The sequence below is a fragment of the Dermacentor andersoni genome, chromosome 1 (genome assembly GCF_023375885.2).
Source record: "Dermacentor andersoni chromosome 1, qqDerAnde1_hic_scaffold, whole genome shotgun sequence".
NCBI lineage: Eukaryota > Metazoa > Arthropoda > Arachnida > Ixodida > Ixodidae > Dermacentor > Dermacentor andersoni.
Genome location: NC_092814.1, coordinates 27,247,671 through 27,391,849, shown reverse-complemented (window position 1 = coordinate 27,391,849; position 144,179 = coordinate 27,247,671). Strand labels below are relative to the sequence as shown.

The window sequence follows — 144,179 nt, the reverse complement described above, 5'->3', positions numbered from 1 at the left end:
GTTCGAGATTTGCGGATCGTATAATACCAAGGACTCCAGCAACACTATCACGGAAGTTTTTCTTACATGGATGTATGGCACACACATGAACTGAGGAACACAATACACCCTTCCACTATAGCCTTAATTATAAAGGAATTGAGTGTCTCTTGATACTTGCTAAATGGACAAATCAATGGGAATCTTCCTAATCCTAGCAATATTGAAAAAAGTTTGGCTGTACCGACAGCACCAATGCCTATGGCTCATTTCTTACAACCCACCATAGCACCACTGAATATCTGCAAGGCTACATAAGCGATAATACATGTTAAAGCCACGCTTAGCATAAAGAATGATTAATCACACAAATGAAGCGCTAAAGAGGCCAGAAGTTTCAAAGAATTTTAAATAAATCAAATCAATAACGCCACTACACAAGCAAAATGTTTCTAAATGTTTCACCTTCTAGAGATTTGCTTTGTGACTGTCTGTTATCACACATTGGTCATTTCATAATTCAGGGAGCTGGCTTAGACAGTTCCACAGGCTATGCACCCACAGACAATGTAGCTTGTTCCTAATGTTGCATGAGCTTGAATTTGTCCCCTGTGACGCAATGACGTATTTACCTTCTCCTGGCGTCTTCGCCTCAATGGTAAGCTCAACCTACTTAGCGGTAGATTTAGCTTGCCGGTAATAGCACACTCAAATAAATTGAGACTAAACGGAGACACGCGCAGTGGGCCAGTCATATCCCTGCTTCAAACCATTACGTTATTAAGCTCCTTTCTATGTGCACTGGTGGCAATGGGCAAGAGCTTTGTAGCTGATTTTGTACCAGTCAACAATAATTTTGAATGGTTATCGGCCGGGCACAATTCCTGCGCATCAAAAATTATTCCAGAGTACCGGCGCGCACCATTGCTATTATTCTCGAGGAAGATAATCGACGTACGCGACCACTCACGAACAAATTACAACCATCCGCGGCCCCACCGAGTCAGGCTGACCAGCGCACTCAAAAAAAGAAAATACTGCGCGTCCGGAGCGGTAAAGCGAGTAACATAAAGGCAAAAAGAAACTCAATGCAATATAGTCACGTGTAACGCTAATAGCCAATGGAGCAATTTCACTTTCATACTGAAGTCCTGCAGCTAGCAAAATGGCCGAGCTACAAGTCCGCTGCTTTATGAGCCTACACAGATAAATGCAACACAGCAAAGGAGCTTACAACAGGCGAGGGAGTAAGTTTCAGTTTGCTGAATGCATCATGACACATATATACAGTATTATATGACCTCGCATTAAGGAGGTCAAAGAAGAACTCAGGAAGGAACTTAAAGAATTCAAGTGTAAACTTGAACGAGATGTCAGAAAGGAATTAAGAGACTTAGAAGAAAGCCTCGAGCACTTTAATGCGAGGTTTGAAGGGGTCATGGAAAAAAACGCTGCCTTTGAAAAAGAAAATGAAGTGTTGAGGTCAATGAGCCTTTGATGAATCATTGCACATGTATAAAACAAGAGCTTGAGAAACATAACTTATGGATGACTGCTAGTGAGCAATACTCCCTGATGTGCAACACTGAGATTAAGGGAGTGAATGAAGAGGAAAATAAAGACCTCAAGAGAACTGTATGCCAAATAAGAACACTTGTCAATGAGCCTGTGACCGGGGGTGCGACTGATGTGCAGAGAGTCAAGTCACGAAATTACCAAGCCTGACCTAGCATTATGCTTCAGTTTAGGAGCCGCGCAAAACACGTTGTAAAGAAAGCTCGTTTGTCAACGTCTGACCTTGGCCGTTCGTCAGGCTCTCCTATTTTTATAAGCGAGCATATTTGTCCCCCTCTCAGAATCAGAATCAGAATCGGTTTTTATTGAGATCATTAGAATGATTACAAGTTGTTAATATTCAGGAGGAGGTCCCGGAGTCAAAGACTGCAATGGGACCTCCTTTACAAAGTAAACGTAATAAAACAAAAGTACAGCAGTTTTCAACAATTGTTAACATAGAAAAATTACAGGTTTTAGTATGAATACCATGGTTGAAGAATTACATATGCATAAATGTCATGAAAAAGAGCACTGTAACACAATCTCGTTGACAACTGACAAAGTAACTGCGTAGATGACGTTACGAACACAGTAGAATTAGTTAACTCGAATGTATATGTGAGGCAGAAACAGAAACGTAACTGTATGGCATTGAAAATGAAATGAAGGCACCCTGAAAGAATGGTTGTGAGTATGGACTAGGCATCAGTATTCGACAGAATGTAATCTTTTAGTTGTTTCTTGAATTCGTGAATTTTAAGTGTTTTTATGTATAATGGTAGTGTGTTCCAGAATGCGACAGATGAAAAATGGACGCTCTGTTTGCCATAATTAGTATGTATTTTAGGTAAAATGAAGTTCCTATTTATTGCAAACCTGGTAATATTAGTATTTAATAGAGAAGATTGTGGTAACAAGCTGTCGCATCGTGTGTAATTGATTTGACGGAACAAAAAGGTACCTAGATTATATTTAACGAGTTGTGTGACTGTAAGAATGTGATTAGTTCGTAAAAGATATGAGGCGTTGTTGTTATATGGGCTAAATGTAATTATCCTAACAGCCTGATTCTGTAGAAATTGCAATGAGTTTAAATGGGCTACGTAAGTGTTTCCCCAGCAAGTAACGCAGTAATTAATGTGGGAATGAATAAATGAAAAGTATAATGATAGTAATGTTTGATGGTCAAATATGTTTCGTGCTGTTAGAAGTACCCTAATCCCGTAGGTAATCTTCTGTTTTAGTTTGGTTATGTGTTCAGTAAATTTAAGATGTTTGTCAACTTCTATGCCAAGATAATTGCATGAAAAACTTGCAGGGATAGGACTTTCGCCCAATAAGATAGGAGGAATGGAGTGAAGTGTTCGTTGGTGAGAAGTGAATACAACAAATTTCGTTTTAGACGGGTTTATCTGTAGCTGGTTAGTATGGCACCACTCCAGCAGGCTGTGTAAGTCGCCATTAAGGTTAGATACTAAGGTTGTGATACATTTATTAGAATTAATAATAGTAGTATCATCTGCATAAAGTATACATTTCGAAAAGGACAGGCAGTTAGGCAGATCATTGACGTATAATAAAAATAAAAGCGGACCCAATATGGAACCCTGGGGCACGCCAATATTAGTGAACATGGTTTTAGAATGAACGGCTGAAATGGTTACTACCTGCATTCTGTCTGTTAAGTAATTTTGTAGTAACAAGAGTGCTGGGCCGGTGATTCCCAATGATTCAAGCTTACGAAATAAAATGCGGTGATTTATTTTCTCAAACGCTTTGCTTAAGTCTACAAACACTGAAGCTGCATAATTCCCTTCATCGGTAGCGAGTTTTAGTTGATCGGTTAGAGCAACGAGAGCCAGTTCAGTCGAGTAACCCGAGCGAAAGCCGTATTGGAATGGTGTGAGAATGTTAAATTTTGTAAGGTAATTAGTTAAACGTTTTTCTATTAGCTTTTCGATTACCTTACTAAAGAAAGGTAATACACAAATGGGGCGATAATTGGAAATTAAAGAGCGGTCACCTTTCTTAAAAATGGGTGTGATCTTGCCTTGTTTTAGTTCTTGTAGGAATGTGCCTGATTTAAACATGACGTTGATTATGTCTGCAAGGACATCACTTATTAGGGGTGCAATTAATTTTATATGGGAAGGGTGTAATTTATCTATGCCGGCGCCGGTTATTTTCATGTTGTTTATAATGTTTAGAACTTCCTGAGATGTAATTGGAAATAAAAAGAAAGAATGTGGCAGGCGCTGGGGCACGGGATTGTCATGCGCACGTGGCTGTAGCTCGCTGCTAAAGAAGAAATCAGCAAACGCATCAGCTATATCTTTGGCGGTCTTGTACACCATACCCTGATATGCAATTTCTTGTATAGCTTCGCGATTATTTGTCCTGTTTAAGAAGGTGCTAATAATCTCCCTTTTCTTTTTTATGTTTTTACCGCATTCCAAAATTTTTCTTTCGTACCATGTTTTTTTAGCTTTTTTCAAAGTGGCAGAAAGCTGGTTAGAAAACTTTTTGTACCGAATGGCTAAATTCTTGTTAAATGGTTGTCGTTTGGTTTTCTTATAAAGATTATCCTTTTTGCGCATTAAAGCTAAGAGCTTATCTGTTATCCATGGATTTTGAGGCGACGCGTACTTCTTTTTGCATTTAACTTGAAACTACTTCTGAGAAAGACAATAAAGAAGAAACGAGTCTGTAGCTGTAAATTTGTCTGTACAAAAGATGGAAAGATTTTGGCACGGAACGATGAACATTCTCGAATAATTCACGTTCGCAGCTCTCGTGATCTTGATAAAATTGTATAGGCCTAACACATAGGATGGTTGAAGAACAAGATAAAAAATGGCGCTACACAAAGGTGATATAAATGGGATGTGCAGCGATTAACCCATAAAAGGACTAAAATGTTTACACCTTAAACCTGCAATCAGCACGTAATAAGACAGATGAACTATCTATTCTCTTGGAAAGCTTTAATTTTAGTTTGAACGTTGTAATGCTCACGGAGACATGGTTCATATCAAACAGTGGCGTTATAAAGGATCCAAGTTAAAGTATAAACCCCATGCAAGCGATCTTGCGCGCGACCGCGACAAGCGACGCGATGGAGATGGCTGTCGCGTTCGCTCGTCGCCTACAAGTTACCCCATGCGACCGATGACTTCGAGCGACGCTCCCCAGTGTTGCCGGTATGAGGGCAGCAATATAGGCACTGAAACTAGCGTGACGCGTGCTTTATTAACCTAAGTTGATGTGTTTTACTGTAAAAAGCAGCATAAAATAGTTCTGAAGGTCTTCCAGTAGGTTCTTATCCTTGCACGTATAAAAATTCAATCGTTTGCTCGTTCCGTGCGACAACAGGAAGTATTTGAGCTATGTACATCCAGTTCCGGCCTCGCGCTATTGGCTAGTCGCTCATAGCACTTCCGGGCGACGAGTGACGAATACTAGATTTGCAGAACCGAGCGATCGCGCGATAAGACCGAGCGATCTGTTCAAGAGACGGCCCGATCCATCGCTCGAAGCAATCGCTCGTCGCTGTCGAGCACAACATCGCGCTCATGGGGCTTAGGCTTTAAGGCTAAACCTAAACGACATCCAAATTACATCAATTGCGTGTACTTCATAAAAAAGCCGTTAGACACATAGCTGGCGTGCCCTTCAATACACCTACAGAGCTAATTTTCAGGTGCTTTAATGCTGACCATACCTGTTCGTAATCTCTATTCATATAATATGGCGATACGATGCAAACATTGTATGAATATTAGAAAAGACATGATTACGTAGTTGTTACACTTAAAGATTAGAACGCCGATATGCAATACACGCATCAAAGAGTTTTGGAAAGTCCCATTTTGTCCGACGAAATATGGCGAACAAATGCTTCAATACACCATCCTGTACTTCATTTTTTTTTCCATGAAACAGATATCGATATGGCAACTGTCAGCGAAGACACACTGCGCTCTATTTTAGCGACGCGTTCATGATACTGTTTGTTCTGTGCGGATGTGCTTTTAATTCTATGTATTTTATTTATGTACCCCTGCAATTCTCTGTACTTTATGCATTTATTTTTCTAACTAAAAATGTATGAAACAATAGATCGTAGCTAAAATTTTGATACTGAAATCTATGCTGTTTCGTTTTAATTATGTTCACATAATATTTGTTATCTTAGAAGGTGCATTTCTGGTTTTTCCTACTCTATGCCTTGAAAAGGGGGCTCGAACCTATGTCTAGTGAATTATTTTTCACTTTTAGGTAGGGCTTTCCTCCCTTTCAACAAGTAAGTATATTCAATTCAAATTCAAATACATAAATGTTTTTCTAAGCCTGAACGAAAGCATGCGAAACACGAAAAAAACGCGAATTTTTCATGGTGGTCAACAATTTTCTCATTGACACTTTCGGTCTGCATATCTAAGAAGTTGGTTCATTAATAACTAATTATGTAATTATACAAGATACAAAAGAACAGTTTGACTAGCTCCAAGCGACGGCAAACAACATAACATTGGTTCTGTCCAGCTACGCAGTACTTGTATATATTTCAGTTTTGGCACAAGTTACGCGAAACACATGGTGTCTGTATTACAGGGGTTCTCTCTTTTTTTTTAGCGCCACCAAATTTTTAAAAAATTTCCCGCTGCAGGTAGCACAATTCAAACCCTAGATCTGAATTACGCGATGAGGCGACCATTACTTCTAGAGAAATCAAAATGTTTAATTGAATAATTGATATAATTACGCTAATTACATTTTACTAATTACTTTACGAGATATATCAATCTAGAAATTTTAGCTAGTGAGTTTGTAACGCATACCGACTTGGAACAAATTCACAATAATATGCCATTATCGAGATAATAATTTTCAGTGTCGGACGAAATGCATTGGTGTTCCAGTTACTTTTGTGATTCAATGCATCAAACAGCATTTCCATAAAGAAAGTAAGTGGAACAACATGCATTTTTGCGGCAAGTTTGACAGTGCATATCTCCAAAGTGGCGCCATCCTCAGAATTCGTTCGAAGTCGATATCCCTTGCATTCTCACTAGGTGCAATTCGTAGGTTCCGAATTGTGCCGTACGGTAATTAATTAAAACGTTAATTAACGAAATTATGTTCATTCATCAGTAAGCTAGCATTTATCTTTCTCGTGGAAGTAATGAGCCGCCTCAACAAGTAATTTACTCAAGGATTACAAATGTGCTATCTGCCAAAGGCAATCTTGAAAAAATTTGGTGCATCTAAAAAACACCCTGTACATGGCGCGCATACGCGCGGCTACAACGCCCCCCCCCCCCCCCCCACCATCCCCACCCCCCGCCTTTCCCACGGAACAGAAAGTTTCAGGAGGCAGGCTTAGAAAGAGCGACATGGATGAAAGGGAAAGAGTGAATATGAAAGCAAATCGAAGGTTAGTGGCGATACGAAAGGAGGAAAGGGGGGATCCACCCGCCGTGGTGGCGTAGTGGCTTTCGCGTTGCACTGCTATGCCCGAGGGCCTAGGCGCCGACTACGGGGAGGCTGCGGGGCCCGAGCCCCCTCCCAAGTTTTCCGGGGGGGGTGAGCCGCCCTCCCCCCTCCCCCCGGCGATGCCGAAGCCTCCCCCCCTGACCTCCACACACACCTAAAGTGTCATTACTAGAGCTTTTTCACTCATATCATCACTTGAGGTTTCTTTTGGCTTGCCTCGACCTTCTTACTTGAAATTTTATTGTGGCTAGTAGCTTACTACATTATTGTTGGCGTGTACATGCATGGCTTTTAATTCACACTTTCGCTTTATTTCTTAAGTTCCTGACAATAGGAGGACAAGCGCATTAGAAGCACCAGCGGCTGCTGCCTCATCCGTATTTTCTCACTTCAGCATTGTTTTAAATTTGCGCTGTAAGCACTATGCACACAATATATGTAAATATACACAGGACAAATTTCATTATATTTTTGAAGGAGAAGGAGGTAGCAAATTAACAATTATTTCTAAAGGTATGGATAGCCTATGTCCAGATAATGAATTTTTTGCTGTATGTTCACTTCGCTTCAAATTGCTTTGCGTGCTTTTTTGACCCTGGAGAAAACCTATAGACTTCAGCTAACCCTTCGTCAGAGGGTTTTTTTTTTTTTTTTTTTTTTTTTTTTTTTTTTTTTTTGTCAGCGGCGTGTGAAATGCACGTGAGTGATATGTGTCTCAGTATGGCTTCTAGTTCCAGTATACAATGCTAAAGACTCATGAAAAAAAACATTTCTAATAATTTATAACATTTATTAGGGATGGAAACATCGTCACTTGTATCCAGAGGTCATAAATATTGTTACAAAGGGCCTCTGCAAATAAAATACGCGGGAAGCGAGATTGGAGAAAGAGGAGGACGACGTTGATCCTACGATTTCTACGGTTATTTGTGCCTTAGTGATCATTAAAGCAGCCCCTTAACCCTCTCCGGAGACCGTAACAGATAGGTGGAAGGTGCGGGTTAAGACGAAGACGAACCCAATGACGGAAGCTCTGCTCCCTGGACTTCGCCGCAGCAGCCGCCTTGCCGGGCTTCCGCCTTCGCCCATCGAAATGATGTCCCAAGTCCAGACCACCGAGGCGGTGGGGGCAACTCCTACGGGTTCCTTGCCATACTATCGAGTGCCGCCGGACTTCAGCGGGACCTCAGGAGAAGACGTCGATGAGTGGCTCGAGAACTACAAGCGAGTGAGCAGGAGCAACGGCTGGGACTCGGCAGCGCAGCTCAGTCATGTTGTGTTTCCACTAACACCGCTCTCATGTGGTATGAAAACCACCAGGACGTGTTCACAACTTGGGATCGTTTTGTTGAGGAAGTGCAGAAGTGCTTCGGCGATTCTAACGCGAAGAAAAAGCGGGCAGAGCAGACATTCGCTCAGAGGGCACAGCTTCCAGGGGAGACATGTACCACATATATAGAAGAAATTTTGAAGTTGTGCGAAATAGGGAATCCCAGCATGCCTGACGAGGACAAGGTTGGACACGTTCTTAAGGGGATAGCCGAAAACGCGCACAATTTCCTGATTGGCAAAGAGAACCAGAACTCCGTGTCCGAAGTAATGCAGCACTGTCGCACATTTGAAACGCTGAAGATGCGACGGTTAGCTCCGAAATTTGGCCGTCTGTCGAACGTCCCAACAGTGGCCAGTGTCGATACAATGTCGCCTACTGACCTCTCGTCCAAAATACGGCAGATTGTAAGAGAAAAATTGCTTCGATGTCAGCAAATCTCTCATTTCCCCGGAGGCTTTCAGGACAGCTATGCAACAGAAAGAGAACGCACGCGAAAGCCGACCGCTCCGACCCCATGGCAGCCAACAGTTAATGCAGCAGATGTCGTCGATGAACACCAAGGAACACTGCGATCTGGGCACTTATATCAACCACCCTCCAATTACGAACGCCGTTTTCGCTCATCGCGTTTCTCTCAACGAACGTCGGCTGGCTAGCGTCCCCATGAAGAGCGATATTACCATTCAATTCCTTCTGAGAGGCCTGGTTACTCCGAGCTGCCGCATGTGTCTCGACGCCTTCCGGTGTGCTAGAGCTGTGGCGTCCCGGGTCACATCTCACGCTTTTGCAACTACCGCCCTTGATACCAGCGAGAGCCCTTGCACATGTCTTCCCAGTCTTCCGACCGCCCGTTCTATACGCCATGGTCACCACGCACACTTCCCGGTTTACGCTACCCCTTGCCAGCCTTTGATCGAAGCTTAACGCCGCCACGAGCTCCCGGTGCTCCACGATCCCCATCGCCGCGGCGTCGCACGCAGTCACCGCCGCCGGAAAACTAGTCGGTGCGGCCAATGGGGGTGAGGCCGCAAGATACCACGCACTATCGACAGATATACCCCCATCAGTTTTTATGCTCAAGAACAAAGTTCATGTACTTGTTGATGACGTACCTGCCATGACACTTGTGGATACAGGGCGACAATATCTGTGATGAGTGTCAATATTAAGAAGCTTCTTGGACTGAAAGTGATGTTTCCTTTAAGCCGTGGTGCGACATTCCGCGGTGTGAGCGGCGATACGTTGTGTCCTGTGGGAGTCTGTACTGCGGACGAGTCTTTGTCTGGCAAAGTGTTTCCCACAGAATTCGCGGTTATTACACGATCCACACATGACGTTATCTTGGGAATCAATTTTTTACGGGAGTGTGGGGCAACTGTTGACAGTAGAAGTGGCCACCTTTCCATCCGCGGTAGTTTCCCAGCTGCGCTCTTGGAAAATTCATCACGTGCTGAATGCATCTTTGTCGTCTCCAAGGGCTCGGTCATCCCTGCATTTTCTGCTGTATGCGTTCCAGTAACCTTTTCTAGTAACGACCTTGCATGCTCGAAGCCACGCTGGAACCGATTCAATTGACTTGTGTGAAAAAAAAAAAACATTTTGCTTCCCCATTGCGTGGTGTCTGTAGTCGAAGGATGCGCAAGTGTGTGCACCAATAGCAGTTCAATGGGGCCTGCAGTGTTGCCTAGTGGCATGAAACTCGCTGTATTCAAACCCGAATCCTCTACGGCGCTGGTTGCGCTTGTTTCTGCTACAGGTGAGAATGAACATCTAGATTCTGAAGGTTCAGAAGATTCACAACTTCTAGAAGTGATCAGCAAGTCACTTAGTCAAAGCGAACGTCGTACACTCCTGGGCGTTCTCTCCAAGCACTCGAAAGTGTTCGACTTTTCGAAAAGCAGCAAAATGCCTCTAATTCCAGCGTCTCGAATACGTCATAGGATCAATACTGCTTCGGCGTATCCCATACGGCAGAAACCTTACAGAGTGGCACCATCAGGGCGCAGCATCGTCAACGAGCAAGTGCAAGAGATGCTAGGAAAGGGAGTAATTCAAGAATCAGCAAGTCCCTGAGCCACTCCCGTCATTCTTGTGAAGAAGAAAGATGGTACGTGGAGATTCTGCGTTGATTACCGCCGACTGAATTCCGCCTCCATTACTGGAAAGCATCCCGCATATCAAACACTCCATCTATGCCGATGATATCACCATCTGGACAAATAGCGGTTCCGATGGAGAAATCACGGAAGCATTACAAGCGGCCGCGGATACCGTACAAAATTTTGTGCGACAGAATGGTCTAGCGTGCTCGCCGACAAAATCGGAGCTTCTCGTCATCCGTGATAAATCAACCAAACACGCCACCGAAAGGGACGCCACCTCCCCTGTACGAGTCAGTATGGAAGACGGCCCAGTTCCGCCCGTACTGACTATAAGAGTCCTGGGCATGCTAATTCAACATAACACCCATAATTCTGAGGCGATTGTCCGATTACGGACGACAGCCCGCCAAATATGTGGCCTAATCAGACGAGTAGCCACACAACACCGCGGTATGAAGGAGGCTGATATCTGCCATTTGACGCAGGCTTTCCTGATCAGTCGCGTCGTGTATTCCTTCCCTTACTACCACCTACGCCTTTCTCACAAGGAAAAGGTTAACAGCGTCATTCGCACAGCTCATAAAGCTGCCCTTGGTCTCCCGAGGTATGCGAACACTGAACGATTACTTGAGCTAGGTATATACAATACCCTAGACGAACTCGTGGAGGCCCATAAAACAGCCCAACGTGAACGACTCTCCCGCACCGCAACTGGCAGGGTTATTCTAAGTAAACTCGGGCTGAATCCCGTTATGAATTCAGCAGGAAGAACAACATTACTCGGTGCGGTCAAACACCGTTTGGTTATAAAACCGTTACCCAAGAACATGCTCTCTGGGAGACACGACAAGAGGCGGTCTGCCAGAGCCAAGGCCCTTCAAGAAAGGTACCAAAGCAACCAGCACACCGCTTATGTCGATGCAGCAAAGCAAAATCACCAAACTTATGTAGTGAGCGTCGTGACCGGAGAGGGAAGTATCCTCAACGCCGCGACCATAATAACAGCGTCCACCGTGGAAGCGGAAGAGACTGCCATTGCTTTGGCCATCATGAATCCCTCCGTGCAAACTATCATAAGCGACTCCAAAAGGGCAATAGTCAACTTTTCGAGAGGCAGCATAGGCGTCTGTGCAGCGCGAGTCCTACGGGACTTTAATAATGAAAACACTGTTGAACTCGTATGGGTCCCTGCCCATTCGGGGAATCAAGGGAATGAGGAGGCGCACTGGGTAGCCCGAGGTCTAATCAACCGGGAGATGTGCCCCTCAGACTCGGATCCCATGGAAGAGGCACCGACGACATACCACGAAATAACAAACTATTACAAGCAAAAAAGGCGAATCTACCCGCCTCCAAACGCAAGCCTCACGCGAGCGCAAGCCTCGATCCTGCGTCGAATCCAAACTAAATCGTTCCCCAGCCCACATTGGCTAGCCATAATTACCAACGGGCAATGGAACCCAATATGTCAAAACTGCACAAATCAAACATTGGCTACCCAAAATCACATTCTTTGGGGGTGCGAGGGCTTACCCCCTCCCAGGTCGCTCCTGCCAGCTCTCTCACAACAGACGTGGGAGGAGCTGCTCAGAACGCCGGATGAAAAAGTACAAAAAGCCCTCGTTGCCTGGGCTGAAAGGGTCGCTCCTCGTGAGGGGCCATTCTAGGACTCGGGCCTGCCAGATCATAACTGAGCAGAGTCTCAATAAAGTTGTTACCACCACCACCACCGTCTATCCGCTGCCCCGTATTGATGTCGCCATCAACTGTCTGCATTCCGCTTCCTACTTTTCTTCCGTGGATCTGAGAGCAGGTTATTGGCAAATTCCGATGCACCCAGCTGACAAAGAAAAGACGGCATTCGTTACGCCTGACGGGTTGTACGAATTCAACGTCATGCCGTTCAGATTGCGCAATGCGCCGGCGATATTCCGAAGATTCATGGATACTATTCTGAGCGGTTTGAAATGGCAGATTTGTATGTGCTACCTTGATGATGTAATCTTTGGACACACATTACAGGAGCACAGCACTCGTCTCGATATTGTACTCGACTGTATCGGAAAGGCTGGTCTTGAGCTGCATTCCAAGAAATGCCATTTTGGCGAGCGCCAAACTGTGGTGTTAGGACATCTCGTCGATAAGGATGGCATTAGAACAGACCCACAGAAGATGGCAGCCGTTGAATCATTCGAGCAACATAAATGTGTCAAACAGCTTCGTAGCTTCGTAGGGCTCTGCTCATATTTCCGGCGGTTCATACCCCGTTTCGCGGATGACGCTCACCCTTTGACGAATCTTCTGCGTAAGAATACTCCGTTTCAGCGGACTCCTGAGTGTGAAGCCGCTTTTCGCCAGCTGAAGCTTTAACTCCACAGCCAACACTCCGGCACTTCGATCACCAACAGAGGTTCCCACAGACGCGAGTGGCGTCGGCATCGGTGCCGTCCTCGTTCGCGTACGCAAGCCGTTCTTTAAGCAAGCCTGAACGAAACTACACTCTGACGGAACAAGAATGTCTAGCAGTAGTATTTGACATGCAGCGGTTTCGCTCGTACGTCTATGGTCGCCCGTTCACCATGGTCACAGATCACCATTCTCTATGCTGGCTGGTCAATCTTCGTGATCCGTCCGGTCACCTCGCGCGATGGGCCCTTCGTCTACAGGAATATGTGTTCACTATTTCGTACAAGAATGGCCGTCGACACGCTGACGCGGACTGCCTTTCTAGGATGCCACTACGCATGACGGACTGTGAAGCCGACAACTTTGATCACCTTATCGCTTCCCTATCTCCTGACTTTCACTATACCTTGACATTCGCCGCAGAGCAGCGCAAAGACCCAAGCTTTAATTCTCTTTTCTCTGCAACACAAGGCCCTATAACCTCAGGTCGATTTTGCGTCCGAGATGGTCTTCTTTACAAGAGGAACTTCTCAACAACGGGCGCCCGCTTTCTACTGGTGGTTCCGGAGTCTCTGCACACATCTGTTCTGCGCGTTACGCACGATGACCCGACCTCAAACCACTTAAGGACCGCGCGAACACTTAGCCGTACCAAATAAAGATTCTGCTGGCCTCAAATGCGCAATACAATTGACACCTATGTGGCCAGTTGTACGCAGTGAGCCACAAGCGACCGACCTCAGCTCCAGTCGGTCACCTGCAGCCAGTAAAGCCCCCTAGTTCCCCTTTTGAAAAAGTCGGCATAAACCTGGTCGGACTGTTTCCGCGTTCTTCAAGAGGCAACTGGTGGATCATTGTGTGTGCTGACTACCTGACGCGGTATTGTGAGACGGCAGCTCTATCCTCCGCCCACAGCAGCCCAGGTTTCCACGTTTTTGTTGCATTCAATCATACTCCGACACGGGCCGCCTCGCGTGGTAATGTTTTTTCTATAATGGGGTTTTACGTGCCAAAACCACTTTCTGATTATGAGGCACGCCGTACTGGGGTTCTTTAACGTGCACCTAAATCTAAGTACACAGGTGTTTTCGCATTTCGCCTCCATCGAAATGCGGCCATCGTCCATCGTCTAAGCGAGGTGAACTACACGATTGCACACGTCTCACTTCCTATGGCCGCTATTCACGCAAGACTGAGGTGACACATGTTGCCCGCCTGAAGCCGTTCACACGCAGGAAGCAGGAGTGGGAGAGGAGGGATGTTACAAAGGGTCTCTGCAAGTAAAATACGCGGGAAGCGAGAGTGGAGAAAGAGGAGCACGACGTTGCTCCTACGATTTCGACGGTTATTTGTGCCTTGGTGATCATTAAAGCAGCCTCTTAACCCTCTCCGGAGACAGTAACAATATATATAGGATGTCCCAATGAAATATCATTCACCAAGATGTAAAAAAAAAAGAGCAAAGCGTTACTCAAAGAAAATCTAGTGTATATTGGTTTCAGTACAGTGGAGTAGCCGCCAGTAATTTTTTCGTTACTGAGATTTAATTAGGTCATTATAATTAATTATATATCTCGAGACGTACTATCCTAATTATCAAAGTCTCAATGAGGCATTTGTAGGCGCAGCGAAGGGACATCGAGCTGTGGTAGTTTCAGCGACGTACTAATTGCGTACTAAGTTTTTACGATTAATAAACTCCGCGAAATATGGAGAATACCACGTGACTGCGCTCCCACCCGCATCATAAAGCAGCGCCCTCGAACAGGCCCCCTCTGAGTTAGCCAGAACAAAATAAAGGAAATAAAGAAAAATATCGTGATCGAGCTAGTGCCTTATCTGCCGCACCTCCGCCGAATTAACACGTCGCGCTTGGTGTTAGTTGGAAACAAGCTGTGATAGCTGTGATAGTTCTTAAAGGGGTTTATTTTAGTTTTCATCGCGGAACCGCAAGTGCAGGGTGCGCCGCGCGTACACCACGGCCACATCTATGCTGGAGCAGCGCTCTTTCTCCTCTAGCAATATGGCCGCCGGCGGCTTCACGCGCTCCCGTAAGCGGCGGCTGGGACTGACACTCCAGAAGTTTAAGTATATAACCTCCTTGCATAGAAACGACAGCATGGTTGTTAATAGATTGTTGGCTTGGATGTGTTAGGCACGAGGCCCAAGACGGCACCCTGTCTTCTAACGTGCTGTTACGTTTGCGTTCGCGTCTTTAGAAAGTGATAGCTCAGCGAGCCACCGGCCACAGCGGGCCAGCGTAGACGCCACTGCGCATGTTGTACCGCGCCTGCGCACTGGCGTCTACGCTAGCCCACTGGGCACGCTGGCCTGCTGGCTCGCTGAGCTGTAACTCTCTTTTGTCTTGAAGGGACGCGCACCGCAACATACTGCTATGGTGCTTGCGTTGAGCGGATGTAAGGCGAGAAACGCTGTTCTCAGCTATCTGTTCTCTAACCTGTGCAGTAAACCGATGTTTATAGCATTCCCGCAAACGCAAGGGTATGCACAAGTATGACAATCGTAACCTCAAGAGTCACAGTATGGTCGTAAGTTGTCGCGACAGCGCAGCTGTAGTTCACAGAGCCTGTCACTAAGGGATACGCGGCGAGGTATGGCCGATGAATAAGTAATGGCGAAGATTGGTATTTGGTAAACGTTAATTACCAAGAACGGCGGGTGCTTATACTACCGCAAAGGACGCATGTTGGGTGGTGACTCCAAATATTTGCTCGCTACATCACACATCCACACTGAAATTAAACTGGTTTCAGAAATTCCCGCTTATATTCTCTCGACCCTTAACTGCGACTTCGCCTGCCACCTGGACTTTTTTTTTTCTCTTTTTGTACGTCGCTCCTTTCTCAATATACGGAGACGTGCTTCCACCAACGTTCGGTTCTTTTTTTTTCTAATGAATTCATTCACTCATTCATTTAACCCTAAATTGCTGCAGAAGATAGCGTCTCTTCATCTCCATAATCATCCTCTCTCTCACCTGGAATCTGCCATCGCAAAACAATGCTGCTATGTTGCATATGGCTGGGCGTCGCATACACAGTTTTCTAGGAATGTCCAGCAGCGCGCATGCAATTTTCGGTGGGTGACGAGACAGTATAGAGCACCTTTTCTGCCACTTCCACACTCAGCACTCTGCTCCGTGAGCAACTATTACCCGGTTCGAAGGCAGACCACTAACGGAGAAAAATATCCTGGTAACTTGGCCTAAGCATTATTCGATTCACAACGCCACAAAAGACCAACTGTGCTTCTTGAAAGTGCATGCACTGTGTGTACTGCAGTGTTCAATCTCGCTACCTCTTCATTCTTTTTATCTCTCTGTTTATATTTTAATACGTAGCGTTAGGATTGTCAAAGTGTAAAAAATGAAGTTTTGCAAGCTGGTCATGTGGGAGAGGTAAAGAGGAGATGGGACCGCTTAGAAAAGTGTGTGTATGTATATATATATATGCATGGTGGTATGCTCCAAGCCCACCGTCGGTTACACTTCGCTCCTCGAAGAGACAGGACGTGCGTTGAGTGAAGTGCTGAACAACACTGCAATTTAGTAAACGTGGCATAAATCATGGATCCGGGACCTCACAGAGGTGCGACGTAATGCTTACCGCATTTCTCTTGCATTTACCGCTAAATTACCATTAAATTTTTCCTCTCCCCATGTGTACGGTAGCCAATCAGGCACGTCCATGGTCAAACGCCTTGCCTTTCGCACTTCCATTATCTGCCCTTTTCTTTAGTATGTTGCACTTTTTTGTGTCGGTGGAATGCCTCACCTCTCACAGGACGAAGTACAAAATGAAGGAAACCTAGCTGCGCTAGTCGAGGGCAGGTTTTTTCATATTCCTGATGCGTCGATTTAAAATATACATTTGCTATCCAAGACTAACTGACAGCGATACAGGCGAGGTGAGTTACGGTAGCTCGTGGGTTTGGACTAACGACGCTACTCACGCAGAACTTTCGTCTTTTGCGTGGTTGTGAACCGGAGTGAAAGGCAGGAGGGTAATTCACGCCTTCCCGAAATGAAAAATTCGGAATGACCCTTTGTTCGAAGGTTTGACATACGTCAAGGACCCACAATACGAAACACCTTCAAGTCGGTATCAGCTTGCAAAGGGGGAACTCATACGAAACGTAAGATTATCCTAAGGATATTTTTATTGAAATTTCCTTCCTTGCCATCAGGCGAAAGCAGACTAATAAGCATTTAAATTTTCTTTATTCTTGAGCCCTTCTGTGAGTGTTCGGGTTGCTGTCATTTACAACTTCTTAGATTAAAAAGTCAGTTGCGAATAATAAATTATTTCTATAAATGAGTAAACGCACACGCAACAAAAATCCTAGTTCATTTCCCAGTATTCACTCAATGAAGATGTAGCACGTCTATACTGTCAAGTTGTAGCGATGTGAAGGACAAGGCAGTTCCAAAAGAGTGAGTCACGGATATAACTCATTATAAAGGTGAGTTTGCGCTGGAAAAGAAAACGCTCAAAGCACAACGATGGCTGCTCGCCAAATAGGGCTTCCTCTGAATCTAATCTATGAATCAAGGCATCGGTTCATCAGATTTGAATGGTCGTACATTACAGCGCAATCGCGGGCGCTGAAATGTGATCGAGAATGTATACGCCAGTATTCGCTTCACGCCCGCAATCTGATTAGATAACTCTCTTTCGCTACTGAACCCGTGACGACATTCTGGATACTTGAAATGCAGGCGCGTCTTGAGCTAAGCGATAACTTTGGAACAGTGGTGAGACGCTAAAGGAAGCTCACCCGTAAAAAAATAATAATAGTATACTGTTGCTTCAATATCAGCTGAAGTATAATGCGCGTGGTAAAAGGGGCCTCCAAGACTGCAGAGCGGCGCAGACATAACAAAAGTTCCAGAGCTAAACACTTTCAGATTACTGGTAGTTATTAAACCAGTATGTCGCGTGTCAATGTATAGCCCTGTAGTTTTAGTCTAGGGGCCAGTTCCATCACGGGCGCTGTGTCACGTGACTTTACATACGTCAGCAATAACTGTCACAAAATTGCGGTATTTACTTTTTTAGGTCTTAACATTAGACAGCCAAAATATATGCCGCGAACACTCATTCTAATACATTCGTACCTCTCATTCTAACGTACATGTTAGAGCACGTACATGTGCTGCTCCATCTGTTTCAAAGTACTGAAGAATACATAAAAATCTTTCCCCCAGGCAGCTGTTTTAAGGCTAAAGCCTTAAGTGCCCCGTGTCTCAGAAAATCTCGTGTCGGCATTGGCGGCGTTGTCAGTGAGCAAAAATTTTCGCACATATTTAGGCATATGTATATGCCATGCCTTGCTAGATGACATGTGGTATATGCGTGTTATGTTGCCACAAGATTCCATCGCTAAAGTTGCTCATTTCTTGTCTTACAGTCTTGACAAAGTTATTCCACGCAATTTTGAGACTGATAGCTCACAAACAAACGCCATGAAACAAAATACCGATAGCGCATACCTTTCATGTTAAATCTTCAAAAACGAAAATATGAAAACTGCGAAACAACGTCAGAAACCTGAAAATGATGTAATTTTCTTGGCGCGGATGTGCACTACTTCCGGGATCGGCCCACGCAAGAGGCCGCGTTTCTACCGGAACGCTCACCTTCGTGCATAGCGTTCGCCACCAGCGTTTCCCGGTAAACATTACAGTTACATAAGCTGCAGTTGCCGGGAAGCGTCAGAAGCAGTCAGGGATCTTTGAATGCTATTGGGGGCGTTCCACTCTTAAAGGCAAAGCTTAAGCGTCTCCCAACTTTCTATTCCTAATGACGCCAGGAAATCCAGCCTGATGACAGCAACGCTCAGAAATGTAATCGGGAGCGCACATAATGTTCTCGCACACCTCGTGTGAAGTAGCGTAGCGCTGAAGTGCTTCTTGCGTAATGTAGGAGAATCCATTGTAAAGGCAGAAGTGCACGGCTGGGCACGTGCGTTTAAGCTCATGGACTTGATTTGCGCCAAGAAATCCTGTCCATGCTTTCACTCTTGCTTCATAGCGAAAGTACTGCACTGTCAATATGTTGGCTGCTTTCAACTGCACCAAATAAAAATACTAACGAATATAAGTCTTGCTGATATCATTTTATCATTCGAGTTCATATTGGTAACCTCTAGATACGGAGTAAGTTGAGATGTGTGCGTAATTATCGAAGCTACAGTAATTATATTTTCAAGTATTGATCTTAAATGGCTAAAGAAAATGAGTAGTTTGGAGCCCGTCCTCGAGATTATCTAGCCGAGCGAAGACATTTTGATTATACATGCTTCTGTAAGAGCTATGCGAACAAATATTTTCGAATTAAACGGTCTCGGAAAGCGCAAATGACGCAGAAAAATTACGCCTGCAAAATCAACGTGACCGCACGTAGCCTTTTGTGATCTCAAAAGTGGGGCTCCGTGAGCGTGTTCCTAGTGGCCAGTCCGCTTTCGATTTTTGTTACCACGGTTTATTCGAAGACAAGCAGTGCACAGTTTTAATATCAATATAGCAGCGAATGTGTGCCGCCGAAAGCTTGCTTTGTTGTAGAAGCGACGCATGACGCAATGATGGTGCAGGTTTTGCGCGTCGCTGGCTTGAAGACAATGAGCTGCCGCCGTGGGAAGGAAGATAACGAAGGTGAACAGCTCAAGGAGCCATGCCGATGGTGACGGTGCCATCAATGGTGTCATCGTGACGAAATCTGGGGCGGCGATATTGACGTATCAGGCGTTTTTTTTTTTTTTTTGCGTTGATTTCGCTTTCAGAAAGAGATAGTACTATAAATGCAGAGTCATTCTTTCTTGTCTCGTAGATTTAAATATTGGTTTGAACTCTGTATCTCATTCGTCCCGGAGAGTAGGCGTCAGCGGGAAAGTGCTCTCTCTCTCTCTCTCTCTCTCTCTCTCTCTCTCTCTCTCTCTCTCTCTCTCTCTCTCTCTCTCTCTCTCACACACACACACACACACACACACACACACACACACACACACACACACACACACACACACACACACACACACACACACACACACACACACACACACACACACACACACACACACACACACACACACAGATACGATACATGTTCGCCCGCATTCACATTTATACGCGTCCACGCGTTCTGAGCAGCTCCTCCCACGTCTATTGTGAGGGAGCTGGCAGGAGCGACCTGGGAGGGGTAAGCCCTCGGCACACCCAAAGAATGTGATTTTGGGTAGCCAATGTTTGATTTGTGCAGTTTTGACATATTGGGTTCCATTGCCCGTTGGTAATTATAGTCAGCCAATGTGGGCTGGGGAACGACTTAGTTTGGATTCGACGCAGGATCGAGGCTTGCTCTCGCGTGAGGCTTGCGTTTGGAGGCGGGTAGATTCGCCTTTTTTGCGTGTAGTAGTTTGTTATCTCGTGGTATGTCGTCGGTGCCTCATCCATGGGATCCGAGTCTGAGGGGCACACCTCCCGGTTGATTAGACCTCGGGCTACCCAGTGCGCCTCCTCATTCCCTTGATTCCGCGAATGGGCAGTGACCCATACGAGTTCAACAGTATATTTATTTGTAAAGTCCCGTAGGACTCGCGCTGCACAGACGCCTATGCTGCCTCTACAAAACCCCTCGTTGCCTGGGCCGAAAGGGTCGCTCCTCGTGAGGGGCCATCCTAGGACTCGGGCCTGCCAGATGATAACTGATCAGAATCTCAATAAAGTTCTTACCACCACCACGCATCCACGCGTGCACACACGCACAAAAAAGTACGCACGCAGGCACACGGAACTGCATGCACACAGAAACGCGCGTATGCTCGCACACGCATACACGCACTCGTGTGCATGCAGATTCAAATACGGAGACACAAACACGCGCGCACACGCAAATGCAGGTATACACGCACGCACGCTCAAGGCGTGTACACGGATATACACTCCCTCTCCTTCCCTGCTGCCTCGCAGAAACATGCGCATGCAAGCAGACTGAATGGCACTCGCTCAGCGATTACCGTTCAAAACTCCAGCTATAATAAATCGCTTTACAGTTTTAAATTTCGCGCTTCTTCGAGTCTATGTGCCCTCTGCTGAGAGGGTGCAAGACCATTTGCTCCTTTCGTGGGACATAACCGCCCATATCCGACCAAAACACTGCTTTATCGCACCAACAATGTTCCGACGAATAATCCGACTAAGTGCCATAAATGCATATGTTGTTAAAAAAGACTACCCTCTCGGTGCAGACAGTTGAAACTTGTTGGTACTCGGCTATGACATAGAAATAAAATTGTGTGAAATTTTGTCCATTCAGTTACGCTTGTGCATTGGCGTGAAGTTCTACAGGATGTTGAAGGTGCGATGTCCACAATTACTGAGTATGTCCGTGCTACAAGGCACGATAGTATATATATTTTTTAACATAACACAGAGACATGCGCACGCTTGTTGTCATGTTCTCTAAGGACTACAATATAATAAAATCGATGACTTAACAAACAAACGAACCCTTCCTACGTTTTAGGAACCAAAAACAGAAAATATAATATTTCAAGAGCCCTCCTGAAACAAACAAAACTGAAACCAAGTCATGAGTTTTGTGTTTCGGCCATCTGGTGGAAGACTGTCGAACTCAGTCCTACGTGGCGTTAAAAAAATCACCGCCGCATCGAACCCATTGCCAGCATGACGCGCAACGATAGGTGCGAGCGATGAAACGACTCGGCCACATCTTCCTTTTTTTTTTTTTGCTCTATTACATGGAAAACAAAACTGAAGGTGTATTACAAAGTGGACACAACTATACACTTAAAACTCAGACAAACACACACATGCATCCAACAAGTGTATCCAGTCTGGCGGAGGTTCCTGCGCAGCGTACGCACTTCTTATATAAGCAGCACTTTCGCGAAAGAAGGATTTTGTAGATCGCGGGCTTTCGGCATGGCGATCGCAGTCTACTTCTCCATAGGCTATATAAACCAAGTACTATGAACATGTCATAGGGAGGACCACCAGTAACCTTAAACGGCAGAAACCTAATTGAATATGGAGTCATGACAATGTCCTTTTTAAGCGTACGTTGGAGAACGTCCCAAAAAATATAGCGTCCCTACAGTCTATGAAACAGTGATCTATGGTTTCGGCACGTGGACAGAGTCGACAGTTTGTTGACCACGGCACAATGCAACCCCTCGAATTCAACCAAGTTTTAACAGGGAGTGTTTCCGAGTGTAATTTAAAGAAAAATGTTTTTACTCCAGGAGGTACACACATTTTTCGGACGCGCTTAAGTACATCCTGATAAGGTCGTCTTAAATAAGGTGCACGATACAAAGGATCTGCGAAAATAGAGTCCGCCAGTGCCGCAGGATTGCTTTTCGACTCGGAGTGAACACGTACTCCAGGCTGAATCTAACTTTCAAGAAAAGAAATATGTCAACAACCTCCTTGAGGAAGCCCCAAGGAGCCTGTGGGACATCTTTGGCATTTGATGACACTACTATATTAGTAACATAATGAACTAAACGGAGTTGCAACATTTCACGCAAAAACGGATGGTCACTGTCTCGAAAGAAAAACAGGCGAGAAACAATTTGCCTGACGAAGAGGTGGACTAATCCTAGACCACCACGTTCAAGGGGGAGGAACAGATTGTCGCGCCGCATCGATTCACAACTCGAACTCCAAATAAATGTTGCAAATACGCGATGCAGTGCCTGAAGGCGAAGTCGTGAGCAGTGCAGCACTTGCAGCACATACTTAAGACGGGAAGCTAAGAACAAGCTGCACACTTCAGCACGAATGAACATTGACAAATTCCGCCCTCGCCATGATTTCACCTTACATTGAATTTTTCCAACTTCTCCCGATCAAGGAGCGTTGCTATTTCTATACTGTGAGAGAGGCACACCTAAATAACGCAGATCTTCTTTCCATTGAATGCCTGCGTAATGTGATGGCATTGTGGCCCATAATCCAAACCAAAAACCTGAACTTTTTTCAAAGTTAACGCTTGCACCAGAAGCCGCACAAAATTCTTCTGTAATCGCAAGAGCAGTCTTTACACTCTTTTTATCGGTACAAAAAAGGCCACGTCGTCTGCATACGCAAGAACCGGAACCTCATTAGTCAGTAATTTAAACCTTTGAAAATTTTGTTCTTTAAGAATGCTCCTACAAATTGGCTCTAAATACAAGCAGAACAGAAGCGGTGACAAAGGGCATCCTTGTCGTACTGATGATACAAGCCTAATCGGATCGGAGAGAGAGCCATTCACTATCAGCCTCGTTGAGCCATTAGCATAACATATCCTGACACCTCTAAGGAGCAGGGATCCGATATTTATATGCTCTAGTACAGTAAACAGGAATGAGTGATTCACCCTCTCGAACGCCTTAGCCAGATCTAGCTGTACCATTGCCACCTGTCCAATCCCCTCAGCTACATACTCTAGCACCGATCTAGCAACATGAATGTTCGTCTGAATGGACCGGCCCCTGATGCCGCATGTTTGATGATCACCGACCACAGATCTTATTACAACTTGCAAACGGTTAGCTAATACCTTAGCAAAAATTTTATAATCCACATTGCATAAGGAGATAGGCCGATATCCATCAACTTTTTGCAATTTAGTCTCATCATCGCTTTTGGCTTAAGGACCGTGTGTCCTTCGTAGATTGTGGCGGTTAGGTACCCTACTTCCAAGGCCTCGCGGTACACCAGAAGTAATAATGGCGATAAGAAGGAACGAAAACACTGGTAAAATTCGGCAATAAGGCCATCCGGGCCGGGCGTCTTGCCCTTCGCCAACGAATCGATGCATGCAGTTACTTCATTAATATCATTGTTTTCATTTGTATAATCGTAATCATCCTGATTTAACTGGGGCAGCAACGATACAATTTTTTGGCAGCATCTGTATCCAATGGCTTATGGTCTCGAAATAGTTTTTGATAATGTTAGAAAAACGCTTAAGTTATTAGAGTAGGCTCATTAACAATGATTCCACCGTACTCTATATCTAGTATTTGTTTAGACAGCGTGTGTCGGCGCTCATCACCAAGGGCCCTACTGCAATGCTGTTCTTCCAGGAAACGCTGCTCTCGCACACGCACTAGTGCACCTCTGTATTTTTCTGCGTTCAAAGTTTGTAACTGTGCCTTGACCTTATGAATATCATCACTATATTGACCCGGATGTAGGAATTCAAGCTCATGCAATTCACTCAGAAGTTTATACAATGCTTTGTAATTATTCTTTTTTTCAAAGGCCAATATTGATGATTCTTCGATAGCTATCATTTTAGCTTCCTGTTTGAATAATTCCCACACAGCAAAGAGTGACAAGTCCTTGCGGCATGACACATGAGCTATAAGCACACGATTTAAGAAACACTCACGCGAAAGTAATTGGTTATTAAACTTCCACAGCTCCCACCACATACGCCGACTTTGATACCGACGGCTGCCAAACGATGCTGAGACTAGGCAATGGTCACTAAAGAATATAGGGTGCACAGTGTAACCATAAACAGGAGGTAGCGCGCTAAGTGAAACGTAAATTCGATCAAGCCTTGCATGCGAGGTACCTTGGAAGTGCGTATATCGACATCCCGCCTTTTCATTTTCCCCAATGTGCACAAGCTGATAATCACATATCAGGCGTTGCAACACATCACTACTTGGATCATGTCTCAGCTTCAGTGACGTACGATCTTGCGCGTTACATACACAATTAAAGTCTCCAAAGAGGACCAATGCACGGTCAGTACAGAAATTATGTTCTAGAGATAAGAAGAAACACTCGCGTTCAAGTAACTTTTTCGGAGCATAAACACACACAAATCTAAAGCTCATACCACTGATATCAATATTGCAACAGATTAGGCGCCCTTCCCTATCTGTAAACAAATGTAGCAAATCACATGGTAAATGTTTTCTAACAAATAACATACAACCTGTTGAAATGCCTACTGCATGGCTGACACAAACAGTATAGTCAGATAGGAATGGAGATAGAGCTACTTCTGTGTTTTCGTCGGATTCAATCCTTGTTTCTTGGATAGCAGCAATATCTAATTTTCTTGTTGCGTAACAAATGAACCGGCTTTACTTGCCGTCGCTTACTTCGTAAGCTACGGACATTTATAGTACCAAAATGGAAGGGAAGAGCGCGCGCCATGATTACCTATGTAGGTGCACCGTTTAAACGCTGCTCCGAAGGTGCACCACTCCCTTCTTGATGAAGTGATGCACTATGGACCTTTTGGTGTACGTTAACACAAGGGACATCTGCAGGAGTAGGTATTCCCCGGAGCGGTTTTGTCAACTTTGACACTTTGGGAACGCGAGCCTCCTTTTCCGAGGGCGATGGATTATCAGATGGCGCTGGACGCTTCTTAGTGGCCTCGCACATCGATCCAGATTCCACTGACGGTGGGCGATCTTGAACTGGTGGCTATTCTGCCCATGACACAGTTGGTTCGTCGTCAGGCGCCTTAGTCTCATTCTCGCTCGCAGGCTTCTGGCTGAGGCTAATGTCAGCCGATGACGGCTTAATCTGTTCTTGTCGATGAGTCTCAGGAAGTGTTTCACCAGATGCATCCACAACTTCGCTCACGTCCATTATATGATCAGTGATGTAATCATCCTCAGCTGGTCTATTTCCACGAAGCTTGTCAGCGTAGGTTCCGACGCATGCATCTGCAGGGTGACCGTAGCAGTGACAGTTACTGCAGCGTGGTGTTCTACATTGTCGCCGGATATGCCCAACTCTGGTGCACCGGAGGCAAAGTGGTGGTCGGACAGGAACCAAGATAAGGCACTGGTGGCCGTATATGCTCAATAGATGTGGCAGATTACTGGCAGAAACTCCATCTTTCAATGTGAACGCTACGTCTCGATCAGTCATTTGCCAGCCCTCCATGCCGTCACACCACCACATTTCTCTCGTGATGGACTGCACTGTGCCATATGGCTCTAGCGCTTCAACAATCCGTCTCTGTTCGAGGTGTGGGGGGAGCCAAAGAAGCTTCATCTTGATATTTTTGCATTCCGGGTCTATGACAAGGCACTTGAGGCCCTTCACCAACAACTCGCCTTTGTCGACAAGTTTCTGTTTCGCGATGTTGTTAACACATGTCACTAACCACAAATGGCTCATATGGTATTGTCCAGCGCCGAGCATATCAGTTGCATTTAGCACTGAAAGGAGAGCATCGCGAAAGTCCGGGGCCCGATACGGCCGCCCTGCCAGGTCAGCATGCAGGAAAACTGAATTGAGAACGGTGTTGCCACTCGGTAGACGAGGAAGAACGACGTTATAATTACCGGAATCAGCAGTTGACGGTGGGTGTGATCCTCGGCCGAGGGCCGATGCGCTGTTTCCAGCGGAGCTCATTGCAAACGTGGCCGTTTCCAACGGAGCTCATCGCAAACATGGCCTCGAGTTTTTATAGATACCACGTGAACTTGCACGACTGTGTGTCAAAAATCGCTTTTGGGAACAGTGTTACGCCATGTGTGGAGAGTCGAGATAGGCATCAATCTAAAGCTGAGTCTCCGGACTGCATGCGCTGCAGCAACTTTTACGATAGACGCCGTAGTTTTATCGCAGCTACCGTTTTTGTCTCGAAAATCAAGTACAAATTTTTGTCGTTTCCATAGGCTTCCATTGCAGAATCTTTACCCGCTCTGGGAACAGAATTCTTGGTTGCCACAGCGTGATCACTGCATTTGGCTCATGTGAATTGTCTTCCAGAACATATCTGTCACCTGCCTTTTTCAACACTCGACCTGCAGCTTTTGTTATTCGCGAAAAACCCGCATATTCCACTGAAAACGCGCTAGCTTCGTGCCGGGGCCGCTTGGGGCGCTAATTGGTATGGGTCCAGAAAAGCTGGATATGAGCGCTGGTGTGAGCAAGCGCGGCAGCAGTGACGAGCGAAGTGACCTTCGTGCCGTCTATAGCTTCAATGCAAGAGCGGCTAGGATGGAAGGATGGATGGATGCTATGAGCGTCCCAATTGGAATGGGGTGGTGGGTTGTGCCACCAAGCTCCTGTTATTATATTGCACAATGTCCTACCTATGTAAAAAGAAAAAAAGGAAAAAAAAGTGCGTTGAATTTTCATACCCAAACTTTATGAACCCCTATTGTAAACTTTGCCCTTATACGCCTCCGTATGTCGTTTCCCTACTTCCACCAATTGAGGGTGTCTCGATGCCAGCGCCACCTCCCGCAGTTCAGGGTGGTGACACTCTCTGACCAGGCTATAAAGACCCCCGCCGCATCTCCGCCATATTGTGTCGGAGTTGTTGAAGCGGACGCACATGTGCGTGGTCAGTGCAGCGCGGTCGTGTTTGCCTGGTGTTTGTTTTTTCGGCAATGCTGCGCACGTGTTCTCTAAGTTGACTTTTCTGGCTCGCGACGTGAGATGAATGGTTCTTAACAATTTTATCGCTAAAAATACACCGTCATGCCCGTTTGCGGCGCACCTTTCTGCACCAGCTCAACGGAAAAACAACACCCATGTGTTATATTTCCCCGCGACCCAGAACGCATCAAAAAGTCGAAAAGAACCTTGTTCATCTAAGTCACGGTGATTAAATTTGTGTGTTCATGTGAAACGGTGTTGAGCAAATTTTCTGATGCACGACGCGCTTGCCGTCTATATCATTTAATCAAGGCCATCAGAAGCCTGCTCAAACTAATTGTCATTTCCAACAATCCCATGCACTGAGCATGCAAATGTCAGGAAAAATGTTCTTGGGGAATTTCGTCTTGTTGCCACTCAGCATTTATACTTGCACTGATTGTACCAGCCAAATGTAACGAGGGAGATGGAAGATGGAAGTAAAACCACCGCAGGTGTAAACTTGAACTGATCTGTTTCGATGTTTATAATACGCATATAAACTCGAGCTTTGCTTTGTCAATGCTCTCGAGCTTCTGTGCATGGCCTCCTGTGGTTTTAGGCAGCCTGAACGTGTTGTCTTCAACTACAGCTCGGTTTTCGGGTTGTCTTCCTCTGGTTTTTACTCAAGTGACTGCTGTGCGGGGTTACCACTTCTAAGCCTTCTGGGATTTTTAAAATTGCCTGACACCGATAGCATACTTTTTGTCTTGGAGCTGGATTATTCGAAAAGGCGGACAATAATATCATGGGAAATCATAACACGTATTCAAAAATTAACAAATGTTCGCTTATTAACGTCACTAAAGTCAAAAAGTCTTTCTTGACTGTTCTAAAGCTTTTGACCGCGTACCCCACTGCCGCCTAATTTCTAAGTTATCTGCCCTACGACTTGGCTCTTTGACATTATCCTGGATTCGTAATTTTCTTTCTTATCGAGAACACTTTACTGTTGTTAACAATTTCTCTTCCCCACCTTCTTCTGTTAGCTCTGGTGTGCCACAAGGCAGCGTCCTCGGCCCCTTACTCTTCTTAATCTACAACCCAGTTTACTTCCTGCATGAGCCTTTTTGTCGATGACTGCATAATCTACCGTCCTATTCACGCACGACTGACGATCACTTGGCACTTAAAGCAGATCTTAGCCTTATCGCTAACTGGTGTAACAAATGGCTCATGATACTAAGATTTACAAAGTGCAAGGTGATGTGCTTCAGCCGAAAATGTGTAAATTCTAAATTTTCGTATCACCTTAATAACACTATGCTCTTCCACACTTTATCATACAAGTACGTTGGTGTTCTTCTTACAGAGAATCTTTCATGGATCCCACACATCGCTTCTACATGCGCCAAAGCAACATGTTCTCTTGGCTATCTACAACGCAACTTGCGAAATGCCCCGACAAATATTCGAAAACTCGCTTTCCAAACATTCATTTTGCCAGTTAGAATTCGCCTCCTCTATTTGGTCTCCTCATCAAAATTACCTAATCAATATGACGGAAAGGATACAAAATGGAGCAGCCCGGTTCATATCATTTAACTTTGGTATAAACTCAGACATTACACAAATTAAACTATACCTTCTACTGCCCTCATTAGATATCCGCCGCAACATCGCTCTTTTGTGCTTATTCCACAAATATATTTGCACTAATAAACGAACCCGGTTACAACTGCAAATACCCCACTCTTTTTCACGCAGATTACATAATCAGTTCAGTTTCATGCGCATATACGGTAAAACAAATGCATTTAATTCATCTGCACTACCTCGTGCCATTCGTCTCTGGAATGACCTCCCTGATAACATAGCCTCCGTATCTAACCCCGACACGTTCCGCTGTCAGTTACTCACGCTTTACCCATTTAATACCGTTCACGAATACCCACTCTAGTGTATTTTATTGCGTATTTTTGCAACGTTGTATATTATTTTCGTAAACAGTATTCCTTTTCCTCTGCTAATGGTAACAAGTGTTCGTGTGCCTTCAAGTATTTCTATGTATTCTATGTGGCTTGAGTATTGTATAACACGGCAATCATTCTATAGCACTGTTCCTGTTGGAAATTTGTACTTTTTATGTCCTTACTGTTTAAAATGCCCCCCTTACTTTATGCCCTGCCATAGGGCCTGTAAGGTTCTTTTGAATAAATAAATAAATAATTGGTTACGTTACAGCAGATTTTGCAATTTACGAGTTGTAGCCGCTGAGATTGCAAGGCGTATCCAGTTGAAATGAATCTCCAGGATGACACCAGTTTCGAGATATTTCCCAAAGTGTGGTACGAAATACACGGGCGTTCCAGTTACTTTTGTGCTTCAATGCATAAAAGAGAATTCTTTTAAAAAATTAAGTGGAACGGCGCATTTTTGCGGCGAGTTTCATGGCGCACATCTACAATCTGGCGTCATTCTGGAAATTCATTCCAAGTGCATATGCCTTACAAACTCACTACAATTCGTAAATTTCAATGTGCCGTAAAGTAATTAATTAAGTTCATTAGTGAATTTTGAAAATTATGAATATGTGTTTTCATTTCTCGCGCAAGTAATGTCCGCTTATCTAAGTAATCCATGTGAATGAGAATTGTCTGCAACAGGCGATTCTTAAAAATTCCGGAAAATTTAAAATATGATAACCCTGTGTATTTTGGCAACAACCATTCCCTTTCTTTTAGTGAGATGTGTCACTGTTTCTCTTTCTCAAATTGTGTGCTCATCATGGGTCGTTGCATGACAGAACTAAGGCAAATGTGTTTTTCTGCAAAATGGTTAGGCCCTATATTTATAGTGCTTTTGCTTTTCCCTTATTAAAAAGAACAAATTATGTGGTTTAACGAGCAAGTACCACAATGTGATTATTATGTGTGATGAGGGACTTCGAAATAAGTTTGACCACCTGGGGTTCGTTAACGTGCACCTAAATCTAAGTACACGAGCGTTCCTGCATATGGCTCCGTTTGAGGTTCGACAGCCACGGCCGTGATCGAAACCGCGACGTCAAGCTTTCTTTTTGACCCTCGCATAGTATGTCTCTGCTAATGCTAAGACTGTTTCCCCCTACCACGCACTCTTTATCATTCTTACCTTTCACACGCACGACTTGTATATCGGTGAATACAGTACCTTCAGCTATTGGTAACGCTGCCGTACTTATTCACCTTGTCCTGTCCTATATCTTTTCACAGTATGACGCAGCTAAAGCTTTACGGCCGGAAGTTGCGTTAGTGTTTTTGAAGGTCAACCTCTAAAACATTTTGTGTGCACCATATGCGTCAACTTTGAAGCAAATTTGCTAGCGTAAGCGAAAGCGCGGCAAAAACGACCAGTTATCTGCTAAGCTCGAACTTGTTCTAGAACTGCTTTACTGTAAGCGTTCAACCTCCGTTTCTAAGGCGAGATGTAAATATTGCAATGCACGTAATCATACAAACTGCGAGAATTTGAAATTCGTACACTGCCAGCGAGTGCAGCACCTAAGTACCCTATGGCGGCACAATCAGACGTGTCACTGCCGTGTGCGGAGAAGCGTGCTGGAACACAGCGCGCACAAAGGTATGAGCCGTCTGCAGATCCCTTTCAAGATACGGCGCCCGCGAGTACGCACTTGTCGGCAGAGTCGAAGCCGCCCCTCCCTCCCGCGCTGCCTCCCCGCTTGCCCTCCAGTGATTGAGCCGCTATCGTCAGTTCCCCTTGCGCCCGGTAGCGAAATGCGCAGTTGCTGCCGGAGCACAACACCCCTCCTCCCCCTTTCCCCACGGTATCTCGGGCCACGGAAGAGGGCGCGATTGCTCTCCGCTTTCTCCTACGCGCGCGCCAGATTGAGCCGCGATCGTCGGCTTCCCTCGCGTGCCTCGCGTGCTTTCACTCGCACATACAGCATACGACGCGCGGCGACGGTGTTATCGCCCTTCGACTTTATACTGAATATCACGGCGACGGCAAAAATGCGCCTGGAGTGTCCATATAGTTGATATCGCAATAAAACAAAATAAAATTATCAGCCATGCAACCCTGTGAAAACAAAGCTGCATAGGACACGACAAAGAGGTGACACAGAATTTTTAACAAAATTAAGAACACATTTAGTCTTGATCGGTGGTGGTACGCACACACATTTATTTTTATACATTCGCCACCATTCATGTTATACATTCGTTATATACATTTGTGTTTTCATTTCGCGATATACTGAGGCAAATAAATAGAGACAGAAATCACCACACTGACCGGCAGTGGACCAGTGCCGTGAGCTGTGGAAGAAGGCGACGAACGCGCGAGCAGCGGCACGAGCGCGTTCGCGTGGTTACGCCGAGGGGCGCCAAAAGGCCAGCTGTGGAAAAAGATGGCGATGAACGCGTGAGCAGTTACACGCGCCACTGCTCGCGCTATACGATGATAGTTTTTGCTTGCACACATGAAAATTTCACGAAACACTAGCCATAAACAGCTTCGCTGTAAAAAAAAAAGAAAAAGAAATTTTGATTGGAGCGAAAATGTAACCGAAACGTTATCATTCTGTTTCGAGTGAAACCGAAATATTTTTAATCAGTTTACGGTTCAAGGGAAAAGTCGGCAATCCGAAAAAACCGACGTCAGACAACGTCAGAATTAGCGCATATCTCAGAGGTCCGCATAAGTGCGTATCTCAGGCAGAGATAGCGCGAACGATAGCCGATCGAGCACTCCATTAATAATGTAAGCTTTCCGCTCGGTGCAATAGCAGATCGGCATCGTAGCAAAACCCAGGGCTTGCCCGCTGAAAAGCTCATCGTTTCGTTTTCTACGAGTACAACCCTTTCTTACCAAAATTTTATCGTTTCTTGCGTTCGTTTTAGTTCATAGGAACAGCGGTCCCGCATTTCGGCGAGTACAATCAATAACGTGCTGCTTCTGATATCGTGCTCAGTGTTAGCTCAGTGTTCAGGGCACTGAGCATGATCTCTGGATTCGTACTTCACTTATTGATAAAAATAAATACTACATATTTATCAGTACTTTGCTTCGAACATTTTTGCATGCGAACCAAGATCGTTATGAACCGTTGCGGATCATTTTTTTTTTTTTTTGTTCCGGAGCAGAACCCAAACTTTTTTGAATGGAACAAAACTAAAACCCGAACGAAAAATACATTCCGACACCCTGCCCCCAATACGGCATGCCTCATAATCAAATCGTGGTTTTGGCACGTAAAAAAAAAAATGAGAATATTTTATTGGGGGCAATCGCCTCTCCCGTGCACACGCACAGAGTCTTCACTGTCACGCGGTCACGCCAAGAACAAATAGGCAAAGGGTGCAGCTTACTACGCGTCCGCATCAGCTCGCATATGATTGGGCAAAAAGCGACTACGTTTGGGCTTACCGAAAGAATTTCGCTGACCGCAATGGCAATGGCTGACACCTGAACATTGGCCAGAAAGGGAGATGGTGCAATGAAGAAGGTACAGAATTGGAGAAAGCACCGAGTGGGGAGCAAAAAGGTACATAGGCCCTATATTTACAGTAAGTACAGTATTTACAATAGTGAATATCAGGGCAATTTACTCGGACATTTCGCAGCCCATGCAAGGGACGCACTGGCTAGTGGGCCTGAATAGGGCGAGCAGACAACTAAGAGAGCCCATATGAAGAGGCAAGCCTGTGGCTATTGTATCCACTAATAAGGATTCTAGAAATTTTGGGGGACCTTAGTTTCATTCCCGCTAGTGTGTACAAGCTGTCCGACATGCAACAAAATGTTATAGTATTTTTCATATGATGATTTTTAAATAGCATAATGAAGATAGCATTATTTAATGTGAATTATTTCCCCCACCAGTTATTTGATTATATATATATATATATATATATATATATATATATATATATATATAACGAAGTAGGTGAAATCAGAAATTTGCTACGTTATATCGAAATTTCGTTGTATTGAAATTCGGCCTTTTATGCAAGAAAGTGCAGTCGCCGATCAATTTTTCTTACACAGATAGAGGCCGCAAGAATTTTCTGAATTATCGGGCAGTCGAAAAATGCAAATTTGAATGAGAAAAACAATTCATTTTGATGAATTTGGGAGTCGGCGACGAATGATACGGTTTCAGGCCACGTCGACGATATCTTCACATCGGCGGTACGAATTAAGTGATGCCAGCCACGCTTTCGCGTGCACTCCACCCCCGCGGCTGATGGCGTCACCCGCACTGAGACGACACGCTGAGAAGAATCATGAGAAGCGCTGGCAGCGGGGAACGAATGCTTCGTCTGCCTCTCGCTCCAACGGGTCGCCGAAACTCGAGATTACACAACCTCCAATACTAAATGCGCGGTACAGCTTACATAATGCCACGCCGTCTCGGCACGCCCACACTTTGCACATGCGGCAGATTACCTCTTAAGCAGGATGCGCGCATGCGCTCAGCCGCGCTAACAGCCACGGCCGAGACGCGCGCCAACTTGCACCTCGTCCCCTCCCTCCCCCCCCCCCCCCTTCGCGCACGCTTGATCGCGTTACCGCGAGCTCGCTTCCCTCCCCCTCTTTCTCTTTGCTTCCGCGGGAAGGCGGCGCTGGAGAAGCCACCATCTTTCTTGTCTCACACCCTCGCACAGTTTCACTCGCACCTAAAGCACAAAGTTAAAATTAAATTATGGGGTTTTACGTGCCAAAACCATTTTCTGATTATGAGGCACGCCGTAGTGGAGGACTCCGGAAATTTCGACCACCTGGGGTTCTTTAACGTGCACCTAAATCTAAGTGAACGGGTGTTTTCGCATTTCGCCCCCATCGAAATGCGGCCGCCATGGCCGGGATTCGATCCCGCGACCTCGTGCTCAGCAGCCTAACACCATAGCCACTGAGCAACCACGGCGGGTGAAAGCACAAAGTGCGCGGGGCGCGATAGCATCTTATCGCACTTGTACCTAATACAGAACATGATGCGTCTCCACTTCGGCGGTCGCTCTTGTCGCGCCACACGCGATTTGAGGTGCGTTTGCAAGCAGCCGCTTGTAATTCAACTAGTATCTGACCGTCTGCGTCGGCGGAAGTTTCCATTTATTGTCTCGGCTTTCCATTGCGGCGGAAGCGAACTTTCGTTATAATGAAATCGCATACACAGTTCGTTAAACTGACGTTCTAAATGGTGTTCTATGGACAAGAGGTTATGAAAAGTTAAATACTTCTTTATATCGAGAATTTCGTTATATTTAAGTGCATTATATTGAGGTTTAACTGTATACGAGACAGTGAGAGGGGCTGAAGGAGGGGGATGAGTGTTAGTGTCCGGTGGGGAACCTCCGCCTTCTTTGAGATAGACTGAGCTACGCCGCTGGGCATAGTCCGAGTAGAGTGAAAGCTCTGTGTGTGTGTGCCTGCGCACACAGATTTCATTCTTCTGGGTCGAGGACACTGACTGTGCTTATACAGCATCAAACAGCAAGTGCTCAAGTCATTTCACAATTCATCATGCTCCTCCTGCTTTCTTCTGTATGCCCTCTCCCCTTCAGTGTGGTGTAGCAGGTCAGAGACATATGCTTCTCCAGCCAACCTCCTCTCCACCTTTGCACTGAAAAGATTTTACCGGTTCTGCACAGAGTGGATTGATTCAGCAAGGGTGATGTTTGCATCAAGGTGAACATTGAAATTTGTTAACAGAGTATAAAATTAATATAAATATCATTGTAGATGACTAAGTAAGTGAACAGCCGGATGTGCTGTTGACGGGCACTCATTTGCTCCAGACCATGGTATCTTTCTTCGGCATTCTGCATACCGCAGCGCTGACGATCTTTCTTGGCCCATAGGCGATGGCGTTTTTCCAATTTTTTCTTGACTGAAGTGGTCGTTGACACCAAAGTACTCTTCGGCACCATTCATACGGTCTTCCTGGCAGGCCTCCCCAATTGATGGGAGAGTTGACCATAATTTGCTGTTCTTCGGCATTCTTCACAGCACCAAACACAAGAAGTCAAACAATCGTTCCATCTCACTCTACGCTAAACCACATGACCTCGCACGTCTGGCATGCAACAGTGGCAGTGTTCGATTCGTGACAGGAGTGTTGCGTTGGTGTCCGATGTAGTAAATGGTTCTTTAAAGTGCCGTGGAGAAAAAGGATTCTAATGTCGCTGTGCCACACTACGTCACACACGCAGAGGCGAAATGGGTATCTCAGTTTCTCGCTGAGTGCTTATGTAATTCAGTTAGGTTCAGAAAACTGTCACAGTAGCCAAAGAAAGCTATTCCCTTTAAAATTTCCACTCTTTGCCAATGCAGTGGCATCGCAGTTTTTAACCACATGGACCTCCTAAATTTAAGAAATGTAACTTCACACAGCCAAGCTTAGTATACATGCTCATCAGAGGACCCTCAGGCTGCAACAGCTAAACAAACTGAAACGGATATCTCTTAGATAGCAAAATGTCTTAAAGCTCAGAGTCACAAAGTCTACTCGTGGGCCTAACTTTACACTGCAAACGTGCAGTGACGCAGTACGATTACGACAAGCATCGGCAGTTGCTGGGCACCACCTCTATTGAACAGCATTGGCTTCGAGTACATACACTACCATTAGAATCTTGCGTACAAAATTTTTCTGAAATACGTAGTAAGGTCATTAACTTGGTGGACAAAGTCTGGGCACAGCATGAAGCAACCATGATTGGTTTCTCACTGGCTGGGCCCACAAGTACAGCACTTCTTTTCTAGCATATACCTTATCGCTGCTTCAGTTTCTTATTGTTTGCTTGCCATATTCATTTTACTGCTTGCTTTTGTCATAGAGGATATTTAATGAAGTCACAAAATGTTTAAAGGATTCTGAATGCTGTATTTAAGGAATACATGCAAGAAAACTTGCTAACACTGGTATTATTCCTTATTGCACATGTAATGTACGAGTTCCTAAAAGCATACAAGTGATGCAGTAACTGAAATCCAAGAACATATGTTTATTGGATGCTTACAGCATTGTTGAATGAAGAAACAAACCATGTAATATCACTGTCACTTCATGCTTGCCATTGTTTCCCCAATGATTTCAATGCACTGCCGCAGTTCCTTTTCAGTGATAACCAAGGGTGGTGCCAGACGTATCTTGTCTCCATGAGTTGGCTTAGCAAGAAGGCCATTTTCCTTTAGCTTCAAGCAGATTTCCCAAGCATCGAGCCCTGAAAGAAAAATGTGACAAGTGCTGGCCATTACACTGCTAGTGCTACGCTACTACATATTTCACAAGCTAACAGCTTTCAGTCAATGAAGCACACGCTCCAACTGCTTTCACATGGCAGATTAGAAACTCAACTTGTATCACTGGGTGCTGAAATATAGTAACGTTCAAACGAGTTCAATGGCAACAAAAATTTCAGTCCTCTTCTACGTAGGCTAAGTTCAAAATATTGTTGACCCTTTATCTTCCAGACGCACGCTCATGTACTCATTCAAACAGATTCATTATATCATTTATATTCGAAACTGAATCATGCAAGTCCACAAGAACAGACTGTTAAGCTACTAGATGGTTTGATACATGTACGGGGACCATAACATTTAGGAAACGTTCTCGGCTTTCTTTCTTGCCTGCCTCACTAAGTGCTACAGTCCCACAATGTGTCCAGGTTTTAGTTCTATTTGCTTTGCTCACTAAATTCAAACTGCTCATTAGATCATTTCAGGTTAGGGAGCTGAGACTTTGGAGTCTCATGTGTAGGTTTATGCTTTGTTTTCCTTTGGTAATAAATAATTATGCTTTCACACAATAAATTTTATTCTTTACATATGCAGGGATGGAAGTGGCTAAGGGAGTTTTGGAGCACCTCTGGAAGCAGCAAACTTGGCACATTGGAGCAGGTTTGGAGCAGGAATTGTTCATTTCGGAGCTGAAGGTAAGCGCTTTGGAGCACGCTAGGATAGGATCATTATGAGTGAAATTCAGACAAATCAAGAAAAAATTTTCTTTACTTCACTTTGCAGAACACTGTTAGGTTACGGTGAATCAACACTGTGTAAGCCCTCATGGTGGAGGAAAGTTCACTAAAGAAAATAAATGCCATACACCTGACAAAGGAAACCTATACGAGTTTCTCTGGAACTACTATTAAGTTGCACACTGAACATGCCAAGTAAATGTGGCCAAGAAAAAACAAAAAAACAAGGGATTTACGTGAACAGCACCTATTATTTGTTGATAGGCTTTTGTTATTGCTATTCAAGTTTTATTTTTCGTTGTGCACAAGCAACTAATATTTAAGTTTCATTAGGTAACATTTTTTACCTCACTTATTGGATAAGCATATTGGATAATTCAAACTCTAGGTTCTCTTAAATCCAGTTATCGCTCATGTTTCAATGTCCTCCACAAATTTTTATTGACATCTCGTGAACTAGATCCCTTCTTAAAGTTCGTTTGTTAGACATGTTCGTTTACAACAAACAAGAAATACTGACTGTGACAACAAACAACACCTATCAACAAACAGTGAATGTGGTTTGTGTAATGCCCTCAGTTATTTTTTACTGTGATAGCAAATATATATGGATACTCCAAACGTATTTTCGCCATCACCGTGATGTTTGGTATAAAGTCCAAGGGCGATAACACCGTCACCGCGTGCCGTATGCTGTATGTGCGAGTGAAAGCCTGCGAGGGTCAGCTGACAATCGTGGCTCAATCTCGCACACGCAAAGGAGGAAAGCGGGGAAGAAGTGCACCATCTTCCATCGCTCGCGAGGCACTGGGGGAGGTCAGGGACTGAACGGGATGGCGGTTCTACTCCAGTCGCTACTGCATGTGGCGTGACGCGTGGGCGCCCATATCTTGAAAGCGATCCAAGATGGGGACAAAGTGCGCGGTCAAACGGGCCTCATCATCAAAGTGATCTGTGACAGGTACAAAGTGTGCAGAGTGCTGGTAGCTTCGTATGCACTGTGCTTTTGATGCTTAGTTCATGATGAAGAGACTCAGCACGAAGGCCAATTCGCTCGCTGCTGCTGCTACGCTTCAGTCCAGCGTTTTGACAGCAAGTTTCCATGGTCATTGAGTGAGATGTGTTCATGTTTAACACCGTGCTTGTTAATTTAGTTAGTAAGCAAATGTTTACAAGTTTCACAGGCGATAAATCTACTATCTTTAATTTGTATAGCTATCTACTGATTTTCTGTCGCAATCGATGCTTCGCCTTTCGGACGAAGCTGTGACTTTTTAATTCTTGGCGACATTCAGTTGGCATAGCAGAGTACCACAGAATAAACGTGAAGCTACTGTGTTGGTCACTGCACGTTTGCCAGTATTCCACGTAACTTGGCGGAAAGAAATTTAAAAAGAAAGCTCAGATATTTATGAAAAGAATGAAGAGAAAAGAAAGTGCTCAGTAGCTTTCCGATCAGCATCCCCGAACAATATCTTGCACAACCTCGATTATTAGGGCTGCCCCATAAAGACAACTTAAAACTCCGCCTGATAGTAGTTTGAATGCTAAACAATGGTTTCTTAAAAGTTTTGGACTTGATCAGTGCAAGTTGCCTTGTGAAGATCATTGCTGCAAATGCAATTTCTGTCATTCACGCGTTCTCCAACCCTTTACAACCGCTATTAGGCCGCAACGGTAGACTAAAACCTAAACTTTACATCCTCGGTTTGAGCTTTGCGGCCGCAAAAGTCTCATTTTGTATGATGTGGTTGTGCAGAGTATAGAGTACCCGGAGCGCAAATTTGAGTCATGATTGCGGTTGCCATTGGATATTTCTGGTCAAGAAGTTTCACGAAAGCAAGCAGCTCGTTTGCTCGTTTATCAGAGTGCCACACTACCACCCCAGTAACCAAACGTGGTGCATGTACAAAATACATTTTAACGTTACACGCATAATGTTCGCCAATAATCGACGCAGATTTACCAATATGACGTACAAACGAACTTTAACATGTATAATGACAGATCATACGATTTATTAATTCAGCTGAGAGCGCTGTTTTCTTTCCCGACTGTCCCATAAAAAGAGCGTCAGTTCAAATCATCTTTAGCTAGTCCGCATATTACGCAAACACGCAAGACTTACATAAAACATTCGTAATGCATTGTATAGCACAAAGGACTTTCGTTTTCCTGCAGCCAAGTTACAATGCGCCACCAAACACGCCCACACTCCAAACACGCTGAAACGGATTGCTTTAGCTTCGCTTCTAGGGCTAAATGCTAGCCAACACATGGCTGTGCAGTTGCGACTGAACACATACATCCCACTAAATTTAGCGGCTTCATTTGAAGTTAGCGTTCTGGCGTAAGTTGGCGCAGCTCAGTGTTTTGGCACAAGATGGCACATTTGGCGCAGCACTTCCACCTCTGCATATGTGTTGTGGAAAGGCGCTTTCAGAACAAGCGTGCTCCTTTAATGTATGGATAAATATGACAGTTGAACCACAATACATTTTCCTAACAGAAAGTATGCAGAACTTGGCATAATAAACAAACTTCAGGAAATTTTTCACAAGAAAATTCCTGTGAGGGGGGCACTAAAAAGATGCATTAAATGATGTTAGACTGGTAAAGCATATCTTCAAAGCTGAGAAAATGAAGTCATATCACTGTATGAATTTCACACCCAAATCACAACCAAGGAAGGACTGGATTCAAATGTACATGTATTTCCATATATGTAAGCTGAGCAGCAGAAGATGCAAGATATTTGTTAAAACTAAATTGTCAACTGACATATCTATATTGTTATGTAGGAAGACGCAGACGAAAAACTATGTACAAGTATATTTACAAGAAAATACGCTGCGCTTGGCCAAGAGGCAACAGCCCGCACTAGCTTCTAATCATCGTCGTCGTCTTCTTACTGCTCGGCTCTTCGTCATTGGAAATACTATCCCGTAGCACTACCCCCAGCGGCAAAAGCGCCATTCCGGAGCGACTAAAGGCCGGAGTCTGAAGCGGTGTAGTAGGTCTTGAGCCTACAGACGTGCACGACATCACTAGATGCCAGAGTAGATGACGAGGATGAGCTCACAGGAGCAATTTCATACGTCACCTGGCGCAGCACGCGGTAGGGCCCTGTGTATCGCGAAAGAAGCTTTTCTGAAAGTCCGACATGACGAGAGGGCGACCACAGGAGCACGAGTGCACCAGGCGAAAACTGTACATCACGGTGGCAGGCGTTGTACCGACGCTGCTGTGTGGTTTGCGAGTCCGTCAGTCGAGCACGGGCAAGCTGGCGTGCATGGTCGGCGAGGGTGATGGCGTCGCGCGCATACTCGGTTGTTGACATCGCAGCAGGAGGAAGTACCGTGTCAAGGGGCAAGGTCGGTTCGCGACCGTAGAGTAGATAAAATGGAGAAAATCCGGCAGTGTCGTGCCGGGAAGAATTATAAGCAAATGTGACGTAAGGAACGGCAACGTCCCAGTCGTGGTGGTCCTTCGAAACGTACTTGGACAGCATGTCGGTAAGAGTACGGTTTAACCGCTCTGTCAGGCCATTGGTTTGAGGATGGTATGAGGTAGTCAGCTTGTGTTGAATAGACCAGGAACGCACAATGTCGGCGATAACATTCGCGAGGAAGTTACGACCACGGTCAGTAAGCAGTTGTCGCGGGGCGCCATGCACTAAGATAATGTCACGCAAGAGAAAGTCCGCGACGTCAGTGGCGCAACTGGTAGGGAGCGCCCGCGTGATAGCGTATCGGGTGGCGTAATCAGTTGCGACGGCTACCCATTTGTTCCCAGAGGATGACGTGGGAAAGGGACCGAGGAGGTCTAATCCAACACGAAAGAACGGTTCCACAGGGACGGTGATCGGCTGGAGATGACCGGAAGGTAGCACCTGAGGTGTTTTCCGACGCTGGCAGGGATCACAGGCAGCAACATAGCGTCGGACGGAGCGAGCGAGACCAGGCCAATAGAAGTGGCGGCGGACGCGGTCGTACGTGCGGGTTACCCTAAGATGTGCTGCAGTGGGTGCGCCATGCATCTCAAAGAGCACAGTCTGTCGTAGATGTTTTGGCACGACAAGAAGATCAGGGCCATCAGGGAGGAAGTTCTTTCGGTACAGAATGCCGCCCTCGAGGACATATCGGCGAACGGATGCGTCGGTAGATGTAGAGCGCAGACGCTCGATGAGTACTCGCAGCGATAGGTCTCGGTACTGCTCATCGGCGATGTTAGCGAAGGCAGACACAGAGAAAATGCCGTCGGCGGTACTACTGCCGGAGTCGTCAGGCTCGTCTACTGGGTAGCGAGACAGGCAGTCAGCGTCCTTGTGTAGTCGGCCAGATTTGTAGGTGACAGAGAACGAATATTCTTGGAGGCGTAAGGCCCAGCGACCAAGTCTTCCTGTAGGGTCTTTCAATGAGTATAACCAGCAAAGCGCGTGATGGTCTGTGACAACGGAAAAGGGTCGGCCATATAAGTATGGGCGGAACTTCGCAACCGCCCAAACTAGGGCCAGACACTCACGCTCAGTGATGGTATAGTTGCGCTCCGCGGGCGAGAGGAGCCTGCTGGCGTAAGCGATAACACGGTCATGGCCACGCTGGCGTTGTGCCAGTACTGCGCCAATTCCGTGACCACTGGCATCAGTACGGACTTTGGTAGGCGCAGAAGGATCGAAATGGGCCAGAATGGGAGGCGTTGTGAGAAGGTCGATTAGAAGCGAGAATGCAGAGGCCTCGCTATCGCCCCACTGGAAAGGGGCGTCTTTTTTCAAAAGCTCGGTTAGTGGTCGTGCTATGGCCGCGAAATTTTTCACGAGACTGCGGAAGTACGAGCAAAGGCCGATGAAGCTGCGCACATCCTTGACACACTTTGGAACAGGGAAGTGCGTAACAGCATGAATCTTGCCTGGGTCCGGCTGCACTCCGTTCGCGTCAACGAGATGTCCAAGGACGGTAATCTGGCGACGGCCGAATTGGCACTTCGATGCGTTGAGTTGCAGACCGGCTCGCCGAAAAACGTCCAGGACTGCTGAGAGGCGCTCGAGGTGCGTAGCGAATGTTGAGGAGAATACTATAACGTCGTCCAAGTAGCACAGGCACGTGGACCATTTGAAACCGTGAAGAAGGGAGTCCATCATGCGTTCAAAAGTGGCAGGAGCGTTACATAGACCGAACGGCATCACTTTGAATTGATAAAGACCGTCGGGTGTTACAAAGGCAGTCTTCTCGCGGTCGAGATCGTCCACGGCAATCTGCGAATAGCCGGAGCGAAGGTCAATAGAGGAGAAATAGCGAGCACCGTGGAGGCAGTCAAGGGCGTCATCAATCCGAGGTAGGGGATACACATCCTTTTTGGTAACCCTGTTAAGGTGCCGATAATCCACGCAAAAGCGCCACGAGCCATCCTTCTTTTTTATCAGCACAACAGGTGACGCCCATGGACTACATGACGGTTCAATAATATTCTTGGCAAGCATTTTGCGAACTTCGGTGTGAATAACTTGACGCTCAGCCGATGATACTCGATACGGGCGGCGATGAATAGGAGGGGCATCGCCGGTATTAATGCGATGTTTGACAGCTGTTGTTTGGGCCAAAGGACGATCGTTAAAGTCAAAAATATCTTGGTAGGAAATCAGAACGTGGTAGAGCGCACGAGCGTGCTTGGAAGGCATGTCGGGTGCAATCATTTTTTGTAAGTTTGCGATGGTACAAGTTGCCGACTGCGACGGTAGAGGAGGATCGGCTGAATTGTCTACTGAAATCGATGCTACAGAGTGATCCTCGAATGAGCAAAGTTGGGCCAGAGACATCCCGCGTGGCAGCACTTGTGTCGTCAAGCCAAAATTGACCACTGGCAGGCAGACGCGATTCGCCGTAATAGATAAAACTGTGTGAGGTACTGTGATCCCGTGTGTAAGGAGGACGTCTTGCATAGGAGCCGCGATGTAGTGACCGTCGGGGACTGGTGGGGATGACACGAAGTCAACGTAAGTCAGTGCCGAAGGTGGCAAGCGAACAAAGTAGACGGAACTGAGGCGAGTAGGGTGTTGTTCAGCGGGATCCAGAACAGGCAGGTCGAGGCGGAGTGTACTGGCGGAGCAATCGATGAGAGCAGAATGTTCGGAGAGGAAGTCTAAGCCGAGGATGATGTCGTGGGGACAGTGAGCGATGACTGTGAATAGCACGATTGTTGAGCGATCGGCGAAGGAGACGCGGGCGGTACACATACCAATTACGGGGGCTGTTCCGCCATCGGCGACACGGACAACAGGCGTCGTGGCAGGCGTGATAATTTTCTTGAGCCGGTTACGAAGGTCAGCGCTCATTACGGACAAATGCGCCCCAGTGTCTATGAGTGCAGACACAGAAACACCGTCGATTTGCACATCAAGAAGGTTCAGATGAGTGGGCAACGTCAGTAGAGGATTTGGCAGTGTAGGGAGCAATGCAGCGTCACCTCGAGGCGCTGCATCGTCTAGTTTTCCGGCTGGGAGCGGCGTCCGAAGGGAGTCGGCGAATAGGAGCGACGGGGCTGGGGAGAGCGAGATTGTCATCGTTGGGGCGAAGGCGAACGAGAATAGGGGCGGTTTGGCGCAGGAGAATCTGAGGCGGCATTATCGGAGCGGGCAGCATAGGGACGAGAAGGGCCACCTGAGGGGCGAGAGTAGGCAGTATAAGTAGAACGGTTCGGGGAACTCCAGCGACTGCGACAGTGCCGAGAAATGTGCCCGATTCGATGGCAGTGGAAACAAATGGGCTTGTCGTCAGCAGTGCGCCATTCAGATGGGTTGCGGGAACGTGGTGGGTAAGAAGATGCGAGACGGGGCGGAATAGAAGAAGCCGGGCGGGTATCAGGACGATGGGCCGAACAGATGGTGTGAAGACCCATGTTTTCAAACTCTTGGCGGACAACTGCCTGGATCAGCGAGACCGTGACTGCAGATGTGTTGGTGGGACTGGAGTCGAAGGCAGCCGGATAGGCGGCCTCGATCTCACGCCGGACGATCCTGGTAACATCGGCAGTGTTGTTGGGACGAGGAGTGTCGGCACAGGAAGATGTCGCTGGGGTGTTGGGCAGACAGGCAAAATGCTGGTCAATACGTCGGCTTTTAGCGAGTTCCAGGCGGCGGCACTCTTTTATAACAGTATCCACCGTCGCTACGTTGTTGCAAACGAGCAAGTTGAAGGCGTCATCGGCAATACCTTTGAGGATGTGGGCAACCTTGTCGGACTCAGTCATGTGGGTGTCAACTTTGCGGCACAGAGCCAAGACGTCCTGAATGTACGTGACATAGGGCTCTGTTGACGTCTGCACACGGCCGGAAAGCGCCTTCTGCGCGGCAAGTTGGTGACCATAGGGGTTGCCGAACAAGTCTCGAAGCTGTGCCTTAAGTGACTCCCAACTGGTGAGCTCATCTTCGTGCGTGCGATACCAAACTCTAGGTGTGCCACCGAGGTAAAAGACTACGTTGGCGAGCGTAATAGTAGGGTCCCACCGGTTATTGCGGCTGACGTGTTCATACAGGCTGATCCAGTCATCGTCTTCCCCATCTTTGCCGGAGAATACGCCAGGATCACGGGGAGCGGGGAGAGGGATGTAGGTCGTTGAGGTGGCAGCAGGTGTCGGAGCCGGCGGAGTCGGGTTGTCGTCGCCGGGAGCCATGAAGGAAGGCTCGACGTACCGTCCACTGCGAAGCTCCGTGACGAGGTACAGGGAACGTCCACCTCCACCAGATATGTTACGTAGGAAGACGCAGACGAAAAACTATGTACAAGTATATTTACAAGAAAATACGCTGCGCTTGGCCAAGAGGCAACAGCCCACGCAAGCTTCTAATCGTTGTAGTCGTCTTCTTACTGCTCGGCTCTTCGTCATTGGAAATACTATCCCGTAGCAATATGATCAATTTTCTAAAGAATATTGATTGATACGATTAATATTTGACAGCAAAAGAAAAATCTGAAAGCAGATCAGCAACAAAACACCACAACAAATGAAGACTCTATGCCTGCTCAAGTAGCTTCATATGACAGCAGAAACGGTTAAGTGCCAGTATTTGTGCCCACCTATATCTATTCATATGTATGGACTTCCATTAATTCAATTCTGGCTAATTCAATTTTTCAGTTGAGTTTATCCTGACCAAAGGTCCTGGCAGGTGCCTGTATATGTATATGGGCCAAATTTTTGTTATTTTGATCCTGGAATAGGCCTTCACTAGAAGATGACCAACTTCACTGGTCAGAACACATGTGCCTGACCCCAGTAGTGACCACAATTGTTAATGCAACAGCTGCACACAGCGTCTGTATTAACAGCACTAGGGGGCAGTGAATGCATTCAACGTGCAGGGGTGGGACTGCCCAAAGTCATTTTGGAGCAAGTAAATTTGCTGTTTGGAGCAGAAAAAAGTTTATTTTGGAACAGCTTGCAGCTGACTAAATTTAATTTTGAAGCAGTTTGGAGCAGGCCAATCTGAATTTTGGTGGAACAATGGAATAGTGCACTTCGAAACCATCATGGAATACAGAATAAACTAACATAGGCGCTATACTGCAACCGTTTTAAGCAACGTCTTAAGCTGAATTTTGAAGCAGATTACCAGGATACTGAAGTTGTCTAGTGCATGCAAATTTTGGTAATAGTGCCTGTTGATTTTTAATCACTAGTATCAATCACAAAAACGTGCATTCTGCAATAGAAAGTCCAAAATTTCCAGAAGTAACCCAAGACATTTTTTATCAATAGATTTTTCTTTAATGTCTGGACAGTGTTGGTGAAGTGCCTGGGAATGCACTTCACCAGCGGACCGTACAGAGAAGCCAAAGTTATGAGCTACTGTGATATACTAAAAGCCATTTCTGCATAATAGAAATAGTTCCACCTTGCCGCAAGCCAATCACAATGCGGGGCAGTAGAAGCACGCTTTGTAGCTATAGCGTACTAGAATATGGAAGAGTGGGTCGAGCAGCGGCACGGCGCATGCTTTCCCGTAAAGCCGAAAACATTGGTGGCACTTTGGTCAAACTATATATTCCCGCACCAAGGCTCATGATGATAGCGGAAAATGTTCGCAAATTATGCAGTCCAGTCGTCACAGTAATATAATTTCTGGGTCACCATATGTCACTGCAGGACCAGAGAGACGCAATCGACCTTGGGCCAGTATAACATAAAACTATGTATTATGATCTGTTTACTCCTAATCCATCATTAGCCCTTCATTATAGATCAAAATGGCTCAGGCCTCTCCCATATGGGCACTAAAACAGATTGGAATAGTTTTACGTTATACCAGCCCTGGAGAGAGTGGCTCCCGCCCGCTGAACCCGCTGCAGCACATGCCTCCCTAATGCAGGATTCTTTCGCATTCCACGAAATCAAAGCTTTGGCCGGCACTTCCTTTCCATAATATAATTACTGCTACACCTTTGTATGTAAGCAGATGTACAGTCACGAACAAATGAAATGTGAATAATAAATCACAAATAGAACACCTTTCTTAAGTAATAACTCGCTAGTATGATCTCATGTTGCTATTTGTCCGGTTGAGAAAGGTGGCATAGGGCTCACACTACTCATGCCGCTACTTATCTGGTTGACAAAGATGGCATAGGGCTCACACTAAGGTTGAAGCTAAAATTATGCCGACATTGCATATTGGCGGAAACAGATAGGAAAGAATGCATTCTAGTTAGCCCCAACTTGTTTAACTACCATACTCGTATAGTCAGATACTTTATCATTCTCTTTCTAGGTATGGGTTTATGAGGTGGTTTTAATCTACACAGGAAACAATCACATGAATGCACTATCAGCATAAATTCAAACGCAAACCATCTCGAGACTACTCCAACGTGTTATTTCGTTTCGAGTTTGGGTGACACTGAGGACATTTGTAACAGCGACTTAATTCAGACTTTGAAACGTATGCATGGCACTACCACAGAACACCTATACAAACTTAGAGAAGGGAAACTGTACCTTCCACAGTGCTACGGAAATAAGCGTAGCGGTGGCGTCGTGAACTAAAGTATGTGACCACAGGTGGCGCTGTACAACAGGAAACGGAAACGGGGTTTTGCACACGCTTCACCAGGTTTGCACACGCTTTACCAGGTGTTCTGTGGCTTTACTGGGTTTCTGGCTGCTGCGCCTCGATCGTGCTCCCGCCAGTTTAGTTGCTGTGTAGCAAACGTAGCGCCTACATATTTATGTAGGCGCTACGTTTGCCACACAGCAACCAAACTGGCGGGAGCACGATCGAGGCGCAGCAGAATACATGTAGCGCTGAGTCATATCGAGTTAAGGCACACTCTGAACTGACTTTTAAGGGCATCCCGAGTAGTGCCGCCGCGCTCCAGCTGTTGCATTTCGTGTAGGGCTACTGACAGAATGTGGTTTCCAGATGGCACGATGGCCTCGACTGGAATAAACGCACACGACACCAAAGATTGAGTAAGCCTGAAAATATTTTATTTGCATTTTACAAGTACAACAAAAAGCACACGTCTACGCATCCACACAAACGCGGTTACATAGTCAAGAACATAGTCAAGAGATGGCTCATTAATAAGGGTAGCACAAACGCACAAGAAAGAAGACCTAAGGTACAAAACGTACGGTCGGCTGCTAAGTATAATAATTTCCCTGTCACCGCGTGTCACTTTTATACAGCATCTTTACAGCACTACCAGGCCGGGTAGTTTGGCGGAAAGAACGCAACAGCTTATACGGCCGTCAGCTGCCTCTTCCTTACGGGTGTCATAATTATCCTAATCTCCGCATCAACGTCGTGCAAGTTCGCATACAGGTATCTGTATCTGAACCATATGTGCCAGCTTAATACACGTGTAGAGAAATTATGATAACCACTGCGTCTTATCAAACGTATTGGTTTTGCAAATGCGCATTACAGCTGACGGAACGACATACTGTAAGTGAAGCACAAGAGAACAAGGACAAAAGGAGGATACAACACTTGAAGAAATGAAGAGTTAGTAGGCATACAGCAAACAAGCGATGACGGAGAACACACAATGATGCATCGGGTGCTCTGCGACATCGGTTTGCGTACTTACGGTGTTATGGAGATCAACGGCATAAAAACGTACCTTCAAGCGTACTCCCTCAACCTCCGCCGCATTCATTATGATAGTCAACGCCTAAACAAAATGAGGCACTATTCTTTGCCAAGAGTAGACCTTCTTACAGCAAGTCTATGTAATGATTCGCAGACGAAACCAGCATGCTTTCGAAAATGTTTTACCGCCGTAGTATTCGAACGCCAACGGCCAGGAAACACATCGATACCAATAGGCTGTCGGCTGTTGGTGGTTAATAGAGCACAAAAACCTTGACGCTATGACTAAAAAGCAGCTTCAACAATCAAATTAAAAGAAAATCAACTGCCTATTTGCCTGAGGTAAAAAAGCATCCTTAGACACCTCGATTGTTCATGTAAATGGTTTGTGTAAATTAAAAAATTCATCATGTTCAGCGCCCCTAGCAGAGAAAGCACAAATTAAACTATTCGACCAAATTACAGTAGCTCCACTTGCGCGCTTACGCTGAAACGCGCCTCGATTGATTTTTCGCCCTCTGTGGCCATTTGTTGAACTTGAGAGTGTTCGGGGCCTGGCACTACTCCATGCTTAGAGACTAGCAACAGTCAACGTCCAATTTTTCAGACTCCCTAGGGGCTGCGAAAACATCAGAAAAAAATGAATGCATGCGTTTTACTGCCCCAAAAGTTTAAATCGCCACAGGCACGGCCAGAATAGCTCTGAAGGCCTGCCAGTACACTTATTAGACGTATCTTAGCTCGTTAGTAATTACCCGATTCTAACAACTGAATCTTCAAGCGAAGCTTTTCTGCCTCTTCTCCGGGATTTGACATTTATCAGTGCTGCATTGCTGGCTATATTTGTGGATAATCTTGTTCTAACGAAATCATGAATATAACAAATTAAATGAAATTCCCCATCTAAGCTTCATAAAGGTTGGTACTGCCATACAGTGGAATCTCGTAGATACGTTTCTGCATAATACGTTTGTCAGGATAAAATGTTTTTTTCTTTTCCCAGCCAGTGTCCCATAGGAGCAATGTATTTTCATATGGTTATTGCGATTGCATTTTCACATGAAATTGGATGATACGACTGCAGAAGTGGCTTTTTACTGGTATTATTAAAGCTCATAGCTTCAGATTTCAGTGCACTACCTTAAATGCATTCAGATATGTGTCGTACTTCTCTGTGCATACACCTCCTACCAACATTCCTCCCTCAATAAACATTACACATCACCTTCGTTCTCATGAAGTATCAGTTAACAGCTAAGCAGGGTGGTTTGCTGAGTGAGCTGGTGCTGTTGCATCTCAAAACTGCAATGGGCATTCTTTGGGTGCTTCCAACAAGGCAACTCTTTCACCAGCGCCCGCCCAGACCGAAAGACAGCAACAGGGCCAGACGCTGTTGACAGGCCAGCAATGAAGCTCCCTTCGAGGGGACAATAACCGCTGCATTCTGTGGAAGCAGTAACGACCGTGAAGGCCAGGCACCCGACCCTGACATGCTGACCGTCGCGGAGAGCTCCCCAATTGCAGATTGCAGTGCTCACACAGCCACTCATCGACACGCCAACATATCCCCAGCCAGCTTCCCACGTGTACAGGAGGAAATCTTCCTTTGCACTGCAAGAGGTATGGCTGCAGCCCAGACTTTCCACATGTGTTGATCACAAATAGGGGGCGAAATAGACCGGAAAAGGAGCTATGTGAAGCTTTCCATATTGAAAAATTTTTCACAGAATTGTACGTGAATGAACCTCTTCTACAGCTCACCGACAAAGAACTTGAATGTTTAAACCAGACACAAAAAAAAAATGTAAAAGCTAAATTCTAGGGTTTGATGTGCAAAAACTACAACAGCACACCGTAGTGCGCGACTCCAGAAAAATTTGGACCACCTGGGGTTCTCTTATGTGCACCTAAATAGAAGTACACAGGCATTCTTGCATTTTGTCCCCATTCAAATGCAGCCGCCATGGCCAGGATCAAACACGTGAGTTCTTGCTCAGAAGTGCAATGCCATGCTACCATGGCAGGTTAAACCAGACACTAAAGCTAGCATGCTGAGCATATGTTTGTTGCTATTTAATGACTATTTTTATTTTATTTGTTTTTTTTTTTGCACATGCACAGCAGCGATCAGTGGCATTTTCTTCAAATTAAAACTGAGTTGTAAGTTCAGCATTCTTTCTGTGTTCTCCTCGTATTTGTGCTCGTGCCTTTTCGCCTTGCTGGAACCACCATACCTTTCTTAGCTAGCAGCTAAAGGCGACGAGGCTGCGCTCGCATCATGCGCTACTGCTGCTACCTCACCAATTCAAATTAAACATCCCATCCCTCAGGTTCGAGTATCGTGCTAAATCTGTCTGCATGTTTTTTTTTTCTTTTCTTTTTTCAGGAATATTAGTCCAGAAACTGCCTGCAACATGAAACAGAAAGCACATTTGCAGCATTAGCAAAAGCGTAATCAGAGCCGGCCCGGCGTCACCACCATTGGCATAGCAAGATGGCGACAAAATAAATTTTTGTGAAGGATGGTGATAACACGTTGCTCTCAGCCTGCAATAATGAAACCTAGCTGTAGTATAGCCATATCATACATTTTAAGCGCACCATGATGAACTAGCAAAGTGGTTAGTCTACGTGCACCACCATCCAGTTTGCAGTTGAAGGCGGACTGGTTCGAGAAATTGAAATATCAAAGGCAATAGACCACAAAGGGAATAACATGTTATCGTCCTTAGACACAACAAACACAGAAACTGGCAGCAATGAATATTAGGTGTAAATAAATTTCTATTTTGTGAAGGTAAACCCTGCAGGTCTACATTAGTGGCGCAAAATCATGTTCCAAGCTACAAATGCTGACAGTTTTCCTTCAGTCTGATCTCGTTCACCATAATTATTTCTGACTGCCAGAGTCAGGAGCGTGCTACCTCTATTTCTTATGTTATATAATTGGGTGCAAGTTAACTTCAGGTGCGCACCGTTTTCTACTACAAATATGCAAAGACTTTGTGCGTGTCAAGCCTTTGACAGTCACCGCCGTACATGTACAGTGGCAGAAACAAGTTTCAAGTAGTGTTTGCGATAGCAGAGCCACGCATAATTTTTTTTTTTGATTATCCTATTCATTTTCCACTCTTCTGGCCCTTTGCGATCGGTTTAAGTGTAGCTTGGACATCGCTCCACCACCATCTTTGCAAATTAATAGAAGCCAATTGTACACATTTGTTCACTGAAGTGTGTGAACATGACTTAGATACCCACCTGGTGCCACGATGATTGCATTGAGCAGACCTTTGCCTCGAACTTGTGTCACGAGGTCTTTAGGTAGCCTGCCCAGTTCAGCGCGAAGAATTTCACCAAGTCGCTGAGCATTTTCAGCGAGTCGTTCTTCTTCCAGCACCTGATAAAATCAAGGGCAATATGGGATTGAAGAACATAGAACAATCGCAGACCGTGGAGCTAGTGTAACAATTTTAACAGCTTCAGCTACTAAAACTTAAGGCAGTGAGTTACAACAAGCATACCAAATAGAAATAAACCTTCTGGAGAGTATGATGCAACTGCTACACTTTGTACTTCACTAAGGAAATGGGCCTGTTGTGCTGGAATTCTGAATGCACCGTGGTGCAAACAGGTGGCAAATAATGAAGTAGAAGTCACAGCTAGGCCCCCCGAGTTACACTGTTGCTGGGGGCCAGAGCCCATCTCACTTACTTTGTTTGAACGTTCAAGTTTCACATCTTTTACTATTAAGATGCTAAATGATTGGGTGGAAACGGCATTTGCATTCACTTCAAGTTACCCATGCTCCAGCTCTTCAAAAATGCACTTTACTATTTGCAAACTATAACCATGCAAAAAGTGTGAGCTAGTACCTCTTCCAAGGCTCTAAAACTGTGATGGGTGCTGTTTTATAATTCAAAATTGCCATGCAGATGAATTTATGAATTTACAGATTTTAAAGTGAGTTCATGAAGCATAGTAAAGTGGCAATAGCTTAGACAATTAAGTGGAAAGCTAGCAGCACAACATAGATACCTGTGAGCCAGCTTGCCAAGATAAGCAAATCAAAATCAGCTGACTTGTTGGGAGCAGCCAGCTACAGTGCGCAATAAGGAGATACTATTAAGTTATGGAGACTTGTGACTTAACATGTATGTGTAAGCAGAGGAATGGCAAAGCAACAAAACAATGAAGCTTGTGCATTCTCGCTGTACGCAATCTCTTATTGAAAAGACAAATAAGCTATCGAGACACAGTCAAGTCATTTACCGATGGCCACTGTTGGGAATTCTGTATTTGCCTCAGACGCATGTGTGTGGCCAACCGTCAGCCAGTGTCAACACGTACCAGAGCCGATCATTCCGTGTATGAATGCCAACTCCTGATTTTGTTACTTTATTAGATATAACTGATCTGTTGATTGCATCATTGTTCAGGGGCCATAGTTCTAAGGTGCTATGAATAAAGCAAACAGACAAGCCTTGATATAGTTTGTTTCTGCTTGACGTGTAAATTTTGCAGCGCTAAAAGCAGCAGTAGGGCAAAACTGCATCTACGGCTTCTCGTGCACCAAATATGTATTTGGCACAGCAGTTTCGTTCCCTCACAATGTACAATGCATGAAACAAGCTTCCGACACATTAAATTCTTATGAATTCCCACCAGAGCGCAAAAGAGACAGACATACACAGAGCATCTCCATGCATTTTCATTCACAGCAGAGGCTCAGGCTTTACACAGTTAAACCTCGATATTAACATGATATTTGTTTACCTTTCTCCAGTGAACGCTTTTCACCGGCTAGCAAATGTTAGATGCTATCGCTGTTGGATGTTATTGAGCAGTGCTTTTGTAGCACTGCTCAATAAACGTATGTTCCAGGCCAAAATGCATGAGGCTGATACTGTGCAGTTTCAGCATGAAATTGCTATTCAGAAGTTCCATATCAAACTACTACAGTCGCCGATATATTTTTTGGACTCCAAAAAGTCAGACTTGATGGATATTCCGGACTTCATAAATGTAGACAGGGTTCCCATAGATCCAATGCATTTTTGCAACCGATTTTTTTGATGAATTTAGGCCCCAAAGTTAGATTTTCTAGACTAAATCACTAATTCCGAGCCACGCTACCCGATCTTGGGGGCCGCCATGTTGGATTTTCCACTGGCTTCGCTTCCAGTGGCCCACTCTACAGCCTCCAAGATTGGGATGCGCACTCATTCAATAGAGAGAGCACGACATCCTCCAGTCTCGGAGGCCATGCTCGCTCTTTCTTGGCTGACAAAATGCTCTAAGGGACGGCACTTTTTCTTGTTTATTTCTTTTTTTCGGTCAGCACTGTCATCATAATCCCTTAAGGCGGGATTCATTCTTATTCATTTATTTGTTTTAAAGTTTCGGTTGCTATTTGCACGTGGTGTTTCCACAGAGCAGGTGTGTATCAATGACGACATCATATCTTTGGTGTGCATTTGTGCGGATTCGCATTTGTGTGATTGCCACCACCTCGTGAACCATTGCGAGAGCCAAGCGGTGCGAAGAAACGTGGCTTGTCTTTTCGATCTCCGTGGCGATTTCCGACAGCGGAGATTGGAGATCGCCAAAGTGGTGATGCTCTTATCGGACTGTATACAGAGGCGATGTCACTCTTGCGCAAATCCAAGCAAATCTGATCGCCTCCAAGCGTAGTATGAGGCAGGGTGTTATTAGAGATGTTTTTAGGCCGCTCTAAGCCTAACAATTTTTTTTTTGGCTGAACGAGTTTTTCAGACTGTTCAATCTTTCAAACTATTTTTTAGTCCCCGCAGGGTCCGGAAAATCACTTTGCAATTGTAGTATTTTCAATTCTGCATGGATGTGCTGACCAGAAAACAATTCCATGCCTTTTGAATGAAACACATTTGACTGCATAGGGAGGCAGCATGTTAATAAAGATTGTTGTTGGCCTGTTGTATGACTCTTGAAGGAGACACTGATGCATAAGAGATGTGAAAAACACATTGCTTGTAGCAGTATCCAACTTGTTCTTCAGTGTTCATCTCTTTGCACCAGTGTCTCTGCCAATAATGACTAGGAGACTGTAAAGCATGATAGGCAGTGGAAAATTATAATGCGGACTAGCTAAAAGAATCAAAATAACACTAAAGGTGTTATTTTGATTCGTCTGCCTTAGTCACATCCCATTGCCCAGCGCTGTTACTTTCCTTCAAACATGTACTAACCAGCCCAAGTTAGCACCTTGTGGCATGACGACTGCAACAACTTTAGCTTAACTGGTAATTGTGCCCTTGGAATGCTAAGGAAATGCACTCGATAACAAAGAGCAATCGCAGATGCTACTGACGACAATTGGCCACTTTTTGCTAGAGCAAATCCATATCCAATGTTTTACACTTTCATTTCCTCTAAGTGTCAACAGAAATTTCACTTCTCTTGCATTAGAATCTTAATAGCATTGTGAAGGATTGGGCTAGCATTAGGGCTACAACCGACTAAGCAGTCACACAGTTTATGCTCTGGCTTTTAACACACCTTTTCTTTTGACCTCTAGTAGTGGTGGGAACCTATATGTACATACCTCAAGTGCTGCAACAGCAACCCTTGCCCCAAGAGGGTTGCCGCCATATGTGGACCCATGCTCGCCAGGCTTTATTACCAGCATCACCTCATCATCTGCCAAGGCAGCAGAGACCTGGAAGAGGCATTCACTTCGTCAATCAGGGCAATTGCCGCCTTCAATGACACAGCAAATGTTCACAAGTTCCCAAATTCTGCCCTGGCATAAACAAGGCACGATTTCTGCACATTTGTTTTGTTTATTTTTATTTATTTATTTTTATTTATTTACCCTAAAGGTTCAATTAGTAAACGAGGGGGGTTGCAGGAAACAAGTCAATTATGAGCAACAACTGAGAACAAATAATATCATTAAGTCGAGAATACAAAACCAAAGCATCAAAAAGAAAACCAGCAAAGCAAACAAAAAATACCAAGGGCTTAAAATTCTAGCAACCACATGAAGACTCGTAAAGGTAGCAAAGACAAGACAAATCCACAATCTTGACACTGCACAGATTCTGTGTGCATGCGAATGCAGGAAAGTGGGGCTTCAGCTTGACACCTTTCGCAGAGAGCCAGGCTACCTTGTAGATGTACCCGGTGAACAGCGTTCCAGCTGCCCCAATTGATTAGCAGCACGTAAAATGCAGATTTTCTCTATTCGTATGAAAGAAAATTTTTGTTAAAACATAAGGGGCGTACGTTTGTACTGAATGTGAACATTATAGGCAGTTTGTTAATTTGGGGGAAAAGAACTAGAAATTGCACACCCTCTGTATGTCGGTTTCAATCATAATGTAACCATTTTGTTTCAGATTACTTGTTATGCCATATGTGAGTAAACATTAATGCAGGACGCATTAAGGGGGAAGCAAGATTTCTTGGGAAGATTTAATTCTAACTAAACTTTATTTGCACAAACCACGCTCATATTTTAGATCAAGTAATGTTCAATACAAGCTGAGCCATTTATATCCCAGCATTCCCATGGTGTCTGTTCTTAAAAATTCACTCAAACAGTGGGCACCAGATTTGCCTCTATGTATATTATAGGAAACTATGAACGTTGCTCTGAAATGTTGCATTTAGCACCTCTTTCATTCCAAGGCCCAAATGACAGATAGCTATGCAGGGTGTCACAGCTAACATGTGCCAAGCTATCAAAAAACAGGCTACAAGATGCAAGTACAGTCCCAGTGGCGTTCTGTTAGCGGAAGTCCTCTATAAAGTGGAGCATTTTTCTGTTGTTTATTAGCTAATTAGTAGAAATTATTGAGCCAGTTTAATAATATTTAGTCAATGGTGTTCAAATGCCAAATTGTTCATCAAATTTGAAAACAACATATTCAATAGTTTCCAGCCTACTTCATTTTTCTTTGCTCTTCGCACACTTCCAATTTGCAGTGCAAAATACGAGAAAAATGTAAAGCGAGTACATGCCCCCACGCATTGCGTGTTCAACAGTATCACTCTCGAAAGGAATTTCAAATAACTGACTCTACTACCCAATTAATAAGCTCTGTCATCTCGGAATAATATATAGTTGCAAGAAACAAATGCAAATTCTAATTTTTTGGGCCCCCATGGTTCACCGTGTGATTGATAAATAGGTCTATGTCTGTCACCAATACATTTCCAGGATTGTACAAAGACAATCTTTGTCCAACACATTGAGGAAATTAGATGATCGTCCTCTGAGTGAACAGACAATACTAAAGCACCATCCCAACCGATCATCGGCTCAGAAAGCAGTGAAGGCACTTTTTTTTTTGTTTTCTCAGAACTTCTGGTTTGAGCGAGCGGCTTTAACTCAAGTGCTGTCCGAACACGTATCTACACCTTCTCTCTCCCCTCTCTCTTCTCCCCTCCTCCCATCCCCCAGCGTAGGGTAGCCAACCAGACTATTGACTGGTTAACATCCCTGCCTTCGCGTGTGCGTGCGTGCGTGTGCGTGCGTGCATGCATGCGTGTGTGTGTGTGCGTGTGTGTGTGTAGAGAGAGAGAGAGTCAGATCATTTGCAGTTTGCCCCCACATTCACGCCTTTTCCGCTCGTGCTTCCATGCCGTGGTGCTCACTGTGCATGTCTGTGGTATCCATACACTTGCACGTAACCCACATTCACGAAGTGAAACGTCACTGTAACCTTTTTTTTTCTTAGACAAACAAACAAAGCCGCCTTTGTTGCTTTGTTTTGCCAACCTAGGCCCAGCAAATATAGAGGATGCCAATTTGTAACAGGATATAATGACACGCTCCCATAAGCTGCCGTTTCATTTTCACAATCGCTACCACCAGACCTATATAGAACACTCGGAACCCCTTTCGAAGCAGACATAGCACAATTTTTGGCCAAATATCTGGCTTTTGTAGCAGCATGTAGCAGATATTGCACTTTTTAGCAGTTATGGAGCAATGTAGCAGCAGTCCCACCACTGTTAATTGTGCCTTTAAAGCCTTTATTCTTGCGTTTACCACCACGCATGACACCGCATTGGCCGCATGCCTTCATAACTGTCTAGTCCCCATACATGATCATGTCAATAACCACCATGGTTTCATCCACAGCGGTTGCGGCAAACAGTAGCTTTATTTTTATGCTATGCGTGCGTCATGCATGCGCCTTCTAAACTGCATATTTGCCATCTATGGTCGTGACGATAGCAATCGTGATTTCGTCTTCAGTTGTTGCAGCAAACAAGAGTTTCGTTTTGGCAAGGTGCATGCTTCAGCCGCGTGCCTTCAGAAATCGCAAAGTCATCATCTATGATCACATTCACAGCGGCCGCGGTTTTGTCTGTAGTGGTTGTAGCAAACAGTGGTGCATTTTGATCCATTTTGATTCTGTTCAAAGCTGTTGAGAATGAAGAGCACCGGCTACATTGCGATGAATGATCCTATAGCGACCAGCTCATGGGCAAAATAAAATAATCGGGATGTGCGCATGGTAGTGAAAAGCATGTCTCAGATGAAGACGTGCTGTGGCTGCGTTGTGAAGGAAGTCGCAAGCCCTTTGCAGCTGAGAGCGCTAATTAGAGCGCTGAACGAGATAACGAGAATTGCAGCTTCTGCATGGCTTTTGTACAAAATAAAAACAGGATTTGCCAATTCATTCAGTAACAGTAAATAAAAGCATGTTGAAGTAGTAAGCATTTGTTTGTTTTCTTGTCACCCTTGATAATTCGACATTAAATTAATTTGGACATTTCTTTCGAATTTAATGTACTTGTACTCGTAATTTAATGTTTAAAATCCCTGGTACAAACCCTCATGGTGGTCACAACATTGCACAATGTGTCTCAAGCGTGGAAACTGTAAAAGCAGTTGCGGTCTTTTGTCAGGCAGAGTGCCACATCCTCGATTGGCTTCTGCAACCCTCTAACTTATGATTGGACTGCTCCACGGTGTAAGAAATAGCTTAGGTGATTGAGCTGTGTGGGCTGGGTACAAAGCAAATGGAAAGCCTTGGAGTTTTTCTTTCTCTGCATGTCGGGAGAGGGCACTAGAAACTTGAGGCCGCTAGGGTGCCTCAATGTCCTCCTCGCCTGCCGCTATGTACGGCGTCTACTACAGCATTGGGCACGCGAATGGCCGACGCCTTAGTAGAAGCCTTGGTGGACGCTACACCATGGCGGACACCGTAGGGACCAGTTGCCGGCGTTCGTCAGTATGTGGCATTCTCGTGCCCAACACCGTAGCAGTCACTGTGGTTGTCTCCATTCTGTACGGAGCAGCGGGCGAATAGGACATTGAGGCACCCTACCGGGCGCAAGTTTCTAACGCACCCTTTCAATACACGGAGAAAGGAGAACCCCAAGCCTTCCCCTTCGCTTTGCGCACAGCCCACGCCGCTCCGTCACCTAAGCTATTTCTTATACCGTGAGCAGAGCCAAAAGGCCGTCAGTTTCTTGCGCCATCTGTCGGCACTCTGTAGAAGCAGGACCGCGGTGCACCTTGCATCGGTGCCTTCTCGCCTAAGCTACTTGTTGCACCATGGACAGCTCTAAGCTCTCTGTGCTTCTGGCAGGGTCTTGAGCTCTGGCCGTGGCCTCCTCTTCTTCCCATCATCGGAATTCATGTTCACATGTTTTGTTTTAATGCTGTAGGCATACGATGCTTAAAAAATTAACTTTGAGCATGAACTCGGGCATGTACCTCAAAAATGTTTGATGCTGGAGTGCTATTTGCATTCAAAAGGCTTTGTCCACCGAGCGCAGCATTGGTGTTGAGGGGGAGAGGGGGGAGAGAGTGAAGGCAATCTTGTTCACTAAAAGTTTCTTTCACAATTTTCCACAACACCAGAGATAGCTGTGCATTCTATGTCTCGCATATTCTCTTCATCTGCGTCTTCAATGCAAGCAGAATTGATGAACTCAACTCCAGCAACATCATCCTCCACATTGTCCATTGAGTTGACGTCCGAGACGTTTCTCGATGAATTCCTCAGGTTTCTTTTCATAAAACAAGGACAAAGGCAGTGCAACAAGCACTGCAGAAATATACAAGCAGTTCATCAGCTCGAGCTGTGCTATGTGCTGCTTCGCACGGAGCGTTCCAAACATGTCCACCATAATTCTTTGTAGATGTCTATGACCATACACAAATTCCAGCACAGAGAGGACAACCAGTATGTGCAGGTGTTGTAATTTAATCTTGAGGCACTCTCATGATTGTTATATGAGCAGGCAATATTTTGAAAGCCATAGACAATGCCATAAATTCAGAAAAAAATAGGTAAGATAGCTTATCTGGTGACACCAAACGACATGCTGCCAAGCTGAATATTTTGCACATTAGTTTTATCCACATTCGTTAGTTGGTGCAGTACATGCCACAGTTGAAAGACGAAGAGTAGAGAATTCGGCTGGAACCACGAAATTGGCCGCACCTATAACACGCTCAGAGGAAAAGGTGAGTGTTCACAATGTACACGATTGTGTACATAGCATCTGAAAAGGTTAAGTCAAAGGACATAGAGTATGCAGTGGAGCATGGTGTCAAAGGCCGTTGCGTATCCGTAAAGCATTTCAGTTTCAATGAAGTTCACATGCATTACTGGCAGAAGCACCAAGAAAAGCTGCTTGCTATGAATTGGACGCGTAGCACCTTTCAGGAGGCGAAGACTGGAAAGCTGTCACTGTTTGCAAATAGTGGGCATGTATATGTATTTACTGCAAAGATAAGTTACCATATTTATTCGAATCTAGGCCGATTGTTTTTTCAAATAATCATATAACAAACTATAGGGTCGGCTTAGATTTGAAGATTTCAAAAAACGCGCCAGTTTGTAATTGAAAATGATAAATATGGTGCATAGGTAGCACTGTCTAGAAAAGTCAGTATCGCAGCCGCTACTAACCACGCCAGTGGCCCACCAAAGTGCACGAGCTACATCATTTGGCCTGTGTTGCATCGGTATGGCGGCTATGTATCTATCGGCGGGTGGCATGGCGTTATCGTAATGGCACCAAACAGGCGATGCCACAAACAAAAAGTTGTGGTAGCCGCAGAGGCATTGTCAAACGTTCAAGCCGGGCGGGACTTCGGCATCAATGAGAAAAAGGTCCGTCATTGGAGGGGGGCAACGGGAGACACTGTTTGCGTGTGCCACAATGAAGAGATGACGTTGATAAGGAAGATAAGCATGTGATAACAGAGGGCAGCTGTTTACAGAGATTGCGCCGCGTTTCAACGCGTACGAGCCATGCCGCACTGTCTGTGCATGCGTGGACGAACGGATGCGAGCTTGCTCGCGTCTGCAAGCGTACAAGGGAAGTAGTGATGATGACGGAGAATGAGGTTGGCATGATCATATTAAATAAATACGGTTTTCAATTTGTGAACGCTGTCCTCACTTTTTTGTTCGGCTTACATTCGGGCTAAGTTTTTTTATTTTTTCTGGCTTCGGACATTCGGGGGTCGGCTTAGAATCGGGGCCGGCCTACTAGATTCAAGTAAATACAGTATCTACAGCACCTTCTTAGTCACTACCATCTTACTGTTTAATTTATGCTGTTTTGAAGAAGTTCCCATAAAATTTACCCGGCATATTAAACACACCGCCCACCTTTATGTCGGTTTTTCGAGAGAAAAAGAAGTTTGTTCATTATGTGAGTAAATGGGGTAAATATAGGTCCTTCCCATAAATTCTTCCAAAGTGACAGCAATGTTCAAATGCTTCGTTAAATCAAAAGTAAAATGAAAAATTACTTTAATGAAAAAATAACATGCACAGTCACACCTCGATATAATGAACACAGATATACAGTAAAACCTCGTTAAACCGTACCCGCTCAAACAGTAGTTTCGCTTTAAAGGTAGTAAAGTCATATCCCCGACTCAGTGGCCATTGAACATAATGTGTTTTGTATCTGCATAAACCGTAACAGCTTATTGCATACGTATCGGTTAACACGCAGTGTTTCCACTTTTCGTCGCGCAAACACGGCGGTGCGTCGTCTCCATCGGGCGGCCCGGCAGAACAGCAAACCTCAGAGATCAGCACAACGGCTTCCAAGCGCTCTGTGCGTTTGCGCGTGAGGCCACATCAACATCACTTCGGCGCCGTGCCAGAGAGCGTTGTGGCATCGTGCAAACAAGGAATTGCGTCATGCCGAAGCTCGGATAAAAAACACGCCGGATGCTCACCATAGAAGAAAAATTAGACATTGTTCGTGCTATCGAACGCGACACGAAGTCGGCGCTGGCACGTGACAGGGATCTACTGCCGACTACATTGTGTGGCATTTGGAATTTGAAGAAGCTGCTCGGCAGCGCTGCTGCGACCGCGAAGAGATGTCGGCTACGAGGTTCGACTTTTCGCCATCATTGCCTCTGTTGTCGCCGAAGTGTTGACTAGCAACAGTGATGAGGATGACACGGGAAGCAACAGCACGGGCGATTCAGGCCCGACAGTGGCTGAAGCTGCTTGTTACGTCAGCCTCATGAATGCAATCGTCACGACGAGAACAGCACCCCGCAATGAAAAAGGCGCCCCGCAACTTCTGCGGTGCTACCGCCTGTGTGCACAGAGAACATAAGAGGAATCTGCCATGTGAGTATTTGCCGAGAAGAGGGGGCTGGCTGAAAAGCTGGCTCGCAGCTTCAGTAAGTTTGAGGCTGCTGTCGTTGCTGCTAGGCCGCCGCGACATCAAACGAAAATAACATTCTTGTCGCGCGAAGTGAATAATTATGGCATGTCTTTTTCCCCTTTCATCGCACTCGCTCCAACTTCCGTTTTTGACAGGTAAGTGGGTGACCTCATGCTATTTCGGTTAAGCAGTACTACCGTTTAGTACATACTTTTTCCGAGCTCTGGCCAACTACAATTTAACGAGGTTTCACTGTATTGAAGTAAATCCAATATATGGTTAGCAGGCATTATACATATAAATATTCTATGATAACAAAGTCAAACACATTTGAGGCCTATATTGGTTACAATGAATTGAATATTTACTCAGTCACATGTCAGAATATGTACTCTCATAGTCAAAATGTTAATACTCAGAAAGAGCAACTCGATTAGGCTCATTCTGGAAGCGCATGTGTATTATGGTCAATGGGCCTGCAGCCAGCAAGCCAAAGTGCCAATCCTGTGTGATCACCCAGATTGCAGAATTGCTTATTCAGGATGATGCAGATCACATTTGTAATTTACTGTTTTTTACATGCCATGTATCAACATGGCAAGCTGTCAATAGGCCATCAAAAATTGACAAAAGCCACTTTGCTGGCCTGTCAGAAGCATCACACTTGCCTTTCTTTTGCACAGACCCAATAGAGCAATTCATTCATTCTTTTAGTTGATAGAATCAGGGTGTACACTTACAACAAATATTGGATATAATAAAGATAATTATGTGTTGAATGTGACTTCTTTATAACAAGTTTCAACTGTATTTAGTTATGTACATGGTTAGCCAAACTTTTAGAGAACACCTAATTTGCATTCTAGCACTGATCACAACTGAGATTTTGTGTGAAGAACCTGAAGGGTAGTGTTTGTTTTAAAGACACATAATATGCTTTCCAGGCTACTACAGCAATGAAGCTTGGTACCAGCCGAAAGCTGATATTCCCCCTACAGATTAGTCCCCAATGGTACGGCCGATGTGTCCGCAATTCGGACAATTCCATGCTGCACATGGCATACATTTTGGAGTGATAAACTTAAAGTGTACTTTTTTTTTCCTCTTCAAGAAGAAAAAGAGAAAGGGGTGGGGGAGGGGGCACCATTGCCCCTGTAAAGGTGGCTTTCAATAAAGCTTCAGTTCTATAATATGTGGACTAGATTACTAGTATTCTAGTATAGACGTTTTCCCTGGGTATCACCATAATGCCCCCCCCAGAGGCTTGTGAACCAACATCAACCCCAACTCCATAGCACTACAGAAGCAGCATGTGCACTTTGTACTCGCTTGCAAGTGTCCAGAAAGGAGGTGCTCCCTCCCCTCAATGGAAAGGTCTATAGAAAAATGTGCAGCTTACTGGATAGAGACCCCCCGAAAGGGCCTTGCCAAGGGTCACTATGTCAGGCCGTACATTGTCATGGTCCACACATAGCATCCTAGCAATGAAATAAAAAGAACAAAACGAACAGAAAAATATGAGAAAGTGGTAGGATGTAGGTTGTGGGAACTAACATCAAAGCAACAAATAATCATTAGTTTTCATGCTAACAGTTCCACATTGATTTTATATATGTGAGCCGGCACAAGAATACGAAACCACCTCAAGATGCCATTCGAAATTTTCAAAAATTGAAAAATAATATTACAAAAATTACTTGTCTGTCAAAACCTAAGCGTAAAACATCTTGATTCACAACCTGCAGTATTTAAAGGCTGCATTGATTAAACTTACAAATTTAATCCTCCAAAATCTCCAAGCTGCTTGTTCAAAGAACAGAATTATATGTTTCTAATGACAGGAGTACTGTTATGCTAATGGTGGAGTCTTAAGTTGTAAATAAAACTTTGCCTCACTATTGTTACCTAATCAATGCACCCATATTGCATTAAAAGGTCCATTTCTAGAACTTCTTCAAGGTCACTCAGTGCTCGCATTTGAATAAGTCACAAAAGCCAGGCTCTTCAAAAGGTTGCCAAAATAACACTGAATGCGTATTAATGACCGTAACAACTCTGGCTGAACAAATTATGCTGGAATCTTTAAAAATTCTTAATTGACAACAATCATAGGTACTGCTGATTACCCTGGCAGCCCCATGCTACAGCCGATCCATATCAAATGCTGCACATCACTTCCTTCCTCCTCTAAGTGTCAACATAATTTTCCCATCTACTGCCTCAGAATCCTAATAGTAATGCAAAGGATTGGGCTACTTGGTTAGGGCTAGGACCTACTAAGCGCTCCCAGGCAATGCCGACACAGCCCGGAAAGGCTGTTCTGCAAGTTTAAATGTGGCTACCCACTTGCCCGTGCGGCCCAGACCAGTCTGAATCTCGTCTGCTATCCAGAGAACTCGATGTTTGGTGCAAAGATCACGCACACCCCGCAAGTAGCCAGCTGACGGCACCACTACGCCAGCCTCGCCCTGGATTGGCTCCACCATGAAGGCACACACATTGGGATCTTGCAATTCTCTCTGCACATAAGACAAATAAATATTACAGCGAGTGAGAAATCACGCAAGGAAAGCATGCACAAACCTTGCAGCCAGGCCTGTGATTTCACAGACAAGTGCTTCCAACCTAACTAGTTGTTCATGACGATGTGAAAGGACAGTATGAAAATAAAAATAAGGCATCCAACTACCACAGTTACGGTGTCATGTTCTTCAGCTTATACAGCATATCATTAAAGGGGTCCTGCATCAGACTGAAATGTGTTTGGTAATAGAGGACATCTCCACACAAGTCCTTTCCTACAAAAAGTTAATGAATGCAGCTTGTGTGAACGAAACCAGTTATCAGTAGTCAAGCACTGCTGCTGCCACACCCTCACAACATTCCTTTTCTTTTCATTATTCCTACTGCACACAAACCTACGCAGCCATGCCCACACGGAGCGATGTCCACCATGCTTCGCCCATCAATGCATAATGCCTTTGTACAGTGTACTCTCGAGACGTGTGGCATGACCCTCTGTCATGCTGCCCACCTTGAGGTCACAGCAATGGAACAGTGGTATCGTTCACTGCCATCAGATGTTTAATTCTCATGCAGTAGCAGTTTCTGCCTGTTGCAAGCACTATGCCAGCAAAAGAAACTGTGCTGCACCTTCTGATCGTTATGCTTAGGGCATACACAATACTTCAGAGTTAAAACCTATGATTATCTGGGGCTATATTAGTTAATGAATTTCTTCTACAAGGTGAATATACTGTAGTTAAATGCACCCATTGTCACAGATGGCACACTTGGTAATGTAGGAGCATCGTGCCATTTCCTCATGTGCTGTACAGCTATGAGCCAACACCATAGGAAGCACCAAATTTTCATTTTCAAGCAAATGTGCATGATGAAGTGGCAGGAACCTGACATGTGAAGCCCTACTAAGCAACCTTTAACATTCATACTCTTGTGAAATGAAATTCTGGCAGAACCCATCTCACGATGGGTTCTGCCATATATATATGACTTGGGTTTGATGCTGCCCAGCAGTGGAGAAATTTGCACAGATTTCTTTTATCACTGAAATGTGGCACACACCCAATGACACCAGTTGGTGCCACAGAGGTTCAACGAAGAGCAGCACATACCCAGTGGCCCAAGCCAGGATAACGTAAATCTATCCAGTGGGGCCCGAGTCATCTTGACCTATCACAGAGTGCTAATGGCGGACTTAGAATAAAAAATAGATTGCAGTAGCTTTACGTTATCCCAGCCCTGGTTTCAAAACCGGTTCCCTCAGCACAGCAGCCGAAAGCTCTACCCATTAAACCGTGGACTGATGCCCAGTGACCAGTGGCATAGCAAACAAATTTTTTTTCAACAGGCCACATACAAACACAGAAACTTCGAGGGGGGAGGGGGCTTCCACCCCCTGGCTACGTCTCTGCCAGTGACCCAAGTTGGAGTGAAAGAGGTTAGCTACAAACAAACACTGAGACAGACAAACATACCACAAAGTGAGTGAAATTCCCAAAGAACGCTAATTGCATTAACCCTTTAATGACTGCACATATGAATCCCCCCCCCAAAAAATGTTATTTTCTAAACAAATATTTTGAGGAAGCTTTTCAGCATTAGGGGAAAACCACCAGGCAGAAAACTGGAAGTGGACTTCACCTTGAGCCACCTAAGGTTTCATTTGAAATTTGGACAGACAGGCTTGGTTCACATATGTGACCTATAGGTGTACATTTCATTTGCTTTACATCACATGTGCCACACCAGTGCAGCCGGAGATCTTGCACCAGTTCCTATTCTGACCATGATTTCAAAAGTAAGCAAGTTGCATGCTAAACTTCTTCCTCGTCCTGTGTTTCTGCTCTAAACAGAGATTACGCTTGGTGCCTGTCATTAAGTAGCAGCCATAGACATTTAGCCAGAAACTTCATACTCAATACAAAAACTCGGTATGGAATAAACTCTCTGGCATGGTGCCTGATGGCAACACTTGTCAACAAAGGGTTAATACTTTTTGTCTGTCATACATGTTGAGCTGCTACAGGTCCCTGAATGAAAATGTAGGTGTCCCTTTACAAATTTTTCATGGGGATGCATACATGCCACTTGCAACATTAATGAAATAAATGCGACATCAACAATTGCCTCTACATTTCATCTTATTTGTAACAATGTTTACAGAAAGTTGAAATCACTTGTATAGAACTTTTTCTAACAGAGGTGATCGTTACTGAAAAAAGATAAAATATGAAACTAATAAATGCAAATATGCTCGCCCCACTTTTTTGTCATAAATATTTTACTATGACCAATGCTTGCTCTAAACTAATAAATATTTTAGCAGCCCAAAAAGTGATAGTCGATTTTAATGTAGATAACTCAACTAATCATACCAAGGCAGCAAACACAAAGCAGATTTTGCTTGTTAGATAAGACATTCCTTAGATTGTCTTATTGGCATCCAACAACCCCCTTTTATGGACGTTCCATCTGTACTTACAGAGGTTAACAAAGGGACACAAATAAAAGAGTGCAATCAAAGAGCCATTGTACGATAACATTTATGCCTGTCTAGAAGCATTATCACATGTGCTCTTGACATTGCTTATCTAAAGAAAGGCTGGCAGCCACCAAAAGCAGTGATAGCTCCTGGCAAGTTGTCTAGCGTTACACAGAATAAGATAAGAGCCAAGACCTATTACAACACTCCAACAAGCAATCCACAAAAAGACAACTTCCAGCTGCTGAAATCTCCAAAATACTGACCACACAATGCAACGAAGCACCAAGGAGGTGAAATACGAAGCCAGCCCTCCTTTAAGGTACTGAGTGACGATATTTAACTCGGAAAACAATTATATATAAACAATATGACCGATATGAAGGTGTGAATCCCAAAGCAAAACCTAAGCTATGGAAGACACTGTAGTTCTCCGAAGGGACCCTGAAATCATTTTTATGGTTTTGTATGAACACATTAATTTCTTCGGGGAGCTCCTTGTGAACATTAAGGATCAACTATAAAATGCACCATGTAAACCAAGGTTGCACAACAACATGTGCAGTCAACATGTGCAAACTCTGCCCATGCCAGAGTCAAGCCTTCCATGGTGTGCTGGTGGCTGCCATCACAGCATGGCCACATGAGAAAAACAATAATTTCATTGCCAAACACAATACACAACATAAATCACTGGTGGCGTCAGGCACAATAAAACAAAAAGGGCATGGAACTGTAGGATCTTTTGTTGGGAGCAGATAAGAAAAAACTTCAACCACCACACGTATTGATCAAGTTACCAACACCAAGCCCGCATTATTAAAGCAGCGCCTATAAATGAACTGAACATTCTCTTTACCAATAAGTTTCAACTGAATGATTATAGAGGGCAGTGCCTAAAAAAGATACTTTGGTTTGGTTCAAAATTAAATTATGGCGCTTAACCCTTTGAGGGTCGAGTTTTTTCACCAGATGGGACCAATTCCAATTCTTCTTAGGGAGTTATTTCAGAAAAAAGATTCCCGTAATTTTTCTAGGGTGACTGTAAAGTGAAAAAAATATATTTTGCATTGGTATATATGTAGTCTTCATTCATGAATAAAAACAATAAAAAAGGAAATAAACATAAGAATTGAAAATTTTATGCATTGCTATAGTTCAAGGCTTTGAAAATGCGCACACGAGAATATTTCGCAAGGCACAAATGTTCCTGCTCTTACACTAATATGACCATCCATAGCGTAATCGAACCGCATAGGTGAGCGCACTCAAGAGAACTGTGGCTGTGTGCCCGTCAAAAAAGCAAAACGTGAGACAAGCTTCCGCTAATCTTCTTATCACCAACCAGAGGCAATTAGTTCTCGCGAGTGTCCAAAAAGAAAGCAACGGAAACGCATGCACGGCGGCATCCTTCCTATGCGCGCCCCGTCAAAAAAGCAAAACGTGAGACAAGCTTCCGCTAATCTTCTTATCACCAACCAGAGGCAATTAGTTCTCGCGAGTGTCCAAAAAGAAAGCAACGGAAACGCATGCACGGCGGCATCCTTCCTATGCGCGCCCCTGGGAGCACTAAACGACCGACAGACAGGCGGTCGCCCTTTGAGCGATTAGTAACGAGATAGCCATCAGTTTTGCAATCACAAGAAGCCGAAACCGCCCACGGAACAAAAGCCAAGCCACCACCCGCCCGCGCGCGCCAATGTGCGAGCGGTACTATATAGATGCGTGGGAGCGTACTAGCGCTCAAACAAACCATGCAATGAAAAATGAGAAAGGGAGAAAGGGAGAGAATTCCCTGTATTCCCACATCAACGGAGCAACGGAGCACCTTACAACTCTATCGAAATCTCGATGGCCTTTGAGCAACGGAAACGGAAACAGTGCGAACATGCCCTCTCGTTCACAGTGTGCTCGTACTATCGGTTAGAAAGAACAAATCAAACCAAAATGCTCTAAAAATACCATATATGAGTGTTATTAATTATTCAATAAAGTATTTTTGCCACTTGATATGTGTGAACTGCACATGGATGGATGGATGGAAAGTAGGAGCGTCCCCTTTGAAACGGGGTGATGGCAGTTGCCACCATGCTCAGCTTTTTATTTTGCCTTTGATTTTTATTTACCTGTGCTGTGTGTTATTAAAATTCTCAATTTTCTTTAAATACATCTTCCTACCCTTTTACATACTCTCGACAACAGCGACATGCAGCGAAGCAAACGTTGCCGCAGTTTCACTACTCAATAACTTAAAAACTAAACATATATGTATGGCAATGTATAAACATTTCTTTGAATGCATAAACAAACAAAAGAAATTATAGTGCTTTTAAGTGGTTTTAATGTTGCTTAACATTTTGTGACATGAAAACGAAAGTAAAGATCCGCAGCGCCACACAATTTTACGAGAAACGCCTGAACCACTCAATGGCCTTTTGAAAGTGCCGTGTAGCAGCGCGACAACTCCTTTGAGTCGATAGAGTTGTGGCATTTCGAAGGCCGTCAACTGGAAGGCCTTCCAAATGTGCCCGTGTGACACAGGTACAAGTGTAATGAAAAACTGTTCTTGTTTTCTTTCTGTTACTTTCTTTCTATAGAAACAAATTAAATAACATTCCAACTTTTATGAACAACATTTGTTCACCGCAAAGTTGGAAAAATTATCGATGACGTGCCCTGGGCAGCCAATCGGATAGCTCGCCCTACTAACGTCATTGGGGTAAATGACGTCAAATGGGTAGCGGCCGCCTAAAATTCAGCCGAGTGATGCGCTGCAATAGGCAGCGATGTACATTTTTAGAACCTTATAATAAATTACACGCTTTATGCGGAGCACTTAGATGCGTCAATTATCAGAAGGACCTACCCTCTCGACTCGGTACGTTTGCACAAAATTGTCAAAATCGTTTCAGGGTCCCTTTAAAGGTTAAAGACCAAAGTCCGGACTTGAGACACACTCCAAGAGAAGCTCAATATGCTTCTAAACAAGTCACAAATAAGAAAATCACAGAAAGGCAAACGAGCACATGAGACTGAACTACCAACTTGAGTTTTCATAGGCCTTTAATGCTCTCTGAAGCTCTAAGAGCAGAGCTTAACAGATACGCTCTGTGTGCAACCACTTCCAACTTCCATAACCATCAAGATCACAGGCTGAAACCCAACAATAATAATGCAAATGTAGTGAAACTGTCCACACATTAGAACAAACAGTCACACTAATCTGCATGGTGGAAATGACTGCCAAGAAGCACGTTCGTGTGATTCAGTGCAGGTTGTAGGAACTTGAAGCTAAACATTGACAGAATTGCCTGTCTGGTTGGGAAATTGATTAGGACTTTCAGACTGACTCCAACCAAATAACTGAATTTTATTAGCCCAACGTTTCAGAGCCTGTTCGGCTCCTTCTTCGGCGGGGTTGTTCTTCACGGGGTGGCGGTGTGCAGCTTTTAAAGGGTCTTTTGTAAAGAAAGGAAGGGGGAGCAGGGAAGGTGGGGAGACACTTCACAGACGGGAAGGTGGGGGGAAACAAAAAGGGGGGAGTTGACGGCTGCCGTGGTGCTGGGATGACCGGTGCTGGGGAAGCTTGGTCCACGAGAGCGCCGCTGATGAGAGGCGGGGGGGTGGGGGAGGTTACAGGGCCGCGCCAACGTTTTTGTGTTGGTGAACCGAGCGGGAGTCTACCTGACTGGGCGTCCTTTTCTTTTCGTCATGTCGCCAAGGCCATGGACATACACCGAGGGTAGGTTTCCCTCCACGCGGTTTATGTTACCTCCCGTATTCTGAATGTGCCATGACTCCAGTAGTAGTCTCTCCCACGAGTTCGTCTCTGGCAAACAGCACCATCACCACAGCAGCCGTCAACCCCCCCCTTTTTATTTCCCCCCACCTTCCCGTCTGTGAAATGTCTCCCCACCTTCCCTGCTCCCCCTTCCTTTCTTTACAAAAGTCCCTTTAAAAGCTGCACACTGCCACCCCCCGAAGAACAACCCCCTGAAGAAGGAGCCGAACAGGCTCCGAAACATTGGGCTAATAAAATTCAGTTATTTGGTTGGAGTCAGTCTGAAAGTCCTAAGGTTGTAGGAAAAAAGAAAATAATAGTGACTGGTACTGAACACAAAGCTGCCTACCTCTAAGGCTGGCAAGTCATCGTATGGTATAATCGAGAAACCTGGCACGAATGGTCCAAAGCCTCCGTAGCTTGATGGATCCGTTGATGCTGAGACAGCTGCAATACTGCGACCCCAAAAGTTGTTCTCAGCAAACACAATTTTAGCCTTGTTGGCGGGGATGCCCTTCACATCGTACCCCCACCGGCGAGCAAGCTTGCAGGCAGTTTCTGCGGCCTCCACACCTGCACGACACGAGTTTGATAGCAAGTAAACAAAATCTCACAGGCATAAATAGCAAAACACTGCTGCTGTACGGGGCTGAATGGCCGTTTACTACATGGCCGCTTTCCAAGTGCCCCTCTGGAGCCAATCATGGTGCAATCTAGATTATTCAAGCATTCCAAAATAGACAAACTGAAATCAAAAGCTTACACACCAAATTTTGCATAGTTGTCAATTCAAGATATAAGCAGTCTAAGTGTGCTATGTTGTCAATAAAATTTGAACTCCGATAGTACTGTAACTACTGCAGTTAATATGCTGATATACCACTCAGTAGAGCCCTTATAGCTTTGTGCAGGATGTACTATGTCAGTAATGCTTGTTTCATCTAACTATTTACAGTACTCAACTAGTCACGTGCATACTCTATCTAGATGGCTTTACAGTAAACAATTACTTCACCTAAACAATCAGCTGCACTTTCAAGGAAAACCGGGCAAATAATGTGAACACCGCAAGACAACGCAAATATACTCTAGCCAATTATACGCCACCTCACTACTGGCTTCATCAGCTAAAGTAAACTGACATGACCATTTGCTTGGACTGACTCTGCCAAAGTGAAGTTACGGCAGTGCTGCCATATCTAGGAAAACTTCCGTAGGTCTAGGAATTCTGTTCATTGTTTAAGAAAATAGGGAAATTAGTCTAAATATGGGAAAATTTCACACAAAAACATTGAAATAATGAAACTGCTGACATCACAGCATGTCTTTCTTTCAGTCACTTGCAAATTACATTGAAATTAGCACATGCACACTGACTTTTGATCATAAAGCAATGCAGTGAATGGATTTTGCCCAACAAATGACAGTGTATGGATACCTTGAGCCCTTTAACAAAGTACTGCTACTGCAATTTCGCCATTTGTACCTCAAACTGAGCTGTCGATGTAGTATGTGCACTCTAAATAAAACATTTAGTATCTGCAACTAGAGAAACAAACCTACGCTAGAACCCCAAACAAAGCAGCACGGGCAAATCTTGGGATTAAGTGGACAGATATACCTAGTGCTGAGCACAAAAATGTGGTTGTGGCACTCAAAAGCGGACTGCACACACGTATACTAAAATACAGGGAATTGCTCATAGGCAGGGCAACCATGGACACAACACAGTCTTAGTGGTTATGTGCTTGGGCAAGTTTTGCTTGCCCAAGGCAAGTGAGCCTTGCGAGGCAAGTGAGCCTCACATCTTCATGCTCTTCCGCAAATTATGTGCGAGTTAGGTGGTGCTATGTCAATGCATGACATTAAAAACATTCAAATCTTTCAGATTGGCACTGTTACGTGGCGCGCTGTTTCAACACTGTTACAGTTTGTAAGGGAGGTCTGACACCCATCGTCCTTACAATTTAAATAAAGTATGTGTAGTCTTGGCACAACAACAAAGTACATATGTGCTGATGTCTTCTTTTGTTAATATGGTTTCAAGGAGGCGGCTGCGTTATCACAACTTGCACTGCAACATCATTTCTACTCGATTCCATCATTAGTGGGCGAGGCAACAGCAGCGCGGGCACCATGTTGATCAGCTGCCTGTTCAACACGCAGTTCACCAGCTACCTTGCTGCCTCCATGTTCGAGAATGCTGCTGCGCATGTCCCTGACGTTGCGCTGCACTTGGCATCATCGTCGTTCCCTCGCCGTGTCATGGATGTGCCGGACGGTCAACGCGTGGTCGACCCTATCTTCCTTGCGGATAACAATGGCAGATTGCTCCTCGCATCATTGGTCCATATCCTGCATGCTCCGCTGGAGAAGATTACTGTCACAATCCACCGCCCAATCATCAACAAACCAGGTTCCACGACGATATGGTTTACGGCTAAAAGCGTCCCCGGCAGTTCCCTTCCTCAGTGGGCGAGGCAACAGCGGCGCGGGCACCATGTTGATCCGCTGTCCATCACGCAGGTATGTTACCTTGCAAATTCTCGATGCATCCGTTCTGATGACCATTATATGCTGCTGTTCCCTCGCCCACATGACTGCAACCATGGTTTTGTCTATATTTCTTTGTATTCTGCTCTGTTAAATGCTGCCCGCAGGCTTTCATTGAGCGGCGATGTGGAAGTTAACCCTGGCCCCAACGCTTGTTCTCAGCGTGATCCTGCCTCCCAAACCCGGTTGACAGATGTTGATAAACAAACCGAAGTAGCGGAAATGCTCTCCGAACTCCTAAATGGACAAAAGAAACTGGCTCTAGATATTGCTGAAACCAAATTTTTCAATCGTCTGTCAACACGAGGTTTGAGACTTTGGAAGCTCGTGTATCTTCTCTGGAGTCACCCTCAACGTCTAGTGGTGCACAGGATTCCAGTGACAACCTACACACTCAAATCCAGCAATTAAAAAAGCTATATCAACTCTCTCTTGCAGAAATGACAATTAAGAAAACAGGTCGGGTAGAAACAACATTATTATACATGGTCTCAGCGAGGGCCCTAACGAGAATTATAAGGAACTTTCTTCCAACATTGCTAAGTGGTTCCAGGACACTCTTAAGATTGCATGTCCGCGTATCGAAAGGTGTCAGACTTGGCAATAACTTCAGAGGCCGGTCACGTCCCGTTATTATGAAGCTCCTTGATTTTCAGGATAAGGTGCTGGTGCTGAGGAATTGCTATAAGCTTAAAAACACTAGCTTTCGCGTTTAAGAAGATTTCTCGCCATAGGTTCGCAATATTCGCAAGAAGCTCTGGGAAGCATCCTGCTCTTATAGGGATAGTGGCTCATCTGTCCAACTTCGATATGATCATGTATTTATTGGCAGGATACAATACGATTCGGATAGCACATCCAATACTCTTGTCTAATCATCTGCTGGCACAACTAAACCTGCCGAAACACTTGCTAGGACCAAATCCCCTTGACTTCATGGTACTGGCAATAAACATTCCATTTTAAACGTTAATGCAAGCCATGTCAGCAATTTCTTTAAATTTCTTTCCTTGGTCTCGTCTTACTCGCCACATATTATCAGTGTTACTGAGACCTGTTACATGCTGGTGTGCATGATTCTGAGGTAATCACCCCCTGGTTTCAAAGTGGTTTGGCATGACAGAAAATTCGGGAGAGGAGGCGGTGTTGCTCTATTTCTTCAATCTCACCTTCACTTTTCTGTATGCCTTGACCCAGCTGATACTGAGTCTTTGTGGTGTAAAGTTCAACTCAAAAATATGTGTTTGATTATAGGAGTCATTTACCGTCCACCTGGTTCTAATATTGAGCATTTACACTATCTATGTGAATATTTGCATAGTCATAGTACTTCTTCATTGAACGTTATCTGCATGGACGATTTTATTGCTCCTGGTGTTGATTGGTCTTCTATGAAATTAAGCGGACATGAAGTAGCTATCGGGCGGGAGTTGGTCCCCATTTCATTGTCCTGTGGCCTGCACCAGATCGTTCAGGATTTCACTCAGTAAACTTCAGTCTTTGATCTTGTCTTTCTTGCAACTCTTTTTAATACCAGTTATGAATGAGATGTTATTGATGGAATATTTGACCACAATGCGGTGTTAATTTCAGTTCCTGACATCGTCCCTAAATCCCGCTACATCTACCCCACATTTCCCTACTTTAACCGCGCTGATGATTTGGCAATAACAGATGCCCTATGAGACTCTTTTCATGAGTTTGAACTAATAAGTACTACTAGCGATATAATACCTTGACAAGTTTCTTCAAAAATCTTGTCAGCAAGTGTATCAACCTTTTTATTCTTTTAAAAACAAAGAAAACAAACACTGAAATTCCTTAGATGACTAGGGACTTTTTCCATTTATGTCGTGTTGCCAGATTACGTCGATCGAAATGCTCTGGTGACTCAACAAAACTCATGCAATTCCATAGCGCTGAAAAGGAACTCTGTTCTAAACTGGTTACTGCAAAAGAATTTTATTACAAGGTAACCTTGCCGAAATTAATGCTGGCTAATCCCCAAAAATTTTGGAAAGCTATCCTACCACCTGGGTCATCCTCGGACACATTATTAATAACAATGTTGCAGTTTCCGATTCGTAGACAATAGCTTCTTTTAACACCTCCTTCCACTCTGTCTTTACGACTGATAACTCTGTAACCCCCATTTTTGATTCCGAACTATACCCTCCAATCGACAGTATATCACTGTCTACTGAGGGTGTACTTAATCCTAAACTTATACACCAAGAAGTCGTGTGGTCCCCACGGTATCCCAACTGTTTTTCTCATTCGATACTCTCTCTGGTGCAACAGATATCTAACAATCATCTTTAGAAAATCTCTCTTAACCACCACCGTTCCTCCCTCGTGGAAACTTGCTTCAATTCTGCCCTTATTTAAGTCGGGTAACATTCAATTGTTATCTAACAATAGGCCAATGTCTTTAACAGCACACTCATGTAAATTACTCGAACACATTATCTTTAAACATATTATGGATTTTCTTAAAAGTAAACATTTTATGCACTTTCCAGCATGGTTTTAGACGTGGCCTTAGCACTATAACAACTGACAGAGTGCGTTCATGACATCAGCAGCTCTTTAGACATAGGTGACTAGATTGATGCTGTTTTTGTAGACTTTGAAAAGTCCTTCGACACTGTCTCACACCCTAAACTTATGCACAAGCTGTTCGCTATACCAAAAAATGCACCTTTGGTTGGCTGGATATCGGACTTTCTTTCTCAGCGTTCGCAATATGCGTGTTGGCTCATGCTCTACTAACTCACCCTTGATATCTGTTTCATTAGGGGTTCCCCAAGGCTACATGCCGTTCCCTCCTCAATGAGGGGCAAGCTCCGAGCGAGCGCTATTTAAGTTGGCGGCCGTTCGAAATCGTGGAGTTATTTAAATATAATGCGTTAGTAATGGAAGGACTAGGTTCATTCTGTTCCCTAATTGTTTTAAGGAAATATGAATATTTAAAGCAATTTGAGTTAAAGGTGCATTTATTAGGCGTTCTAGAGTGCTTGTGGTGTGTTGACCTAGAACGATTCAAAGAACTTCGTACGGATGTATCAATGGTTTTGTCACCATGAATAAATTTAAACAAAAATTTTAGTCGTGCTACTTTTGCCCTAATTTGCAGTGTTATAAACTGGCTCTTTTTAATGATTCAGTCAATGAATCCGTTAACTTGTATTTATTATAAATGAACCTTATTGCCTTCCTCTGCACCCCCTCTTGCGAGTTCTTTTTTTAAATCAAATACAGCACTGGTCGAACAAGCATTTTGTAGGCCAGCAGATTAGTATCTGCTGGCGCAAGACGAAGGCGTCTTCTCAGAAAGATGAGTCGCTTTGGTGCTCAGCATAAAGATTGATTTCCACTTGAGGTTATGTTGTTAACATAGGTTTCCTGTCGGAGAGCGCGTGTTAAAGTGACACCTAAATATTTACACTGAAATACATAAGTGAGAGGTGTGTCATTAATAACGTAAGTAAAATCAGTATCTGTTTCATTCTACTTACTGTTAGCATTACTTATCTTTCGGCAGTTAGAGTCATCTGCCACTCCTGACACCAAGAAAAGTTGAATTTTGTATATGGTGATCATCATTGCAATTAATTTTGCGGTACTAAAAACAATCGTCAGCAAATAGACTGATGTTACCATGTAATCGGGAAAACAAATCGTTTATGTATATTAAAAATAACACTTGGAACCAAAATACTGCCTTCTCGCACTCCAGGTACAATAGGTGCTAAACTGGAAGCTTCGGTCTGAATATACACAAATTGTGAATGGCAGAGGGCAGCACACTCACTCATGAGTGCACTCACTCACATTCACTCGCACTCATTTAAAAGGTATGAGTGCGAATGAGCGCCAGTGAGTGTGAGTGGAAGTGAGTGCCAGTGAGTGTGAGCGGAGGTGAGTGCGAGTGTGAGTGGGCGCTTGTGAGTGTGACTGGAGGTGAGCGTGAACGTGAGCGAGTGCGGGGCCTGGAAAAAATTACGGTGAGTGTGAGTGAGTATTCTCCTACACTACCGACCTATGGCTACTGGGTATGTGCAAAAATAAACAACTTGGGCCATTCGGTATGTGACACTAGGTGTGTGAACATTCTTGGCCAATCCTCCAGAATGGGTTTGAGCCACTGGCTAAGTGCCCGCATAGACAAGCAGAACAAGAGGCAAGTGAAGATGTCCGCTGTAGAGAAGTGAACAAGTTGGCATCAAAAGCAGCCACGTGGGGAGAACAAAGTGAAGTGAACAGAATGAGACCAGAACATGCGAGCGAGTGAACAAAGCGTGCGAGGAGTCTTGAGCTACAGAGAAATGTAGATGTCGGTAACCGAAAATTGAAGAAGTCACCTATACATAAGTGAAGAATTTGGCAATATAGGTAGTGTGTTGCTATATTGCTTTAAAGCCAGTTACATTAACATATGATTCAATGTGAGATGGATTCCGCCACAATTGTTTTTGTGTGTGTGACTTGTACTAATGCACTTCCTACATTTTTAATTATAGTATATTTACAAAGCTTGTTTGCATAACCACTCTCTCTGACCTCGAGGGTACTAAAAACAAAATAGTAAAGCAACTGACCTATATTGACAATTCAATCCATGCCAAAAGGCATTTCTAAGGTACTCTCAGAAGTTCCTGTGAGAAAGCATCTGGCAGTAGAAAAGCTTTGCGTATACCTTTGGCTGTACACCACCATTTCTCACATAACTGATCAAGATTAGAGCAATATGAAACTGCCCCAATTTTAATGGACACATACCAAAATGCATTTGTTATCACATTTTACTGCAATTTAAATGCATGTCAAATGAAAAGCAGAGCTTCTGACACAATTGGCTTCTATGCACACTTTATCCCAAACAAGGTAAGGCCAGCTGGCTGCTGCTGGCAATGGCCAAATGGCATCGACTTTTTTGTAGTACAGTATTGCATAGAACTTACAAACTTTTCACATGTACCAATTGAATACTGAACTCAAGGTTACACAGTGGACACATTTATATGGAATTTCAATGAAAACAAAAATAACATTTGCTTAAACAAGGCACACAAAACATCCCAAATGCCTTAGCTATAGTATTTAGAGACGTACATCAGCCCTCTTTGATTTTCTGAATAAAGAATGTGTCTGAGCTGACATGTTCGGACAAAGAGTCCAGAATGGTTGCAACCATCCCCAACGGTTCTGAAATTTCTACCATGGCAGCAGACTCCTGGCTTTCTATTCTAAGGTGCACTAACAGGACAATATTACAACTGACCATTCGCTTTGGCTCATTAGTTCATTACGTAAGGAAGCAATTCTACAAACTTGTCACTCATTTAAAATAATGGTCGCAGGCCTTCTTGCAGCACCACAAGTTCTTCAACTTGAGTTAAATGAACAATAATAAACCAGGCGCATGCTGAAATATTAATTAGCACCTAATACAGTCAGAGCTAATTAGGTAGGCCAAAAATCAGCTGCATAGCAGACATGCAGCATGGATCCAGCATGATGTACAAAGCCGCAGGCCATATAAGGGCATGCTGAAGTAGTGGTCTGTTGAGTCTGTGTTATGTCTTGAAATTGTCCTCTATTCCCGATGTCATCAAGTGTGCAAATGGTCTCGCGATCTGCAACCATGTGCACTTCTATGTAACAAATCAGTGGACTGAGCATCGTACAAAGGCCATGTGTCCCTGTTTTCATGATGACAAGATGTTTCATAGCCTCGATCCCCACAATCTTTCACCACGATGCTCATGCATGTTACAACCCACAGTTAGGAAAGCATTGATGTTGGGAACTTAAAGAAAAGCGTGTACACAAAACACAAAGGACACAAAGACCTGCATAGCAATCAATCACAGGTATTGATGGTAACATCACTGGCAGTTTCAGCCTTCAGATTAGCCAGTCATCCTCCTTTCACAAAATTATCCCATTTTTGACAGTGTTCACCAGAATCCGGATTAAGCGATACCTTGCACTACTCCGGCCATCAGCTGCATTTTTTCGAGAGCTGATAAATAAATGGCGAATACAAGTGCCTTTGTTGAAACATTGGCTCCAGCGTAAGACATATCGCTTGTTCCGCTACTATCGATCACTATAAGCAGTGGTGGTGGCAGAAGTAATCCATAGGGGCAACATTAGGGGCAGCAAAGCATCTTGTAGCATATGGTTTTTCCTGTAGACACCCCTTCAAAAGTAGCGAGTGAGCAGAATAAACTGAGAGGCTCGATTTTTCCATTATTCACAACTATACGTGGGATTCGCAGTCTAACACGCGTGTGAGGCTTGCGAACAACCAAGATGGTGAATCGCTCCACCGGGACTGACGTGACCAGTGAGAGACAAGATTACTGAACGAAAATGCTCGAAGTAAAATACCTTGCCTCATGCTTTTAAATGTGAATTCTCGCAGTTTACTCAACTAAATTGTTAATTTTAACTGGCTTATAGAAAGTCACCACCCTTCTATAATTTGTGTGACCGAAACTTGGCTCAATAACTCTATCTTAAATGAAGAATTTGTAACACCTGGTTATTGCGTCTTGAGAAAAGATAGATCGTCCGGTCGCGGTGGCGGTGTGGTCTTATCTATTAAAGACGGCATCGACTTTTCTTTGCTACCCGAGCTTCCAGAAACAGTCAGTTTGGTGCAAAGTTAATATTTCCTTCTCAACGTTAGTTATAGGTGTTATATATCGTCCTCCAAATGCCAATTACAATGTGTTTCCTGCTCTGAATGATTATATCGCAGCACATAGATTAGATAACTACAAAATGGTCTTGTGTGGGGGCTTGAATTTGCCATGCATAAATTGGGCTTCACTCGTATCGACTGGTCGCGACAAGGTACAGTGTCACTAGCTCATTGACATAGTAGTTTCTTTCGATTTCTCACAAGTTGTCCACTCTCCAATGCGTGGTGACTCTTTGCTGGATCTTGTGCTTTTGAATGAGCAGTTGGTTAAATGTGGGTTCGAATGTGAAGTCGGTGATGGTCTGTCTGATCACAAAGCTGTCGTTCTTAAATTGAATATTGCACCTGAACGCAAAAGGCCAGAATACAGGATGATTACCGACTTCACTCGTGCTGATGATGTCATGATACTTGGTGCTTTGGCGTAACATTTTGACGATTGTTTATTTAGTAGTGAACACTGTAATATTGATATGTTGGTCGAGCGATTTTATAAAGCTGTGCATGACTGTCTGTGTAACTTTGTGCCCAAGAAGTGTGTTAAAAGAAATCCCAAACATATCTGGTACAGCAGGGAAATTGTCCAACTTATCCGTCGCATAAAGAGACTTCGCAAGAGATGTAAGTCGCAACATATAAGTGATGGTGCGCTTCTAGTTTCCTTGAAAACGGTTCTACGAACCAAAATGCATGACGCTAGGAAATTTTATTATGAGAACACATTGACAACATTCATGAAAACCAACCCACACAAATTCTGGAAAACAATTACTCCATCTGGTCGCTGTTCTTCATCCTTTGTTGTTAATGGTAAACCATGTTCTAACCCTCCTGTTATCTCTGAAGCTTTTAATAGATATTTTAAATCAGTATTTGACAGAGACAACGACACTAGGCCGATATTTAGTCTAGTCACTGAATTGCCATCCTTCCCGAAGTTGGATATAAGTTACAACGAAGTTCTGAATCTTTTGTTGCAAATTGACACGACCAAAAGTGCTGAAGCCGATAATATACCTAACATGTTTCTAAAAAAGTATTCCGAGTGGTGTGCCCGGTACTTGACTGTTATTTTCCAAAAATCTCTCCAAACTGAAACCGTTCCACAAACCTGGAAAATAGCTAATGTAGTACCAGTATTTAAGTCTGGTAACAAACAAACCCTCTCCAATAGACCAATTTCGTTAATATGCACTTGCTCCAAGGTATTGGAACACATTATTCATAAACATATTGTCTTGTACTTGTCTAACAATAATCTTCTGTCTAATAATCAGCATGGTTTTCGGGCTGGGTTTTCTACTCTCACGCAGTTAATTGAATTCTCACACGACATTGCATCATGCCTAAATCATCGCGGTCAGATGGACGCCATTTTTATCGACTACTCAAAAGCATTCGATTTGGTTTATCATAGTAAGCTCATTACTCAACTTGGCGCCTTTTTCAAGGGAACTCGCGGTGTCCGACTACTAGGCTGGATTAAGGACTACTTGCGATTAAGATCACAGTTTGTCACGTTTAATCACTCTCAATCAACATCTGTCTATATAACATCTGGCGTCCCGCAGGGATCAGTTCTAGGGCAACTTTTATTTCTCATTTACATTAATGACGTCGTCCAGATAACTAATAACACATTAGTTAAAATCCGTTTATATGCAGATGACTGTGTTCTGTATTCAAATATAAATAATGCATGCGACCAGCTTACTCTAAATAATGTGTTTTCTTCATTCTGTGATTGGAGCAACACATGGCAGATGAGGTTAAATTTTAGCAAAACTGTATCGATGACATTACTAACAAGAAAAATCTTTTTCGTTTTTCGTACACTAACAACACACATCAACTAACGCACGTGAACGAGTTTAAGTACCTAGGTGTAACGTTCTGTTCAAGCTTCAATTGGTCTAAGCATGTAGATTTAACTTGCTCCAAGGCAGCTTCAAATGTTCATGTTTTCCTTTCACAGTCGAATTGTGGAACGATTTAGATGGCACATTACGTGAAATGTCTGTTGATCATTTTGTGCGAGAATTGCCAAATCATGTATTTTCTTCATGATACTGTACTGTTTTCTCTGTAAATCTTTGCACTCACATTTGTAATCATGCACTTTCCTAATATTGTTTATGTATAATCTTCTGTACCACTCCTGCAATGTCCCAATTTATGGGATAGCAGTATTTGTAAATAAATAAATAAAATAAATAATAAATACTATACAAACTAACAGATAATGAAACCAGATAAAGCATGGGGGGACATAATTGTTTTGTTTAATCAAATTGCAACAATAACAAGGTAAAGGGAATGAAAGTGGACGAAGAGAACTTGTGGGGACCAAACTCATCTCTGCATTATACATGAGATGCTCCAAAAGAAGTGGACATTCTTACCAGCACTCTTTATATGAAAATGAAGGGATAAAGTGCAGGTATGGCAAACCATTGTGTGGCAACTGCATACAATGACGATGTGTCCATCTGCCTGCTGTGCAGTTGAAGCAACTGGTGTTGCACAGAATGCAAGCCTTAATTTATTGACCATGACAGCTGCAGAATCAATTTCCACTACTAAGTGTGCAGGAAGCTTTACATAGTTGTGGGAACTTGTCAATGACAACAAGTGAGTGTTACCACCTTGGCGTGTCAACACCTTTTTGTGTCAACAGAGGATAGACAAAGAAGTGCAGGTCAAGGCTATGCGTCACAAGGAGAACGCAGTGAAAACTGCTATGTTCAATCAATTTGGCATTCTGCAATACTTCATCGACTTTAGCACCTTTAGCAGCTTTAACACTTAAACGCCTTTAACACCTTTGGCAGGCATGCATTAACTAAAGAATTCCCAGTCACGTCCAGTATTTCTGCGCTGGGAGTGCTTGAGAGCCCTTTTAATTTGTGCATATCCAGCATGCTATCATGTGTTTTGTCATTATGTTGCCAACCATCAGACAGTACTTACCAGTGTTCATGGGGAGCACTTTGTCATACCCAAACATGTTTGTCAGTCGCTCGGCCAGCTCTCCCAGAGCAGTGTTGTAGAAGGCTCGCGAGGTGAGAGTCATCATTTCCGCTTGCTCTTTCAGAGCCTTCACAATTTTAGGGTGGCAATGGCCTTGGTTCACCGCACTGTATGCACTCAGGAAATCAAAGTAAACACGGCCATCAACATCCCACACGTGGACACCTGTATGGAATACAAAAAAAATTAAAGATGTAAAACTCTGCGTGCAAAAATAATTTACCACACCCTTTACCTTTAGCAAATTATCCTGTCCAATGAACTCATTAGACTGCTTAGTCCAGTCTGCTTGAGTACTTTAAATTAAAACATGAAATACTTGGGTAGACATATTCCTCAGTTAAACATGTACTTACCAGGTGCTTTTTTTTTTTTTACGCTATACATGAATTTATGAAAAATGCCTGTAGCAGATAGTGAAATTCTAATCCTTGAACTGGGTTACTCGAAGAGGTGAACATTACTTGCACAGTAAATTAAGATATATAATTGACTAATTAATAAAAATCTACTATTTTAGTTCTAAATAAATTACTTTAGGGCTCGTATTGCAATATATAAATTGACGCTGATGAGTTCTCAAGGCACATACACTTGGAACGAATTCTGAGGATGGCACAGTTTTGAGATATGTGCCTTCAAACTTGCCGTAAAAATGCACTATAGTACTGCTTACTTTTTTAACAAAGAGTCATGTCATGCATTCAACCACAATAGTAACTGGAATGTCAATGTATTTCGTTGCACAGTTTGGAAATGAATACAGTGGAATCTCGACAAACAGATATCGCTACGGAACTACCTTTTCATTAAACGGAACACCATCCTTATGGTCGGTTGGTTTTATATTCATGCAATTGTATTCAGCTTTGTCTCTCAGTAAATGGAACTCCTGATAAACGGAACGAATTTCCTTGGATCCCTTGAGGTTCCGTTAAAAGAGAGTCCAACTGTATCTCAAAACTCGTGTCATCCTGAGAATTCGAACCAAATGGATACATGACACAATAGTTCTGCAGAAACCCGCAAGGTGGAGAGAATTAATAAAGGAAAAATCAGACATCCACCCGTTCGTAGCAATTGCTACGAACGGGTGGATGTCTAATTTTCCCTTTATCAAATGGATACATGTTGAAAACTCACCGGCTACAATTTGTAAATAGCAATATGTGCCATAGAGTAATTAGTTAAAATTGTAATTAGTCAATTATGCATTTAGATTTCTTGCACAGGTAATGTATGCCTCTGACTAATCCAGCTCAAGGACTAGAACTGTGCTATATGCCATAGGAGATTTTAAAAAATTCTGTATAGTCTAAAACAAAAAAATTCATGAGCCATTCCACTGTGGTAAGGTGGACGACCAGTGAAGCTGTTTAGCATACGACACAGCATCTTGAACGAAGGTACAAACATATTTATTGTCCTCATCTGTGGTCATCGTGACAATATAGGTGTGCACACACATTAAGCGTGTCTGCTTCGTAAGACAATGATGGCTCATACACCCTTAAGCAATGGCTCATACCCTCATAAATGTGGCCTCCCCATTACAAGGACAGAAGTGAAATTCTATGCTAGAATGATGGGTGGCAACGAAGCCAGCTGTGGAAGAAGACGAACATAACGAATGCGCGAGCAGTGGCACGAGCGCGTTCACACGAATGAGCCAGCTGTGAAAGAAGACGATGCTCCAGCCATTGCTAATCACGATAGTTTGCATCCCAGGTGCAACAAGGGTAGTTCAAGTGCGCATTACAGGTCCCCGAGCCCACAGAGGTATGTGCCATTGAGCTTGGACCCTTTGTGCACTATCACCAGGATCGGCCAATATGACGACAGTTTTCGCACACAGACGCCATGAAACCCTGGATCTTAGACCTATACAGTTTTGCTGTAAAACACACTGTATATACCTGACAAAGTATTAACCCATGAAGAGCCATAATTAGACCTCGCTGTGTTGCAAAAACATTTGTGTCTGATTGATTCCAATTAAACGTCATTATGGGTCCAGCTCACATTAAGACAATTACAATTGTACTTCACTGCATACCCTCTTGGCACATAGTGTCACAGAGTCACTGCTTAGATCCACATAGGTAAGTCGGTCATTCATAGGTTTCCAGAGACACTTATGAGAATCAATAAATACCAGATGGCTTTAAGGAGACTGTAAATGGCAGTCAGATTTAATGGTAATTCATATGTCAATTGGTCTCAGTTGGAAAAAAAACGTGACTTGCAATAGTTATTAAAACAGCAGTGAAATTAAAATTCACATTCTGAAATAACAGATCTTTGTACTTTGGTCGAATCAATGGAGACCACCATTTTGCTTTTCTTGAAAAATCTGCAATAAACCTTTAATTACCCTATACATTGACATGTGTACTTGTTTATCAGGTGACCGCATTTCACAGTCTCACAAATGTTATCGCTGAACACAGGACGCACCAGCATGTATCGGAAGTTTCTTGAATGCTATCGATGGTTCTATCCGCTGTCTGTTGTCACCGAACCTTGTGTAATCCAATTTGCATGTATGTGCGATGCATTTGTGTAGTACTTTCTGGAAGACACGCAGGCACCAGCGATTTCTGTGGAACCTTCGATGACTTATTTATAAAAGCCGATGTGCTTGATCTGCTGATCAGATTTCGCTAATCGCCGACCGTTTTCGCCACTATCGTTGTCCTTTAAGTGTAACCCATTTTTCTGGGCACAGGTTCACCCAATAAAATGCAAGTTTCGTCATTCACAGTTTTGCTACGATGTTCTTGATCATCACTACCACATGACAGTATTTTTTCAAAGACTGGTACTGGCATTCAGAGTTCCATTAAAGCCATTTGGTATTTACAGATTCAACATCTGCAGGCTTAGAGCCTGTCACCGGTAGAAGATGCCGAGAGCGAGTGGGGCTATACTAATACAGGTACAACCAAATTAGGAAGGCCCACAAAACTTCAACAAGACACTCCCTCACTAGATCAGGAATTCGCCTCCCTGGTGCAGTATTCGGCCACCCCCTCCCAAATGGCTCACTCAATTACCCAATGGCCCTCAGTCCCCAGCAGCTGCGGAGCACCTGACCAAGGCAGCGGTCAGACCTGAAACGCAGCAGAGGGTGCTAAGAATATCTGGGTCTGGACAGGCCTCCAATGGAAACTGACCCTTGCAACGTTTAACAACCGAACCCTCTCGAGTGAGGCTAGCTTAGCTGGACTCTTTGAGGAACTATCAGACATTGTTTGGGATATCATCGGCCTTAGTGAGATTAGGAGAACTGGTGAGGCTTATACATTGCTGAATAACGGCCATGTCCTCTGTTATAGAGGTCTCCCAGATTAGAAGCAATACGGGGTGGGATTCCTAATCCATAAGAACATAGTGGGCAACATTGACAAATTCTACAGCATTAATGAGAGGGTAGCTGTAGTCACGATCATATTTAATAAGAGGTATAGATTAAAGTGCAAACTCAGTATACTGTAGTAATGGGCGACTTCAATGCAAAAGTGGGGAAAAAGCAGGCTGGTGAACAAGCAATTGGCAACTACAGCATCAATTCTAAGAACGCTAGAGGAGAGATGCTGGTAGAATGCGCAGGAAGGAATAAGCTTCGAATAATGAACACCTTTTTCAGGAAGTGAAGCAACAGAAAGTGGACCTGGAAAAGCCCTAATGGTTAAGGGCCCCTGAAACGGTTCAGACAAATTTTGTAGACGCGTGGGGTACAGCTTAAATAGAACATTCGGACCACAATTTAAGTGAAGCGTTGCGTGTTAATGGAGCTACAAGCGATTACAAGTTACCCTCCTCCCTAGCCATACTTTTCCTCCTCAACTCGTTCACCGAGCGATCGGGGCTAAGCTCCGCCTTCACTGGTTCTGCGTCACGATGCAACGTCACATCGACCACTTCCGGCTGTTTTGGAGCCCGCCTGCGCGAAAAGTCTCCGCTAGTGGCTTGGCCGTCAACCCTAAGCGAGAGCTATCGAAGCAGCGTGCGTTGCAAGCATTCTGCCGTAGCACCGAACGTGTCTGGTATTCCGGTAATCACACACTAGCAGAACATTTCGACGGAACAGTGAAGGCATAAACTCAAGCTAATGAAGGAACTTTAGAGTAGACGTACGTGAGCTGCCTGATCGGTTTCCACGATCCAGCCACTCGTTGGCGCAGAGCTTAACCAGCCAAAGAAAGAGCTAATATTGCTCTAAGTGTAAAACATTTGAAACATTTACAAAAACGTGTTAACGATTACACTCCTGCGAAAAATTTACACTAGCAGCAAAGAAAAATACATTTTGTTAATGCTACTGTGTGTGCTTGAGCTCTATGCCACCAGGTGGCTGCACCGTGCAGACCATTCACATTTGCGCTTCTGTTCGTCCCCTGAAACGACACGCAAGGGGACACGGCCAGGCCCTGGCCCCTTGCACTTGTGTTTACCCTAATACAGGACTCGCGAAACGCTATTGCATTAGTAATCTTCCGGTGTAAAGCGACGGCCATAATTGTGCAAATGCTGGCGCCCATCGGATAGCGGCTGTCCAATGCGCTGCAGCCAGTCCGCTCGTCTACTGGCTTGCAGAAGGACACGATGTCGCAGCTTGACATATTGCCAGTCGCTACGTTTGCAGTCCACAACTCAACAAAGTCGAATCATAGCGCTCGCGAAAAGACAGACCAACTCTGACCGCGGAGCTCGTCAAAATTTAGCACAAGCAGACGACGCTTGCTGTGTGCCGGAAGTGCTTAAGTGTAGTGAGAAATTGTTCTTGTGCATTCTCTTTCTGTTACGTTCTTTTTATAGAAACAAATTAACTAACATTCCAACTATTATGAACATATCCTTTGTTCACCATAAAGGTGGAAAATTATCGATCACGCACCCTGGTCAGCCAATCAGATAGCTCGTCCAACTGACGTCATATGGGCAATTTCCGTCATATGGGTAGGGGCGGCTTAAAATTCCGCCGAGCAGTGGGCTGCGATCGGCAGCGATGTGCATTTTTAAAATCTTATAATATATTACACGCTTTATGCGGAGCACTTAGATGTGTCAATTAATGATCAGAAGGACCTACTCTAACGACTCAGTACGTTTGTAGAAAATCGTCAAATTTGTTTTGGGTTCCTTTAAACAAGAAATGAAATCGACTTCATACTTTCTGCCGATCCCAGCATAGTGCAGGATGTAGAAGTGATAGGTAGAGTAAAGTGCAGTGATCATAGGTTAGTGAGGTCTAGGATTCACCTTAATTTGAAGAGAGAAAGAGCTAAATTGGTCAAAAAGATACAGGTCAATCTAGAGGCAGTAAGGGTAAAAGCAGACAAATTCAGGCTGGTACTTGCAAACAAATATGCAGCCTTAGAACAGAGAGATGATGATGACATAGAGCTAATGAATGAAACCGTAACTAGGTTGGCTTCAGAGGCAGCATTTCAAGTGGGAGGCAAGACACCAAGGCAACCAGTAGGCAAGCTCTCCCAAGTAACGAAGGACCTAATAAAGAACGGACAAAAAATGAAAGTAAGATAATGAAGATAAGATAGAATTCGCGGAACTGTCAAAACTGATCAACAAGGCGAAAGTAAGTGATATTCGAAATTATCACGTGCAAGAGACTTAAGAAGCCGTAAGAAATGGACGTAGCCTGAAATCCATGAGAAGGAAACTTGGCGTAGGACAAACCAAGATGTATGCACTGAAAGATAAGCAGGGTAATATCATCAGCAATCTCGAAGGTATAGTAAAAGCAGCCAAAGAATTCTATGCTGACCTGTACAATACCAAGAGGACTCAGGATAACTCTATTCAAAACAGTAATGAACAGGATACAGAAACTCGTCCTATAACTAGCGATGAGGTCAGAAGGGCCTTGCAAGACATGAAACGGGGAAGAGCAGCAGGAGATGATGGAATAACAGTCGATTTAATCAAAGATGGAGGAGACATAATGCTTGGAAAACTGGCGGCTCTTTATACAAAGTGTCTATCGACTGCAAGGGTCCCAGAAAATTGGAAGAATGCAAACATTATACTAATCCACAAAAACGGAGACGTTAAAGAATTGAAAAATTATAGGCCCATTAGCTTACTCCCAGTATTATATAAAATATTTACCAAAATAATCTCCAATAGAATAAGGGCAACACTGGACTTGAGTCAACCAAGGGAACATTGAAATGCATCATGTAACCGCACAAAAAAAAGGGACAAAGAAGGAACACACACGACAGGCGCGGAACTTCAACAGGCTGGCTTCAGGAAGGGATACTCTACAATGGATCACATCCATGTTATTAATCAGGTTATCGAGAAATGCGCAGAGTATAATAAGCCTCTCTATATGGCTTTCATAGATTACGAAAAGGCATTTGATTCAGTAGGAACACCAACAGTCATAGCGGCATTACGTAATCAAGGAGTACAGAACGCTTACATAAATACCTTGGAAAATATCTACAGAGGTTCTACAGCTACCTTAATTCTACACAAGAAAAGCAGGAAGATATCTATAAATAAAGGGGTCAGACAGGGAGACACAATCTCTCCAATGCTATTCACTGCGTGCTTGGAATAAGTATTCATGCTATTAAACTGGGAAGGCTTAGGAGTCAAGATCGATGGCGAATATCTCAGCAACCTTCGGTTTGCCGATGACATTGTTCTATTCAGCAACAATGCAGGCGAGTTCCAAGAAATGATTGAGGACCTTAACAAGAGTGTGTAAGAGTGGGGTTGAAGATTAACATGCAGAAGACAAAGATAATGATAAATAGCCGGGCAAGGATCACCAGTCGGCCTCTAGAGTCTGCGAAGGAGTATGTTTACCTAGGTCAATTAGTCACAGGGAACCCCGATCATGAGAAGGAAATTCGCAGAAGAATAAAAATGGGTTGGATCGCATACGGCAGAGATCCTGAGCTCCTGACTGGAAGCTTACCGTTATCATTGAAAAGGAAGGTGTGCAGTCAGTGCATTTTACCGGTGCTGACATATGGGACAGAGATTTAGAGACTGACAACGAAACTTGAGAACAAATTAAGGACTGTGCAAAGAGCAATGGAACGAAGAATGCTAGGCATAACAAACAGAAAGAGAGCGGTTTGGATCAGACAATAAACGGGTATAGATGACATTCTAATTGACATGAAGAGAAAAAAAATGGAGCTGGGAAGGTCATGTAATGCATAGAGTAGATAACCGTTGGACCATTAGGGTTACAGAATGGGTACCAAGAGAAGGGAAACGCATTCGAGTACGACAGGAGACTAGATGGAGCGATGAAATTAGGAAATTCGCGGGCGCTAGTTGGAATCGGTTGGCGCAGGACAGGGGTAATTAGGGATCGCAGGGAGAGGCCTTCGTCCTGCAGTGGACATAAAACAGGCTGATGATGATGATTTACAGATTTCACTTGGTGCCTCTGGACACCCATGAATATTCAAGTGACCAATGCAGATCTAAGCAGTGGCCCTTCAGCCGAAAGTGTCAATAGGAAACATAGTGGGCCTCAATTGTAACTGTCTCAATACCAATTGGACCCACAAAGATGGACAATTGGAACCAATTATAGCCCATTGAATGGAGCAATTAGACTCAACGGTTTGTTTTCTTTTTACAGAGAAGGTGTTCCTTCACATTGGACAGCCATTCCTGCTTTTCGTAACAAGCCTACAACTTTTACCTGGGTGTAGAAAATAATTCGAAATTAATTTTGGGCATTCCAAGCAACCTCGCATATAAGTAGCACATTTAAAGAGCCCCTCACCAGGCTTGCACATTGAAAACAAGAGCAGTAAGCAGGCGGCGATGATTGTGCCTGTAAAGGATTACACCAATTTATGCCACAATATCAGCTGAAAATTCAAACAAAAACCTTTATGCTCTTCTCAGGGGTGCCACTCAGCCTGCCAGTGTCACATACACTGTGTCTGCAGCACGCAAGTATCCACAAGTAGCGCAAGCAACTCTGGAGATTCCCGTGAAACCCCAAACGTACAAAACAGCTACAGGAAATGCACCAAACAACAAGACAAGCAAGGAGATGTGTAAAAAAAACTGGCTGTCACAGGGGCAGAGGGTGTGACAAAAGATAAGGTGGGCTGATTTGGAATACAGTAGGAGGACAATGTCACTGGTCAAGACAACAGGAGAGAGCCTATGCCATGGGGAGGGTAGATCACCTCCTCGTACCATTGCTTTACAATATTTCACTAATTATATCTCGGCTACTACTAAGCCCTTTTTAACATAACATTCTTCAGTATTAAAAATTCTAGCGTAGAACCAAAATTTCCTATGAGGCTTGATGAGGGGCCCTTTAAGTGCAATTCAAATGCTTCTCTTGAGGCAATAACTGACTCACTGTACAGCACAGTTCAGTTAAATACATTATTTAATGATACGCTGCTTAGAATCAGCTACTTCAGCAACATCAGCTTTCAACACAATGCAAAAAAAGAAAATTGTATGCGACATGCCATGATTGCGGCATCATATTTTTTTTATTAAATTTTTGCTTCAGAGAAGCTATTTTTATGTATACGTGAAGTGACACGAAACACATAGCGTAACTGCAAGTGCCACCTGCCATCAGGCACATATTTCAAATATCATTAGATTATTTAATTCCTAGTGTATTAGCATGCATAATTGTTTCTGTTAAAATAAAAGGTTATTTCTTTTTACTTGTTTCTACTACGCGACTTTTTTCAATGCTGAAATATAAGTACATGTGCATACTAGTAGCACTAGACTGCGCTAGCATACGTGCTGCTGACTCAGTGTACAATCAACTGTGTAGAAAAGGAGCATTGCCCTTACAGAAGTTGTAAATATTCTTGAATGGCAGCTTTAATGCCCATCCAGATACAACTATAACAGGCCATAAGGATTGAATTTCAAACAGTTTTTGCCGTATCGCGTCATTGCAAGCCCGCCTATCGCATCATGAAGTGCGCATGCACCTACCGATTCGTACGGAATCGGTAGGTGCATCTTCAATGCACTATCTTCAATAAACCATTCCATTGCTTGCACCTACTGCGTCTGTTATTGTTACTCGCGCTACAGCAGTGGCGACGAAGATGGGATTTCATGCGAGCATGGTCAGCGACTGACAGGATCTAATGATGGCATCTCGCCCACTGGTTTTCGACGAGACGGTGAGCAGCTGGAGCACGTACAGGATACGGCTGGAAGCTTATTTTGAGGGCAATGGAATTACCGACACGGCCAAACGCCGAGCTCTGCTGGTGTCTTCATTGAGCGATAATGTCGTGCGCACGTTGCAAGAACGCCTTCCAACCGTGTCAGTTAACAGCCAGACTTACGATGAAGTCGTTGAATACCTCGAGGAACATTACAATCCTCAAGTTAATGAAATAGCGGCGAGTTTCTCGTTCTTCATGCGCAAACAAAGGGACGGAGAGAGCGTTCAGGAATACATTGCCGACCTTCGGAGACTGGCGGAAAGTTGCAACTTCGGCAACTCGCTGCACCATATGCTGCAAGACCGGATAGTATGCGGAATCAGGGACGACGACGCACAACGCTGCCTATTAACGCGGAAGAAGCTAACTTTTGAGGAAGCAGAAGAATTTGCCATAGCTTCAGAGAAGGCACTAGGCGACGTTCGTGACATGCGAGAAGCAGACCCAGCGACTACGGGAACCAGCATCAATGTTGTACAGTCGCAGCGAGGACGACGACCCTGGACGAAGTGGAGCACGGCAAAGAACAACCATTCCTGTGAGCGTTGCGGCGGCCCCCACGCAACACACATGTGCCATCATCGAAACACCAAGTGCCACCATTATGGCAGGAAAGGTCACCTGGCGAAGGTTTGCAGCAGTGGCTGCCCTCGAGAACGTGGTGCCTTTGCCGTCGAGGAAATGGAAGGTGAGAACGAAGAAGAAATGTTGCTTGCACTTGTCGCTCACAGCTCCGCCGACAAAGCTATGTTGAAGCCTCTCGAGGAAGAGTTGACATGGAAAGGCCGGAAATTGCGAATGATTCTAGACACGGGTTCTCCGGTCAGCGTCATACCGAAGAACATATTTAAGAAACATCGCAAATGGTGGCCGGCACTGGAAAAAACGTCGCTCCGCTTAACATGCTTCCTCGGGCCATTGCCAGTTGTCGGCGAGATAACCATGAGGGTTCAGTCTGGATCGACTGTTGTGACCAGCACGCTAATCGTGGTGGCATGTAACGGACCACTGCTGTACGGCCGGAACACGATAGAGGCCTTCCGTAAGGCGGGTGTGTCCTTCTGGGACACTAGAACCACCTCAAGTGTAAATGTTCTTCGGGATAACAAGATGACACCTCTGCTCGATGAATTTTCAGATCTTTTTGAGAACAAGCTTGGCTGTTACAAGGGCCCCCCCGTGCAATTACACCTCAAAGAAGGAGCCCGCCCACGTTTCTGCAAGGTACGTACAGTGCCTTATGCCATGCGCTCCGAAGTTTCGGCCGAGATCGACCGTCTTGTGCAAGACGGAGTACTTTCGCCGATAAGAGTTTCAGATTGGGCAACACCGGTGGTTCCAGTAGCAAAAAAGAACGGCGATATACGATTGTGTGGCGACTTCAAGTTAACAGTCAACCCGGCGTCTCACTTGGAACAGTATCCCCTGCCCAAAGTTGAAGACATATTTGCGGCGCTTTCGGGAGGGGAAGTCTTCAGCACTCTGGACCTACGCAATGCGTACAATCAGCTGCCGCTGGACAACGAAGCTAGAAAGACGACGGTACTCAACACACACCGGGGCCTTTACTGCTACAATCGCCTAGCATTTGGGATTGCTTCAGCCCCCGCCTTGTTCCAGCGACGCATGGAATCGATTTTGCAAGGTTTGCCGAATGTTCAAGTGTACCTCGACGACATCACTGTGGCGGAAAAGGAAAACGACACATTGGTACTGCGGCAGGTGTTTCAGCGGCTTCGTGAACACAACCTGAAGTTGAACAAAGCCAAGTGCTGGTTTAGGGAAGCACAAGTGTCGTTTCTGGGGCACTGCATCGATGCCAAAGGTCTTCATCCTCTGCAAGATAACCTCGAGGCGGTACTGGCTGCGCCGAAGCCAACATCGGTAAGCCAGCTGAAATCGTTCTTGGGCTTGGTTACTTATGCTAAATTCTTGCCCAACTTGTCAACGACGCTGGCTCCCTTATATCGCTTGCTGGCAAAGGGGGTGTTGTGGCAATGGGGGCCGTCCCAGGACAGAGCATTTAGAGAAGCAAAGAGTGCCTTAGGCAAGGCTAAATTTCTGGTCCACTATGACCCGCGAAAACCCCTTTGACTGGAATGCGATGCCTCATCGGTCGGCTTGGGCACAGTGCTGTCCCACCGCATCAACGGCGAAGACTATCCGATAGCTTTTCGCTCTAGAACCTTGACGCCGGCGGAGCGAAATTACTCGCAACTGGAAAAGGAAGCGCTCGCACTAGTTTTCGGTGCGACAAGGTTCAGAGACTATCTTTTCGGCAATAAATTTTGTCTGATAACGGATCACAAGCCGTTGAAAGGGCTGTTCCATCCCAAGAAACCAATTCCACAGATGGCGGCGGCCAGGATACAGCGTTGGGCGCTCCTTTTATCAGCGTATCAGTATGACATAGAATTCCGGAATGGACCATTACACGCAAATGCCGATGCTTTGAGCCGTTTGCCGCTGCCGGAGCAAGGGCACCCTGGTGAAGGTGATCCCGTCGAATATGTGCTACATGCGCAAGCTTTGACAGATTTTTCTCTTAGCGCAGAGCAGTTGGCAGACAGCACGAGCGAGGACATGCTCCTCCGACAGGTGAAGACGTGGATCCTTTGTGGTTGGCCAAACCAGCTGGGGCCGGAGCAACAGTGCCTTCAGCCATACTTCACCCGCAGATACGAACTCACTGAGAGTAAAGGACTAATATACTGAGGTCATCGCGTAGTTTTGCCCGAGACCGTGCGGGCACTTATTCCGAGAGAACTTCACGGCACCCACCCAGGCATGACTGCAATGAAGCGCCTGGCCCGTACGACGTTTTGGTACCCCGGATTGGACCACGACATAGACAAGCTGGTACAAAGCTGCCAGCAATGCGTGCAATGTTGGCCCATGCCAGCGGTACAGGTCCCTTCAAGCTGGCCGAAAACCAACAAGCATTGGTCTCGCCTGCATATAGACTATGCAGGGCCAGTGGAAGGTCACATGATCTTGGTGGTGGTAGATGCAGAAACGAAATGGATAGAGGCAGTACCTCTTAAAACAGCAGGTGCAGAAACTACAGTCGAAGTACTGCGAGGGATCTTCGCGCGTTTTGGTCTGCCCCATACAGTTGTTTCCGACAATGGGCCACAATTTAGCAGTTCAGTGACTGAAAGGTGTTTCAAAGGTAACCATGCGTGTCATGTTACCTCCGCTCCATACTATCCGTAGTCAAACGGATTGGCGGAGCATGCAGTGCGCACCATTAAGGAAGGTATCAAGAAAAATAAGGATGGAAGTCTGCTCAGTCGTATTTCCAAGTTCTTGCTACGCTACAGGGCAACACCAACTCAAGATGGCAAGTCACCCGCGGAGATGTTGCTGGGTTTTCAACCCAGGACCCGCCTAAGTGCACATTTTCCAGAGGAAGAGGTGGCACGGAATCCCACGGTGAGCAGACCCCGGCACCGTTGCCACAAGTCTTTTCACCGGGAGCGCCTGTTTGGTCACGGCAGTACAATCAGGCTTGCCAGAGATGGCTACCGGCACGGTGACATCAACAAGAGGTAGGCGTATGGTCACGGTGGACACCAGAGGAGGGGTGCAGCGCCATCACGTAGACCAAGTGCGGTCACGACTCGCAGCGGATGAAGTAAAGCAAAAATTCTACGCAACTCGACCAGGAGACAACCAAGTCACAGAGAGTAATCAACCCTCTGCAGTGGAAGACGCTGAACCATCGTCAGACGGATCACTTGGTACATCCCATGCTTCAAGTAAAGCAACCTCAAGTGTACCGGCGGGCTTAGGACTTCCTAGGCGTTCTACATGCACAAGGAGACCACCCGACAGGCTAGACTTCTAAGGGGGAGGAAGTGCCACATCGCGTCATTGCAAGCCCACCTATTGCATCACGAAGTGCGCATGCACCTACTGATTCGTACGGAATAAAAGCAGCCACGCTATCTTCAATAAACCATTCCATTGCTTGCACCTACTGCGTCTGTTGTTGTTACTCGCGCTACAGCAGTTTTGTTGACATCACTCAATATTCTGAGTGGAAAGTGCCTAGGTTCAAAACCAGTTCAGGTTTTTTTCTTTCCTTAAAATCTTACATTCCATTTTATGATCATCATTAAGGTACGATGATGATAACTATTGGGTAGCTGCAAAAGCAATTGCAGCAACACAGAGCAGCATTACAAATGCAGCTGAAGTGCTCCTGCAACAGCCATTGCTGTAAAAGCATGGATTCAGGCTGTGTTGAGGTGAAGAGAGAGAGCTTTGATAACAAGCATTCACTGAACTGGCTCTCACTTTTTTTTTTTAGAGCTTATATCAGCAGGCAAGAAAAATTCATAAGAGGATACCTTTGTCTTTGTCCACTTGCTATCCTATTTCTCTGATTATTAACTTTTCTGTCGACACAAATCCCTTAATCTAAGTAACCTGTATTGAACTCTGGTCTTTACAAGGAACACTTCAGTGTGCTATAAAGGGCAGTCAAAATATCCCCTTTATAATGCCTTAAAAGCCAGAGAGTGAGCCATGTGTAGAAGTACCATGAAACTGGGATACTTTTTGAAAAGTTAGAGGTTGTCCTATTTTACATGCAACTTTCTTAAGATTACAGAAGTCCATAGAGAACCTTAAAGGGGTATAACATTGTACAGTGGCATGCTGAACTAACCTTTTTGCAAGACAGTGATGTTTGAATGCACACCCACAACCATCGCATTTCAGTGTATGTTTTTTCAAATTTCAGTCACTGAAAATTGCTTTGTAATACTTCTTGTCTGAATGTGCACAAAATGCTGCTATTTGAACCATTCATTTCAGTTTGCTAAATGTCAAGTTCAAGTGCATAGTAACATTGCCATTTGAGTAAGTCGCCTGATGATGCAGAATGACATTCAACATAACCCAGAAGCTGAAACATTGAGCAAGAGTCAAGCTCTGTAAACCTTCTGGGAGCCACACTCATTGTATATTGTTTAGTCAACAAAGATTTTGTTCTGTATACTGCTGGCTTAGCTGCCATGCAGTGGCCCCAGAATCATGTTTGCAACAAACAAAATGTGAGCAAATGACACATTCAACTGGCAATTTTAGAATGCTCCTGCAAAGCTTCGAAGGGGGTTTAACAAAGCAGCCAAGCTTTACGGTGACAATAAGCTCACCCCTATAGTATATATGAAGCTGGATTAATGCTAATAAAATCTTTTACACATGTACATTCAGAGCACTGCCACAGCAGTCTGAGACGACCACTACGAAGCAGCATACAACGAAGCAGCACATGATTTTTCCGTGGCCGTGAAGCGTTTCACGTTCAGTGGATAATTGGTATAATTGGACAGATGGTCAACTTGTTTGCTGTTATCCTCTGTATAATTGAATCATGTGTTTTCTAATATGTGTATTTAGTTTTGTTTTTCTTTTGTCACTGTTGTAACTGCTTGCCAAATTATGTAGGTACGTCGAACAATTGGTCTCATTGCCACACAGTCATGCTATGGGAATAAACAAGTTTTGCTCATTTTTTTGTAATGTGATGATGATGATGATATGTGGTGCTTAATGGCGCAAGGGCCAGGTATGGCCAAAGAGCGCCATGCCAAATGGTAATTTTAACAATGTATTGTGAATGGAGTGGACAGTGAATTCATCATGGTAGATGTGACATGGGTGTAAGAAGGCCTAAAAACCTGTCGCTGTAAATGGCGTAAAATAAATGGGTACTAAAATGATGACACTGATTAGTTAGGGCATGGGTGATGGCAGTTGGGTTTCGTTAAAAACATGATAGAACAAAACAACACATAACAGTGACAGTAAAACTTCAAGAGAGCCCTTTAATAGAAGGGCTGTTAGTCGTGTGCTAAAAATTACCTGTCCAAATGATTTTGAGAGTATCTGTTGCCGACAAAAACTGTAAGACTAATTTGAGCGAGATGAAAGTGACAACAACAACAACAACAACAACAACAACAATAATAATAATAATAATAATAATAATAATAATAATAATAATAAAACATGAATACATCACAGACATTAAGACGTGTACATGGATTGCCCCATGCAATAATGGCTTGATGGTGCTGCTGATAATTACTAAGAAATAAATACCTTTTGCTTTGTGGATTGCCACTGGAAGTGGATGATAATTGTGGGCACCATATTTTTCTTCACGTTCGAAGACCTGATCAGAACTTAGAGGATACAGCTTAGCCTGAGTCCTTTTTTGCAACCAGTTCAGCTGCTGTCGCAAAACCCTGGAAGACAACTTGGTAGCATGCATAACTTTCTGCAAAATGAACACACAAAAAATGGCTTTAAGCACTCAGTAATAGGAACACACTGCCAAGCAGATAAATGCGCACTGGAACCTGGACCAAAACCTCCAAGCAGTATGCCCCTCACTCCTCCTTTTCTTTGTCCTTTACAGTCATCTGCGATTTCAGTAGAATACCAGATACCGCAATGAGGCAAATGTGAACCCTTAAGCAGGCGTGGTGCACCACTGTCCTCTTTGTCTGCATGACTGTGGCCAAGTACGTGGCATTGCCCAATGCAACTGCCAAACCCAGATAAAGATGGCTAACCAGAAGCTTCTAGCTGTTCTAGCAAAATCCCAATACTATTGCCATTTCTAACCACTTAGAAGCCTTCACAACAAAGCAAAGCCCAACCTGAAACTAAGAGTTACATACAGTTAAATGCGTTTATAACGTAGTGTTCAGGACCTACAAGATCCTTCGTTATACAGGCCCCTTTGTTGCAAAGGTCACACACCATACCGCTCACCCTAGTGCAGACTAAGCACGTTCAACAGAAGAAAACCTATATTTAACCTAAAACTAAAGAGTTACTTAATGAAATAAGGTGATAATTTCTTCGTGCACACTTTGCCTGACAGAATGCGCGACTGCAGCCAACCTTATTGCACCGAGGTTCACTGCATGCTCCATGGCGAAACGCAGTAGACACTCAAAATCTGCATATCGTCAAATGCTGCTATCGCCTCCCTTTCCATCAAAACTCTTATTTGTTTACAGCATCTTGACCACTACTGCCTTAGTTGACATTCATATCCTTTCTGCCTTAGATGGGTTTAAAGATATCGTCAGTTGTCAGTTACGATTACATGATTGCATCGTAATCAACTGCAATGTATCCGTCAGCCCTTGCACCCATTGATGCATTACAACAATTACAAGAAGTGGCAGAGCAGGAGGACTACTTCTGACATGTGCATGCTCGTCAAATGCATTGCTAGCGTTGCTGTAAGCACTAGCACAGAGAGCACGTTGGTAATGTCGGCAGAGAGCAGTGGCAGCACTGCTGCATGGCATTAGTTTTAAAGGAACAAATGGGCCATTGGGGACACCTAAATTCCTTTGTTATATAGCAAATTCGCTGTACCGGTCTTTGTCTTAGAGGCATTCACAATACTTGCAAAAGATAGGAATTCAGCAGAGACATCATCAATCCTTCGTTATAAAGATAATTCTGTTGTAGAGGCGTTCCAACTGTATACAACAATGGAGCAACTATATATACTTAAGATCCTTCATTTTTGGGTAAAATCCAATTAATTCGCGATTTTGGCACCCTGAACAAAATTTATAACAATCGGGTCAAACCCGATTTCTCCCCGAATTCGCCCTTTCATAATGGGTTTTAATAAATGCAGGTGTTACAAAGCTAAGAAATGCTGCCCAACTTTTCCAAGCAGGTGGTCAAGATATAATGTTAGTAATATAAAAATAGTTTATTTGCCTCATTTTCACTTAATATTCAAGCAGAAACTGACATATAAAAGATATATTCAATGCTTGCCAGCCTTGAGTGAGTGAAATCTTATTGCTTTCTTTAGCAGCCAGATTTACATGAATACAAGAATGGCATACTGCATCACATTTCCTGTATGTCACCTACAAGTAAACAGCGTTAGTGCTCTAGAAAGCGAGCTAACAGAGCATGGATGCTGCTCTGTATTGCGAGCAGTAGCTTTGACGTCGAGCTACATAGCGGCCTTTTTTCCCTTCTCGTCAGCCATGTATATGTAGATGTATGTCTGCAATAAAGACTCAGACTTAGAGGATCTTTACCTAACTATGTTACCTTTAAAGAAAGATGACTGATTAGTCTAGTTGGTATTCCATTCCTTTTATTGCAAGGGCATGTATTCGAAACCATTAAAACAAGACAACAGACAAGGATGAAAGCCCTGACTGGTCTAGGACAGACGAAGAAGTGCTTCCCAATGCACATACTAATAACATATGCCAACAACAGCTTGTAAGGTAAGGAAAAGCACATCACCTCCTGCAAAGCAAACCCTTGTACACTGCATTTTGTACTTTTTTGTTAGTTAAAAAAGAAAATCAGGAGAAAAATGTTAAGAAGGAATCACCAAACCTATCTATCTGTTGGTTTTGTTAATGTGGTTCTTTTTAAATACATTAATAATGTATGACAATGGGGATTTGTAGAGATCAGTTCATCAGATGATTTGCAAGCAGCTCTCCTTGCCATTACATGTTCTTGTGAGTGATTTCACTTGTTGAAACATTGTGTCCAAAAGCACGTCATTAGTTGCATTAATTGCTTGTAGAACTTGCCAAAATATCTTGAATGTTGAGCTGCCAGAAATCAGAACCACCAATTTTTCCCCAGCTTTCGTGCCAGACCTCAAGATCCCTAATTTCTCCCCGATTTTCCTCTTTACCAATAACACCCTATTTTTACCCCCCGAATTTCAGAAAAAATACTACCCGAAAACAAAGGATCTATATACAGGGTCTCCCAGCTAACTTTAGCCAGAGTTTAAAAATATGCAAATGCCACATAGCTGGACAGAACAAAGGTGATGTTGTTTGCCGTCGATTGGAGATACTCAAATTAGTTTTTTAATTCCAACTAATTAGATGATTAGCCTTAATTAACTTATTAGATATTATAATTCGATGAAAAGTGTCAATGAGAAAACTGTAGAGCAACATGAAACACTCGCGCTGCAGCTTTCTGTTACTCAATACATGCTACATAAAAGTGTTTTTCTAAGCGTGAAAGAAGCCCGCAAAGACACGCAAAGTGCCTCGAGCGGCCAGTCGCGCAGCAATTTCGCTTGCATTTGTGGGCTCCTTTCACGCTCGGAAAAACACTTATGTAGCACATATCGAGCAACAGAAAGCTGCAGCGGAGTTTTTCATGTCTCTCTACAATTTTCTCATTGACACGTTTTCATCTAATTATAATATCTGAGAAGTAATTCATTAAGACTAATCTAATTTGGCAGAATGCAAAAAATAATTTGGGTATCTCCAAGCGACGGCAAACAACATTACCTAGTTTTGTCGAGCTACATGGCAGTCGCATATTTTTAAACTCTGGCTAAAGTTAGCTGGGACACCCTGTACATTGTACACAGTCTCAGGTACGATAAAGCCTTTAAAATCTGCGAGTGTAGTTATTGAGGGCATTGTTAAATGCACTTACTTATATGGGAGCATTAAGAGGAAGCTTTAGCTTGGGCCCAACTTCGACGTTGCCTATTCAAATACATGTAAAATGCAAAATGTTTTTCTGAGATAACCGCTGGACCGATTTTGATGAAATTTGTTGCATTTGAGAGAGAAAGTTAAATTTTAGTGACTGTTGGAAGCGGAATTTCGATTTAGGGCTTGAATTTTGTTTCAAGAATTTTCAAAAATTCAGAAGTTTGACAAAAATAGAAGCACGAAGTTTAAAAATTCATAGCTGTGCATCAAGAACAGATCACGGTTCTGTGAATGGCATCCATTAGATCATTGAAAGCGGACAAATTCGATATGTCATTTTACATCTTACGTGAATTTCTTAGATTGTTTACAAGAGTTCTGCAAAAGCTGCATTTCCATGTTATTAAATTTTTTTTAGATTCATGTGTAACATATCAATTTTGTCCACTTTGTATGTACTATTAGATGCATTTCACAGAATTGTATTTTGATTTTTCATTGATGAGTTACAGAGTTGTAAACTTGATAGTTTTGTTTAAAATTTTTTGATTTCCAATGTTTAATGAGAAATTGACGACCTAAATCAAAAATTCGGAACCAACAGTCACTAGATTTTAAGTTTTTCTTTTAAATGCAACAAACCTCGTCAAATTTGGTGCAGTGGTTGCCGAGAATAACGAATTCTCCTTTTACATGTATTTAGATAGGAGCACCCGAGCTAAAGCTTCCTCTTAAATTATTGCTATAAATCATACAAGGGCTTCAAGAGGCAATATCTCGGTGTCTCTTTTTTTACCTGTATTTACACCGCTAATGAAAAGTGATTTGGGGACGTATCCTGGGACGATCACTTTCGGCGATACTAGGGAGGTTTAGATTAGGACGCAAGCCGCTTGCGTCCCCTAATCTAAAACTCTCTACTATCGCCTCGCCCATCAGACGCACGCTTGTTGGCTGGTTGGACACTACGTCACGTGAAGGCGGTAGAATCGTCGAGAGTGATCGTTCGAGCATCGCCTGCCCTTTTTTTTTTCTTTTTTTTTTCTTTTTTTTTTTAATGCCAGCTTGATGCGGCCGATCCAACTATTCACCACCCTTTCCTATCGTCCTTGCCTACTCTCCTCCGTCGGCCAGCGTTTGCGCCTGCTGTACGGTCGTGGACGAGAGTACCATCTGAGTGGCGCCTCACGACGGAAGTCGGAAAAAGATTGACAGACGCGCGATAACCTGACAGACGCAGGGACGGAGCGTCTACCACTTCACCGGAACGGCAGCGGCGCGCGCTCTGACGCACGCGTGATGCAAGCAGTCGTACCATCTGGGTAGTGTCGCAGTCACTGAACTAAGGCGAACAAAGGCTCCCATTAGGGAGCAAGCGCTTGCACCGGCATTGAAAAAAAAATAGAGGCGGCGATGGTTCGAGAATGCGTCCCCTGATGTAATCACTAAATTCTGCAATGAAAACGGTACACAAAAAGGAACTGCTTCAAATGAGCAAAAGAACAGTAAGAGAACATTAGCACGTGCAGTAAAAGCTGGGAAGAAATACTTCATGAGTTAATCACGTGCCGTACGCTGGCCCTACGCATACAAACTTTAAGGGGTGGGGGTTAGGATGTCCCCCCCCCCCCTGGATGCGGGCTCGCATACACGCGACCTGGGAAGATGAAGATATGCGGACGCATGCACGAGCGCCCCGTGACAACGCCCTCATCTAGCTGCGGCGATCGTATAAATTGTTTCAATCAAAGGAGCACGTGGTACAGGCGTGCTCATTGCGCGCCGGGACGGTCAAATTTGGCGCCTAACGAGGAGGGCTCGGACGGGTGGGTCGCGTGTATCGCTATGTTGCAATTTGAATAAACAAATAAAGCAAAACAGAAAGCAAACGAAGAAAACGCGAGAACGCGCCTAAACTTTGTTTGGCGCAGATGGGACGAAAGGTTTCCCGCATTCCTGCATTAATCTAATCTAAAACTGCTAAAGAGGGAATGCTTACCGTGAACAGCCGCAACGGTCACAACAAGATAACTACTGCAGCGCAGACAAGGCAACACACAGACGCACGGTACTCGACGTGCCACTTAAAGGGCTGTGGCGCTGCGGGCGCTACGAGTAATCGAAGAGTTTTTTTCCACAGACCACGCCTCGCGCAGAACACGTGCTTTTTGTTGTTGCGTTGACCCTAGCACCGGTGCGATTTTCAGAATTCACAATTTGGGATGTTTTAGCCTAGAGTGTACTTGACAATGGTTGAGTGGACCGAACGGCGCTCTCCCGCTGAGGCGCCGCGTGTGAAAAAATTGTGCGAGGGCGCTGCGAAAGAACTAGGTTTAACTGGGTTGGTGCTGAGAGGCGCTTCGCAGCATATTCCATATGGCATATTCAACGTAATTTCGCTGCGGGCGCAGACCGATTGCGCGCGTACACTCTTATAATAGTGCTTTTTTTTCACTGCAAATTTATATTGACACCTTTTTGCTACGTATACATATTTGAGGCATGGGTTATACAACAAGGCGTCGTTATCAAGTGCGTCGTCTGCTAGCGAGCGCGCGTTCGTTGCGCGGACGCTGGCGGACGTGCAGTTTTCCTAGCACAAAGTCTGTCCAGTAAAATTTTTAATGGTTTTACTTGCTTTGGTACGCCCGCGACTCTTGTCGGCCGTTACCAATTGTAGCTTTAGCCAGGTGAACTACTATATTTCACATTTTTCTTCTAAATGTAACACGTAATATTTGCCACAGAAGCCGTCTATCTGAAAAAAAAATTAAAAAAATATGGGCTTTTAGTGCCAAAACCACAACCTGATTATGAGGCACGCCGTAATTCCGACCACCTGGAGTTCTTTAACGTGCACCTAAATCTAAGTGCATGGGTGTTAATTCGCATTTCGCCCCCATCGAAATGCGGCCGCCGTGGCCGGGATTCGATCCCGTGACCTCGTGCTTAGCAGCCCAACAGCCGCCTATCTGCAACATCAAGCTACATAGGAAAATTTTATTGCTATCGTGTCATCTTACGCGCGCTTATTGCTGACGGAATATTGATCAGGGACAATGATCAAAGAAAGCAATAACATATAGTGAAATAAACCAGGTTTATTAACTGCGTGGCGTGAATAGATGCAGGTGACTAAGATGACCAACGCAATTCTAGGTAAATCTAAGGGTACATAGACATATAGATCCACGAGATATACAGGGTGTATCAGCGAACACTTTCAACATTTTTTAAAAGTTGCCTGCGGCAGATAGCTCAATTCTGGTTTATGAGCCGGTCTACTCGAAGCGGCGGACACTACTTGTACAAAAAATTGAAATGCGAAATCGACTAAATAACAAGAATTCACTAATTAACTTTTTAGCTAATTATGACCCATATTGCAATTTACCAATTCTAGCAGTGGACTTTGCAAGGCGGATCCACTTGGAGCGAATTCTCCGGACGACACCAGTTTCGAGATATAAATTCCCGAACATTGCGGAGAAATGCATTGGCGTTCCAGTTCATTTCTTAAGAAAACGTCGTTTCATGCACTGAAGCACACAATAACTAGAACGCCAATGCATTTCTCCGCAATGTTCGGGAATTTATATCTCGAAACTGGTGTCGTCCTGAGAATTCGCTCCAAGTGGATCCGCCTTGCAAAGTCCACTGCTAGAATTGGTAAATTGCAATATGGGTCATAATTAGCTAAAAAGTTAATTAGTGAATTCTTGTTATTTAGTCCATTTTTCATTTCAATTTTTTTGCAAGTAATGCCCGCCGCTTCTGGTAAACCAGCTCATAAACTAGAATTGAGCTATATCTACCACAGCTGGGCAACCTTTAAAATTTTTTGAAAGTGTTCGCGGAAACACCCTAGGTAGGTAAAAGAAAAATTATCAAATATTTTAAATCCACTGATTGAAAAAGGGAAAACTGCTGACCGCAATAAGCGTGTTTCTTTTAAAAGCTGCACCAGGCCGAACCAATCTACTTTCCGAGAAAAGGAATCAATGCAATTATTGGACAATTATATGAACAACAGTGTTACGGAAAAGATATTCGGAGTGAATCGAGTAGACCTAGAAGTCTTTAGCAATGTCATCTCCGCGGTTTGTCTGGCGATGCACTGTGAAGCCACGTTACCGACAAAGCTCGACGTCGCTCGCGCAACGCGCCAGCAGGCGAAATGAAGTAGACACATATCGTCTCGAATGGTATTTGCTATTCAGATCGTATTCGACTTCAGAATTCACTGTTAAATATTATCGAATAGCCGTTTCCGTTCGAACGTAAGGAATAGCACTTTTGATGCCTCGAAGATAAGGGGCCGACGGAAGGGAGGACTCTAATTCCGAATGATTGTGCTGCTGGCTGTTGCGCAGGGGCGCACCAGTTCCTGAGAGAACTAACGCGTGCGCGTGTGCTAATCGGTTCTGCTGAACACGTTTCTGTAACTGCCATTGAATATAAACGCCCCGTTTTGGGGCAGCATGTAAATCTGCTAGCTTGACTGAGGCAAGGAAAACTTTTTTTTTTTTTTTTACAATCTCACCATGTCTGCAACCCATTAAAGCAGGGTGCTCAATATGGTACCACACGCAATTATCTTCGTCAACGAACACAGCAGATCTACAATGAAGCATGCCGTTTCTTTAATTGCTTCATTATTGTCCTTATGATAGTGCGCCGGATAACTGAAAACATCCGTTTATAATACAGAAGCTACTTAGTTGAGCGGACGGCATTACATCTAGGTATGAAATATACGATAAGCGTGACATGGTTTTTCTCAGAAATCATACTCGAGAGTAATTTCCTTTCGTTTGGGAAATTAGGAAGTGTAACCTGAAAGTAATGTTGTTTGGCCTTTTTCGCTTTCTGCTTGAGGTTGAACTAGCCTGTGCTAGTCTCGCTGTTTTAAGTATGGACATCTGTATTTAATATTCTGTCTAAGCCGTTTAACTCGACGTTTTGCTTGAATGACGTCACGGGTAATCCAAGGATATTTTGTTGCAGGGCGCTTTGATAAATGGAAACAAAATGAATATGCAGCGACAAACAATATTTTTGAAAGTAAGCCAAAGAAAATTGATATCTGTATCTGCATTTGACGAAACTGCGGCAAATGAGTGAAATTCATGTTCGAGATAGGTGAGTATGCTTGCACCATCAGCTATGTTAAACTTACCTACGGTTAGGGTGGCTAGAAGGGCCACCCTACTAGCCACCCTACTACGGTTGTTAAAACGGCTTGAGACGTAATGGTAATTCCAAGGGGTAGTGCACAAATGGGAATGTCATGATACCTTCGGTGATTTCAGTCTGTGCCTCGTCCAACGGAAAGTTATCACTAAGGGATATAAGATCAAGTATGTTTTGTGATATATCCTGGATGCGTGCTGGGCATGGCACTGTTTGACGAATGTTAAAGTTCAACATCAAATCGACGATTCGATAAGTTGCGAGGGATGAGAGGTGCATGTTAGTCCAATCCATTTCAGGCAGTTTAAAATCACCCACAAGGATCACTCGAGAATTACGGCTGCGAATGTGACGCTGCATATACTCTTGAACATTAGTTATGCACTCGTGTCCTGTAGAAGGGCTCCGATACACACAACCTAAGAAAATATGAACACCATTGGTTATAGTTTACAAAATATGGCCTCAGCCCCTTCTATATCTGGAAGGACGACGAAAGGCTTACACACCTGGAAAAAAGTCGAAGGACGCAGCTACCTTCTTTTTTAGAGCGCAGCTCTTTGGCGTCCGTTCCTGGGTTTCGCGTCGTCGTCGGCGTTGTCGTCGGCCTCGTAACCAGCTCCGCCCCCCTTTCATCCCCCCAGCGCTAGCAGCGACCGACTGATACCGCTGGATGCCGCTGACGCCGCTAGAGAGTCAAGATAACGTGACTGCATAGAACACCGTCGCCGCCATGCAGAAAGAGGAGGAAAGGGTCCCTCCCCCCCTGTTCTTGTGTGGCGGATAGGGTGCTCTTCAGTTGCCGACGCGCCGGTTATTTCACGTAGGCCCCGGCACGTCGACGAATACGTGACCACCTTCCCACGGCTAGACCTGCTTCTTAGCGCTGCGGAAGCGAGGGTATCATATTGTTTGTGTCGGCATCGGCGGCGTTGTCCCTGAAACCAACTCCGCAGCTGGGGTTGACTCACTATCGGCGTCAGCGGCATCAGTCAGTCGCTGCTATCTCTTCCCTCCTCCCTTTATCGTGTTGTCCGCTTGCTGCGCGCGCGCTTCTGCCCCCATCGTTTGCCGCTGGGTGTACACGCCGCCCCCCTCCCCCCTCTTCCTGCGAGTCTCCGGTTGTCAAAGCGCCGGCTCGAACTTAATTCCTTTCTTCGCTCCTCCTCCAATGCAACCCCTGTGCGGTGGCAATCACAGAGCCAGATCGGTGGCGGCGGATCTGTATATGTGCACCGCCCGAGCCGAAATTGCCGCTGCCGTTCGCCCTGTGCGGTGGCAATCAGAGAGCCAGATCGGTGGCGGCTTGACATAAAGACAAACAGCAATTTCCTAACACTTATGCGGGAGAACATCCCGTTCCTCTCGCTCGTAACGCGTCCCACGGCTGTGACAACCTCGCGAGGCACTTGTATAGATCTCGTCTTTGAGAATCAAGCATTGGTGTACCAAGTCGAACGTATATCAGTCTATTTCTCCGACCACAAAGCTTCCTTCATGACTGTCAAGAACTGTTAGTGGAGTCTTTGTTAAAGGAATACGTGTGAAAAATAAAAAAAAAAATTCTGTGATAGCGCATACATGTGTTGCTCGATTTCTTTGCCTCAATCTATCGAAAAGGTGAAACAGCTTATTTGCTGCGCTAAAATTTCGCATTAGGAAGTAACGTAATCGCCGGTAATTTTTTTTTTTTAATTTAACAAATTCTGGCGTTTTACGTCTGGTGATAGCTTATGAGGCACCCTGTTCACTTCTCACCACCTGAGGTTCTTTAACGTGCACCTAAACAGAATTAAACGAGTGTTTTTCCATTTCGTTCCCACCGAATTCGGCTACCTGGTTTGGACCCGCGAGCTCGAGTTTAGCAGCGCAACGCCATATCAGAGAAGCTGTTAAGGGCTACTTTCCCCACTTTCGCGTCCGCGTGTAGCAAAAATGCCCAAGATAGTGCAATATGCCAGGCCGACCCGCGGCGGAGGTGACGCAGACGTCAAGCACTCCCCATACGTGGGCTGATCCCGAAGATAGTGAAATATACCGGGCCGACCCGCGGCGGAGGTGCAGTTCGCCGTTAAGGGGCCCACATTCACAACTTCACTGCTCATCCTTCTTCACAGAGTGGAAGGGCACTGAGTTTTGTTGTTGTTGTAAGCATGGACTATGTATATAATCGCTATCTAAAACTGTTTTCGGCGCCCGGGTGCCGACCGCAATAAAGAACCCGTGCCAACTACTTCGCGTTCTGTTACGCGAGGAAGACGCAAACATGAATGGTATGTTGCACTGCAGTTTTTTTTTTTTTTTTTTCTATCAGAATACTTCCCGTAAATCTCAGTACAGGGTGCCGGATGGGGCCGACATGTTTTATATGTTTGAAGCGGCAAGCAGAGACGTTTACATGTTTTCTCCGTCTGCGTTTCGAAAAACCTACTGCTGAAAAAATATGCGCAAAGATACACACGAGGGATACATAGCGCTTGAAGAACAAGAAAAATATTTGTTCTCCAAAGGGAACCGCACAATAACATAGTAGAACGAACGCCGATACTGCGGCCGCAATGCACGCGCAGTCACCGAGCGGCATAAGAAATAAAAATAAAATGAAATAAAGAAGAGAAAGGACGGCGTACTCCCTGTCGGTCCCTGCGTGGGAGACGCCCACTGCGCGCTGACGTGCGTCCTGCAGGACTTCTATTAAAGTTTTTCCAATCCAATCCAAAGGACGGCATCTACTCCTAAGGCATAAATACATGTCACATCGAATCATAAGTACCATTTAAGCGGTCTGTTCATAAACAGCAGCGCGCGAAGCAGTACGAACGACCCTGCCGAGCAGAATCGTCAGCAGTTTCCAACGGCCGCCGTTCCTGCGACCCGGTCGCAGGAGTGGAAAGGGGGGGTAAGCGTTATAGTGCCCTGGTCGTTCGAACGCTTAGGGCCCGAAAGCGTTAGGTTCACCCAAATAGACGCTGAATAATGGTTTGGCTTGGCTCCGTATATTATTTTTAAATAGGTGGCGCTAAAGCGATGAACGCGACGATCGAGCCCTGAATCGGTGCTTCCGTTCTGTCCGTGCGGTCTTCGCCTGTGTCCGTGGCTGTGGAGAATTAAGTGATTGTAGCTGTTTGATGTCGTTAAATGTGAGAGCTTGTGGCGAAGTGATTGAGTATGGCCGTAGTAGTTCTGCCCATGTAGTGTTTTGCGGACTTCACCTGTGCCTGTGACTGATCGTGTTGCCCAATAGCTTTGTGGAAAGCGACGTGGTTTGTGTGGATGTCATCGCAGCGTTTGCCAGCTCCTGGGTGGCCCGTGTGCCAGTTATTGATGGCGTTGCCCAGTAGCTTTGTGGAAGTTGGTGTACCTTGTGTGGAATTCGTTGCCGCTTATGACTGCCTTAAGTATAGGTGGTCACGCTGCCTTTTGAAGCGCGTCGAGCGCGAGAAACTTCACCGATTTTTTTTGTAAACAACGTGGACGTCTCGAAATGTTAGCTAGAAATCAACCAGCAGCAAGCCAAGTCTTTATTTTGTGTTTTTTCGAGCTTATGCTCATGCGAGCAGCAGAAGGACAAAAGGTCCGTTACATAATGTCAGTTCCATAAAATCAGCTTTGCCGCAAAACAGTCATGTTATGCCGTGAAGCACATGTAATGTATTGCGGTAAAGTATATGAAAAAGTAGGCAGGGACCACTGCGTTACTGGGGCGATTTTCTTGTATCATGGTCATGGCCGTGCGCGAACAAGGAAAAATCACGGTCGAAGCGCATGGCACAAACCTTGCCAACGCTTCAATTGGAAAAAGAAAGAAAACGAATTGGAGTGGGTGATGCTTGGAGTGGGTGATGCCAAAAACAAAGCCTTGACTTCTGTATTATCAAAGCAGTTCCGAGAATAGTCAACCATATTCCAAGCTCCTGCATTATTTATGATTGATTAAAGTATATTCATATATTGTGCACCAGCCTTAGCGCCAATTCTGATGTACTTTAATGATGTAAGTTTAATAACACGTGGCAAATATATAATTTGTGCTGTATGGTGTTGTGCTGTTTATAAGCTGCTGCTTTCATGTGGTAATGTGTAGATTGGCTGGAAGAGTTGATGCATCCTCCTTATAGAACTCATTGAAAGGTGAACCACCTGTCAAGCCATCATTGTTCTTGCTGTTGTACACCAGATTTCACAAACATGGGGATAGTTATGATACAGAAAGAGTAGTTGAGGCTTAATATATCCAGATGCATGCACAGGAGTGCGGGAGTCGACCATCTATCTCTCTAACTCAGGTTGAATGTGCCTACATGAGTAACATGTAACACTTGTTAAGTGCCTGGTTTCTTTTATTGTTAGCTTAGTTTGTGTTTTTTCTCCCATTTGTAGGTTTTAGTGTGTGTTGCTGTGTATGTATATAATTGCTTCCAGAGTGGCTTTCTTGTTGCTAATAAATTTACAGAAGGCAGCGTTCTTCATATTGTGCATCAGACAGCAAGTGAGCATGTTTCAAAGGATGTTGGATTTTGTTGCCATAAGCAACAAAAAGGCATAAGCATATAGACTGCTTGCTGGAGGTACTCTTTATAGCATTAAGGATATTATCATGCTGATAACTCTGTGCACAATAATTAGAAAGATCACATCATGTCTGACATGTCTTGCCACCGTGAAATCTTGTCAGATGCATAACACGGGACATACACCACAGATCTTGGCCAGCCATTCTCATTTGCGATCTCGACCTCCTACCACTGAGCAGACTGGTCCAAGAGACCAAACATGCAACTTTTATCTGATTAAATGTAGTGTATGTTGCACAAAATTAGATGTCAGGTGGTGTTGTTGACACAGATACATATCTGTGAGCCTCATAAACTAATGTCAAAAGATAGAGAATAATACCCATGAAATGCCCTCTTGGTAGGATGGCAGTACCATTCTCTTGCAGAGATAAATAACAACCATGCAGTAGTATCATGATATCAAGCTGAACAATAATTTACTCCAACAATAGTTTCCTTCGTGGAACATTGCACTGATAGTCTTGAAATACAATACCCATTGCTAACAGAAGGCCTTCCAAATTATGCATGACAGGAGGGCATATTTTAGGAAGCAAGAATGAAAACGGAGCCGGTTAACTATGAAACTTTTTTTTTTTTTTTTTTCAGTTTCAGTTTCAGTTTATTTCTTTAATAATAAGGATACATACATGCTTACATAAGTATACAGAAGGAGGTCCCAGAGCATGTGGCTGAAAGGGGACCTCCTGTTAGAAAATATATACATTAAAGGAAATACAAGGCATAAAACAGCAATACAATAGTCACTATGAGGAAGATTATTCAAAGTATATGTACAAACTGTAAAGTAATATAAGGTCAATAGCTAGTCGTACAATTAAAACAGTAGTTTAAGACATTCCCAACAGAACAAACCAAAATACTTATAAAGGCTATAAATGAGAGAAAAAAAAACTAAAGAAAAAAGAGAAAAGAACGGCAAGGAAATGAGGAGTGAAGTGAAACTTGTGAATGCAACTCTGCAGAAGTTAGAAAAATGAACCAAATGGAATAGTTTAAAAGTAAGTGGTTTAGAGACAAAAGGCCATTTTATTCCATGCCAGAAAAGCAAGCAGAGGTTGAAATGCTTTCCACATACATACCTTCAAGGTGCATGTACAGGGTCTGTCCTGAGAGTAATGTCAGTAAGGCGATTAAAAATCATTTATTGATTTTGTTGTTACAAAAAGTTTAAAAATCTTCAAAATACTCTCCTTTTGCGTCAATACATCGGCTCCAGCGAGACTTCCAGCTCTCGAATGCGTTGTGGTAGTCCTCCTCCGGAATGGCATTTAATGCTGTGGTGCTAGCTGCTTTAATCACATCCGCTGTCCCAAAATGATTGCCTTTCAGGGGTGTTTTGAGGCATGGAAACAGAAAAAAGTCGGGGGGGAGCCAAGCCCGGGCTGTACGGGGGCTGGGGGATCGTTTGCCCCACTGCATTAACCAGGTAGTCGGTGACGATGAAGGCACTGTGGGCCAGCACATTATCGTGGTGCAACTTCCAGTTGTGTGCAATGTCCGGCCGGATATGTTGAACCCTGCGTTTCAGTCTTTCGAGGACATCCACATAAAATTTGGAGTTCACAGTGGTTCCAGGTTCTTCAAACTCATGATGAACCACTCCGTGGATGTCAAAAAAAAAAAAAAAAATGAGCATGATCTTGATCTTTGATTTGCTCATCCTGGCTTTCTTCTGGGGAGGGGACGAGTGTGTGTGCCACTCAGATGATTGCCTTTTGGTCTCCAGGTCATATTCAAATACCCAAGTCTCGTCTTCTGTAATGACGTTGTCCAAAAATTTTCGCTCACATTTGCACATGTTGAGATTTTCTTGGCATGTTTCAACGCGGTGTGACTTTTCGTTGTCAGTGAGCACTTTTGGAACCATTTTCGTGCACGCCTTCCGCATGCCGATATCGTTTGTAACAATTTCATGAACTTGAGTTTTCGAAAGGTTTAACATGTCGGCCATTAAACAAACACTTAATCGCTGGTCTGAGTTCAACAGTTCCCTCGCTCGTGTCACATTGTCAGTCGTAGTGGTCTGGATGGCCATCCAGCGCAGTCCTTGTCGTCGCCCTCTTCTCGGCCTTCCAAAAGGCCTTGTGCCACCGAAACACTTGCCGATCTGACCATGCATGTTCTTTATAAGCAGTCTTGAGCATAGTAACAGTTTCCGCAGCGGTATTGCCAAGTTTCACACAAAACTTGATCGCAAATTTTTGTTCTAATGAGCGCTGCATTTTCACTTGCACAAGAATAAAAAACAGCTCTCATGGACGGGCCCGTCCGACACTCTCTGATGTTCGGAGCACACTGACTGACGGACCGCTGCTTAGCTGGATTCCGTCACTACTAGTTTCAACCAGTTAGACCGCTCTGACATACAGTCACATCACAATAAATTTACTGACATTACTTTCAGGACAGACCCTGTATGTGGTGATAGACAAGCTTTTTAGATATAAATGTTGGGAACCCGGATGGAGGTGAGGGACATGTGCAGTAAAAACAAGATGTATAAGGTCAAAAATTAATTCTTTTAGTCAGAAATTGGTCAATGGTGTCTGGCTTCGCTTGTTCCCTGGCCCTGGATGGTGAATACAAAGTTATATATATATAATTTTGTACAATCAAGCATAGAATCATTGCCTTCTACCTGAGCTAACGTATGGGGCAGAAACTTGGAGGTTCCTTGGAGACAAAAAAGGGCATTGTGTTGTCATGTTGGAAAGCACTTTTCCGGAGGAGGGTGTGTCAGCCACTGACAAAATTTAATGAAATCTATACCAATATAGCTGACATAAAATGTTGAGCTGTCACGAAGTTGAATCAGTTTGGTTTGACAACAGTCTCAAATGATGTTAAGGTGGAAAAAGATCTTCTTTTATGTGCCTTCTTCAGTGCAAAACACACAAGCTTAGGGAATCCATTTCAGAACCATTGTGTTGGAATGTAAATCATGGCTTCATGTTTCAGAATTTCTGCAGACACACCTTGACAGGCTGGGAATCAACAACGAATTCCTTGTTGCCAGCTCTCAGACTGTTGTACACTTCCTGCAGGAGCATAATCTGGGAAAATGGGCAGGCTTTAGTATAGATGCAGAAGATTTATACAATTCTTTGCCGCAGGTGCGTCTCTTGCAGTTTGTTAAGGACTGCATACACAAGCAAATAGGTTAGCTGGAATTTGCTGAAAGGTGTAAAATTCTTGTTGCAAACTTTCTGGAGCTTCTTGATTTGTATTTAAGGTCAATTTGGTGGGAAAGTAAAATATGTGTCCAGAATGCTGGCATCTGCATAGGTTCCGGTGTTGCACCAGTGCTCAGTAATATTTTAAGTTATGTTGACCAGAAAATAATCAAAACCTGAGTGGGCTTGCTCTTAAAATTTTCAGATACGCGGATCATTATTTGTTTTTCATGAGCAAATGATAACTTTCGCAGAGCTGTCATCGAAGTACTTAAGCTATTTAAAGAACAATAGCAAAGTTTCAACTTCACTTTAGAAGTTCCAGAAAAAAAATGTGCTGCAACTTCTTATGTCAGGCTTACTTTTATGTGGGATCACGTATGCTGGGGATATCAGTCGAGAACTTCTAAGCTCCTTCTTGATTATAGGTCTAGCCATTCAAAACTTATTAAGTACAGTATTGCCACTCACGCAATTAGAGATGCCCTAACCAAGAGCTATCCTCACCTTATCCTTGAAAGTGTAAGGAATCTGGAGACAAGGCTTAATCAGGCAGGTTATTCAGTTTCAGTGGTTTTTTTATCTTGAAGCACGTTAATTAAGAAACTTAAGGTGCAACCAGGGTGGAAGAAGCTTAAGGAGCAAGAGCGGAAAAAAGTTGCCATTATCCCCTCTATTAATTATCGCACAGGCAGAAAAAGGTGGCTTCTAAGTTCCTGGAGAGGATTGGGTTTTCATTTAAAGATAAGCTGAAGGGAATATGTGAAGCAATAAACAAGCACATTCTTCACAACGGGTGTCTGAGCAGGGAGGACTGCAAAGTGAAATATAGCATACAGTTTGTCTCTTGCACACGAAATGTTGTTTATTCGATTCCTTTTTCTTGAAGCCTACAAAATATATATCAGTCAGACTGGAAGGTGCTTAAACATTCGACTAAGGAAGTACCATAGTTTTTTAAGGGTTTTTGCACATCCACACCTTTCTGTGCATTATTGCAGCATTGGGCGTCATCCAGTTTTTGAAAGCACTATTCTGCTGTTCACACACTGTGGAAAGCTCTCACATGAATTAATGGAGGCTTATCACATTAGAAAGAAAGGCTCACTATGTGTTAGCCAGCCATCCATCTCGCTGTAAGATAGCGAGGTTGCCGTGTTAGATCTTAAGTAAAGCCACTGAGTTGCATTGTGCCTTAGTAATTGTTTTTTTACATTGATTAATCAGCCGTGACATGTGTGTTGCCGTCAAAACATGTGCATTCGGTGATGTGAAGGTTGTTTTGGTATGTATCTGCATATGCTAGGGGGCCGGGTGTTGGTCACGTGATGTGTGTTATATATTGGTTGTTTTCTTTCAATAAACTTCATTTGATAGTGCTGTATCCTGTCCCATTCTATTACTTTTGTCGGCATCTGTCATGCAGTAGCTGCCATGAAGCTTCAACAACTTGCCCAATTTTCTATCGTATTTTCTATCGTATGGAGCATTAGAGTTACGGAATGGGTGCCATGGTATATATATATATATATATATATATATATATATATATATATATGTGTGTGTGTGTGTGTGTGTGTGTGTGTGTGTAAAGGTAAAATGGTGGTAAGGTGGGGTGGTAAAAGTAAAATGAAGAGATTTTCACATCATGACTAGTCCTTTTAACACATTTACCTACAAAATTAAACACTCTGTTCTAATTAAGCACCTTGTACATAGGTATTCATATTACTAATAATCTTTCAATGCAAATGCATATCAACTTTTTGAGTAATGCTAATAACTGAACACATGGCTTTTTGTGCTGCAAGTTTTCTTGCGACTCCTGCTTCCCTTAAACTTATACTGAATAATATGCTTGTAAGATCAAAACTGGAGTATGCTTCATAAATCGGGGTATACCTACAAAAAACACAACTCTCATATTTAGTTGAAGCCATACAAAACCAACCTGTACATTTTATTGTAGCTGCTTATTCCCACACCGCAAGCATATCAACAATTAAAGGTTGCCTTGATTGGCTAGGCAACAAGAAAACTTACCTGTTTATTTCACAAATTCTCAATTGAAACATGTTTTTATTACCTCCTTGTAGCTCATTGATATATATGTGTGTGCGTGTGTGTGCGTGTGTGTGTTCTGAGGCTGCCTTTTACAGGAATAGTAAAGATTGGTATGGCAAGTTGGCACCTGTACCTTGAGGTTGTAGTTCACTCTCAATGAGATACAAGGAGGTAATAACTTATGTTTCAATTGAGAATTTGTGAAATAAATGGGTAAGTTTTTTTGTTGACAAGCCTGGCCAATCAAGGCAAGTTTTAATTGTTGATATGCTTGCAGTATGGGAATAAGCAGCTACAATAAAATGTACAGGTTGGTTTTGTATGGCTTCAACTAAATATGAGAGTTGTGTTTTTTGTCGGTGTATCCCGGATTGATGAAGCATACTCCAGTTTTGATCTTGCAAGCATATTATACGGTATAAGTTTAAGGGAAGCAGGAGTCCAAGAAAACTTGCAGCAAAAAAAGACATGTGTTCAGTTATTATAGCATTAGTCAAAAAGTTGATATGCATTTACACTGAAAGATCACTAGCAAAAAATCTGATAGAGCAACCTAATAAAAATTATTTCAGTTTTTTTCTATTGCATTATGAAACGATACAACTGATACACTGATAAAATTACTTTTAGTTCTATTCCGGACGTATCTGTGCTATTCTGCTTGTACAAGTCTACTAGTGTATTCTTTTTATTAGTGTAATAGTGTATTGATATTAGTTTGCCAGATTTATAGTCTATCAGTATCTATGTGTGTTGTGTAGGTGTAATGTGCTTCAAGGAGAAGCAAGCTTCCTCATTTGCCCAAAAAATGCATCAGAAATAATGCATTTATATTATCACAAAAGACAATACATATAAATCAAATATGAAGCCCAGGATTCAGAAAGGAAAGATTGTTGGAACAAATATACACCATACAACAGCTTAAAAAGAATAAAAATGTGATCACATTTAAAAGAGAAAAGATGTTTAGATTGGTTCACAACAAAGTTTGCCTCTTTAAAAAGGAGGTTATTGGCAATCAAGCCACCGAATTGGTTCACACATACACCACAAAGATTATTAGACTTCACAATCTCAAAAGCTAGTGAATGGAAGTGGTGGGTTCTTCATTATTCATTACCATGCCTTCATGGCTTTTTGCCAGATAAGTATGTCAGACATTCCAGTTTGCTTGTGGAAGGTGTCTGTATACTTCTACTAGACACCGTCACTTCAGATGACCATAATGAGATCATCTGATCTTCTCTCGGAGTTTGTTGTGAGAGCACAGTCTTTGTTTGGATTGGGTGCAATGACATACAATGTACACCAAATCCTGCATCTTCCTAAAAGTGCAGCTAAACTAGGACCTCATTGGTCGCATTCTTCATTTGTATTTGAAGGCGGAAATGAACTTCTTGTGAAATTGGTCAGCGGAGCTAATGATGTTCCTTTACAAATATTGGAATGTTATGTAGTTGCTCGAAAGTTACAGGCAGCTAAAGTTAGTTTAAATCTTTCACCAGAAGCAGTGAGTTTTTTTGGTGTACAGGAGAGGAGAGCTGGTCAGCAGACAGTTTTGTTAGGCACTGGAAAGCTGTGCCTGAACTTGGATGAAAGTGAAAAACAGGCTGCAGTCCACAACCATGGCTGTGATTCAACAAGTGTCACTGAATATTAGCGAATGGTCATCAACCAACAAACATTCCACTCTCTCCAGTACACTTGAACTATAAAGACTAAAAACAGTGCATTTGTCAGCTTCTCAGGTGCGTTTTCTCTCATTTGTAGAATTCTTACTGGAGCGAATTCTTGTATAATTCTGAAATGCAAGGAACTATTTCCTGTTGAAATTCTCCATGCAAAGCACCTTTCAGTCTGCGTCAGTAGAGAGGAGCCACTAGTTTACTTAATACCCAGCGAAGTTATGCGCCTTTATGTGTTTATAGAAATAGACAGCAATATTTTTTAATGGACAATACGAAACCTTTATGAAAGAGACTAATTCCCATGCTCAAGACATGGCAACGATGAACAGTATGTCTTCAGCCATGGTACATGAATGTCTGGTAATAACAGGTTATAGCTTTAAAAAACAACAGTTGGTAACAGTGCACCACACTTTATGGCGTTCTGTAATAATCAGCTTTTTGATGTTTGAATATATTAACCAAGCCAGAGCCGTCAAAATTCTAGAGTGTTTATTTTTTCTTGCGATAGCTTCTTGTTTTCCTAATGAACCAGCTAGCCCAATTTGCCACTCTTCATTATTGTACTCTTGTTGATTAAGTGCTTGGGGAATTGCATGGTCTGCATGTTGGCAGTAGTGATGCAGCTGCTGATGAACAGCTGCAGTAGCCAAAAAATGACAATATTTTACAGGACTTATGCACAGTTTCGGGTCGGTGTCCTTACATGTAGCGAAGGGCCTTACTTAACCACGTGACTGCCTTGAGTGGGTGATCACAGTGAACAAACACTGCTTCATTAGCAGATGGTGAAGAGGTAAAGTTTCTCAGTCTGTATGCAGAGGCATGGAAAGCAGCTGAATGTTAAGTGAGCAGTTATGCTACTTGATACAACAGCATCATTTTCACACCATGCATCCTTCTGCCTCACTTTATTTACTCCTTTGACTCAATGTAGCTGGTGCAAGTTTATCCGTTAACTGTGGCAGCATGACTCAGACACTATCTTTTTTCTGAATCAAACAAGCAAACTCTGAAATTTTATTTTAACAGTGTATTATGGTTTGAATCAAAGACTCCAAACACTATATATGAAGCCTGTTCTGATAGTCTTCTTTGCTTTCGCATGCTGAAGGCTACACAGGTTAAACTACTTTTACACATTTCAACGTGCGGTGGTTGAACTAGCACCCAGTGAAGAATTGTGTCTTCTGATTTTGCAATATGTGCACTGATGTTTAGCTGTTTTTGTTCATGATTATGTGGTTTTAAAAATGGTAAATCCATGTTCTTACTTGAATAAGTTCTCAGATCTGTACTCACTTTTGCTTAAATAATATTGCTGCATTGTCATGTTCTGATATATTGCTGTAGATCTTGTACCAGTAGCAATGCTTGTCCTGTTTCCTTGCTTCCTGTCAGTGTGCCATGCCAGTTTGTTCTTTTTGCACAAGCTCACTTGTGTTCTGTGACATATCACAACACTTTTGGGGTGAATGCAAAAATGCATAGTCTAGAGAAAATAGCTTCATATGAAGTTGTAATATTATAAAAGCATATGCCAATTAGACCTGGTGTTCTATACAGCATCTGTGAGCACAAATGGGCATGGTGAAGTTGGTACTTCAGTCAGTGTTCTTCCTGTTATGTGTTTGTTTAAATGTGGCTAAAGTTGCTTGCTTATTCTTTAGATAGTGGAGTGTAAAATAAACCCTAGTCCTGTTTGTAGTCATGTTGCTTGTGTCTTGCCCTTGTTCCTTTGTGGATGGATGCATTAGCAGTGTTCTAATTTTCAAATCAAGTGTGCACAAACTAGCCCAGAAAGTAGCTTTAATGAAATCACGTTGGTAGTATCTAATTTATGGCATTCACAAACTCAGCCGGACATGTTAGAGCTACAGTTAGTATCCACAGTCTTGAAAGTGCTTTGTTTTGCTTTTGTAAATAAACTTTATTACAACAGTAGGAAGATACCTATGAAGAAAGGAATCAGAGAAGTAGACACAATCTCTGCAGTGCTGTTCACTGAGTGCTTGGAAGAAGTATTCAAGCTATTAAACTGGGAAGGTTTAGGAGTAGGGATCGACGGCGAACACCTCAGCAACATTCGGTTTGCCAATGACATTGTTCTATTCAGGAACACTGCGGACGAGTTAGAACAAATGATTGAGGACCTTAACAGGGAGAGTGTGAGAGTGGGGCTGAAGATTAATATGCAGAAGACAAAGATAATGATAAATAACCGGGCACATTGTACAAGAGTTCAAGATCGCTAGTCAGCATCTAGAGTCTGTGAAGGTGTATGTCTACCCAGGTCAACTAATCACAGGAAACCCTGACCATGAGAAGGAAATTCACAGAAGAATAAAAATGGGCTGGATCGCATACGGCCGGCATTGTGAGCTCCTGACTGGGAGCTTACCATTATCATTGAAAAGGAAAGTATACAATCAGTGCATTTTATGGGTGCTGACATATGGCGCAGAGACTTGGAGACTGACAAAGAAGCTTGAGAACAAGTTAAGGGCCGTGCAAAGAGGGATGGAACGAAGAATGCCAAGTACAACTTTAAGAGACAGAAAGAGAGCAGTTTGGACAAGAGAGCAAGCGGGTGTAGATGATATTCTAATAGACATTAAGAGAAAGAAATGGCGCTGGGCAGGTCATGTAATGCGCAGATTAGATAACCGTTAGACCATTAGGGTGACAGAATGGGTACCAAGAGAAGGGAGGTGCAGTAGAGGATGCCAGAAGACTAGGTGGTGCGCCAAAATTAGGAAATTTGCGGGTGCTAGTTGGAATCGGTTGGCGCAGGACAGGGGTAACTAGAGATTGCAGGGAGAGGCTTTCGTCCTGCAGTGGACATAAATATAATGATGATGATGATGATGACAGTAATCCTGTTTTGGATATGCATTAAATGTTGCACATCCGTCTCGCAAAATTTGTAAATGTAATTTTGTATTAAAAGAGCTGGAGCACACCTGCTACAAAGATGGACTGATAGTTTTCTCATGCAACTTCCCCAATGTAGTTTCACAGGCTAAGTAACGCTGCTGTGCTTTGAAAACGTGTGCTTTAATTTAAGTTGAAACATGTTTAGAATAATATATCTGCATACAAGCTGTAAAAAGTTTTGATAATTGCACAGTTTACACACTTCATTTTTATTTGATACTCCAATATCCCAACTGTGTTTGTTAATCTGTTCACGTGGCAGGCAATGCATTCAGGGTTGTATATTCAGTTCATTTTAAAAACGTCTCTTCAGGCATGTGGGCACCGGCATGTGTGCTATTTCTAACATGCTTTATCAGTGCCTCAATCAGATTTCTGTATGTCATATGATGATCTCTATCTGGGTTTAAAAGACTGATACGTACATCATGCTATTTGGTCTTGTAGGCAGCACAGTGAGATCTATCTGCTGCCTGCCAGTCTGGTAAAGAGTTCTATGGGTCAGGTAGGAATGTATATCACTCTTAGAAGGACCCGTACAACCTATACATATTCCTAAGAGACTATAGAAATTTCTATCAGTTTTTTTTGCTAGGGTACATATGTTAGGTTTTTAACTAGTGATGGCACCCCGGAGAGACATTAGTGTAGACATTGCCCCACTGGACTTGTGCAGCAGCTAAGCCCAGTGGGGGGGGGGGGGTGATATGGACTGGGCGCCGGCTTGCGAGAGTAAGGATGACGTGGCATTGCGGCGGTGCCCTCTCCCCTCACACAACACCTGGCGCGCTAGAGCGACGGCAGATGTACCCTTTCACCCGCTCTGCTCCGTAGAGGTCACAACCAATGGGATTTGAGGTTCCATTTCGCTGAGACGACTGACGCTGCCTTTTTTACTGATTGGGCCATTTGTTTAGTCTGTTTGAACAGAAACGGACCTGCCAGAGTTCGGTTGTTTCACGACAAAAGACACAGTCATCAACAGAAAGTTTAGTTTTCTACGTTAAGTCCATTGCGAGATCTAAAATGAGAAAAATCAAGGGCCTAAACACTCAGCATTGTGGCATGCCAGAAGTGACAAAAGACAGATTTATGAATTGGAGTTGTTAACATACAAATTGTGTTTAGTCATGAAGAAAGCACTCAGTGAATTTTAGTAATTGCATGTGGATCAATATTAAGTTAGCTTATTCAGGAGAAGGAGGCAGTGGCACAAAGTAGCAGAATTTAAAATGCTAGAAGCATCCATTCAACGCAAGAACTAAGTTCAATGGAGGAGATCAAGTTAGTGAACATGACAATATAGTTGTGTTTTTCATGAGAGACAAGGTCTTATGGAAACCATGTTGACATTTGTTGTAGAAGTTTTGTGACACAATTTAAGATTATTATGGAGATTGAAATAAATGATGTCACAGGGAGGCTTGGCAATTGAGGCCAGCAATTGTTCCGCCCAAGTGTCTCTCATGATATTACTGCGGTAGATCACCACGTGCATTCTGTTCTAGAAGCTGAAAAGGTAATGCTAATTTGTGTAATGCATCTGTCGAATGCCGACAACAGTATGATGCTGATGCGGTGACAACGATGGCATGATCAAAGATGGGATGACAATTCTAGAGTCATCACGATTGAGGCATAACGACTTTGGGATGATGAATGCATGCATAGCAATGACTGCGTATTTACTACACAGCGTGAAGGCGGCAGCATCCGACGGCGTGATATTACAACTAATTTGAAATGACAATGCAATGATGACGACAGATTGAAGACTGTGAATGGTGAACAATGCTGCATCCACTTGGCAACTAAAGAAAAACATATGAGGACAGCTAAGCATGTCTTATCTGAGTTGTGATTGCGAAAGCATTAATGCCCAATTGAATGCGGCTGAGCAGTCCTTCGAGTTTTACGCTGCAAGTGATGCACCCTAGAGCTACATTGGGCCCAAGCTAGCAAGCAGCAGCAGCCTGCGGTGCCAACACCACATGCCACCGACGTGCTGCATGACCAGAGACCAGGAAACAGCAGTGGCCACCAAGGCCGGCAGGCACGCGCAGCAGTTAAGCCCAGTGGAGAGGGGAGATACGGACCGGGCGGCGGCTTGCGAGAGCAAGGATGACGTGGCATCGCGGCGACGCCCTCTCCCCTCACGCAACACCTGGTGCACTATAGCGACAGCAGGTGTACCCTTTCACCCACTCTGTTTCGTCGAGGTGCGCTTGTGACGTGGTCGCAGCCAATGGGATTTTAGGTGCTGTTTCGCTGAGACGACAGACGCCGGCTTTTTTGCTCAATGGGCCATTTGACGCTTTCGCATAAATAATCGCTATAGAATAATGACGACGTGGTTATGTTGAGCTCGCGTTCACGCTTCGTCTACACGGACCACCCTACCTGTGTACTTTTGGTACTGGGGCCAATTCTGTACCATGCAATACACTCAGCCATGGAGCACCCGCAACGATCATGCGATAGGCAAAAAACGCTGTGCTTTAAACATGCACCCATAGAGTGCCCCAATATTGCAACCAGCCGATCCGTGCATAGTGAAGCGTCCGCATGGCTGCGTTTGCCACATGGCCGTGCTATGCGAGTGTGTGGCTGATGTATCAATTGAGTAATCGAAAGACTGGTTCCGAATGCATTTACCAACCAATTTGAGTCCGCGGCACTTTAATGTGCTGCTTTGAATAACTGCATGTGGTACCACAGTTCCCGCAGTTGCCCAATGCATGTGGCGCGTACTTTAACAGCAGCGCTCGGCGTGTTTCGACTAAAGCAATTTCATTTCAATTCTGCTCGCCACTCTTGGCGGCTGTAGCTGCTTATAGTTATACAGTACTTTGGTTATAAAGTACAATAAGTCTAGTTAATAAATTTTATTGGGATGTGAGGTTTTATTTTGTTAAATCGAGAACTTCGTCAAATTCAAACCACTTGATTAGATCACGCAACATGCCATAAAATTGATGCAAGAGCCAGAAATGCCGTTTTTGCCTACATTCACACTTATTGTAGCAGTTGAGCATGTACTCTGCCTTAACAGAAGAAACGATTAAACATTCTTAAAAGCTACATGTCAGTGATACTAAAATCACCAGAACTCAATTAGACCTACTATACCCACATTTTTTTTTAATTATGGCAAATCAGGCAAGATATTAGTTGATTCTAGGTTTTCAGTGCTCATGAATGTGACAGTGAAAGTATTGAATGTCATGTAGTGTAATGCAACGAAAACAAGGACACAAGAAAAAGCAAAACACAGACATAATTAGGCGCTTGTGTCTGTGTTTCACTTCTTCTTGTGTTCTTGTTTTTGCTGCGCTACACTACATGCTGTTCCATGATGATCAACGAACAAGCCCACATTGCCGCCCCCGTGTAGAGAACAGGAAATTTCGTTATACACTTAAACTTTGATATAACAAAGTAGGTAAAATCGGCAATTCGCTTCGTTATATAGAAATTTCGTTGCATTGAAATTCGATCTGTTATGCAAATGAGTACAGTCGCCGATCGATTTTTATTGCACAGAAAGGGGCCATGCAATTTTCTGAACTATTGGGCAATAAAAAAAAGCGTTTGAATGAGAAAACAATTTATTTTGAGAAATATAGGAGTCAGCGGCGATGAATGATACGGTTTCATGCCACGTTGATATCTTCACATCAGCGGTACGAATTAAGTGACGCCATATGCTTTCGCGTGCACTCCGCCCCCAAAGCGTCGCCCGGTCGCACTGCGACGACGCTATCATGAAAAGCGCCGGCAGCTGGGAGCGAATGCTTCGTCTGCTTCTCGTTCCAACGGGTCATCAAAACTCGAGATTGCGCAACCTTCAATACTAAACGTACTGGAAAACAGCTTACATGATGCCACGCCGTCTTGGCATCCCCGCTCTTTCCACATGCAGCAGATTACCTCTAGAGCAGGGTGCGCGGCTGCATATGCGCTCAGCCGCGCTTACAGCCACGCGCAGTCATGGCCGAGACGCGCGTCAACTTACCCCCCCCCCCCCCCACTCCGCCCCCTCGCGCGCGCTTGATCGCGTTACCGCCAGCTCGCTTTCCTTCCCCACTTTGCCATTGCTCGCGTGGGAAGGGCGCACTTATGAAGCCACCATCTTTCTTGTCTCACCCTCGCACACGTTCACTCGCACCTAAAGCACAAGTGCGCGGGGCGCGATAGGATCTGATCGCACTTGGACTTAATTTATACGGAACATGATGCGGCTCCAAGCTGTTCTTGTCGCGCTGCACGCCGTTTGAGAGGTGCGTTTGCAAGCAGCCGCTTGTAATTCAATCATTTGACTATCTGCGTCCGCGGAAGTTACCATTGATTGTCTTGGCACTCCTCTGCGGCAGAAGCAAAATTTCGTTATATTGAAATTGCACACAAACACACTTCTTTATATTGAGGCTCGAAAGGCATGGTGTTCTATGGAGAAGAGGTTATGAAAAGTTAAATACTTCGTTATATCGAGAATTTCGTTATACTGAGGCTTAACTGCATAGAGATTTGAATTTATATACCTTGTTGTTCAGCTCCTTGGGTCATGGTTTCTATGACTATGACTCATATAACTCTGTATCTGTTGAGTAGAAAATCTCTCTTGCCCTGTTTCCCTACCGTTCTACTTTTGGAGGAGGCCCCCTCTTGGTGCTATCCTTGTTCCACTCTTGGCCCACATCATTTCATAATCGAGGCATGTAAGGCCACAGTTCCTTATGCGATGCAGCTCTGACATCATGCGTACCATACAGAATTGTACATGAGCCTTAGCCCATGCATAACCATTCTTCTGATCAAATGTTAATTTTTAGACTGACGTCCTTCCCTCTTGAATGACAGTTATCTCTGCTGTATTGTTGCTGCTCTCTCATGTATGTATACCAATCAATTATATTAGTCAATTTCTTCTTGAACATTGAGTCCAATCTTTGCCAACTTAAGTGTGTGTTGAATGTTAATTTTTTAAGACCTGTCTTCACAATCTGCCTCCAGCTCATCCATTTTAGCATCCTCAATTTAGTCACTTCTCCATCCTGACTTCTCATATTTCAGATTCAGATTTATTGGTTCCAAAAAAAAAGAAGTAATTACATGACAAATATACAGACGAGGGTCCCAAAGTGAGAGAACTGTAATGGGACCCTCGGTTAATAATAACAAGATTGATGGTGATATCAATAGTCAGCAAGTTAGCGTATTATAAACAACATCTACAGATCAAATACATCACTAGACATGTCATTTACAATCAAACACGAAAAAGCACGCTATAAAAGAAAGTCGGAAAAAGGAATGGGTGAAATACAAGAAATGACATGTGAGATAAAAGTCAAAGGTACACCGCCACATCACAGTTAACGCAGGAAATGATGCTTAAAATGATTTTTAAAAATTGCAAGAGAAGTACAGTATTTTATTGTTGATGGTAATTCATTCCAAAGAGAAATTGCAGCGAAGGAAGATGTTTTTTTGCCATAATTGGTATGAACCATGGGTAACAAGAAATTGTTGTTAGCCACAAATCTGGTCATATTTTTATTCTGCAAAAGGTCAGTTGCAATGAACGGAAACGTAAGGTTATTATGAAGCAACTTGTGGAGTAAGACGAGTATGTTAAACTGGAACAAATTATTAATAGGCAAGATATTATACGCGCGAAGTAACAAAGAGGCATTGGATTGCATGGAGCTAGAAGTGATAATGTGTATCGACTGATTTTGGATATGTTGAATTGATGATAAGTGACAAGCGTATGTGTTGCCCCATGAAACAATGCCGTAATTAATGTGACTATGAATGAATGCATAATACAACGCTAGCAGAGCCTCACGAGATAAAAAAGGGCGAGCTTTGATTAATGCACGTATACCAAACGCAGTCTTGTGCTTGAGATGTTGGAAGTGAGAGCGAAATGTAAGGTTAGGGTCAAGATGTATGCCAAGAAAAGTGACATCGGTGCTAATGGGAATTGAATTAATTCCAAGCTTTACTTCAGGAATAGAAGTTAAGGCCCTTTGAGCCCTTTTGAATAACATAAATTTAGTTTTTAAAGGATTAAGAACTAAGTAATTGTTGCTACACCATTTTACATTGTTACTTAATGCAATATTTAACTTAGAAGTAAGAGTAGTAACAGATTTGTCAGATGAAGATATGGTTGTGTCATCTGCATATAAAATGCAATGAACGTAGTTGGTGGAGTTAAGAGAATCCGGAAGATCATTAATATATAAAAGGAAAAGCAAAGGGCCCAGAACTGATCCCTGTGGTACACCTTGGTTAATACATTTTGTTACTGAGAAAGTATTTGCTGCATGTACTGTGTATGGCCGGTCAAGTAAATAATTTTTTAAGAATGTTAGCGCAGGACCGGTTATACCATAAGAGTCAAGTTTATTAAACAGGACTTGATGGTTAACCGTGTCATAAGCTTTACTGAAGTCTAAAAATACAGAACCAACTAAGTTTCCCAAATCAATACATTTTTTTTATGTAGTCAGTTAGAGATAGGACAGCTAGATTCGTGGAACTTCCTGGGCGGAAACGAAATTCATTGTTCTTTAGCAATTTAAACTTTGTTAAGTAGTTATTAAGACGTTTAACAAATAATTTCTCAATGAGTTTACTAAGGCAGGAAAGAATTGCAATTGGTCGGTAATTATTAACTGTGTACGTGTTTGTCGCCTTATTTAAAAACAGGAATAATCTTGGCATTTTTTTAAAAATGAAGGGAATGCACCTTCTTTGAACATAAGGTTGATGATATTACAGAGTGTGTCGCAAACTAAATGCGCAACCAGTTTTAAATGCCTGACACAAATATTGTCTAAGCCAGGCCCTGTATTTTTAAGGTTAGCAATCGTGGAGCACACTTCATTTGGTGTAGCTGGTAACAAGAAGAACGATTGTGTCGTACGGCTCAAACTATTATGCAACTGTGCATGTGTGTTGTTATTAGTGTAAACAGAAGAAAAGTAGTCCAAAAAAGCATTAGCAATTTCGTTGGGCTCAGAAAGAGTGAGGCCATTGTAATTTATTTTGGTTATACAGGCATCAACAGACGATTTGTTAAGAAAAGAGTTCAATAACTGCCATTGCTTTTTGGGGTTATCCTTATTCTGATCAAATTTATTTTTGTAGTACTTTTTTTTCACATGTTTAAGTAAAACATTCAGTAATTTACAGTATCAACTATAGCGTCTAGCTAGTCTAGTATTAAAGGGCTGACATTTAGTTTTCTTGTACATGTTTTCCTTCTTTCTTAAACTTTCTAGAAGACCCTCCGTCATCCATGGGTTGCGCGGATATTTATACTTTTTCCCAAATTTACCGTGCGTGTGTTAGTCGAAACGGCCAATAAAAATAAAGTGCAGAATTTGTTTAGTGCTTCTTCGGGATCAGATGACTTTATTAAAATTGTTTAGGTTCCATACATTATTGCTGGTCATGTATTGTCTTGTAAGTTTATTAGACAGTGAAAACCTTCAACTTGACTGGAACCTGTGTAACATAAATATCATAATGCATCTTTTCAGTTTTTCCAAACTATGTCAATTCTGCTGATTCTGTGGGCTGTCCAAATTTTCCATGTTGGTGTTTTCAGTTATCATTGAACCAAGGTATCCGTCTTCTCTATGGTTTACCCTCAAGGCTTCCCTTTCATCTACTCTGAGAAATTGGCATGCGGCTACCAGATGTGGGCAGCTTGCCTCACAACACATGCACATGCTGAGCTACTTTTGCCAACCTTTGTGCTAGATGTCAATCAGCATGAGCGAAGCAGCGAGAATGGGGAATTATGAAATTGAGGCAGAGGTTCGAGCATTAAGGGAAGTCATACTTATGAGGTGAGTACATGTGAAGAAAAGTATTCAGAAATGTTGGGAATTTGCAGTTTCCTGTTTATTGGTCTATTAAACTCTCCCTAGCTATTTCAGTTATTTCATCATGTGTTGCAATTTTTAGTTGCAATATGTTCTTCTTAAGTGCTGCCACACTTACTACTAGAAGTTTGAGAACTTATATTTCTTATTCACTTGGTTCATTCATACCTACAAGCAGCCGTCTTTTCACTTTACATCAGCTATTGAATGTAATGCCCAGATATGTTCTCAGTCTACTTCAGTAGGAGTCACTAACACAATGAATGATCATGAAGCATGTGGGTTCTTAGAAAGTGCCTTCATGTAATGCAGCTGTAAGTTAAGGTAGGGGATGCTTTGGAAAGCATGTTATGTGGCTTACATGAGAATTATTTTATGCCAGAAAGCACACAAATATTTGTGTTTATTTCTGGTGTTCTTCTTCCTTAATTACCTTCTTGATTCAGCGCATATATATGAAGCAAGAGATCCTGGCTCCTTCTTTCTTTACATTAGCAAATTACATTAATCATATAATAGCACACTTTACATAATTGAGCACACTAAAAGTCACTTGGCGAGCAAAACATGTACTTGTCCTTTTGAATATCCCAGCTTAATGTTTTAGTGTGTGCAGTTTGGACGTGATTCTTCAGAAGCACTACATCTGCTTCAAGTATACGAGGTATAATTACTTTTGCTTAAAAATAATCCTAATCTTCCTTGATAGCTGTCCTTTTTTTACTAGACAATATAAGCATGGTGCTTAATTCCAAGATAAATATGCCTGCTGTAACTGTATGCATCAGTGTTTGACTATTCGTTACCTACTATTCCTATTAGAAAAATGTATTTGCCAACCTCCAGTTATTTGCATTGAAGTAGTGAAGAGTTTGACGGCAGCCTGTCTGGTTTGGTCAAAAGAGGCACGGTAAGTAGTTTAAAATTAGGTGCTAACCATAAAAATGAAAAATAAGAACTGGTTCAACTGGAGCTTTGTTCGCAATCTTTGCGAACAAGGCTTTCAAGTGGGAGCCGAAGCATCTATCTTGTATGCCCGATCTTCATTTGCTTATTGTTATTATTATTTGAATTCATCTAGCCCTAAAGAGGTGGCAATTTATTTCAAATACTACTCTTTGCATTTTGTTTCCATTGCTGAGTTTTTTTTTTTTTAAGTAACTTCATGCACCACACAAGTACAACTCAAACATTTTCATTCTTTCAAGGAAGTCACAACTAGTGGAAGGTATTCTGCACTAACATAATTATTTTGAGATTTCCAGTAAATACGTAGTTCTCATAAAAAGTAACTAAATAATTTTGGCCTAAGCGGTTATACATTAACCATGTAGGCTTCATCAACTTCTGACATCACTTGGTCTTGGCAAACTTGTGAGCTGACAAGCTTGAGCATGCAGTCACTTCCCTCCATATTTGTTTCGATGAAGGCTTGCCCTTTGGTGCTACTCTGGATCCACCCCCGTTTCCTGTGATTACCACTATGGGCTTCAAGGCACACACCCTCAGGAAGACTTTTCATGCACAAACCTGGTTCTTTCACACTTTTACTAAGACAGACATTGAAAGCAAGGATGGCACAGCAGGCATGTTGGTTACAGAAGTACTCTATTAAATAGCTTTGTAAGTATTCATCTTGTGGACATGTCCATATCCTCTTCTGCTGAATTAGCTGGGGGAGCATGTCTCCTTCTCATGCTTACCCCAGCCCAGCCAATCAGAACTTCAGCAGCGGATGAAATGGACATTTCCACTAGGTGGACACGGAATACATCCCCTGTGCTCTGTCCTATCTTTCCACCCTTCTCCATGTATTTTACTCAGTAAACTACTGGTTCAGCGTGTTGGCCACCTTAATCAATCTTCCAGTAGCTCAGCACTTAAAAGGTATACAATACAGATAAGGCACTGTAAACCCAAGCAGTTAGGCTGGCGATTGCTGCTGTTATGCACCATACAGGCAGACGCAATGGCTTCACTGTAGCTTTCTAAGTTAACTTTACTGAACTTTGAATTTAGAGAAGGCAGAATATAAAAACAGACTAGCATCTTTCTTATGTGCTTCACGCCTCTGCTTTTTTGTGTTACTAAAATAAGTATGTTGAACCTAAATGAAGTAGAAGGAAAAGGAAATTGTCACACAAATTTCATTTCACTGTCTTTTTAAAGGTATAGCAATATTTTTTAATTGCAATACAAGTTGTTACTTGTTTCGATCTTAATGTTCATTCCTCATACTCCAATTGGACTACAACTGTTCCCTCATCCACAGCTATCAAGGCCTTACGGCAACTTTGGAAGCTCTCTGAACTGAGTAAATGCTATGCATTGCATTATTTCTTAATACATTTTCATGGCTGCCTTTAACCTCTATAGTTCCTCATTAAAGCCAGCATCTCTCTTGTGACCACATTTAAAAGCTTGTGGTAATGTATGCCTAACAAGAAATATGGGTACTTTGTAGTGCTAGTATGCTCTAAGTAAATTGTTCTATGCAAAAATTTCTGACATAATTGTCTGACAAATACTGCATCATGTTTGCTATTTTGCCTTCTGTTTCAATTTCACTGCATCTATACATTTTACGAGTGCATGAGTAGGGTTTAAGGCTGTTCTTTAAAATGCTCATGAGCACTTATCATGATCAGTTCCCCATATAAGTGGTTTTGCTGATGAGAATACAGGAATACGAGCAAAATTGACATGGAACCAACATATAGATAACGTCTGCATGACTGCCTATCAAAAGTCATATTTTCTGAGAAAAAAAAACTGGAACGTGCATCGCGTAATGTAAAACTTATTGCGTACACCACCTTCATTAGGACGATACTAGAATATTCAGCCGTTGTTTGGAGTCCCCATCAAGTGACGCTTAAGAGGAAGTTGGAAAGGATACAGAGTCTGGCGGCACGTTTCATTTGTTCGACATACCGAAGGAAGGAATCGGTCACGCTTATGTTACAGCGTTACAACTTCTATCTTCTTGAGGTACGTAGGAAAAAAATATAGGCTGAAGGTGCTTTATCAAATAATGCAGGATCAACTTTAGATTGATAAGCTCAAATATCTACATGCTCTAGGCAAAAGATACCCGCGAACTAACCACGACTATGTCATAAAGCCGACCGTATCAATAGTGATACATATCGATACTCATTTTTTCCTGGATGCGATAGAAATGTGGAACCAATTGCCAAACGCTATTGTTAGCCTAAAAGATGTCACCGACTTTGAAAATGCTGCTGAGGCATATTTATGGGAGTTTTCGATTTAGTTTTGAAGTGCCAAGTGATATGTGCAACTTGATATTCATTGTACGTATTTTGATAAATGTCAGAAGTGTGCTGAACAGCATTCAAGTGAACATCTTATTCACTGTGAATTGACAAGTGTTAAGCAACTTTACGTACATTGACATTGTCCATATTTGATTTATGTAATTGGATTGTCCTCTCTGTTATGACCCTCTATGAGGGTTGACAGTATTAATAAATAAATAAATAGACAACGAGGGATGTGGGTAAGAACACTTTATTTTCAGCACACATGTTTTTTTAATGAACGGCTGTTATACTGCTAAAATCTGCACATTTAATAAAAGTACACTGCTCTGCTTCATCACTCCATGCTAAGTGCAAGTATCCCGTACCAGGAAGTCAAACCAAGACGTGGGATGTTCAGTCTGTGAAAACAAAAACGAGTTTGAAACATTAACGTGCAAAAACTAAAGCACACTCAAGAAAATAAACACAGCACAGGAACATATCCAATGAATCAGAATTACCTTTGAGAGCAAACATATAGTTTCTATGGCACAGTGAAGAAACCTTATTCCTCCGGCTTTTTTTGTGCGCGAGAAAATATGAAAGTGCATGCGTTCTCCCCATATTGTGTATCTGTCACCTTTTCACACACAACAAAGATGTTGTCTCAATGTACCCAACTGTCTTTGCATATCCATTTCTCTGCTCTCATACCATGATACCTACAGTTAAAGGCTATAGCAATGCTTAGCTTGAATGAACCAACACAAGCTACATGCACTGTGCTGTTGAACATGGCATTGTAAGTTAAGATTCATGCATAGCACATTCATGTGCTATAAACATTTGATTGTCATTGTAGGCAAGATAAATAAAAAGAAGGTATGTAAATAAGGATGTTCCCTAATAAGCTGTGCAGAAGTGCTCTCCCGTTTGGACAGAAGCCGAGCACAGCTGCAGTGAACAAGAAGCCAACTTATACAGCATTTAAAATCTAGGTTCTAAATGTGCTACAGATTTTTCTGAATTCATGGTCGAAAATCTAGGTGTTAAAGGTGACAAACATTTAAACAGGTCTCTGTTCGGACTGGTAATGCAATGTGCCGCCTAGTTTGATAAAATATGCCATATCACTGGTCTCCCAAGCTAAGGCTGCTGTCTAGTTGCAAGTGCAAATCACTCAATTATGTCTAGGGCACGTTTCAGCAAAAGACAGCCAAGATTACTGTGCCACTGAGGTCTATTTCCTGACATCTGATTTCTTCTCAGAAAGCTACCTCTCTAAAAAAAAAAACCTTCACAACAAAATAACCCAAACCTTTCTTGAGAAAAACCATCACACTGGTCCTTGAACACTAATTACACAGTGGCTCCTTGCGATGTAATGTTATGTACGTCAGCACCTTACAAAGTACAGGAAAATTTAATAATGGCAGCGTGACAGGTACACAAAAGAAGTAAAGAGATAAAACATCACACAGGCTGCCATCAGTGTTCATATCTCTAGTTCAATGTGGATGTTTTTAGCAGTGAATACATGTTCTCATTAAACTGAGTCATAATATTACAAAAGCGAAGGGCAAGGGTCTTTACATTCTAAACTGACAAATGTGCTTTATTACGATTCACCACAATACAGGAGGTGTTTTGCAGTGAACGGTCACGTAAGGTTTTGGCTAACTACGGCGGGCGTGTCCTGCAGCGAGGCGTCTTGTGTATTGCGGTAAAGCGTATTATTGTGACAAGAGCTAATCTGGCATGTATGGCTTTAGCCAACAAAAGTTCTTAAGACACCATGCATCCTGCCGCAAAAATCTGCTTTGTTGAGAGTAGAACATTAGGTTCGTCGCCAACAGAAACCATACATTCCAGATTCACGTAAATCTTTCCCAATATTGGCATGCTTCACCGCAACACACAACTATGTTGCGGTGATAACGGTGGTCGAACAGGCTGGTGCAAATGTTTCGACAGGGGAGCGTGCCTTCATCAGGGCAACTGCTTTCCTTGGCAGTTTTCATATACGTGAGTCCCCCCAATTCCCAACAGGGAGATTTAGCTGGACCTTTGCCAAGAGACGTACCGACAAGCGTTTGGTAGTGGCTGGTAGAGATACAGGAGTCTAAAAAGCGTTGCTAAATTCGGTTCCGTAAGGTTAGCTTCACCGCAATACAAATAGATTAAGCAGTTAGAGATAAATGTTTTGCGGTGAATCATAGCAAGGGTACCTGGCCTTTGATGCAAAGCAGCTTCCCAAGAGGCACGCTAATCCAGTGGCTAGTTATGCAGTTCCCCGCATGCGAGTGAGTTCCCTGCGTTCGGCGGTTTCCCAGTGACATACAAAATGACATTGATTGACTGTGTTGTAAATGGGCGACGGCACTATATGCTGATCGATGCAAAAGCGTCGTTTCGCTTTCGAAAACTGCGCTCGGCTAAAGAAAACACCTTGACTCGCATATGACCAAAGCAGTTAGACAGGAGACTACGAAATTACGTAGCTATTATGGAAGAAATCAACAGTTCAGAAACAAATGGCTGTGTAAACATTAACTCAATTGCTTACGAGGCCGACAAACCAAAGGTTCAAAGCATCACAGCCACGTCCGAAATAGCGCTGAAGGCCAGCCAGTACACTTATTAGGCGCCTCGGCGCGCGTAATGTAACAGGAGACGGCAGGTGCACGCGTACATCATTAAGGAACACATATTATATATGTCGGTGAAAGCGGTCACTCTTCACTTCTGACATGCTTCACCGCGTAACACTAGTCTACTGCGGCGAAGCTGACTTCAGGACGCCGATTTATTCAACTTATCTAGCGAGGCAGGTCCGTTTAGCACGCTTGGCAACGTTTGACATTTTCTGCATTAATTTCGTTTGTTCTTTTTAATTTTCTTATCATAGTGACCCTGTATCACGCAGTAGCAGAGCTGGTGCCGCGTCTTAACTGCGTTAGGAAAGGTAAGCGTATATGCAGCAGGCACGGCGGCATTGGCTCTTGTTTGGAAACTTCAAGAGACGCTCTTCCGCGGAGCGATGCCATTCGTATTATTAAAAGAATGCAGGTGATGATTAAATGAGCCGCAGCAAAGCTGTAAAAAAGCAGTAGTAATGCTGTTCTAAGATCCTCTCGCTCGAGCGAGATGGTCTTAGACAAAAAGCACGACGTAACGCGATCTGACGGAACAGCTCGTCATGCCAGTGTTTTCTCACATCCTCGTTCTTACGCGCACCCTCCCCTGAAAAAGACTACTGAATGGTTCTGTGCACGCACTGACGATCCTGACGGAGGCAATACCACTCACATATGAGCAGCTCCATATAAGATGCCACGGCCCATTCCACATGCCGGCTGCAATTTGACGCGGCCATGAGGCAAAATATGCGCACAAGGTACCTAATGGTAACGCATCAAACAGCTCACAGCCCCAATCCTTTATTACACGCATATAGCGTGGAAAGATTAATTACTCACGCTCTAAGTGGGCACGGAATACGAACCGCTTCGCAGCGCAGCCGGCTCCGCAAGACAGACGCCATGGAAATGAGCGGATGTGACATCATGGGTTATAGCGGACGTGACGTCATGGGTGAACGTAGACATTTCGGGCACCTTTCGTCTGCTGTGCCCCGGGCACAGCAGACACGGCCGTTTCCAACGGCGCGACCTTGATAGGACCCTAACCTTGATGCGACCCAATCCACTTCGATCGCAGCGCTGCCATAGTATTTTTCGTCGTCGCGCGCCTCACTGGCCTCGCTGCAAAGCATGCGCCACCCACCCGCTCGTCGCACTCAACCGTATTCTAGTACACTCTACTAGCCATGACCAGAGAAGGATTCTGCCATGACTTTAGTTTCATACAATAATTCTATACCCCTAGCGCATAGAGTTTCTCACTAAATGTGAGAAATTATATGCCGCAGTGGCAGTGCCGCCCTGCGGCCTATTCGCCCGATTTTGAGGACACTAACCGTTTCACTAACGAGCTGTTTTTTATTCTTCTTTACAGTGAAAGAAAGAAAGGTTATTGATATGGTTATTGAATTTGTTTATTTAGCGCCCTCATTCGAACAGAAACTCTATGATTCGAACGGTAGCAGGCGTAATGGTCACGTGATATCTGCATTTTGCCTCTGCACTGTCTGCACCGTGCTCTGCACCGATGGCGGACCTTCCTAGAAATTCAAAGGACGACGAATTAGAATGGATAGAGATCGAGAAATCATTTCGTCAAGAAGATGCTGTTGAGACAGCGGACCGGGCCGCTCGTATAAAAAATAAATTAGCGGCCAACCCATTTGTGCCACTGGGTAAGTCGTGACACGGGTATCTCCTGATCTGACTAAACCAACTGTTGTGGAAAATGTGGTCTTCGTAGGACTTCTGGCCACGGTGACGGCGTTGGGTGTCGGTCTGAAGACGATGGTCAAGGGTCAGTCGAGGCAGTCACAGATGATGATGCGTACACGAGTCGTCTGCCAAGGACTGACGTTCGTAGCCATACTTGTGGGCATCGTGGCGGGAGCACGCAAGGCGCAAGAGAAACATCAATGACTGATCTGTTGTTTCTACCAAAAAGAAGATTTCTGATGGTAACAGTCTCGCTCGCGTTTTACGCTTGTCTGTTGCTGCATCTTGTGTTGCCAATGAAATGCGTCCAACTAAGCTTTGTTGACACGGTTCCTGCGTCTCTTACTGGCAAAATTGCTTCAGGAAAATCAACCATATTGCTTGACAGTGGGGACGTTAAATCAGGGTACGCATACCGGTCACCAACACACCTCGTGAGGTTTTAGGTGTCTCGGGCGCTCCAACAAGTTAAGAGCGGGAAAACGTTTTACCCGATATTCTTCGTAGTTTAGGCCGTAAATGTCTACGAAGGACAAACTGGGAACTTCGGTACAAGCGTTTTATTTATTTTTTCAAGTTTTACCTACGCGTCAAAGGCAGAACAATTGCCCGTATGCATTTGAAATTTATGGAACACAACCTCTGTGCGCACATGTGCGCAGCCTGCCGAACAGATTAATTTCTGTGGCTTGCACTATGCCCTTTGCGTCATATTAGTGTACATACAAGATGCATGCGTTTGGGCTTTTCAACAGAAGTCAAGGCTAATGTCCCTTTAAGGTTGCGCATGCTGGACAGTGCTTTTTGCAGTCATTTATTTATACAAAACATAAGTTCATGCACATAAATTGTCTGATCATAGTGCACTGTGATAATGGAGATACTTAGCTCTGTCTATGTTTTAGGTGGCTTATTTGTACTTATGTGCAAGTTGCATGCACTTCAGAAGGCAATAGCTAGAATGGCGATGAGTGGGGCAATTGCAGATGGTCAAAGAGATGCATGTTAAAATTTATGAAAGAAACTTTGCTCTCTGTAATAACTTTATAAGCATGATTATACAAGTTGTAAAGTGTTGTCTAGGGAGTGTTGCACCACAATAATAATTTTCTGAAGCGTAGTAACCAAGATAGACGCAAGTAAAGTAACAGTGAAAGGAGGGGAGCCACTCTCCCTGCAGCATTATTCTTTTATGTTGCCTTGATAAGTGCTCACAAGTGACATTCCCTGCCTACTGCTATTTTGTGAGGACTCTTGCCCCCTGCGACACCCACCTCTTTCTGTTGTCGCCTTTCTTCTATTGCTGCGTGGCACATTTCTAGAGGTGCTTCTGCATGCTCTGTGTGTCAGAAGAATTCCCTAGTTGTTCTCACTGATGCTTACTTTTTGTGTGCTGCAGGTGGCATGAATGTGATATGGAGGCACCTAATGAATGCATAGCATCACCTTGGTCGTGCCTCCAGGGGTGAAGGGCGCGAGGACTTTTTGAATTTTCAGCTGTTTTTGTGGTGTAGATCAGTGTTACTCTGCAGACACAATCGTTTTTGAATGATCTACGCACCGTGCTTATCTATTTGCAATGTCCAGTGCGAGGGGCCCTTTAAGGTTGTGCAGTAAAACCTCCTGCTAAAAATTCTTATTTAAAGTTTAGTTTGTAGCTTTACTATGAGAAATAGAAGCAATATTTTGTTTGGAACGTATCTTGTTGTGGCACGCCCTCATTTATAATGAACACTTGAAGTAACGATGAGGCTGCTTGAAGTATATGCACTAGCTAAGCACTCTTCTTTTGAATGAAGAGCTTTCTCTCTTTCTGTCTCTCTTTCTGCTTGAAGGGATGAAGCTGCTTTACTTAAAATAAAAAAAAAAATATTCATATTCATTATTGAATTCGACTGCTGACTGGTTGATACTTCTGTCCACTTTAAATCCAAGCACTTTTGCAAGGCGTATTGGTCTCGCTGGGTGACTCCCTTCGCATTCCATTGGGATGTGCTCAGTGGTCTCCGGATTTTTTTTGCAGCATACACATGCCTCATCTAATTGCAAATATTTGTTGCAGTATGTTCTTGTCCTTCGGCAACCAGCTCGAGCCTCAAATAGCAAGGCACTTCCCTTCCTGTTATTGTACAAATTTTCCTTTCTAATTAATTTTTTCACATTCTTGCAGATCTCCATGGTCTTTTTAGTTTCCATTCTTTGCATCCACTTTGCTGTCTCTATTTCTCTCTCTTTCTGATCACTTCGGGTTGTCTATCTACACTTTCAGTTACCCTGTACTTGGTTGCCAACTTTCTTGACCTGTTCCTCCATTCTGTGTCCACGCTTTTTAGGTACAGATACTTGTACACTTTAGCCGCCCATTTCATTTCATCCACGTTCCTGAGTCTTTTTGCATAACTAATTTTGCTCTGCGCTTCTTTGACTTACTCAAACGAGGCCCAACCCATGTCCCCTTGCACTGCCTTATTTGTGGTTTTGCCATGGGTTCCCTAAGCCAACCGGCTCACCAATCTTTAGTTGACTTCAAACCCGACAAAATATCCGATTTTAGGCACAGCATGGCATTTGGCAACGTTAGCACTGGCACCATGACTGCTTTCCAGATCCCGTGCACCACTTCATATTTGTTCTGGCCCCTAAGTGCCCTATGTTTCATAATTGCTGCATTCCGCTTCCCATTTATTTTGAGGTTATTGAGGTTTGAGGGGTGCTTGAGTAAGCCTTTCCTTTGTTTATGTATATGCCGAGGTATTTATATTACTTGACTATGGGTATGACTTGCTGTTGAAATGACACCACATAGTTACTTGTCTCTTCATTAAAGACCATAATTTTAGATTTATCTGTACTAAATTTAAGGCCTAGATTTGTGATTGCGTTGCCACACATATTATTGTCTGCTAGTAGTACTAAGTCTTCTGCATACATCAGTCCAGGGAGCTTCTGTTGCACCATTTGTCCCTTATGCGTGTAGGATAAATCAAATCCTAATTGATTGTTTGTCTTTCCATGCCCTTAAAATAAAGCGCGAACAACAGTGGAGGCAAAGGGCATCTTTGCTTCAGTCTTTGGTGAATTTCCACCACTTCATTACAATTTCAGCCTTCCCATACAATTTTTACTCGGTTGTCCCTATATATGTCCCTCAGCAGCTCCACGAAATCGTTATCTATGCCTTTGTGCTTGAGAATATCCCATAACAACTCCCTGTCTACGCTGTCGTAGGTTCCCTTAATATCTAGAAATGCTATTCATAAAGGTATATGTTGAGTTACTGAAATCTCTATGCACTGAGTTAGAACAAAAATATTATCATCGAAGCGTCTGCCTGGTCTGAACCCATTCTGTAGTTCCCTCAGTATATCATCTTTCCGCCCATTTTGACAATTCTAATTTTATGGCTTGCATTGCCATTCTGTATAGCACCGATGTTACTGTAACTGGCCTGTACGAGCTCGTCCTATCTTTATCATCTTTACCTTTGTAGATGAGGTTCATCTTGCTTCCGCGCCATGCAACTGGAGTTTTCTTCGTTCTGATCACTTGCTCTATGGCATTAGTCAGCAGTGCCTTGATCTTTGGACCGAGGTTTTTGATTAGCTGTATTAGGATTTCATCAGGTCCTGCTGCTGTGTTATTAGGGACATTTTCCTCCTCTTTCTTTTTTTCCAATAAAAGCTTTCTATGCTAAATTTTGATCTTACAGGCTTCTCTGTTGTTGCTGGATCTGTTTGAGTCTGAACTTTTTTATCTGTTTGAATGCCGAAGTTATCCCTAATAATGTCTGTGTTGTACCGCAGCGCATTGTCTCCTTTGAAGATGTTACCGTCTCATACCTTATAGCAGTTTGCGAATTTTTAGCTGGAGCTCCGAGTGCTCTTATGTAGTTCCAAAATCTCTTTAGGGTGCCTTTGTCTCTTTTGCGAATGTAATGCTCCTGATGGGGGGGGGGGGGTTCACTTGCGCATTTAATTTTCTATTGCACAAGCTCACTTGCTACTCGTTTCTTTTCTCGGTATTTTTTCTATCTAAGGAGCACCTCTGTTCTTTGTGTAATCCCAACTTTTTGGCTTCTCGATCCCTAGACACTGGCTTACGCTCTTCTATAGCTTGCTTTACTGCCTTGTTTCACCACCTACGTGGTTTTCTCTTTCCAATCCAACAGTTTTTCTTCCGTGTTGGTCTCATCTCCTTCTGCATAACATCTACCACTTCCTTAAATTCGCTGACTGTTGTAGGAAATGCCTCCGTTTTTTTCCTCCATATGTTATTTGCGATCTCTGTTATTTGCTTTTCATTCATTTTTAGAAATTCTGATGCTGTTGATATTTGTTTTGTGTTAGTATGTGTTAGTATCTTTCCCAAGTTTTAAGGTTAAATGTTTGCGATTGTTACCCAGGCTAGTTTTTCTGTGTTCATCTATCATCATCTTGTCTAGTCGTTCATAGACCATTTCTGAGAGTAGGGTATAATTGATATATGACTGCCTATTTCCCCACTACCACATTACCTGTCTATGACACTTATTCTCCCTGTTTACTATAATGCTCTGTTCTTTGCACAGATCCAGCACTAGAGAACCGTTGTAACCAGTATATCTGTCTAAATCATGCATGTGTGTGCTCATTTCTCCCAGTAATATCACCTGGACCGATTTCTTGAACTCATTAATATCGCTTCTAATGCAATCAGTCATTTCCTTATCTTTATCTTTGCTATCACTACCTGTCCATAGGTAAGCTACTCCCAGCCATGTCTTTTTGCCTTGCCATGTGCTGCTAATCCATAAATGCTCCTTACATGTCTCTTTTGCCCTTGGCCACTTCAGACCTCATCTAATTAGCATGCCTACGCCTTCACCTTTCCTTGACGCAGTCATTCTGTGGCACCCTTCCGATACAAGATTGTCAATAACAGGCGGCTGCTCCAAATCTTGTAGATGTGTTTCGGTCAGGGGTACATGCTAATCACTTCGTCATTTAGCCATGTTTGATTTTCCAGCCATGTTTCCTGCTTGCGACCACCCTGCATGTGTTATATAACAGATTTTACCTTCTCTATTCTTATCCTTTGTGTGTTTTTTCCTAACTCCTTGTGGCTCAATTGTGCCCTTTACTGGTGTGTCGCTACATTCAGTAATTAATATTCCTTCCTGAATGCCTAAGACCCGCCTAAAAAAGCTACAGGCCGCACCGCGAATCGATGTCCAACCGGTGCTGCTACACTTTCACTAAAATGTATCCTGTCACACACAAAAGCACCTTTGCGGCCTGCTCGGTCAATGACAGTAAAATTCATTGCCTTAGCTAGCTTCCAAATTTCCCTGTTTACTGCAAGCACTGTCCTTTCAGTTGCATACCCCTGCTGTTAACCTCTGGCACCGTGCACACTTCGATTAGTACTTCCTTTGAAACATTCTGTAGGTCTCCGGCACCTTTAGCTATTTGCTTCACGATCCCTGCCCCTCGCTCTTGCAGTACATCAATCACTCCGCCCATTGTCACCACTAGGTGCCTCTTCTCCATTGTGTCTCACATGCGTTCCTTGGCTTTCGCTACCACCTTCATGATCGATTTTCCGGGAAGCACATTAATCGGCACTTGTTCCCCTGCTCATACCCTCTGCATTATCACTGGTTCTATGTTTCGCATGTTTGAATCACCAGCATAAACAACTCTATGCTTTTCCTCCTTCTCGTCTCCGAAAGCTGCAGCGGGGGCCACGATGCCCTCCCCCCCTGTCTCATCATCACCCTTTGCTTTGTTGCCTTCCACAGCTGGCATGTCAGTGATAGTCCCTTCATAACCATCACTGAAGTTTCTCCCGCTGCTTTCTGGCATGGTGGTTTCAGCTTCCTTACCTGCTCTCGCTTCATTGCCAGCCCCATTCGCTGTGCTTGCATTGAAGCGTTCACCATTGCTTTGCAGAATGTTGTCCCTCAGCTTCATTTCTACATTAGTTAGCTTTTCTTCTACCTCCTTCCTCTGCTTCTGTTCGCCCTTGAGTTCCTTTTCTGGCTTTCCAACCTGCTTAGCTAGCTTATCCTTCTGCTCTAGGCGGGCTAGCCATGACCCTAGCACACACATCCTACAGATAAAAGCTGCTCTGTTCTCTTCGTGTACTCACTGAAACCGCATTTCTTCCAACACGTGAGAGTGCTCGCACTCAGAACAACGCACGCGTCTGCTTCTCTTAGTACCAACCATCATCTTGTGCTAACAAGGCACAGTACAAAGTAACCCTACTTGTGCAAAAAGCTAAGCAAAAAGCTTTAGGAACTGAAAAGCATGAGAAATAATTTATAAAGATTGTTCAGGTAACCTAACCCTCCTAAAAACAAATGAGCAAAAACTCAAATAAGAAAACATCGCTTTGGCACACTGCTCCTGATGTGCTGAGAAGGCTCCTCCACTCGCCACGCCTGTTTCCTTCCGTGTCACTCGAGAGAGTGTTTCACAGTAGGAATTGCTGTGGCACCATCTGGTAGGTAAAAATAAAAAACACTTCCACTGCTCTTGATGGTGTCTCAAGCTTAACAGCATCAAAACAAACAACTCTTAATAATAGCCGCAAAATATAGCCGAAACTTCTTCCTTAGCAAGAGATGAGATGAAGCGATGGCTGATTTTACCACTTATTTCTTGCTGTCACTGTGGAGAGCAAGTAGCATGAGCGAATTGAGACTGAAGCTGGCGTACTGGTTGCTACCATGTTGTTACACAATCGTGCGGTAACCGACGGAAGCTGCCGTGCAGATTTTTGGGTGGCAAGCGAAGTTTTCTGGCTGGCTGGAAACCAGTGACGCGACAATCGACAGCGATAGACCACCCTTTGCGACGGTCAACCCTGTCGCTTGTCGCCATCACTTGAAAATTACGTGAGCTTAATTGCAGCTTAAGTGTAGATAGAGTGGCTGAAAGGGAGTAAACCAATTTGCCTGTTTCTGAACCCATCACCTGATATCCTGGTGTGAGTTAAATGAATTCAAAGGCAAAATTAGCCTTTAGGAGAAGTGCATATGTGTGGGACACACTTGCAGTGCGTACGGCTGTAAAGCCCCCTTGTTTCTTTATTAAGCTTGGTGAGGCCTATGACATTCAGGTGTGATCAACAGTGGCCAAGCAAAGGAAGCCTGGAGTGCCCGTGTTTCAACAAGGGGCCTCTCATAGACACAAAACATCGGCTCCAGGCTTCCCTTCTCCTGCTACTTTGTCTGCATGAAAGTGT

General features: G+C 43.7%; 2 protein-coding genes, 1 long non-coding RNA gene and 1 pseudogene across 6 annotated transcripts; 1 reads left to right on the top strand and 3 right to left on the bottom strand.

Moving 5' to 3' along the window:
• Positions 1–25,354: 25,354 nt before the first annotated feature.
• LOC126546019 (uncharacterized) lies at positions 25,355–26,059 on the bottom strand. Its single transcript, XM_050194078.2, has one exon. It carries the CDS (start codon positions 26,057–26,059, stop codon positions 25,355–25,357), a length of 705 nt encoding a protein of 234 aa, XP_050050035.2.
• A 10,182-nt stretch (positions 26,060–36,241) lies between these two features.
• Positions 36,242–107,633, bottom strand: Oat (Ornithine aminotransferase precursor). 4 transcript variants are annotated; one of them, XM_055061261.2, is made up of 9 exons: positions 107,514–107,633; positions 98,407–98,584; positions 83,000–83,224; positions 71,111–71,334; positions 64,322–64,494; positions 63,375–63,453; positions 54,906–55,019; positions 51,584–51,722; positions 36,242–36,480 (listed from the first exon to the last, which is right to left on the bottom strand). In XM_055061261.2, exons 1-9 carry the CDS (start codon positions 107,610–107,612, stop codon positions 36,317–36,319), a joined length of 1,395 nt encoding a protein of 464 aa, XP_054917236.1. In that variant the 5' UTR covers positions 107,613–107,633; the 3' UTR covers positions 36,242–36,316. The 4 variants fall into 4 exon arrangements, with proteins under 4 accessions (XP_054917236.1, XP_054917237.1, XP_050048960.1 ...); XM_055061262.1 differs by having other exon boundaries at positions 107,486–107,603; XM_050193003.3 differs by lacking the exon at positions 107,514–107,633 and adding an exon at positions 103,783–103,983.
• LOC140215340 (uncharacterized) lies at positions 92,209–96,166 on the top strand (annotated as a pseudogene).
• Positions 107,634–132,843: 25,210 nt separating the features above from the next.
• On the bottom strand, positions 132,844–136,813 carry LOC126531176 (uncharacterized). Its single transcript, XR_007599591.3, has 2 exons — positions 136,071–136,813; positions 132,844–133,010 (listed from the first exon to the last, which is right to left on the bottom strand). It is a non-coding gene; the product is annotated as an uncharacterized lncRNA (long non-coding RNA).
• Positions 136,814–144,179: the final 7,366 nt, after the last annotated feature.

What these genes read in the sequence shown, in the direction of transcription:
- Oat (XM_055061261.2), bottom strand. Translation starts at nt 107,612, where the DNA reads ATGAAAGGGGGGCGGAGCTGGTTACGAGGCCGACGACAACGCCGACGA. An exon ending in GCTGCGCTCTAAAAAAGAAG is followed by an intron (nt 98,585 to 107,513) that starts GTAGCTGCGTCC and finishes TTCATTTTGCAG; the next exon opens with AAAGTTATGCATGCTACCAA. An exon ending in AGTGCTCCCCATGAACACTG is followed by an intron (nt 71,335 to 82,999) that starts GTAAGTACTGTC and finishes CGTGTCGTGCAG; the next exon opens with GTGTGGAGGCCGCAGAAACT.
- LOC126546019 (XM_050194078.2), bottom strand. Translation starts at nt 26,059, where the DNA reads ATGAGCCATTTGTGGTTAGTGACATGTGTTAACAACATCGCGAAACAG.